This window comes from Rhipicephalus sanguineus, chromosome 11 (genome assembly GCF_013339695.2).
Source record: "Rhipicephalus sanguineus isolate Rsan-2018 chromosome 11, BIME_Rsan_1.4, whole genome shotgun sequence".
Taxonomy (NCBI): Eukaryota; Metazoa; Arthropoda; class Arachnida; order Ixodida; family Ixodidae; genus Rhipicephalus; species Rhipicephalus sanguineus.
This window is the reverse complement of record NC_051186.1, coordinates 89,883,927-90,028,105: the sequence shown is the minus strand read 5'-3', so window position 1 is coordinate 90,028,105 and position 144,179 is coordinate 89,883,927. Positions and strand designations below refer to the sequence as shown.

Below are 144,179 nucleotides of genomic sequence, written 5' to 3'. Positions count from 1 at the left end.
ACGATGCCTTCACAACGTATGCGTGGTTCATGTGTTGTAGCCTTCATTTCACATATGGACGACTGCATTTAGTGCAATTTATTGGCCGAGCTCTCATTTTTTAATACGCTCAGGCTGTGCGACGAATATTCCGATACACAACAAGGTGACGAAACGTTTTCCATGGCATTATGGTGACCTAATGCTTTAGTGTGCATGACGTCCGTGTAGTGCTCAACAGGTCATGATTTGGCAATGACTTTCGCGATACACTTAGCCTGTATCTGACCTAGTTGCTGCTGGCTTTAGGACTTCTATTTGTCAAAAATTAAGACACACACAAAACGAACAAATAGGAGGGCTTCGCCGGTGTCCCTTAGTTTCATTGCATTTATTATCAAGGCGAAAGCCTGAATCATCTTGTTGCGCGGCCCCTGAGCGAAAAGCGGCATATGAATTGAGATGGATAGAAATCCACGTGATCTACGTTGTCGATGACGTCAACGATCGCAAGTATTTCGTACACCGTCACGGCCAACGTCATCGGGGCATCACACTATGAGTCCGTCAATTCTCATCGTTGATCTGCGAAAGGTGGGCCGATCCCTTAGGCAGTGCCACACCACATGTGGTGCAGAAATCGGCATTGGAGAGGGGGAGGAACAATGTGACCAAGTGAGAACGTCTAAGTACTTTAATGCGTGTTTCCACGCACTGCAGCTCGTTCGTGCAAGCTGCAGCACTGCAGCTTGCACGAAGTCTGGTCCCGTATTGTATAACATCATACAAGGCCAAGTGCACAGCGGGAGTTTTCCTTGAGGTGTTACACAGTGTAACATCCTGCAAATTTTTGCTGCATCCGTCGCAGTTTATAAACTCCTACTAAGGTGAACACTTCAGAGCGAGCTTTTCTTCTTTCACGGCGAGGCTGCTGGGCACGCTAGTGCATCACACGACGGCTTACCTCTGAGCAAGCAACGACGTGGTCCACCATCTCCACCCACGACTGAAAGCGTCTACTGTCGCACCTACTGTCGTCTGAGAAGAGAAGGCAGATGCTGCCGTCGTTGCACCTACTGTCGTCTGCGAAGAGAAGGCAGATGCTGCCGTCGCAAGCAACTGCCACGTCGGCGAAAGGCTTGAATATGTGCGTTTTATTTAAGCCAAAGGAGGAGGAGGAGGAAAAGAAAAACGGAAGGACAGGGAAGTTAGCCAGTCCTCAGACCGGCTGGCTGCTGTTTTAGCCAAAACTCACGAAAAGCGAGATCGCCTTCCGCGTCACAGCGTTGCAACAGTAAACCCGGCAGCGCATTGTGCTAGGGTACATATACAGCGGTCTGGATGTGGCCTCATACAGCGGCCTCATATGGAAGCCACAAGAAGTGCCCGACCTTCTTCAGCCCTAGCGTACACCACATGTGATCAGGTTTTCAGTCGACGTTATGGAGTTCTATCATTTCCCCCGCTAGACCGCGTCTGTACTGATGTAAACAAGTGCATTCACCACTATGGATGTGTCCTTTTTGAAGACTCGTGCATAACTAACATTAGGAGCTTTTCAGTGATCTCTAGGTTTTATTTATGATATGCCGTCATAAAACGCGGTGGGAATCTTTTCAATCAAAGATAATGTGTGGGATTAGGGTCGTGCCACGCGCCAAAAAAAGTACGCACAAAAACCTATGTACCCGTGTGTAAATTTTCCTGCCTACTTCATTTTCCGGCACCGTGCGCCTGTTCAGTTGTTAGTTGGGCTTCGTGTTGTCTTGACTTCTCTCATGCGTCCGTGTTCTCAAGCCCAGTCTTTTAACATGAAGAGAAACGCTATGTCTGAGCGCCTGTTACTTTTTTTTATTTGATGCCCTTCATTATTCTTTATGGCTATGCCTTCAGAGCTTATGTTTGAATTGAATGTTTAGGGTTGGAACACTGCTTAACATTGACGATGCTGAAGACGGTCTTCAAACTAATTTTGCGGCATTTTGTTTGCGTCCGGCACGTTTAACTTCATTGAACGCGCCTCTAATGTAAGAGACTCTAAAACATCTTCCACGGTATTCTGAAAGTCAGACATAATCAGTGTAGTTAAAGTGAATGATGTTACAAAAGACGCTACGCATAGCAAACAATGACTCCACTGTCAATTCTATTTCTGCCAAATAAAGCTGACTGCTGTCCAGCAATCAGCGCAAATTCGTGAAGCCTAGAAATATGGGGATACTTTGGCATTAACTTATATACTGGCATCGCTTTCAATGTTTTTGTTATATAGGCTGTAGAAAGATAGTTTCTTTTGACCATGAAGCGCAACAGAAACTGTTAGTATCAAGTGGTAAGCCGGTGAACCTCTTCTTTTTGTATGTTGAGTAACTGTTCAAATATTTTCCTCTTTTCTTTGTAGGTACACAAGTCAGCTATGACCTCCGAGTTCGAAACTCTTCCTTGTTGCTGGGCCCGAGCCGCGCTTGCATCTCAAAATTTTCAAAAGTCGCAGCAACTTCTTCTCGTATATACCAACCATGGTGTCAGGACACACTTCGCAATGATACAGTGCAACAATTTATTATTAACGGAAAGGAAGTACCCAGAAGAGTGCGCCTTCGTTAGATTTTGTTGCTGTCTGCGCTTTCGCACTGCGGAAATTCTGGAGGGTCTTGAAACCTACATTAATGCTAAGTGCATATTTACTGAAGCCATTTGGTGACATAAGTGTCTGGTCATCTCTAATTGTATGAAAGATTTTTCTAATTTATCTATCATCATGTTTGTACGCCACGACCATTTCCAGGTCAGTAAATTTTCACTACCTTTATATTGCGAAAATTTATGTGTCTCATTAAATTTCCAAAATGAAAACAGTGCTTCGCTGATGCATTTAGGAACATTGTTCTACATTATTTTCAGCGCAGGTCCTGTTTGGTCTTTCTTGTCATATTTAAATTGCGTTGTTTTTCTCTATAACAACGTACGAACAAGCTCGATTTCATACGCTTTAACTGATTCTCCCGATTGATACACGACAGCAAATGTGTTCGAAAACTTCAACTCGGCAGATGATGCCAAGTATTAAGCAGCGTGCTAGTAGCTGATATCCGCATTGATGTACGTATAAAACAAGCTACTTTGGGAAAATACACATCTTTCGACATCCATGACACTCGTGACATTGTTGCGTTAATATTGTATAGCTACTTATTTTTGGAACACAATGCACGGCATCAACCTTAGGCCCCTCCCTGCCCACATGCATGCCCAGGGGATGAACACTTGGTCAACATCCAGGCATGCATGCCTGCAAAATGAAAACTCACTGAGGCAAACAATGGTCACTAGTTAACGAGTTATATGTTTCATTCACAAGAACGATATACTCGTATAATATACACTATACAGTACCTCTCCATACTTTGCGCGTTTGAGATGGCTATGGCAGCAAAGTAAATTTATCAAAAGATGAACAACTAATTAACACAATGCAAATACATATCGCCTAACCTGCAGTATAAAAATTAAAAAAAGAAAACAGTTCGTACCACTGCATATGGGCGATGATATGTACCATCGTGTATCACCTGCTGAATAACCACAATATTAAATGAGATCAGCGTTTGTGCAAACATTGCAGAAACGCTTATCCAAACAATTTTCGCTATCAAATAATTTCAAACAAATTATACAAACAATTATACAAACACTTTTCGATATCTAAAGGGCCAGTTTCAATTTATGCACACAAATTGGTTGGTGCCAGACGTAAATTTTGGGATCCCAGCCAGCAGTGTGCACACTTCTTGAGACGCCATCATTATTTTTATAATAAATTTGTTATACAGTAAAACCTCGGTGATACGATCACGGCTCGTACAAATTTCGGGGTGATACGAATTTTTCTGTGGTCCCGACCAAGGCGCATTAGCCTGCAATGTATTGGAGTACGGTTGTTGCGAACCGATTTTCACCCCGCGACGTTTGATACGAACGTACGCTAGAGCACAGGTACGAGCAGGTGCGGCCGGCGCTGTCGCGGAAGACGCGGCAGTCACGCGCGGGCGCGGGCATGCGCGCTGCGCGACCATCAACGGTGCGTCGTTGCCTCCGAGATAGTGCGTGGGAATCTTGGAGGCCTTTATGCGCCTTCGCGTTTACGTTACAGATGACGCTGACGTCGCGCTTTTTTTTCGACGCGTTGCGCGTGCTCCTGTGCTCGAGGCAGCAGCATCTTTGTAGTGTGTTAACACGTGCCTGTTAACACATGCAAGCCATGTCCCCGCAATCAGACGTTATGTGAAACAAGACTGAAACTTGGGCTGCGGGTCCGCCATGCAGTCCCATTAATGGTGGACGAAGACCCCAAGAGACGAAGCGGACGGTCTTGGCGAAGGAGCTTGTCCTCCATCTATCGTGTGCAAAGCGCTTCTTAAGTCACTTTCCTCGCAGTACTTTGGTGTCATGTAGAAAAGCAAGCGTAGTAAGATTAGGAAGGGGCTAGTAGTGGTCACGGGGCACAACACATCTGGTTCGTTAATTACACACGGTCGCATGCACCCTATATACGAGTACAAGTATGATCGCTGTCGTTTAAGAACTTTACTGGCAATAATTCAGAGCTGTTCATGACGTCGCTGCGGCCCCGATAAACACTGAATCAAAACGTATGCCAACTTTCTTTTGTCGCATACTAATTATTCATGTTTTCTGGCGATATGAATTTCGGATGATACGAATATTTTTGGTAACCCCGGGAGATTCGTATCACCGAGGTTTCACTGTACCAAGTTTACTCAGGCCAAGGTGCGCATAATTTGAATATTGAGGAGAACCGAAATAGCACGCTTCTCTGACCAGCTGTACAATGCATACAATTTTGAAATTTCACTTTCAAAAAATGTATTGAGTGCTATACAAGGCGGAAACAAAGTTGCGCGGGTATAATTCTTCATGTGGCAATGCTGGAAAATATGTGGCATGTAGATGCAGTATGGGCCGCACTTTCTGCCGGGAAAGTTTTCGGGTGCTGCTTCTCGCTGATGTGCACAAATATTTGAGAAGGTGTTTTGCAGAACTCGAAATCACGTCGATGGATCTGACTGATGCACCAACAGAGTCACCAAGACTGCAAGACTGCTGCGGTGGCGCCGGTTGCTGCTGACTTTCTTTGCCTCGTATCGCGCGTTTTTCTGTTTGAAAAGTTCCACCGCAGTAAATTACCACTAGATAAAACACACGAGAAGAGGCAGAAGCAACTAAAACTCTACCGCAGCAGCACAAGCACACCACCCCTAAGGTAGCACACCGAACACGACAGATGCAGCACGCCGCCACTGTCTGCAAAAAACAAAATAGGATACAAACTATTGACAAGGCGATAGTGGGAACGCGTACAACCTCAACACCCGAAAAATTGTTCACTTGTGCTTTTGTAATTTTCACCGATTCATAATGCGCACAGTGTCAGAAATAGGTCACACTAATGCGCTGACGCTGCAGTCTGCAAGTGCACTGTAATATTTCTTTTCCATATCAATCTACCATTAGAATTTGTCGAATATTTTGCTTACGTAGACTAGTACGTGCTACACACCGTTATGAATAATTCAGCGCCCATTAGTTGCAGCACCATTCTTGCACCCACATTTACACCCTCCCGTTGATTCACCCTTTGCCCCCGACTCGTAGGGTGATCTGCCCCAAATAGAGCCCTTGAAGGGTGTTCTGTGGGGTGGCGCACTCTTTCTTACACCCTTAAGAGTGAGAAATTTAATGTGTAGTGAAATGCAGAGATATCACATTGACCTGTCCCTTTCAATATTTAGCCTGCAGGTAAAAAAAACTAGTCGACTACCGCTTTCCTTGAAACTCGACGCTCCTCTATAAATGCCTGTGATAGTCAAATAATGGGTACCGAAGCTTTCGTGGCTCCATACAACATTCCTAACTTGTTGGTGCTGCGATCCCCGCTACAAAAAAGATGCCTTGTTCTGATTTTCCTAATTCCTGGCGTACTCATGGCGTTGAGTCAACGTAGCTTCCTGCAATGAGTCGGTTATTCGTTTAGCAGGCAGACGGTGCACAACAAAAACTCGACGCAATTCAGCGAGACTTTGTCCACAGGCACAGTCTTCAACTCTGCACCTTAAAAAAGAGATGATTAATTGGCTAAGTTGCACCCCTCGAGTTTATCACAGCTTTCTTTCTTCATATGCCGGGTATCCCAGCTAACTTGAGCCAAGGGGTTTAAAATGCAATATAAAGGCAGGCGAGTGAAATCAGTTGCTTATTGCTTACAGCCACCTTGCGCAATACTGATTATTTCTTCTTTTGTAATTAATTAGGATAACGAAATCATTTAGTAATATTGACTTTCGGCAAGAAATTGGGTTTGCAAAGTTTGAGAGCGCCTTCAGAGACCCCTATTGGATTATTTGCGATAAAGAGTCACGGGTGCCATTTTTTCCAAGCTGCAAAGAAAGCCCGCGAAATAATAAAAAAACGTGACTAGCGCATTTGCGCGCCGCGATGACGCTACACTCAGCCATTTAGCGCACGAAATCAGCTGCGGCCGCGACTCGCCGTGATCCGTCGAAGCGGTAGGCTAATAAGTTGGCGGTATATATGAAGTATTTCTTTTCTAAAATAATTTAAGCTGCGAGTGCAGCGATTGTAGTGTCCTACTTAGAGCACTTCGCGGGACCGTGAGTTTTGGCCCGGGCCCGGTCCAAGCCCGGAACTCGTTCAAGTTTACCCGCCCGAGCACGGCCCGGCCAATCAATTCGCGACCCGGGCCCGGCACGAACTCGAGAAAAAATTTCGCCTACCCGGGCCGGCCCGACGGCATATCAGGCCCTACAGAGGCCCGATCCATTAACATAGGTGGAGTTGCCAGAACATAGAATCTACAGCAAAGTGTTAAGTAGCGAATATCTACGCTTTGATGGCGAAAGTTTGGCTAACGATTATACTTTTACCTACGATAATTTCGTGTAAAAATGGGCTCACGGTGGAAACAGCTGAGTGGACTTCCTGGGTACAATGAATGTTTGCTCGGCAATGGTATACTATAACTGTTTCTTTTTCTCTCTTTTTTTTCAAATCCAATGGGGATCATCAAGAACGTTTTGCAGCAGATATTGCAGCAAGGAAAGTTATTTGTAACGTGAGTTCAGTTTCGATAGGAAGTGCAATAAAAACAGAGGAGACAGATAACAGAACGCTCTCTTCAATTTGTTTTTATTGCTCTCTTTATTGAAACGTAAAACATGCTCCAACGACACATGCAATCGTGCACCCGGCTTCTGGATATGTAACACCTGTCTTCAGCATTGTAGTACCTTGCCACAGCAAGATAGACTAAGAAAGCCAAGTTCATTACCTTGTTCTAAATACACTAACTTCAATAAAAATTACAACGAACGATGTGCACCACGTGTACTTTTACAAACACGTATAGGCAGCCGAAAGGACGTATTTGTGGTAGAATTATTTTCATATATCACACTACTGCTACTATATACAGTCCATAGGTCTTTTCTGGCATATTTTATAGATTATTTCGTCGCGTGCTATTGTGCAAAAAATCAAATTATCTAGAGATTCCGGCTCTAAGCACGCCATGCAGCGTTGCATCACATATTCTGCTACGCTCAAGTTTCTCACACTGCGTGCGCTTCCCGCAGGGGTGCACATCTGCCTTGCGAATTGTTAAAGTGTCGGCAGTCGTTGTTCTTAACTTCCACAACATGAGCAAATTTAGGGTGTCTTTGTGGACCTCTGCAGAATGAACGTAGCTGTGCAGCTTATCCCTTCATTTCTATCGTTCCCAAACGTCGCAACACTATTCAGTATCACCTATAAAACTCCTCTTTGAGGGCTTCTCCTGGCAGTTTTTAGCAGGGTATGTTATGCACGGCTTGCACAGCGCTCTTTTTTTCTGTCATAATGCTCTATGCCTTCCTAACCATGTTGTACTGGTAGAAGGGGATCACTAGAATACGCGGGTAGGATTGGTAGGAGGTGGACGAAGCCATTTGGGCCTGTTTTGGTTGTTCGTTACAGTTTGGTAATAAAGGCTTGAATAAGCTTCTCGGCGCTTACTGATTGGATCAGGCCCGTAGCCAGGTGGGGGGGGCCCTCCCCCGAAATTTTTACGATACATGGTGTTTTACCGAAAATAAATAATGAAAATAGGCGTTTTGCTCAAGTAGTCAAAGTTATCAGCTAGTGCCCCCCCCCCCCCCCCCGAAATAAATTCCTGGCTACTGGCCTGGATTGGATGCATATGTTTCGAGGTAAAGGGTCATCACCCGGCACGGAATTCGTAATTGGTTTTTTCTTCCGTGATATTTCGTCAAGCAAATATATTTTGCCTGACGCCTAATGCTGTTTGAACCTATACTATTCCTGCACATTCCAACGGTGTTACGGCAGTATCATGTAGCTCTCACACTATACCTGTATAGCGGGGAGCCCAAACACGCGGCCCGTGGGCTTCTCCCTAGAGGCCCATGGCCCGCACATGCCTTTATTCGTCCCACTTTTTCATTTTCTTGACTAGTATGTTTTAAAGAGGTACTGACACGAATAATTTCAGTTGTCGATTTTTTTTTGCGTCAAATGAAATGGTGAAGCCCTCAAGAGCTTAGAAAAGGTAGTGCTGAGCGCAAGTGCGCCCTGAAAAATTAATTACAGTATGTTTTTGAAGCTAGTTTCGGTTTCCACTGTACCCTGATGTCACAACACGGTAAGAGCTTCTCGTCACGTGCTTCGCACAATGTACAGTGACGTTTCCACGGCCGCTCCGCACTGCGGCTCCGTTGGTGACGCACAAGCGGCCATTTTGGAAGTTTTTACGACGCACAAGCGGCCATCTTGGAAGTTTTGGTACCTAACGTCAACACAACTAGCTAGACTGCTGCGTGAAGTCACCAGAATTTGTACTGTAGCCTGACGTCAAGCTATTGTCGATGCCAGTAGGAGCGCCATGTAAAAATTCACTTCACTATCAAAATAAAATATGTTATCAGCATTTGCTGAGGTTCACACTTGCTCAGAGCCGTCTCTGCACACAGGAGATTTGTATGGCAGAGTAAACTCGCCCTCGAAAAATGGTGTCAGTACCCCTTTAAGCGACACAGGCATGACAGGTCTAGAGCTTTGCTGTCGTGAGGCATCACCTGCTGCTACCATGTGTTGATACCTAACCGTGAAACAAAACTCTATATTTCAAAATCGGCGTCCAGATTTTAGTCATGTTCAAGACAGGTATCGCAATGTTGTTAGCATCCTGCCGCCAAATACCCTTGAGAAACGACCGACCCATATGTGATATATCGGAAAGCTCTTCTTTTAAATGGCAACGTTAGCTGACATTTGATACGGCCTAGACCCTTCTCCGCATTAGGCATTTTCGATATAAAATGATAACGAATGCAAATAAAACGCAGAATAATGGCATGCTAACTAAATAGGCACCTGGTATATATACTCTTAGCTCACCCATTAAGTTAAATCAAGTAGCCCCATATGCAAGGAGCAAAACAAGTTCACTTCTTGTCCCTAATAAAATTTCTCCAAATAGCTTGCCCCACTTAAAAAAATGTTTTTTTTTCGACAGAAAATGTGAAACATATATGTATGCGCAACGTATGTGGAAAAAACTTGAAGCACTAGAAAGAAAAACAATTTTTCTATTATCAGTAAATTACTATTTTGCAATTTCTAAATCACCACGCTCGCCGGGACAGGACTCTTGGTAGGTGAGAAAATGCGCAAAAAGATAAATGCGGGTGGCGACGCCCCCTTGAAGTTCGCGCAGCAGACGCCGTGACATCTTTGACTCCGACAGCGCCCAGTGAGGCCTACGTAGTTCCTAATCACTAAAGATGAAGTACGTTGACCTCTCAGGGGTCCATACACTTAACATACCGAGTGTCAGGAAATTTTGTAGAGCCGATATCCCCCAGATACGACAAATACAGTTTTAAATCCGTGAGTGTTGTCATGCTCGGAGTTCTGGCGCGAAATTTTAAAAATGAAAATTTGACCATTTTCTCGTCTGATAATAAAGTTATGATGGCGAAACGAATGACATTCGTGTTCTTAGAGTACACTTTATCAGTCTAAAGCGATTCAGTGCTTCACTATAGTGTCCATTTAAGAACCGAACGAAGTCCAAGCTCCGCCCGACCCGAGCCCAACACCTCAAACCCGGGCCCGGCCCTAAGCCCTGAGCATCAGGCCCGAGCCCGACGCAGGCCGGCCGTGAAAGCTATTTTACCCGGCCCGGCCCGGCCCAGGGGCCGGGCCGGGACCAGGTTTCCTGGCAGGCCCGAGTCCGTGCAGTGCTCTACTCCTTGTCTTCTTTGTCCCCGTCGACAGTGCGCTACTTCAGAGTGCAGTAAAATCATCAATCTCTAACTAGCCCAGCTCTCAACCTTATTGTAGTATAATTACGTGTTCATATTTTCCACATTTGTTTTATTTTGATGTATTCGGGTTTGACTAGCGAGGACGGTTAGCAACGCTCGACGCTGACCGTGCCGCAGTGTTCGAGAAGCTTCGCGATTGTAGTAGATCATTTTGTTAAGGACTGCGCGCAAGACGCGAATAGTCTAGATGTTTCCGTAGCTTGCGCGACCACCAGCCATAAGACTGTAAAGTTCGATGCGTGATGTATAAAAGACGGCGCGTCCCAGCCATGAGCAGATTATTGCTCATGGCTGGCTGGGAGTTTTCGTTTCCCGGCCACAAGTTCGGCCAAATAAACAGTTTCATATCGACACGCCGACTGCTGTCCTTCATCGACGTCACGACCACGCGACATGTGGTGGACGTGCTGCCCTTCTTGATGTTCCGGACACCTACGAAGAGCCGGGAACCAAGCCCACAGCGTGAAGAAGACGTCGAAGACCTCGTGCAGCGAGCCAGCCGAACACTGAAAGGAGTACCCTCCTAATACGGACCCCTACTGGACAAGCCAAAAGCCACGGCGACAAAGACAACATGCACGATGACAACCGCAGCGAACCCTGCCGCAAGAGTGATGCAACCGCCCAGAGAGCCGCCGACATTCCGTGGTTCCCCATGTGAAGACCCCGAAACCTGGCTGGAGACCTTTGAAAGGGTCGCAACATTTAACAACGGGAATGCCGACGACAAGCTTCGCCACGTGTACTTCTACCTGGAAGAAGCAGCAAAGACTTGGCTCGAGAACCGGGCGTCCACACTTCGAACCTGGGATCTCTTTTGGAGTGCATTTTTTGGAGACGTTCACGAGCGTCGTCCGTAAGGAAACGACCGCAACCTTGGTCCCTTTCCCCCCGGAAGAGAAGAAGGGGACACGGAGGATGATTTAAGCACAGGATTTCGCCCTGCTAAGCAGTCTAGTTGCTGACCAACATGGTGTAGAAGCAGATCAACAAGTATTCCTTCTAAAAGTGTTTGTGTGGCTCTGTATCGGCTGTTTACCTAAACTTAGCCGTTCGTCTAGTTGTGACGAGAAATTAACGTCTGCATCGTAGCCATCGGGACTTCCTCTCGGATTAGCTCAACCTGCCCGAGATCACCTTCAAGCACTAGCCTCCCGGAAACACCAACGTTGCAACACCGCCGACATCGTGGTTGTGTCAGGTCACTCTCCGACTTCTCGCATCCGACCGTGGGGGACTCAACGCTGCCGGCCATCACACATATTCGTTCACCTGTTTATATCTTCTAACCTTCTCATCCGTAGGTCTATTGTTTGTTAGTTTTGTGTAGTTTGTAATACTTCTCTCTCGTAAGCTGATTTATTGATTTTGTATGTATTTTGTTGTATAAAGTGTTGTACTAGGTTCCTTGTGCTGCAATTTTACTAGAGTTAAGTTGTATTGTTCCGTTTCACGCACGTCTCTGATCTCTTCACTGTCTCTTCTTACGTACGGAACGAACTAACTTGCTGTCATTCCCGTCGCCGACTTCGCGCTGGCGACGCTGGTGGCAGCTTGTAACAGTTACCAATGTCTGTTCTTGCCGTTCCTGGGAAGATATAACTGTCAATAACCGGTGAAGCATACCGCTTACCGTGGCCTGTGGTATATGTGTATGTGCCACACGTGTCTGCAGGAAAGGGTTTGACGACGTACGCGACATGATATTCAAGTTATTCAGGTCATGACCAGATACTCATATTTGTCAAATTATGTTACCCTGCCATGCGAACTTTGGTCTAAGGCAAGCTAAGAAGATGATCACGAGAGCACCCACGCGTAGGCAGCTAGATAGATATGTAGATAGAAACGCTCAAAGTTCCTTAGGCTCGCTAAGAAATGCTTCGCATTTGAAACGTCGCGGTTTTCGTTTTCCACCAACGCTCACCTTTTCACGTCGCTCTGTTGACTGCCTCTTCGCCGCTTGTAGTTTGATTGAGTTGATTGAAGAGCGCACGGTTGGCCTCAATAAACCTTATTTTTTCGAATAATCCTATATGGTGACGTCTGGTAGAGGTGCGAGATATATGAACCATAAACTCCCGGCAAGTCGCCAGGCAAGTCCAACTCATACTAGCCGTCAAGAGCACAGTCAAATCGTACCAGCCGCCAACAGCCGGAGTTTGGACTGCTTCCCGAGAAGGGAAGACAGATGTCGTGGGCACCACCATGAACAACGTTGCCACGATAATCAACGCTACCAATGAGTCCGTATTTCCGCAGCAACCCAGGGAGCCGCCATCATTTTACAGGTCTTAAGGACACCGAAGGCTGCTTGGAGCCAGTTGAACGGATCATGGCGTTTCACCGCTGAGTGGACGAGAACACACTGAGGCACGTATTCTTTTACCATAAAAATTCACCTCGGACTTGGCTGCTGAATCATGAGCGCTTCCCGGGTCCTGAGAGAGATTTCGGACACAATTTTAACGTCCTTCACAACGTTTATGCGGAATGAGGGGGTCGAGGTTTGCACCAGACGCGCACGCAATATCCTAACCAGGGCTGGGCAAAGATACTTTGAAATTGTATCGCGATATGATACAAGATACTCAGGCAAGAAGTATTGGAGATACAGATACAAGATACTGCCGCAATAATTGTATCCGATACGATACTTGGCAATTGTATCTTAAGATACTTCGATACATTCTCAAATTTGTTATTATAGATCCATATAATGCAGCAGCAAACGCCTATACACGAAAATGTCCGCTTGAAAATTTTTTAACTGTGACCTATTTTGTTTCACTTGAATGAAATATCTGTTAGTATCTTAAAAGTTTCGCCCTTCTTGCTCAAAGTGCATTAGTTTCCATCCAAAACAACTTATTTGGGCTTGTTTTAGCTTCTTCACAGGATAAATCTTTATACACTTCGCTGACAGCGGTCCTTGCTTGTCACTTTGCAATAGATAGGAGTCGCTGCTCAACAGGCCGACCAGCTAGCGGGTTGCCATATATTCACAATAACGTCAATAAGAAGCCTTCGCACGACGGCGCAAATACCGGTGTAGGCTTTTACCTTGTCCGTAAAAGACAGTTTGCACAATATCGTAGATACGGACAGGCGTACCGCAGCAAGAAGGCTGGTAGGGACTTTGGGGGGTGGGGGCAGGGGGTGGAACGCATGGTGTATACGGGGTTCGAGACCGTTCGCTGGCGGCCCGGCCGGCACATATGACCGTCTCCGTCCCATTTGTTTTCATTTTCTAAATAAGTATGTTCGTGAGCTACAGAGACCTGACTGGCCTCAAGCACTTTGGTGAGGAACATGTGGTCACCATGTGCTGAAGCATAACCGTGGAACGAAAACACTATATTTCAATCCGCGTCCAGATTTCACTCTTTGTGTAAATCGGTATCGATGTTTCTCGAATTCTGACTCCAAATCTCTTTCAGAAATGACCTATATATGAGATATGGGAACGGCTTCCTTTAAATGGCAACGTCATTTTGTTCGAACTCTCTCCGACCCCACCATCTTCACTGTCCCGGCCCTTGGAGCTAAATTTCGCGACTGCGGTTCGCCGGCTATAAGCTGAGTTTGAGACCCCTGGTGTATACGTAGATGATGTAAAACTGCAATGAATTTCCATTTTCTACTTAGCTGCTGGTGTGAGGGATTATTTGTTGATATACTCACTAACGTGCAACCTTTAGCAGTTTTTCTTCAACGAAAGAACATGTGCAACACAGAAATGTCTCAGGCGTATTGTATAGTTGCACAAAGTGTCGCAGTACACCGCCGCTGTTCGCGCTATTGCCGCTTATAGCTCCCATTATGTGGCGATTAGTAATACAAAAATATTTAAGAAGGCCTAAAACAGGAAAACAAATATAAGTAAAATAGAGAGGTGATTATGTATCAACCGTTCACATTGAATGAGTGCAGAAACACAATACAGACGGCGCCCTTAATAGCTATGAGCATGAAGTATCGTCAACTTAAATGTTGAGGCAATATAAAATTCAGTGCCTATGGAAAATTGCCTGAAACGGCTCGTTGGGATGCTCGTGAGTAAAACGGAGCATTCATTCAAAACGTTTCTCGAATCCTCTTCCTAACATCTTCAAGATGGCTCCTAATTATTTCTATTATTATAATGCAAACTCAATTTCGCTATTTTCGCAAGCGGTAAGCAGAATATCTTGTACTGTATACTCGAGGCATGCCCACATAATAATATATTTGTTTTCAAGATTGCCTTGGCAACGTGTAAATGTGTAAACAGTAGTAGGAATAAAGCAGACAGAAGAATAAAGCAGAAATGTTATTTTGGGAGCGCGTTACCAAATACATACTGCAGTGACCAGACCAAAAAACAGTGCAGAGACTTAGGTAGTGTAGGGATGGAAAATGACAGCTAAGAAAGTGCTTGTGCTAATAATCAAATTTTGATTTCACAAATTTATTGAATAAATGTAGCAGGAAGTGAAAAATATGATACGCCAAGATATTTTCTGTTAGCAAAACTCTCGCTCTATTAGATCTAATAATAATAATAATAATAATAATAATAACTAATAATAATAATAATAATAATAATAGTAATATTATCTGGGGTTTAACGTCCCAAAACCACGATGTGATTATGAGAGACGCCATAGTGGAAGGCTCCGCAAATTTCGACCCCCTGGGGTTCTCTAACGTGCACACAAATCTAAGTAGACCTCGCATCACTACCAGTGGTGCTAAAGTTGTTAGAATCTTATTTGCATGTAAGTTAATTCATTGTATGCAAGTCAAACTTACATCCACGAAATCCTTCAAATCACTGATATGCAAAATCCACGCGACGCAAGGCAACCCCATTCTTGCACGCATCATATTTCGTTACGGAGCAAGACGCGAGCCAATCTTCAATAACGACACTGTAACACTGTAACTGTAGGACGCGGCGCAGGACAGTGGCAAAGAGCAAATGTAGTGATATTGGCGCAACTAAAAAGAAAAAGAAATCGAGAAAACAAAAGGCTGGGTGTAGACGTCCGCGTGCTTGTCTTCCTGATCTTCTGCCCTCACTGGATGACTCTGGCTTAAAAATAAACTTACGTCACTGCCCTTAGACTTATCCAGATGGCTTAGTGGCACCAGTACCAGCTTGAGAAGCGGAGTTTGGCCAGCGATTATTGTTTCGCACGGTTGTGTTCCGATAGAAGTATCTTGTATCTTAAGATACACGATTCATTATCGAATGTATCGGAAATACAGATACTGATACTTGTCTTTCGAGACGTAGTCGCGAATACAGATACAAGATACTCAGAGTATCTAAGATAGTATCTAAGATACATGTATCTTCGATACTGCCCAGCACTAATACTAACAAAGGAATTGTCGAAAAAATAAAACGGCTTTTCAGGTGAGCTGACCCTGAAACGCCCCACAAAAAGAAGTTATGGCTCTCAATGCGGAGCGCAAAGAAGAACTCTTTATTGGGCTTATCCGTAATTCGCCCAGAACGGTAGCCGAATTCAGGACCGAGGCTAGCACAATTGAGGAGGTCCCCTAATTGCGTGATAAGCTGCATATCTGCCACTTTGTAGATGCAGCCAATGCTGAAAGATTGATGGCGCGGATACCGATGGATACGCTACCCGAGACCATCAGAGCAGTGGTAAGTTAGGGGCTGCGGAAACTTCACTCAACAGCGCCACAACCCCAAGTCACTTCCCTAAGTGACGTGGTTCGGGAGGTGGTCCAACAAACACTGGGGACTTCTACGCTGCCGAAACCAGGTCGTGATCCACAGGCTATCTATGGTCTATGCCGTTGCAATTTGCCTCCCTCGCCCTCCCGTACTTCGCCAGGAGCCTCCGTACCACCGTTCTTTTTCGCCTGCCCGGCCGCCTACGGTGAAATACCAAGGAACGCTGACGAGTAGTGAACTCTAAAACGTCGTCCGCTGTGTTTCCACTAGAGATAAGCCTGCAACATCGACCGCCGCGCTCCTATAGGCAACTAGGCCTCCGAGGTTCCACTATCGAAGCATCACGCCCTTCTCCAAGCCAAAGAACGAGTGAAATCGACGAGTACCTGCTTCACGGAAGCTGTGCACCAGCGCGCTTCAGCCTTTCACCGTAAGCCTGAACCATACGAATCAAGAAGCCCCCACAGCAATGCTGACATAACACGCAGAAGGTCCGCCAGCCCAGGAAGGGGACACAAAGCAGTAGCTTCGACAGCTGAAGTTGCACTACGGCTAAAAAACGAAAACCCCCAAGCGATGCACCCGCGTACGAAATAGCAAGATTCACAGCGTGCCCATAGCCAGACGCTCCGGTCTAACTCAGAAATGATCCCACACCAGAAAGACAGCCGCGCGTCGCGGCGCCACACGAAGCAACGAAGCCCGCAATTACAAGGCGACGACGTGTGGCCACAGGCCATCAACGTGAGCCAGGCGTGATACGAGGCCTCGACAAACCTGAAGCATGAAAAAGACTACTTTTGGCATACTGCTACCTATCGACGGTGTTGACGTAGTCGTCAAGCCGGGAGCTGACTATTCAGAGATGAGCGGGCTCTTCGCGTCGAAACTAAAGGTTACAAAACGAGGGGATGGTTAGCACATACGCACATCATGAAGGCACCTCGTCATGCCTAGTGGAACCTGTACGTCGCGCTTCACCATAACGGCACCACGTACCCTGGTGCGTTCGTCATACTGGCTCACGGCTCTCGCGACGTAATCCTGAGCATCCACGTTTGGAACGACACCTGTGTTAATATTGATTTGCAGGCCAAGTCGATCAGTTTCTTCGCTGATAGTGCCATGACGCCGAAACAAAAAGCCTAACGACGTTTTTCTTTAAGAATTACCAATGACAACGTCACCCTGCCTCCCCGTGGAAGCATGATGGTCGCCGTCTGCTCTCCGGAGGCTGCTCCGGACGACAAAGCTATAGTGCAAAATGACCACGGCGCGCTTCTGGGCCGCAGTGTCTCCGCCGAAATAGGTATTATGCGCTTGAAGAAAGGAAATTCTGACGTTCTGGCCACGAACTTCACCATAGAATATCAGCACCTAGGCATACGCGCGTCTATTGCGTTTCTAGAAGAAATTCAAGAGGAATGTGACGTCATTTCTGTCGCCGACTTCCACCGCGAATCCCACGGGGCCTTCTAATCTGCTTTCTTCGATGTGAACGCGGCGCTGCCACAAGAAAAAGAGCAAAACCTTAGGGCTTTCGTACGGTGCTACAGCGAGTGTTTCTCGTCGACTTTGAAGCTACTTCAGACAGTCCTTGCTAACCACGGCATGATCACCGAAGATGGCGCTCAGCCTAAGCGAGAGTCATCTTAAGCCTGTCGCACCACCAACGCGAAGTGATTCGAACAAGATAATAATAATAATGATATTTGGGGTTTAACGTCCCAAAACCACGATATGATTATGAGAGACGCCGTAGTGGAGGGCTCCGGAAATTTTGACCACCTGGGGTTCTTTAACGTGCACCTAAATCTAAGTACACGGGCCTCAAACATTTTCGCCTCTATCGAAAATGCAGCCGCCGCGGCCGGGATTTGATCCCGCGACCTTCTGGTCAGCAGTCGAGTGCCATAACCACTAGACCACCGTGGCGGGGCGATTCGAACAAGAGTTGAAGAAATGTCCAACGACATCACACAACCGTCGAAAAGTCTCTGGCATGCCCACTAGTGCTCGTAAAAGAAGAATATGGCACATTAAGGTTTACCGTCGAGTACCGAAGACTGAACCAAATCACAAAAAAAGACGTGTACCCACAAGAACGAATCGGCGACGCCTTCAATCATTTTTTTCCATGCCAAGTACTTCTCATTGATGAACCTTAGAAATCGGTACTGCCAAATTGGTGTCGACGCAAGGGACCGTCAGAAGACAGCGTTTATAACGATGTACGGACTGTGTTTTTTCATGATAATCTCTTTTGTACGGTGCTCGGCAGCAGCAACATTTCAAACAGTAATGGACACTGTACTTGCCGGCCTGAAATGGCAAACCTGCCTAATCTCGCTCGACGGCGTCATCGTATTTGCCCGGAATTTCAACGAACACCTCTCGAGGTGAGATTTTGTGGTCAAAGCCTTCCCTACATCAGCGTTAACGCTGAAACCCGCAAAGTGCCGCTTCGTGTCTGAGCTACTGAAATTTCTGGGCCACGCCATCAACGCCGAGAAAGTCCTGCCTGGTCCCGCGAAAACTTCAGCCATACCAACTTCCCGAGGCTGATAGATCAGAAAGGCGTGCGAAAGTTCATAGGACTGTGCTCGTACTTGCACGCATCGTCTAAAACTCCGCCAAGATTGCCGAACCGGTCGCGCGCTTGTGGCTGCCGAGATAGAAACACACAGGTACGCAAGTGACGAAGGCTTGGATGTTGTGCTCGTCCAAGAGCAGAACGGCTGCAAAATGAAAGATGGGCAGGGGAGGGGTTTATGCGACAGAAAATTAATGGCTTGCGCCAAAAAAATTAATCTGCAAGAAAGAAGAAAGAGGCCTCTGAAAAATAGTGATGTGCGAATATGTTGGTCATTTCAAAGTTTTGACAATACGTCAATTTCAGGCCGCTTAAGGTGGTACGGGTGGTACGTTTAAGATGGTACGTGTTGGCTCGCACATTTAAAGGATTCTACTGGCCGCTTGGGGCGATGGAACCTGCGCCTGCAGGAATACGATGTCCATATTGTTTAAAAATGCAGCAGGAAACATTCAGGAATGCACTGTTGCAGCATACAGCAAGAACGCACTCCTGTCGACTGGCCGCCACAGGACTGATGTAGACGCTGTTTTTCGCCATCGTGACTAATGCGACCTTGCCGGCTAGCAGCGTGTGCTGGGCGTCATGATCGAGGGCCTCGAAGGACACAACGTCACCATGCCAAGGGCTTTTAAGCACAACTTCGCTGATTTCTGTGTAAAAAAAAATTTGGTGCTCGTGATGAACGTCGGCCCTACAACAAGTACAAAGTTGCTTCTCGAAATCTCCGCTGGCCTTCGGGATGTAACTTTGGCATCATGCAACGAAGATTCAGCATAACGGCACCTTGGCACGGAAAGCGCTCTCGGAAAGATGAAGACGGCGTATTACTGACCCTGTGTCACGTGCAATGTCGCCTACTACGTCAAGACCTGCCGTGACTGCCTGCTCCGGACAACAACGCTGCCTATAGGCACGTCCACTGAGCAGAGGGAGTGGCGTGGCGCGCAGTGGCCCTTCCAAGTTGCTGACACTGACCGCAAGGGGCACGCAGAATACAGACGCCGCACTTGTCCCCCATTTAGCCCGTCCACAGTCCGCCCGCTCATGCAAGGGGAGGAGACGCGCGCAGCGCGTTCCATTTTGTCTGGGGCCGTCACAATCTTGCTTTTTTATCAGCTAGGACTATGCGTTCTGGCACTGCAGTCACAGTAGAAAACTCCGCTGCACTGTGCCTATAGACTGCCGGGCTCGCAGCCGATCGCCTATCTTTGAGGCTTGCAACAGATCGGGTAGACCTTCTTGGACCGTTCCCGACGTCACGAGCCGGAAGCAAGTGGGTTGTTGCAACCACAGACTACATGACGTGCTACGCAGAGACCGCCGCGCTTCCTAGAGGAAGCTCAAAAGAAGTCGCGAAATTTTTAAGGACCAAGAGGTGCTGCGACATGGAGCGCCTGGAGTACTAATCACAGACCGCAGAACGGCGTTTACTTAAGGGCTTTTCAAGGAGCAACAACAACGCGGATCAGCAGAATAGCACGGCGTACCATCTCTTGACGAATACCTGAACAAGAGAATGGCGGATGCACGTCGACCTCAACCATAAGTAATCCAATATGCCACGTTCGCGCACAACACACCTATTCAAGAAACTACGCAGATAACAACATTCGTGCTTGTCTACAGACGACAGCCTGCGATGATGCTCGACACCATGCTACCACCCGCAAAACACGTCGACCTCAAAGACGACGTCCAAGCGTACCTTGAACATACGGAGAAGACCCGCCAGCTTCCTCTTGCGTACAACAGACCAGCACCTCCTGAATGGCTCATGCTGCAGCATCCGACGCCGAGATGCCAACTATCAAGCAGGTGATCTTATGTGGATTTGGACCCTAATTCAACGTCGAGAACTCTATGATAAGCGTTGGCGAACTCAATGAAGTTGGTGCCGACGGTGAGTCGGTCACACCGCGATGACGCACGCAGCCCGAAGTCGTTCACCCGGTTCGGGTCACACATTAGTACGCGATCTAACGGACTTTTTTTGTTTGGATTTCATTATTAGAGTGCTTTTCCATTGGGGACCCAAGACACTGCGTCCCCAAGGTGCCTTCGGCAGGCTGCTCTTCAATTCGGTGAATCAGCAGTTTTTCAATGTTTCGCCAAAAGCAAGCGGCCTTGGGTGAAAGCAGCGCCTCATTTTATGCAATGCCAGTCAGATGCGCGCTATTCGAAAGTTCACCAACCTCTCCTCTCGTCCTTTCCTGCTCTCTCCTGTCGACTAGCCTTCGCGCCTGCTTTGCGCTCCTTGGGTAGAGTACCCTTTACTCATAAGCACATAATATGAACTGAGATATGCGGGTATGTGTTGCACGTGACTCAGGGAAAGGATTTGATGACGTACGCGACATGCGCTTTGCGTTATTCATGTAATGACAAGTGAATCATGTTCGTCACAGACTGATCCGCTGGTATGCCAAGGTATGGAGACGATCAGGAGCGCCCAGACGTAGGCGGCAAGATAGATAGATAGATAGATAGATAGATAGATAGATAGATAGATAGATAGATAGATAGATAGATAGATAGATAGATAGATAGATAGATAGATAGATAGATAGATAGATAGATAGATAGCCTCACGACGGAAGTACATAATGTTAAGTTTCGCTTTTATCCGTAGAGCAGTGTACATCATCCATTATGATCACTATCACGGCCGCTACATCAAAAAATAACAGGTGCGGCCTGCTGCGTGGTGCCGAAACGGTGTCTGCGGCCTCGTTCTCCTTGGGCCCGCTCTGGCGCCACCGCTACAGTACAGCCGTCAACGAAGAAGCGCTTCGACAGTCGCGTTTCTACGCGCGACACTTCAATCAGGCCGAAGATAACGCGTTTTATAGTTGAACATTTCAGGTTGAATGTTGAAGTCGCTATTAGAAGTGCCGATTAACCGCAAATATATGAACAATTTCCCCTAGGAGTACCAATGTTTTGTAGAGTGCGCCTCACTACCCTCTATGAATGCTGCCCGTTTGACCCACGTAAAATGAAAAGTGTCACTGAATCACTGATCCCGTTAATGGGGAGGCAGTTGCCGGGCAGATTCCAAGGGCTGACTTATCGGCCCACCGAAACGCACCAGGAAAGCACACACAATTTAAATGTAGGTCATTTGAGTGCGCCAACGAACGCCGGTTGTGGTCCAAAGACTGAGATAGAGAAAAGCAACAAACAGAATGCACTCCCAATTAGAGACGTACAAGCATCACGCAAACTTCCACACTCGGCAAGGTATCAATTACAACTCACATATCACTTAGATAGTGTTTAAAAGAACGGGAACAAACTTACCACGCTACAAATGCAATCTCATCCATTCGTAGCTATCCAAGAACACTTAAAGGCATTGAATATTCACTAAACGTGTGCAGCCCAGAATTTTCCGAACGATTCTCGAATATTTCACTTCCAGGAAATACTCAGACAAATTCCAGCTCTGATCACCTTCGTTCGGTGACACTTTTCAAAACAGTGCTCCCACAGCGTCATCACTCGATTCATCAAGATCGACTGACAACACTGCACGACTCACTCGAAGAACACAAGCTCTTCGCCGACTTCACCATACCGTCCTACCCTCCGTCTTCTCTCATTTGGATCCTTCCGGGTTTCGCGAACATTCCAAAACTGTTCGGCGCGTAGCACGTAGCACAGCAACAGCTAGGGGAAAGGGATTCGTCTCTCCGGTTCGTATGCGGAAATGGACGCTTCCACTTTGATTTTTCAAATTCTCCCGATCTGCGCGGGCGTTAGGCTGGTTAGGCCGGTTAGGCTGTCTCGACGGCGTCTTCGGTGGAGAGGGCACGCAATGCGCTTCGAGGGCTAGAGGGAAACGCAACGCGCGTCGCGTCTTCCCTCTAGCCCGGCCGCGATTTTTCTCGGGGCGAGCGTAAGCGCCCAAGGAGGTGTTAGAGCCGGGCGAGGCAGGCGCGTCGCAGAGCTGTTTTACAGCGACAGCTGTTATGAGACCACAACAACGGCCGTTTACAGCCGGGCAAGGGAGGCGTGTCACAGAGCTATTTTACAGCGACAGCTTGTTGTCCGCCGCCGCCTGTGTCCGTAACTGGTATCGTGCGAATTCAGAAAAAAAACCTGGTTGATCCCTCGGTCATAGGAATCGGAATAACACGAAAGTAAAGCGTGCCCTTACAGAAGAAACTGAATGTTTACTGTATAATATTATAAGAGAGTTTGTACAATGTATATTGATGTCTGGCAGCTATGGCACCGCTTAACGTGGATGCACCCACTTTGATGATTGGTGGTACATCTTCATCCCGACGACTAACGTCCATGCTAAATGATTAAACACAAAGCGCGTCGTGCCGCCCCGGCAGCCCGGCCGCGATTTTTCTAGGGGCGAGCGCGTGAGCGGGGAACGCGGTGTTACTGCCAGGTGAGGCAGGCGCGCGCCGCAGAGCTATGACCGAGGCCAACGCTTTTACTAAAAGGTCCGCCACCTCGCGGCGTGTAAGGGCATTGACAAAATTGAACTTCTACTGAAAACACGCCGGGTGGGAGGGACGTGTAACACGTTGCAAGTGCTAATCGCGGAGGCCATATTTGTGACGAATTACTTTGCTTTACCGCTCCCAGATGGCAATAGGGCAGACCGCTGATGAAGTACTTTCCCCATCGTTGCGGCTTCAGTCAGAAACTCGGCTACACTTTTTGGAGGACTCCGCACCAGACCAGCAAAAAGCTGCTCCATCACACCTCGCATAAGATAGCGCAGCTTTTTTTCTTCTGACATTGCAGGATCCGCTCGCTTGAAAAGCCGTGTCATGTCCTCCACGTACATCGTGACGGTCTCGTTCGGCATCTGAATGCGTGCTTGCAGTGCACGTTCAGCAAGAGGCGATGCTGGAACTCGCGCCACGATGTCAACACATCATCTCTGTTCAAGAACCATGTTCGGGCGCCGTCCTTTAATCAGGAATAGACGTTGCGGAGCTTTGCGGCGTCATCACAGTAATTGATCGCTGCGATACGTTCAAACTCACTCAGCCAGTCATCCACATCTTCAGCTCTCCGTGAAAGGGACTAGGCATCAGCGAATTCTGAACGGTGCAGTAGATCGGCGTAGAAGACGTAGGAACTTCCATGGCGGCTTGAGGTGAGGTCATAGTCACTGTGTCAGTAGGCTGTTCCGGTGGTAAGCCTCGTTGGCTGCGGCTTGCTCTGTGAACACGAGTGTTCACGGGCACAGGGCTTGTGTTCCGGCTACCGGGCGGGGTCTTGTCCATGGGGTGAGTCGTGAGTCGTCGTACCCAGCTCCTCCACCAATCCTGTCGCACTTATGACAACACCCTTGCGTTGTTCTGCGCGTTGGGCTGGTTAGGCCAAGAAGCGGCTCAGTCAGAACTTCTTTGTCCTCTTCTACCCGTGGGTGCTCACACAACCATGCAGCAATATTGCGGCGACAAATAAGCGGAGATCAACCGGTGTCCCATACGGGCTTGTAAACGTCAGGTAAGGGGGCCGCCATTGTCGACGCAAGCCAGTGGGTCAAGGTGATTGAACCAGGATTCCAGGAGTCCGAGGAAACCTTTTAGAATCATTAATTCACCAGGTTTTTTGAAACAATTTTGTGCCTGAGAAGTGTCGTATGTGTCCTGCACCTGAGATTTTCTTACGGCGAACCGAGCGATGTCTTTGTTCACAGCCAGCACGGTACACGGTCACATCATTGTTTTATACCCCTGAAAAAAAGGGCAGTATAAAGTCCCTCAAGTGAGAGGGCATCTTTCGGAAAGGCGTTCATGTGCAGCGACACACGACAAAGGAGTATCTTCCTCCCAGCAATGTTCTTTTTCCGCAAAGCAGATCCCGCATAGACTATGCGAACTTAGGATGCTGTCCTACACAGCGTGCCGAACTCAACAATACAGCCTGCCAATGAAGGCTTCGCGGATGCCGCCTAATCCCATCTGTGCTGTTGTAATATCCGTGAGCCCCCAAAATGCAATGCTGAGGCAGTAACGTCACCCTTTCCAAGCTCCCATGAAGTCGCTAGCACCGCCATGTGGAATCTTGCCAGTGACATTTACTTCGCAAAGAGGGCGGTGCATCGTAGTGTGCGCAGTGGGCGCCGCCAACAAGAGCCCCAACAGCGTGATTTTTAAATGCGAAACATTTCTTAGTGAACATCAGGCGCCTTGGCCGTTTCTATCTATCTATCTATCTATCTATCTATCTATCTATCTATCTATCTATCTATCTATCTATCTATCTATCTATCTATCTATCTATCTATCTATCTATCTATCTATCTATCTATCTATCTATCTATCTATCTATCTATCTATCTATCTATCTATCTTGCCGCATACGTCTGGGCGCTCTCCTGATCGTCTCCATACCTTGGCATACGAGGCGATCAGTGTATGACGAACATGATTCACTGGTCATGACATGAATAACGCAAAACGCATGTCGCGTACGTCATGAAATCCTCTGCCTGAGTCACGTGCAACACATACCCGCATATCTCAGTTCATATTATGTGCGTATGAGTCACAGCTGATTCACAGTCTCAGTCAACACAGTAGCCGCGAACATTCACATTCAGACGCAAGGTAAGAGAAGGAGCTGAAGCCAGAACACCCCTGGAAGACGCTCGACTGTCATCCACTCGTCGACCTAGTCCGTCAGAGTGACTTAGCGTTCTCTTCATTTCATACGAGGCTGGGCGATCCCCCATACTGACCGAGGATGACGTCATATTGATTGAGAGCCGCTTTGTGACTCGGGAAAAAGCCGCCGCTAAGTGCCCTGTCGGCATACGGCTACACTACAGATATGCGGGCGTCGGCCGCTATTACGCACGTTGCCTCGACGCTGCAGTCAACGTTTTATGACATCCCGCATGCGATAACATATATGGCTACAAGAACGAGCAGGTACACAGGAATGCCCTGACCAAGGTGGCCAAGATAAACGATAGCGACATTGGTAGCCTGCAGGCCTCTAATTGCCTGAGAGCATCGGCAAGCCGCACATAATCACGTCCAATATCGACCGTAGGTGACGGCCTTACGTCAGGGATAACAGTGATGCTGTGACGATGATGTGTGATTACAATGCTGTGACGATGATGCTGTGATTATGATGATCACTGTTACGGCCTTACGTCAGGGTTACGGAGGGATGATTGGTGAGCTGACAGCTCGTAAAAAGATCACGTGCTACGTGACGCCAACAAGCAGAAAAAGTGTTCCACACTCGCCACCATGGCTGCGATTGGCGCTGACTAACACTGCTAGGTTTAAATCCACATATATACCCCACAAAGTGGACGGGAGGATGACCGCCACCGTAGCTCAGTGGGAGAGTATCGGACGCGTTTTTCGAAGGTCGCAGGTTCGGTCCCTGCCAGCGGCAATTTATCTTTTGGTCCACCTTACTTTCTTCACATTTATATTTTAAATCTTACAGATACCACCTCCTACACATTCCTTGGCGTTGTTGTCTGTTAGTTCTCATTAATATTGTGTCTAACAAAGAAAAACGAGCCCTTAAGAATCATCTCCTGGCCTCGTTAACGGAAACATTGGCACATTGTGGTGCATCAAACGTTGACGACCACGGCAACCTCGTGGGACTATCGCTTAACTTTCCAGCGTCCACAGTAGGCATTGTCGTCCCAGCCAAGATGAAGCACCGCACTACCGCACACTCCTCAATAGAATTGAAATGCGTGGCCGTGCGACTGCGAACTACCACAACCACGATGTAAGCCAGAAAATTATCTCGTGTAAAAGGACAGTTTCTCCTTGCGCAAGCATGTGCCATAACTATATATTAGTAACAAAGCGCCACACATGCCCAGGTAGTTTACGGATGCAATAATCGTCATCCACTGAAGTTGATCTATCACTCTTACCACGGTAACCTATATGTATACCTCTAAAAGTCACTAACCGATAAAATAGAGGTTACATGGTTCGTCTTTTTTCATGTTTTCTTTATTTTGTCTCGTGCTATAGCTTACATTGTCGAAACTGAATGCGAATGGATGCGTTTGTTGGTTACCTCGACTACTGCCGGCATGTAACTTGTACATTGTAACCCATACGTAACCCACGGATTTTCTGGCAACCTCTAACTGAGATACCATGGAGACCTAATGAAGGTAGTGGAAGTTCGCAATTGACTCATGAGCAACGTGCGGGGTATGTTGTGGTCGTGCCCGCATAGTTAATCCGCTTCATAAGCTCGTGCACGGCTGCCCAGTCACAGATTACGCCTCAAGGTGACGTACTCATTGAGCAAGCAGGGCGCTATATCGGAACTAGCCAGCACTAAAATGTTCTCTATGCATAATGACAATTCTTGCAGGGCGAGGAATCACCGCTTTACAAATAGAAATCTATACCTATTTGCGTACGGCATCGTATTTGCTGCCTACACACATTTATGTAGCTTGCAGTAATTGTAATTACCACATTAGCCAACGTATGATACATAGAGATTGCAGGTTGTTTTGCTGGTGTTTGTTCTTATCCTCAAATACACAGCCTGGGAACCGTTTTTCAAATTAGTTTGTTTCGTGACAAAACTAAAGCGCCTTTGCACTTTCGCCTTTTTCCTGTAGCGAAAAAGAAAGCATCATTATTATTTTTGTTTACATTCTATGAACATGGAAAAACCCCTTTCCTGTGTTTATTATGTGCATGTGTACTTATGGAGCGAGGCCAACCACACAGACAAAACGTTTCCAGCAGGTACAAGGCCACTTTACCTAAAAGATCCCAAGAAACTTAGAGTAGGCCCAACGGAAGACATTTTGATTAGCATTTTAACAAACAGCCCTATAGCCAAGTAGGAAACTTGGAGCACTCGAAGTGAAATTATTTTTCCGCTTGGCACGTTTCTCCCATTATTATAATTGTACACTTAGATGCGGCACGTGGAAATGTCATGGGAACTGGAATGAACTAAAATAAATTTAAAAAAAAATATGCAGCACGTCATATTTCGCTCTATTTTGCAATAATTCGGTCGGCCCAACGCGTCAAAAGGACAGACTGACGGGCTGGTTGGTTGCGCATAATCCTCAACAGAAGCGCAAAGAAGCACACGGACGGCGACATTTTGGAGACAACGCTGCGTCTCGTCTTGATCTGTCGCCGCACGCGTGCTTCTTTGAGCTACTTTTCAGAACCAACGCGTCAATTCTCGCGAACGCGGCCCGGATGCGCGTAAAAACCGCACACAGCCGCTTCATTGCTACGGGCCCAGCTATACTGATCAAAGACCGAGCGGTGTGAAGTGGGAGCACGCACTATTTTAGCGACCCGGCTGCAATAAAGAATAAATGTGTTCAGTGTAGTAACATTTGTTCCAAGAGCACACTCTCTCCTCAAGCTTGTGTTGTAGTTTAACTCAAAATGGCCATGGTAGAAGCAGGTCAAGGTAGAAGCAGCAGCAATGTTTGTACATCATCTCCGCGTATGTTTATAGCTGCAGCATATCGTGTCTGGAAAGGGTTGCAAAGATGACGTTATGAGCGGTGCGCTGTGTGGGTTGTTTGTGTTTTCTGAATGATTTCGCGCCCAAATTTGCGCATTTCGTGTTACACGCGCCTCCGATCGTGGCAATGACGAACCGTCACTTCTTCCGAACTGCGCGAGGCCGCTACAAGGATGCATTTTGTGACTGTGAGCGCTACTCTGTTAGCAGTTCAACAAACATGCGGTGTACGGAAGAATAGACGAATTAGGTAAAAGCTTTTCTTCATTTCGCGTTCGCTCTTTGTACAGACAGACTTGCTTTACTGAGAAAGCACTCTCTACCCTACCTATCTAGATTTTGCAGATATCAGCAAAGAATATTACGCCTCAGTTGGACTCACGAGGAATTAGTCGCTGATAGTGTTCGGGTATTCGGCCTGTCGCCGTATTCGGCCTGTCGACGCTTGTACGTACGTACCGTTCTTCGACATTCCAACCGCGTTTGGCGTTGTGCGCGACCTTCGAACGTGCTTTCGCATATTGCTACGGTCTATAAAAAATGATAGCCAAACCGTCTATCATTTTCTGCAATCCTCCCCATCGCTTGAATGTGTCGACGCTTGTCATTACAATATAAGTGCTGCTATTCGTGCGTTAGTGAAGGAACTGCGCTTCAGAGATAAATTGTTTTGTGTACTCAAAGTCGGGCTCCCTCGCGATCCCGGCATTGTGAACGTCGCCATCATTATTTGTCTTTCTAGCAGCAGTGCTTTAGGTGGCCCTGATACACACACGTGATGACGGAACTAGTGATTTCGAGAAAAGGGGTAAACTTGGCTGCAGCTTGCCTTTCACTAGGGGAGAGGGAAGTGGCGAAAAAAGGGCGGCACATCCCGTGCACTGTGGGACACGATGTTGTGCGAAGCAGGCGATGGGAACGTGGGCATCGCTTTTTATTACACCCATCATCATCATCATCTGCCATTCTACACCCAATGCAGAGCAAATGCCTCTTCCATTTTCCGCCCATCAACCCAGTCCTGTGCTTTCTGCTGCCACGTTATACCTGCAAACTTCTTAATGTCATCTACCCACCTAATTTTCTGCCTCCCCCTCACGCGTTTGCGATCTCTTGGAACCCAGTCAGTTACCCTTAATGACCACCGGTTATCCTGCCGATGTGTTACGTGCCTGGCCCATATCCATTTCTTCTTCTTGATTGCAACTATGATATCCTTAACCCCCGTTAGTTCCCTGACCCACTCTGCTCTCTTCCTATCTCTTGAGGTTACACCTATCGTTTTCCTTTCCATCGCTCGCTGCGTCGTCCTCTGTTTAAGTTTAACCTTCTTTGTAAGTCTCCAGATTTCTACTCCTCGGGTAAGTACCGGTAAGATGCAGCTGTTATATACCTTCCTCTTGAGGGATAGTGGTAGACTACCATTCATGATTTCATAATGCCTGCCAAATAAGCCCCATCCCATCCTTATTCTTCTAGTTATTTCACACCCATAGATCGTCTCCGCGGTTACTACCTGTCCTAAGTAGACGTACTCCTTTACAACTTCCAGTGTCTCGCCACCAATCGCAAAGCGTTGTTCTCTGCCAAGATTGCTCCACATTACTTTAGTTTTATGCATAATAATTTTCAGACCTACTCTTGTACTTTCCGTATCCAGTTCAGTAATAATGAGCTGTAATTCGTCGCCCGCGTTACTCATCAATGCAATGTCATCAGCGAATCGCAGGTTAGTGAGATACTCTCCATTAGCTCTTATGCTTAATTCTTCCCAATCAAGGGCCCTGAAAACCTCCTGTAAACACGCGGTGAATAGCATTGGAGAGATCGTCTCTCCCTGTCGTACGCTGTTCTTTAATGGTGAGGATCAGGTAACATCAGACCTGTTGAAAGACGGTGGAAAGTTATGTTAGAAAAACTGGGCACCCTCTGTGCGAAGTGTCTCTCGACGGGGAGGATACCAGAATCTTGGAAGTTTATGCATTTTGCAAGTGTCATTTTATTTACTTTTTGTAAATTTTATTGTGCGATTCGGTTTTACAAATATCTAATGTGCATTATTTTTCCTTCTTTGATCAGTGCTGGCATATTAGTTCATGTACTTGAGCCTCTGCAGGAACGGATCTAGTACTACAAGTGCAATTAGCTAGCACCTTATGTTAGCTTTTACAGCGAAAGCTGTTATGAGATCATTTCACCGGCCGTTTTTGGTGCCGTAGTTGTCCGCCGCCGCCGCCGCCGCCGCCGCTGCCGCCGCCGCCACCGGTGTCCGTAACCAGTATCGCTCGAAATAAAAAAAAAAACTAAATAAGAAAAACATTCCAGGATGGAACGAGGTTCGAACCTGGGCCCTCTGCGTGGGAGCCCAGTATTCAACCTCTGAGCCATGCCGGTGCTTGAAACTGCTTTGCAAAAAGGTCCTATACAGGCTTCATGTCGGGAAGGAACTACATTAGCATATGCAATATAGCGTGGTAAAAGAGTAGAATAAGCACCAAGCGTCGCACAACGCGAATTCTGTAACCAGGCGTCACACAATGCGAATTGCGCAACGAGTAGGTTGTTGAATGCTTCCAACCCATTACAAAGAGCTCTGCCATAATTCTTCATCGTCATCACGCAAAGCATCAACAAAGTGCGCATAATGCCTTACATGCGTTTAGCAGGTACCACGGCTGTCTGTAGAATGACGAAAAATGGCACAGTGACTGCCCTACTCCTCGAAAATTACAATGATTTATAGCGTAGTGGGTTCCTCGCAAGTGCACTTCTGTTGGTTGCCAACGAAGCCCATAAGGCTCCCATGATCCATTTCCTCAGGGTCTCAATAAAGTCAATTCTCTCTCTCTCCCGCTCTGCGTTTCTCCGGTTAAAGTGTGTTGTAAAGCGTGGTGGGACAGTTAAATAACGACCGGGCGTCACACAATATGCATTACGTAACTAGTGGGTCATTTGAAGCTTCCAGCCCATTACAAAGGGCGCAACCATAATTATTCATCGTCATCAACCGCCGCATCAACAAACTGCACATAATCGCTTACATATGGTACCTCGCTTCTCCGCAGAACAACGAATAATGTCGTGCTGGGTGCTTCCCAACTTCCCAAAAATTACGCTTTGTGGCGTAGTGGGTACGTTGCTAATGTACCTGCATTAGTAGCCACAGGAGAGTTTATAACGGGCTCTAGAAATGCCGCTCTTCCAGCTTTCGCTGTGACTGTGGTGCGCTTTCCGCGCAGGCCTGGCGTTTTTTCGTCATTCTGCATAGTTCGACTACTATGACAGCCTCCGACAGTTCTACTACGTGAGAGGTCTTAGGACCCTAATTTTTCACACAGAATATTGTTGAACAAAATTGTTTCAATAAATTTCTTCCCTCAGAGTACTGCGAACTTCAGAATGTTTATACAATTTTAAAACCAACACCTTATTTTAAAGGTTTGGGCGCAGACATAGAAAATCATACAACAAAATTGCCTTCCAGTTACCGCAGGGAAGTTTGTTGGGCCTTTTCCTGTTCCTCTTGTACGTGAATGGCAATGTTGATGTTGTCAAGCCAAATGTTCAAACAAGACTTTTCGCGGACGATTGTGCCTTGTTTGAAGACATCACCCGCGCTAAAGACCAAGATGATCTAAATGAAAGCCTAAGTAACATTTTTCATTGGTGGAATCAATGGCAGGTGACCTTTAATGTAGAAAAAGTGTTTTTCTACCAATTTTCCGAAAGAAAACACTTCTAAAAACAATTATATGGTGGGCGTATCTGCACTTAAAGAAGTCACTAATAAATATCTAGGTGTCACGAATTGCAAGAACCTCTCCTGGAACCTTCATGTGGAAAACATATCTTCCTCTGCCTTCCGAAAACTGTGTTTTCTAACATACAGACTTAAACATGCCCCAGCCTCTGTTAAACTTCTCGTCTGTAACTACTTAATTCGACCGAAGCTCGAGTACGCCTGCAATGCATGGCACCCGTACACACAATATAACATAAAAAAAGATCGAGCAAAATCAAAGACAGGCTATCCGGTTTTGTTCATAACAAGTTTTCAACATTCGACTCACCGACTGAACTAACGCAATCTAATGATATCCCGATGTCATGAGTAAGGAGAGGACGTATGGACGACGAAGACGACGAAGTAGGAGGAGAAGCACGCGGAACAGGCACGAGCGCGTGCAGGGTAGCACACGGCGCGATGCGCGTGACACGAGCCGTAAACGAAGGCAGCAGTTCGATGAGCTGGCATTGTTTGCGTGGCTCCTGAAGAAGAAGGTCGCATTGGCAGCTACGTTCTGTCAACGGGAAGGCAGCGAGCGTTCGATACCGGAGGCCGTGACACTGGCACTCCGTGGCGTGGCCGTTGACCTCGACGACGCTCGGGCGAGGCTCCTCGGAGGTGTTGCAGCACCTTGCGGCAATTCCGGACGCACCAGCAGCAGTCCCCCTTCAAGCTTCAGCCAGCAACAATCCCCGGGACGCCACGTCATCGGGTACAGCAGGGGCCGAGCTCGTACTTAGGCCTAAGCGACAGCGACGCCTGCCACGTCAGCGTCCGGGAAGCGGCTTACGGCAGCGTGGCCAACCGTCGCGTATCGGAGCGACAATTGAGGAGGATCGTCGGATACATCGACTGCGGATCCAACCCCACGGAGGCGGGACTCATGGAGTATGACGGAACCAAGTAAGCGTGTTCCATCCAGACAACGACTCGACGGCGAGGCCTACGTGGCCAGACACTGTAGTAGCGACGCTAGTCGTAGATCTCAAAGTACTGAGAATTGTGTTTGTTGACTTTCGCATATTTCTTTTGTGTTTATAAGATTTTCTCTGTTAGTTATTTTGAGTGTTTTCTTATAGTTTTTCTTGTGTGCAATTAAATTATGTTTGCGGTGCCTACCTGCGCCTTCTCAATCTATCTCCAGCGCACACGCCTCCGAGATCGGTGACAAAACAATTGGCGAGCCTGCCAGGATCATAAGAGTCCAGGATAGAAGATTCCAGGATTCAATCCGGCCCAGTCACCGATTCTCAGTTGGTAATAAGTTGGTGCGGAGATGGATTGGGAGCGCTTGACGGCGGTAGCTAAAGATCTAGGTATGACTAAAGAGGAGACTTTGAAGTTTTTTGAAAATGCCCAAATAGAACAGGATAAGCAGATAGCACTGAAGGAGAGGGAACGCGAGTATGAACGAGAGAAACAGGAGCGCGAATTTGAACGCGAAAAAGAGCTTCTCGAATTAAAGTTGAGACTAGCGCAACTTAATGGTGTTCCGCAAGACGACCAGAGTGTCACATCAGCACCCTCTGGCTCGCAGTCACGCAAAACTACCCGCATATGTCCGAGAAAGTTAATGGCTCCGTTCGATGAAAGACGTGATGACTTGGATGCCTATTTACACAGATTTGAACGGATTGCCAGCGGTCAAGGTTGGGACAGAAGGGAGTGGGCAACAGCACTCAGCCTTTGTCTAGTAGGAGAAGCCTTAAGTGTTTTTGGCCGAATGCCCGCCGATGACTCCATGGATTATGATAAAGTCAAGAAAACATTGTTGCAAAGATTTAGGTTGACGGCAGAAGGCTTCCGTGAGCGGTTTCGTGGGTGCAAGCCAGAGAATGCAGAGACAGCAAAGCAGTTTGTGTGCCGCTTGTCAAATTATTTTGAAAGATGGATGGAGATGGCGAACGTAGAAAAAACATATGAAGGCATACGTGATTGCATGGTCGTGGAGCAATTCTTGAATTGTTGCAGTAACAAGTTAAGTGTTTTCCTGAAAGAACGAAAGGTAGCCTCACTTGATGATGTAGCAGAGCATGCGGATCAGTATTTGGAGGCCCAGGGATTTAGAAACCTAGGGAAGGCAAATGAAGGCTGTGACAAAGCAAGAACAGATGAGACAAAGGGTAGACCTCAGGGGGTACCGAACACGTCACAGCGACCACTCAGGTGTTTCCTGTGTAACCGCATTGGGCACCGAGCTATGAATTGTCGAACTGGAGATGGTCGTTCACAAGTAGTGGTGTGTCAGTTGTGCAACAGAAGGGGACACCGAGCGAACGAGTGTAGGTCAGGGACTACAGACAAAGTAGCCTGTATAGTGGACTCCCAGGATGGTAGCACAAGAGAAGTTGGGACTAAAGACAAAGTAGCTTGTATAGTGGACTCACAGAGGGAGAGCGTGGAAGAAGGGCAACAGGCACAGAAAGAAGAGTCGGGTAAGAACGAAAGTAAGCTGTACTCTCAAGGAGAAGGGTTACCGGTCGTAGACGGAGAGGTGCATGGACAAAGGGTGAAAGTTTTGAGAGATACAGGCACAAATATTGTTTTGGTGAAAAGGAGCTTAGTAGACGAGTCGAATCTAACAGGCGAGTACGCAACAGTCATTTTGGTGGATAGTTCGGTGAGAAGGCTTCCAGAAGCTCGGATAAAAGTTGCAAGTCCATATTACACAGGTTGGGTGACAGCAAAGTGCTTGGAGAAGCCAATGTACGACCTGATTTTGGGTAATGTGCCGGGAGTCAGGAAAGTAGATGAGCCTGATACGAACTGGGAAAACAACAGGGACGTGGTAGATGAACAGAATGCAACCAGTGGTAGAGTAGCGGAGCCAAAGGAGAGTGGTAAGAAGGAATCATGCCACGAAAGAGTAAGAGAAGTGCAGACGCCAATAGCAGAAGTGGCCTTGGGAGCAATTACGAGAGCGGCGGCAAAGAGAGAAGCAGAGGCCACAAGATTGAAGGTGGCGACCATGCAGAATATAGATGTAACCCCTACGGAGTTCAGAGAAGAGCAGAAAAAGGATGAATCGTTGAAGGGTTGTTTTCATAAGGTAGGGGAACCATTCAAGAAACAGCGAAGCAGGAATGTATTTGAGTTCCAAATACACGATGGTCTATTGTATAGGAGATGCCAGTTTAGTTCAGGAAGGGAAGTACAACAGCTGATGGTACCCAAAGCTTACAGGAAAGCGATACTTACCTTGGGACATGACAGTGCCATGGCAGGGCATCAGGGAGTTAAGAACACGCTGACTAGAATTACAGAAGAATTCTTTTGGCCTGGGATTCAGTCAGAAGTTATAAGGTATGTGAAGTCCTGTGATGTGTGTCAGCGCACAGTAGTAAAAGGGAGAGTAGGCAGTAAGAAATTATTCGACCGTGGGAAAGGAGGGCTTGGAGTTAGTATGGGATATTAAAAGGTTTCACAGCGATTTTTTCGGAAAGAAATTCAAAGTGCAGACGGATCATCAACCGGTAGAGTTCATAAACAAGGCGAAGTTGACAAATGAAAGAGGAATGAGAGGGAGTCTTGCACTGCAAGAATACTCATTTAGTGTAGAATATATTAAAGGGAGAAAAAATGTGGGGGCCGATTTTTTTGAGTAGAAGTTGTTGAGCGGCCAAAATAGGTGTGGAGGGTAAAACAGGGAATAGCAAAGCTTGATAGCACTAGGAGGATGAATTGTGCAACATACATGGTGAGGTATTGATGTGTGTGGTGTATATATAGTGCGATAGGGACGATTGACTTATATAGCAGTGTTGTGAAGTGACCAGCGAAGTGTGTGTGTGACAAGTATGTGGTGAAGTGTCAAGCGGAAAGGCCTGTGAGTTGACAAGAAGACAGGCATTACGACAAAAGAAAGAAGAGTAAAGTTTTTTTTTTTGAAAAAAAAAAACTTTCGGAAAAAAGGGGCCTGTGTCATGAGTAAGGAGAGGACGTATGGACGACGAAGACGACGAAGTAGGAGGAGAAGCACGCGGAACAGGCACGAGCGCGTGCAGGGTAGCACACGGCGCGATGCGCGTGACACGAGCCGTAAACGAAGGCAGCAGTTCGATGAGCTGGCATTGTTTGCGTGGCTCCTGAAGAAGAAGGTCGCATTGGCAGCTACGTTCTGTCAACGGGAAGGCAGCGAGCGTTCGATACCGGAGGCCGTGACACTGGCACTCCGTGGCGTGGCCGTTGACCTCGACGACGCTCGGGCGAGGCTCCTCGGATGTGTTGCAGCACCTTGCGGCAATTCCGGACGCACCAGCAGCAGTCCCCCTTCAAGCTTCAGCCAGCAACAATCCCCGGGACGCCACGTCATCGGGTACAGCAGGGGCCGAGCTCGTACTTAGGCCTAAGCGACAGCGACGCCTGCCACGTCAGCGTCCGGGAAGCGGCTTACGGCAGCGTGGCCAACCGTCGCGTATCGGAGCGACAATTGAGGAGGATCGTCGGATACATCGACTGCGGATCCAACCCCACGGAGGCGGGACTCATGGAGTATGACGGAACCAAGTAAGCGTGTTCCATCCAGACAACGACTCGACGGCGAGGCCTACGTGGCCAGACACTGTAGTAGCGACGCTAGTCGTAGATCTCAAAGTACTGAGAATTGTGTTTGTTGACTTTCGCATATTTCTTTTGTGTTTATAAGATTTTCTCTGTTAGTTATTTTGAGTGTTTTCTTATAGTTTTTCTTGTGTGCAATTAAATTATGTTTGCGGTGCCTACCTGCGCCTTCTCAATCTATCTCCAGCGCACACGCCTCCGAGATCGGTGACACCCGACACTTAAATCGCGTCGAAAAAATTGCGGCTTGACTTTCCTTTCACAGTTGAAATGACGAGGCCTACTCGCCAACATCACCCAAATGCTCTAACCTTCTATTTTGCCCGAAATAACCTATTCAAATACTCTTTTTTTTCCGCGCACCATTAACGATTGGAACAACTTACCTCTAAAAAGCTGTATTATTTTACTATTTTACTTTTTACGCTTACATTGTTCAAGGTAGTCTCCTTAGAAACGTGTTTTATTTCTGTTGACCTAATATGTTCTACCCACCCTGCATGGACTTCGTGTCCACAGTATGTAATAAACAGATAAATAAATACATAAATAAACACATAAATAACTAGTTATTAAATATAATAAAGTTCGTTAAAATGTCACTGTTACCACGATATTGGCCGCGGCGCTTTGCCGTATGCTTTCACTTACATGCACTGCATTATTATAGCCAGCCTAAAACATATATAAAATGAGGCTTTTGCAAGTATTTTTCGCCATTGTGTGTGTCCCTCACGCCAAATTTTCTCTTGTGCTTGTAAGGTCACTTACTTTTTCCTGGAAGTGGTTCTTTGTACACAAGTATTATTGTTGGAACTGGAGAGACTTTCGCGTTTCGTGTATTTATAGTCCCGAGAGGAAAGGTCAAACAGGGACATTGAAGCAATATGCTGTTTACTTTCGGCCACAGCAGCCACTGACTTCTTTGTGCTATATATATATATATATATATATATATATATATATATATATATATATATATATATATATATATATATATATATATATATATATATATATATATATATATATAAGCACACGCAGTGGAGAAACGCCTAGGTAACAGGCGGTAGATGACCGAACAATATACTGGTGATTTGTGTGGGTAGTGAAGCAGTGACTCTGCACAGACGGATATGTTAGAATTGGAGGTTACTTCAGCAACCTATAGGGTTGTGTTTGGTTTGGCTGCACCTTTCTTTGGAACACATACACAATGTCTCACTTAAGGATATTTTGCACTCGAATTGAGTCAGTATTATCACGCTAGATATCTGAGCGATTTGTTCTCACAACAGATTCTTGTGCAGAATTATGGCACTGAAAAAGAACACATATATAGATACAACAACAATTCGCCCAAATTATATCCTGTTTTCAATGCGTTATTGAAATGCATTCATGGGGGAACTTTTTAATAAAGTTCAGCTTAAATTGCAGCACGAGCACCTTTTGTGATAAATATTCAGTCAACTGGCAGACATGATATTCGAGATGAAAAAAAAATAAGTTCAGGTGCAAAATTGTCTATATGCTGTAAATATAATTGTAGCGAACGCATAGTTTGGCTATATAAAAGGAGCGCAATCAAAACAAAAATATATCTGTTCGGTTTTAGCAAACTGAGGGCTACACCGTAACCTCTACAATATCAACGTTTACAAGAGTTACAGTGTACCTTATATTTGTATTTGTTATAGCATATGTTATATTTTTATCAGTTACGATGTACCCTTTCAATTTACCGGTTACAAAGTAATGAATAAATGTGCCTTTTTGCCCCTGTAGTAAGGGTTACACAGTTGGGAGTGTACGCAGCACTTTACAGAGCTACCAGCCTCGACTGCATATACCTCACCAACTCAAAATATCATCTCAAGTTGATCTCGCGGTCTATATCAAATGACATTTTGCCCGGCTACACTCTAAACGCGGTAACGTTTACTAAAGCTGCACATTTTCACAAATGTTTGTACTTATAAAATAGGACTAACTTTTGTAATCTAGTAACATTTGTAAAATCAACCTAGCTTTATTAAAAATGCACAAATTTACTTTAAAATATAAGTTACGGAAATAACATCTATTACCCGTTCACAGTATCTAGTGTTCTCAGGTCAAAATAGAGGTTACTTTGTATAGTACAGGGCATACTGTTTGCACAAAACGGCTTGCAAGAGATCTTATACGGCCACCGCTCTGCGCCTCTTCTTTCCTTCGCTCTTCCTTCTTCAACGCATACGAGGAGGTTTGCTCATCGCATGCTTTGTTCAGGCAGGTGTGTGGCAGCAACGAAAGCGCGGCTTTCCACTCTTTCGCACTTCTTGCTTCACGTGCCTCGTGTTTTTTTTTTTTCGCGCTTCCTTGTGCGGTTTCAATACATCGTCCATATACGTACGCTAAGAAATGCGAACTATTGCGGAAGATGTCACGTGGAAGGTGCATCTCGGAACACATGCCCTGGCAATCGTAATATTTCAAGTACGTGACTGCTTACAGAAGGTGACAGTTGCGGTAACCGAGGCCAAACGCGTCGCCTTCGCTCATTACAAGAGGCAGTTAAGAGAACATTCGCATATTCGAGGGGACTTGCAGTTAGCATGCACTACAGTAGTGATCAACCGCGATTGTTACTAAAATGTGGTCGACCCGTCAATGTGAATGAAGATAACTTGAGCGTCATTTCGTAACATTTCGCTCAGTGTAAAAAAAATACCACACAGTCACCTTGCCGCCGCATGCTCCGTATAACATCGATTCCCATGGTACGTGGGACCTGCCGAATTTTGAAATGTGTTTTCTCTGTTACTGATTCAACGAGCACCGACTCTTTTTTCTCACTGTCTATTTTTGGCCTGTTAATGTGAGAAATCGGACCTGATGACAGGCCACGAACCAGCCGAAGAACTTAATGTGATACCTTGTGTCATCGGCGCAACGTATTTCTGCTAAGGGTCCTTCAGAACAACGTAAGGGGCTTACTGCAAAGTACTGCATTTGCGCCCGTGTGTCAGGGGTATTAGGTAAAATGGTGGCAGTCTGTTGAAAACAGCTCCCCGCTGCCTGCACAGAGGCAAGAGCACAAAGCGTCCCTGACCAACCGTGAAAGATGATTACCCGCTGTTTGGGTCTTCTGCTTGCAACCTATAATCATTTGATGTTTAAGACGTCTCCGCCGCAATATTGAATTCACGAATACCGTCCGCACAGCTTAACACTAAGCGTGTGGTCGGCCAACAAAACTTACTCCTTCGCAGTATCAGGACTCAGCTTGGGAGAGCGGAGCCTGGTTATCAGCGTGTCGTTTCGTCGCGAAATGGCTATGCGTGGTACTACGCCTCTCTTTGCAAGATATTTCTGAAGCTAATGCGCTGCACATCTGGATATAGGGCAACAAAGAGGTCAGCAATATTCCCACCAAAGTGTCTTTCCGACTGTGAAAACGAATGTTAGAAAAAACGAAGTCCGGAATCATCTGCGGCGCCGGCGGCTCTTTTGGTCGGCGGCATGTGACAGTACGAAAAACTTTCGGGCGGGGCTGAAGCCCCATAATCCCCCCTTCCTTCTGGCCACGCCCTTGTACACCAGCACCCTACAGCATACATCATGTGCCACCATATCCAGTACCATAATTCAGTAGAAAGATGGATGGTGAAATCCACCATTCGATTTGGTGAACATATTTTCAAATGAGATGGGCAGCTTTACACAGTGCAAACGAATGAACCAGTTCGAAAATGCAATCGATTTAGAGTACATTTTCATGATTTGTTTCCCGAAGGTCTAGTACGCAAGTACACAAACACCGGGATCGACAGATATTTGTTTTTCATGCTTTGACTTATTAGGCATATTTCACGTATGGATCACGTCCAGCACTTCCGGATTGAAACGCCAACATTTAAGGTTTGTAATGCGCTACTACGTAAATTGAAGGCGGTGTAGCGAGCCATCTAAATGAAAATGATAGGCGTAACCTTAAGGGACAAGAGTACAGCAGACACGGTCAAGCAACAAACTGGTGTTAAGACGTCTTAGTCGATATCAGCTAGACGAAGTTGGCATCGACAGGGCATGTAGCGTGCAAGTAAGATAGCATCTGGTCACTAAGAGTAACAGACTGGATTCCAAGAGAAGGCAAACACGCGAGGAGCACACAGAAAGTAAGGTGGGCAATTGTGATTGTGAACTTCGCGGGGATAACGTAGCAAGCACAGGAACTGTTTGATTGGCGGAATATGTGAGATGCCTTTGCCCTGCAGTGGGTGCAGCCAAGCTGATAATGCATGCACTACTTCTCTTTCAGCGTCTTCAGTTCTTGTCATAGAGGCGTATTGATGACTCGACCATATGTATGAGAGCGCCCCGCCACGGTGGTTATGATGCTCGACTGCTGACCCGAAGGTCACAGGATCGAATCCCGGCCGCGGCGGCTGCATTTTCGATGGAGGCGAAATGTTTGAGGCCCGTGTACTTAATTTAGGTGCACGTTAAAGAAACCAAGGTGGTCGAAGTTTCCGGAGCCGTCCACTGCGGCGTCTCTCATAATCATATCGTGGTTTTGGGACGTTAAACCCCAGATATTATGTATGAGAGCGAAGATTGCCTTTAGGGGCCACACCTGTAGCAACGTGCGCGATTATCTTGAGTAAGTTATCATAGAAGTCGTTATAGTAAAGAAAGTGATGCCGTGTTTCCATGCGTGAGTACTGCACATTGGCCGCATTGTCAAAGTTGCATATATCCACGTAGTGCACGCACAACTCATTTTCTGCTGCTGAAAACAGATGCTTTCTTGGCCCTGGGGCTAAGCTCTTGCGTGGCACGCGGAGGTTGCGGGTACGATTCCCGCCTTGGAGTGATGCTTTGTTCTGATTTTCTCATTGAGCGGGTAGACAGATTTCGTTCAGCGAAAGTAGAATTTTTGCTTGTTTCGGAAAGGTTCTGATAGGTTACTGAACATTCGTACCTTTCAAAGTTGATTAGCCAAGAAAAATGAGATTATTGTGACCATTCGTGCAGTCTATGAGGTACACTTGTTTTCTACGAAGAACGCGCATTGATATTTTTCGTAGTCTATTTTCATACCAATCTCCCCTTCATGCTGGCTATGTACCATGCTATCAAGGGGATAGCTGTTATTGCACAGGCTGCCTCCAGGAATTCTATATTTCACATCTATGCGCATGCTAATAAATACATTGCAGCATTCACTAGATTTATTTCGCTTTCCGTTGTAATGCAGTACGAAGTGTTTGACTGAATTCGATGTAATGAATCTTGGAACAGACTGTTCTGACTGAACTTTAAACAAGCAATACAGGCTTATTCCTCGGAAGCACCTTCTTGGAAGCACTGTCCATTGTGGACCTACGAAAGTGTACATAAACATGTCAAGCTTTAAATACGCCCACATGCTTGCGTTGAGCGGCGCACCTGCGAGCAACGCGTGACGATAGCGTGGAGAGTATCAGTTCATTTTCAATATTTGATACTTTTTTTGCCGTGCTTCTGCAGCGCTCCTCCGGCTGCTTCTGGACGGCATTACGCAGTTCTTCAATGGCCAGGAATGCATGTTTTCTCGTCCTCCTTTTTGGGAGTTCATTGGGTGTGTTGCATTTCAACTTCCGCGGCCCTTTATGGAAGTACTTTGGTTTGAAGGTAACAATTTGTCTTTCATTGCCTCGCGTATTGCATTTCAAACAGCGTAAAATGTTCTAACCCTTTCAGACGCCACGTATAAAAAACTTTGCAAATGGGCGAAATTTACATAGCATTACTGCATGGCGCTCAATTATCTATTGCAACGAAAATATTGTCATAATGCCTCGATTTATGTGCTTTGTAGTAATTAATATGAATTAAATTGTAAATAAGTATATATTTACCCTGAAAATATTCATGACCCGTTCAGGCATAAATAGAAAAAAATCCCAGTCTAGAAATACATTGAAAAGTTGTTTTCGTTTCCGGTACGGTTCACTTCAAGCAGTGAAACTTAAGACTTTTGCCATTGCTCACGGAAAGCCGCACGTCGAACGACTCGTCGAACACAGTAGTGCCTCCAGGAAAATGATAATAAGCAACAGTACACTGCAAATGAGGACGCGTTTATTGCTCAGGAGGTCTAATTCATCCAACCCTTAATGTATCTTGTTTCTTAGCCACTAGTCGAAAGAAATCGGAAAAACAAGTGATCTACACAATTGTTTACAAAGCATCCCAAATGGTCAAAAGGGCCCTGTAACACGTTTTCATTGCGGTAAAAAAAACGCTGCTGGTCGGTAGTCAAGGCTTCTATATGTTCCATGTTCCATGGAACATATAGAAAGGGAAGCACTTGGCTCCTTCTCGCCGCGACCCAAGCTCTTTCTTCGCTACGTGGACGATTGCTTTTGTGTCGTGAAGACATCTGAAATTGAAAACTTCAGACTGCACCTAAATTCCGTTCACCCAGCCATACATTTCACGGTCGAGTGTGAACGCGACCGCACCCTCCCCTTTCTCGACGTCCAGGTGGCAAGAAGGGGCAGTGACTTGGAGTTCTCCGTTTACAGGAAGCCGACGCACACCGGCCGATACCTTCAATACGATTCGTCCCATCCCTCCACCCACAAGGCCTCCGTTGTGTCCACATTACTTCAGAGAGCCAAAAAGATAGGTTCCACTGACAGGGAACGCCGAAAGAAGAGGCCCGCGAATTGCGGACCTCAGAAAAAACGGTTATCCCAGAAATTTCATTCGGTCCGTCGCCCGCCGCGCAGAGAAAAAGAGGTTACGCGACTCCCAGCCAGCATTGACGAACAGCTCTCCAAAACGCATGTCGGTCCCATACGTCCAGGGAGCCAGCGAGGCGTTGGCTCGGATTTTTAGAAAGAAGGCGTGCACATCACGCACGTGCCTTCATGCACGCTGGGCCGCTTCCTTCCCCGCCCGAAAGACCGACCAACAAAGGACAGGGCGCCCGGCGTCGTTTACAAAATACCGTGTGCCGACTGCGCCTCGTCATACATCGGCGACACCAAAAACTTCCCCGAACGGATTAGGCAACACGTCAACGACGTCCGTAAACTCAACAAAGAACGCAGCGCCGTCGCCGAGCACGCAGAGACGTTTGACCACAGAATAGACTTCAACGGAACCGCCATCCTCGAAAGTGAAACCAAGTGGAGGAGGAGGTTACTACTGGAGTCGTGGCATATACAGAGGACCACTCAAAATATCAACCGTTCACTCGGAACTCTCCCCCCGGTGTATGCGCATGGGCTACGCTCCTCGGTAATGCGTGGGGTCGTTAACCGCCGCGAGAGTGCCTTAAAGAGGCCGCTGCCAAGCCGCCGCAGTCCCCCCTGAGGAAGGAACCGAGCTGGTTCCGAAACGTCGGGTTTTTACGTGTCTTCGTAACTTTGGTTGGAGAATAAATATCAGTTACCTCAAACACACTGGTAGCTCATGCGTAGTCTCACCTTTCAGCCCGGACATCATGCACTATTTTTGTTTGTTGTTTTGTGCACCCAGCACAAACACTGAGATGTACGCACTCGCAGATCATCGCGTCAAATAAAATGTCCAATCCTGATGTTCCGTCGACAACCGGTCACTGCAAATTGCCCTGTTAGATACAACGCGTGCCAATGTTTTCGCAGAAAAGATGCATCGTTATTCACACAGCACACACCACACACAATATTGTCACTTTCAACGTCCGCGACTGTGAACCGATATCGTCGCTGCCTTTAAACGCACACTACACGCCACAGTAAACGAGGCACATTTTCGAAGACGATATCGCTGTTTCTCGAACAGACCACCACGTGGGTTCACTTCTCCAAGTTAAACAGCCAGCAGCGTGGCACATTTTTCGCCACGCAGTCCACGACACATTTATATGTTCTTTGACTTATACCACAAATAATCTTGGAACCGAAAGATTAAGAAAAAGGTTCAAAAGAAAAAAAGAACGTGCGCCAAACACCGTGCGACTGTACCACGCTGAGCTGGCAGCGGGAGTGTTTTGCCAACCACCCGCCGTTGCACGTGCGCCGAGAGGTCACGTGACATGAGGTCACGGGGAGTGAGTGACGTAGGCCGGTAGAGGTCTATTAAGTGCTTAAGGTCATGACGCGCGCGTGACGTAACTTCTTTCCCCCGTGCCAACCATCCCTGATTCGCTTCCAGTGCGCTCGTCTGGACGAGAGGAGAGAGAAAGAAATTACAGCGCGTGACAAATCTCCGTAGCTCCGCTCGTACTTGATGGGAGCTATAAATGTTTGCGGTGGTCGATTCGTGAGGCAATGAACTCCTGGAATAAAGTCCGTTCAATGCTTACTTGGAAAAGTGTCACACTATAGAGTACAAGGATATCGCACCGGTTAGTACGCTACCCTGTCATCTTAACAAAAGCAGCATTAGCACTAGAAGACGACTGGTAAACGAAATCAAATCTGCCGAAACTACTTCGATGGAATCTGCTCACGTTTGTGGGTTTCTGCATCACTAAGCCTGAATTTAGTTGGGTTTTGAGCATATCACAGGTCTAACACCACAGTTTTGTGGACAATTTCGCCTCATAATTCAGTTGCTGACCCTGAAGACTCAAACACTGAGTTCTATGCTTCAATACAATGAGACAACGCAAAGTATAAACCTATAGTGCAATATCAAATAAAATAGCTTTCTCAAATAATAATTTGTAAGTTTGGACTCATTTAGTTGATCACCAAAGGGCCGAATAACATGGCTTTCCCGAAATAAGCATGAGAAAATGAGGACGAGCAAGGAACGACTAATACAGCGCCCGCGTTTGTTGTTCTTTACTAGTCCTCGTTTTACGCACTGTATATTTCATTCAACATGGAAACACGCGACCTACCTCAGCCAACCGTCGTGATTCATTTTGTAGCATAGTTGTCCACCGCCGCCGCAGCCGGCATCCGTAACTGCTATCCCGAGCAATGAGAAACAGAAATTTAGGATAGAGCGGGATTTGCACCCAGGTCCTTTCGCGGCAGTTGAGTATTTCACCATAGGACCTGGGCAGTGCTTGAAACTCCCCAACAAAAAGACACTATACAGGCGCCAGGTGAGGCAAGCAACCTCGTTAAAAGAGTATTATAGCGTGGTAAAAGTGCAGGCGTCACAGAATGCGAGTTGTGTAAGAAGTGGCTCGTTTAAACCCTCTCCCACGCATCACCGTTCCTACCTACCAAAAAGGGCGCAGCCATAATTCTTCAACGTCATCAGCCACAGCACCAATAAAGTGCACATAATGCAGATGTTCAGCGGGTAATTCGCTTCTCCGCAGAATGATGAATAGTAGAATAGTGGTTACCTTAATGCTTTGCACAATTTCCATGATATATGACGTAGAAGGTACCTTACCGCTGTACTTGCAGCTGCAAGAGAGCTTACAATGCCTCAAAGAGTTTAAACAGTCCTCGAGAAAGGCCAGCTCCTGCAGCCTTTGCTGTGACTAATGCTCGTTCCGCGTAGGCTGGGCCTTTTTTATTAAGGCGAAACCATTAGATGCCTCATAAAGGCGAAAATTGACCGTCGGTGTCCCGCAGCGTCGGGGACACACGAGCGATGCAAAATTTCATCATCATGGTAGTGTGGTGACGTCACGGATACGAAAATCTGTGATATTATCATGACGTCACGTGACGTAATGTAACATGATGACGTTATCACATAACATCCAAGCTTCGTCAAATGTGGTCTGATCACGCAGGTAGTGCAAAACCAGGTGACGTGCCTTTGATCCTGGGGGCAGTACGAAAGCACGTTAGGTACAGAAAGCATTCGGAAGGATCAATACACTCACTGAGAAGTTTCTTCCAGATAAAGCCGTTAATCGATTGTTATCCACTCAAAATTTACTGGGCGGAAGTAAACCTTCCTTAAAATTCGGTTGCCACAGAGCTAATGTTAAAATATTCCATACAACGACATTCCATGTCACTCCCTCCTCTCATTCTCAGAAAGAAATTTGTAAACGACAAGGGTGTTTAAGCAGGGTTGCCCTTACGTTGGTTCTATGCTGCACCGTGCGACGAGCTACAATGGTGCCGCGACATCACTTCAACAAAGGGGTCTACTTGCAGCGCTTCAGCAACAATCAAGAGCCTGTCGGACGTGCCGAAAGAGGCAGGTCGCATCGGTAGGCATAGCAGAAGTATCTTCAACACACATTTTGGGACCTAAGGGAATTCTTTGCAAACATCAGCCTGCACATTGTAAATCCTTGAGCTAACCAGTGCGACATGTTTCCTTCGAAACTTCGACTATTGAACCGTAGCGAAAAGAGGTCTATTGTAAAATAGAACACACTATCTCGCGTCAATTCGACCTGTCTCTGCTGCTTACAGTAAGTTATAACGTCACGTCAACGCACGTCATCTGGACGTACGATCTGCAGCTTGCGCACTTCGTTTGGAGTTAACAGGTGGAGGTGAAACATCACATTCCACCGTGCTTACTGTGCATCAATGGCCGGCAGTGAGAATGTCACTGCATAGTCGCTATCGGTCTTGCAAGAGGCGGGGAGAGGAAACACGCCCGCATTGGCCGGTATTCTCTGGCGGCCAGTGCAAGCTTTTACCACGGGAGAGTGGCGTGTATCTTGCAGCCTCTTGCCTATCGGGCGTGCCTGTTTATTAACGCGATAGCGTTAGAGAGCTCGTTTCGCAGAAATTGCGCCGTCGGCCGTCGCTTGTGAGCGAAAAATCGTCCGTGATCGAATAATGGAGAAGGATGCAAGTAAAATAAACAATAAAAATCGGTGCCATTGAGGATAGAACCCGGATCCTTTGCGTGGCAAGCAGGTATCCTACCACAAAGCCACGATGTTACTTGCAAGTGCTTCGAAAAAAAACACCACACGAATGCATTGTAGTAGAAGGAGTCCCCTTAACGCATTTTGCTGGGCAGGTGTTGCGAAGAAAATGAGCCACTCCGGCAATTTGTAGGCGTATTGGCGAGGCCATCAAACTATGTTTTTTTGCGCGACGCCAAGCTTATTGGTCCCCCAAGTTTTTTTGCCAGCGAGCTTTCTCCGGATGGGTCTAGTGAGTGAGAATGACTTTATTCAGAATATCCTGAGGAGGCCGACCCGGGGCCGTTAGGCCCTAAGTCAGCCTGGAATAAAGGACCTCTCTGTAAATATATGCGGGTAGTTCTTTCACAGTTCAGTGCCAGGGGTGTTTTGTCGATGAAGCTGGGAGTCGTGCATTTCAGGGGGTTCATAAACAGTTTTAAGGCACGTTGGATTCAGTGAAACGTGACGGGCCAGTTGAGCTTACGAGCCTTTGAACGATACACATGTACTAATTTCATTTTTTGCAAATGAATGCGAAATGAATGCAAAATGAATGCAAAATGAAATGCAAATGAATGTAGGCCATACGTCGACGAAAACAGGGAGCTCACTCAGCAACGGACTGTTGCAAGACGGCGCCGAAGGCAGTGTCAGATGCGCCTAATAGACGGATATTCGGGCGTAGCATTTAGGGTGGGCGAGTAGTGTAGCGCCGGCAATGGCTGCTTTCATATCTCTAAATGCATGTTCCGCCGCATCGTTCCTGGGTACTGAGGTAGTCGGTGTTTTCACGCCCGTAAGAAGGTTGTTGAGATGCTGCAGTATATCGGCGCAGCGAGGATTGTAACGACGATAAATGTTGGCGAGGCCGAGAAATTCACGCAGCTGCCTGGTGGTGGACGGCGGAGGAAACTCACGAATGGCAGTTACACGAGTCGGTAGTGGACGAATGCCGTGTGCATTGAGGCGATGGCCGAGGAAATCCCGCTGCGTGACCCCGAACTCCCTCTTAGGGCCGTTAACAACCAGGCCGAACTTGGTCAGTCTCTCAAGCACTTGATGTAAATGGTGCTTGTGAGCTTCAGTAGATGTACTGAAGATGAGTATATCGTCGAGATAGGCGAAGCAGCAGGTCAAGCTACGTAACACCTGGTCGACGAAACGTTGAAATAGTCTTGCCGCTTTGCGAAGACCAAATGGTATGCGTAGATATTTGAACACGCCAAAGGGTGTTGTAATAGCGGTCTTCGGAATGTCTGCGGGATCGACTGGGATTTGGTGATAGGCTTTGACCAGGTCAATATTGCTAAAAATGGTGCAGTCGTGTAGTGCCGAAATGAAATCCTGGATGTGGGCAATCGGTTACCGATCCGGAACAATGACCTTGTTAAGAACACGGTAATCACCGCATGGACGTCAATGAAGAGTCTTTTAGGGACCATGTGGAGGGGTGAGGCCTAAGGACTAATGATACCAGTATCAAGGATGTGCTCAAACTCCTTTTTGGCGACAGTGAGACGATCTGGTGCACGGCGACGAGCCCGGGCAAATAGGGGAGTTTCCTTCGTGACGATGTAATGTGGCGCTGTGGGCGGTCGAGGACTGAAAGGCGGGTGGTCGGAAGACACCTGGAAACTTGACAATGACACTTCACCAAGAGTCGGGAACGGTTGCGTGCGCCTTAAGAAGCCGTAGTGGTGAAGCGCGATAGAAAACGCCCTGGATGGCTCAGCTTGTCTCAGAGTCCAGGATGCGAGTATGCTGCATGTCGACGACGTGCTTTCATTGCCATAGGAAGTGGGCACAGATTATCGTCTAACCACCTGTCGATTCGAAATTCATTCTGAAGTTCTCCCAAAATATCATTTTGCTCTACCCACGCTTCTATTTTTAATTTTACTGCCTGCATCGCCAACCTGTATAGCACCGATGTAATGGTTAGCGGCCTATACGAGCGAATGTTATCCTTTTCTCCCCTGCTTTTATAGATTAGGTTCATTCTGCTTTTTCGCCAACTGTCTGGTATTTCCCTCTCCTGTAAGCACTTTTCTACGGCTTTCAGCAGTGCTTTTTTAGTGTTATGTCCGAGTTCGTTAATGAGGCTGACGGGAACCCCATCTAAGCCCGGAGTAGTGCGCTTAGGAATTTTTCCTTCGGCCTTCTTCCAATTGAAATTCTCTAGTACTACATCTTCGTCGCTTGCACTCGTTTGCGTACTTTTACTCACCGGGGGAATCCCCTGGGCGACCTTTTTAAACGAATCGGCTGTTATCTTTTGGATGTAACCTAGCGCTTCATACCCTTCCAATTGATTTCCTCCTTCATCTACCATATGTTGTTGCATTGTGACAGACTTCCTACCCAGCGCTTTTAGGTGGCTCCAAAATATCCTAGGTACGGTCTTCTTCTTTTCGCGAATCTCTGTCATCTAGCGTTCACTTTCACCTTTAATTTTTGTCTCGACTAATTTCTGCACAATGAATTTTTGCTCTAAATATATTTCCAATACTTGGTTGACTTCGTCCTGTGGCCTCTTCTCTTTTTTTGCCTGTCTGCGCTCCCGTGATGCCTCACGTCGCTTCTCGATCGCCTCCCGTATTTCTTTGTTCCACCAACTTTTTGGCTTTCTCTTTCCTTTCCAACAAATAGATTTCTTGTTTTTTTCCATTTCTTTCGTGATTACATGTAGCAGCTCACTATACTTCCAGTCTTTGCCTGGTAGTTCGTCTACTTTTCCTCGACTCTTGCGGCTATATTTGTTATTTGTTTGTCATTTAGATACAAGCTGCCAAACTTTGATTCTATGTTCTTATTTTCAGTTTTATATCCCATTAGTAATATTATGCGTTTATGATCACTACACAAGCTGTTAATGTTTTCCTCGTCTATTCTCATCTCTCTAAGTTGTTCCTTCTGTCATGAGACAAGAATCAATGCTCGATTGCCTGCTTCCGATTTCCCACGTGATCTGCCCCTCACATTTAGGCCCCACGTTAACTATCCCAAGACTATGTTGCTCGCAGAGATCTAGCAATAACTTGCCATTGGTGTCTGAATGTCCGTCAAGGTCATGAATGTGAGCGTTCATGTCCCCTAGAAGGATTATTTCGGCATCATGACCAAATTCTTCAATATCGGTGCTTATGCATTTCACTGTCTCCAGATTCTTTTCTCTGCAGTTATTCCCCGTCCACAAGTAAGCTACACCAAGCCACGTTTTCTTTCCACCTACTGTGCCCGAAACGCATATGTGCTCTGAACACGTTTGTTTCACTCTATCCATTTTGTTCTGCTATGAATTGGCATTTCAACACCCCCACCTCTCCTTTCTGATGTGATTCAGTTATATCCTTCCCAAATATAATTGTCAATATGTGGTGACTCTTCCAAGTCTCTAAGGTGTGTTTCTGTAACCGCATAAACACATATCTATTCCTTGTTTAAGTGCTCCTCAATCACTAACCACTTTGCCTTCTCCCTTCTTTTATCTTTTCTCTGGTTTTTCGCTATACTGCCTGTCAAAGAGCCCCCTGGTTGTTTTCCTCATTACAAGCTACCCTGGGCACCGAAGGGCCCTCGTGCCCCCCAAAAAAGCTACTGCGCCTCCTGCCAGTCGCCAGCCCACCTCACGGCCAAGCCTCTTATCGAAGTGAATTCTGTCTCTTTGAAAACCGCCCCACCTGTGCACCTCCCTGTTTATATCCACTACCTCGAAACCCTTCTCTCGACTAATTCGCCATATCTCTTTGTTTACGTCGACAACCGCTCTTTGCAAGTTGATATTTCTCACTGGTACTTCCGGTATTGTGCATACCACTATTTGCACCTGAGGGGAAATGGCGCGCATGTCATCGACCCATTTCGCCAATGTGGTCGCTAGTTCGGCTGATTCTTCATTCAAGACGTCGTTTAGACCTCCCGCGATTATCACGAGGTTACGTCCATTAGCCTTAGTTGCGAGTTTTGCGCTAGCTTGTCTCATCACTGATCCCAGCCTAAGTTCCGGAAACTTCCATATTAAAACTCGTTTGTCGCCTCTCACCCTTTCCTTGACTGCTTCTGCGCATCTAACTAAACTCGAGTCCCCGGCGATTATCACGTGCTCCGACTTTTCTCCTGGACTGGCCACCGCCTCGGTGGCCAGTCCAGGACTAAGGTGCCGCTGCAGTCCAGACTAAGGTGCCACTGCTGCTGTTTTGTCCCCTCCCCTTCCCAAAACTACTTCGTGGATGCTGGGTCCTGTGAACCTTGCACCTGTCTTTTTCAAACCTGTTTCCCCCTTCGCGTCTACCACTGTGGGGGTCGATGCCCCGCTGTTCCCGCTGTCGCTTGCTTCCTTGTTCACCATGACTACCTTTGCTAACCCCTCCTCGGCTGACTTGAGCCTTTCCCCCATAGCTATATTTTTTCCCGCTCTGTCGCCAACGCATTCTCCAGCTCGGCCATTCTTACCATGAGCTCATTCTGGGCAGCCATCATTATTTCCATTTCGCCTCTAACTCGCATTGCTTACATTTGGCGTCAGCTCCCTCTGTCTTCTCATCCGTACAAACCTCTATTCTCCACCCCATTCCGCACCCTGAAGACTTTACGGTCTTTTTGACCATGGCTAGATTTTTGACCATGGCTAAATTTCTCGGAGCGTCCCTCAGTGGCGAAATTCTTTCACGGACTTAAACGCCGCAAACCAGGCAAAACCAATTCTCACAAGTTTCCAAGAATGTATACAATAAACTGGTGTTATTACATTGAAAAAATGGCTGCAGATCCACGAAGTGAATGCTGATCATGAAGCGAAGCTAGGTACTAGGGTCCATAATGTCTAGGTTGAAGTCGCCGACTAGTATAAATGACGGACAGATGGACGCACGGACGGACGGATGGATCGGCGGACAGACGCACGGACGGATGGACGGACGGACAGTTGCGGGAATGGTGGGACGTACAGAATATGGTCTGTTTTTAATTCATATGCGCGCTATGAACGCTCTATGTGCGGTATAAGTAACACCTGTGTTTCGGCCCGATGTGGGCCTACGCCGACGACGGCAACAACGGACATCGTGAGAGACTAAGGTGTTTCGCTCCAAAAAAGAGGGACCGCTCAATTCTCAAATACCGTAACTACACAACACTTTACGCTGAGCTAAGCGCGCTTTCCTGCAACGCTTCGTGGTTTCTCAGGCGCTGCCAGTTTGCTTCACGGCAAAACAGGCACGGAGCGCTCCCGCGCTTTTCAATCGAAACGAAGCCCCGCATCGAAGCTCTTGTGCGCCTGTGCCGATGAGCTTCGATGCGCGGCCGCACCGCTAGTGCTGGCGCCCTGCGGAGCGCAGCCACGCGACGCCGTGTTCGTAGCAATAGTGGACGACCCTGTACATCCCGACCTTCTTAAATAGCCGGTAAGGTGGTTCGATTGGCTTTGGAAATCCCGCCGGGTTGTTTCACATGGATGATGTTATACATTGTGCGCCTACCTGATCTAAAGTAGTCGCTCATTTTCCTCTACGTTATTTGTCCAGCTTACTGGAAATTATCCAGCCTTGTGATGTATAGTTATGCTGTACTTACCTTGCAGACTTGTTTAATGCTAGAATTGATGCTCAATACCACCGTGTTGCTTCATCACACAGCAATACAGGAAACAAAATAGCCGACACACGCACACACACACACGATCACCGCGTAGCGGAAATCGATCGCACACGATTTCCGCAATCAATGATTATACACATTTTCTTGTTTCAATCGCATGCATACGTTTCATTTATATAGAGAATTTGGTTCCCATTTGGGATTATTTGCCCGTATTTATCATAAGAGAGAGCTGAGCTAGTTGGTAGGTATTCATTCTAAAAGATAGGAGGTGCAAACACGGACACGTCATGAAATATGAATTTGAGGTGCCTTCGTGTGTCCGTGTTTGCACGCCCTCTGTTTCAGAATTGCTCATATTGTACAACTGAAGCGTCCGCGGTGAAGGCCGAGCTCTTGTTACGGACATGCAACGGTCCGCACCAGATATGAAGGCGCTACCTCATAACAGTGGGTCTTCATCGAGCAATATCACCAAACTACGATTCGTGAATCTATGGGCCCATCCGTAGAGTACCGTTGACGTATATCGCAGAAACCTGCCGTCATTTATGTATTTACCTGTGTATGCCATTGGGCAAACTTTCGAATTAAACTTTCGTTGGGCAAACTTTCGAAGAAAAAGAAAACAATGCGGCGTGGTATCATGCCCATTGTACACTGCCTCTACAAAATTCATGTTACCTGTCTATAAGAGAATGAGTGGACGCTGTGAAATACACTGCAAAATTCACTGCCTATAATTTACTTCTGCCGTGTAATACAGCAAGAAAGATTTCACTTAGGGTTATTTGACTTAATGTCATTGTGTTGTAAAAGCGGTCATTGAAATTAAATAGAAAATAGAAAGAAGCAAAGACATTAAGGTAGAACTTCGCACCAGCGAGGTGTCTGTTCGAAGCGCCGCTTATTGTGGACATAACATGTTATTTTGATAATGCACAATGCCTGAATCTTGGAATTAACTGCACCGAGATGCTTGTGTTGAAAGGCGCACCTGTGCGCCCAGCGAGACAAAGCCAGCAGCGCAGCGGTGGGTTTTGAATAGTTTAATACTTTTTATTTTTGTTTGGGAGTGCTTGCGCAGCGCTTCCTCAGTTATTTGACTAAACGATTCGCCAGCTAAGGGATGACCAGACATGCATGTATTTTCGCCGTTATGTTGGCCAGTTCATTGTGCGCGTTGCGATTAGGCTTTCGCCGCATTCCATGGCAGAAGCTTGGTATGAAGGTAACAATTACATTTTATTATCTCGTATTTTTTAATTTAAACTGCGTACAATTGCCTAAAAGATTTCTTAAGAAAGAAACGATGTTTCCGCTGTTAGTATCTTACCATTTCACAGGTGCGAAAGCAGCAGTTTAGCACTAGAAGACACTGCGTAAGCAAGAGAAGGGAAAATATGAAAAACAGATGTGGTAAAGCTGGACATCACACACTGTGGTGTGCGATGACCAGCTTCCACTGCCAAGAAATTTTATCCGCTAGTATAGTGGTGCGATGCTGGAGTCAACACTTAAGCTTGTGATCACCTAGACTTCCTCGTAAGCCGCTTCCCATTGCAGCTCTACCTATTCACGAAGAAGGCAAGAGGCATGTAGTGTGGGGGACAGGGGACTTGCTGTTGCTAGGCCAAGGCAGCTGTAGCAGGTGGTTGCTCGGCAACGCGAGGCGTAGTGCAGCTGGTCTGATTTTTAGCGAGCGCCGCCCCGCCTATCAAAGAGTTTAAACAGCTCGGCTCTTTTGGAACCGACCGTGGCCATCCAGAGTGAGCTAGAACTGCCGCTGGCGATCTGGACGAAATGGTTGACGTGACAGCAACCGTTACAATGAAACGCCAGGTCTGCGCGCAACCCGCAGCGCAGTCACAGTGAAAGCTCGAAGAGCTGTCTTTCTAGAGCCCGTTTCAAACTACCTTGAGGCATATAATACAAGAACACATGCATCATATACACTGCGCCATAAACAATAATTTTTGTGACGTAGAGAAGTACCCACTATGGCACTCTTCGTCTTTCTGCTGATAAGTGAGATACCCGCTGTATCGACCGCCTTGTACAATGCGTCTGCACACGGTGGTGGACACAAGAAGACTGGTTTATTGATAACGAAAGGAACACTTGCGTACAGCGTTGCCAGGCGTTGCTCTATTGCTTGTGCACAGTGTTGCCTTGTTGATTTCCCGTTGCATCATCCTTTCTTTGAAGGTGAATCACACAAAAAACACTGAAAACATTTAACGCCGGTCGGTAACTGTCCTCTCTCCTAGGCTGTTTCACTCTGCAGGCGAGATGGTGGTCTTTGGGGTCTGGTGGATCGTCGGCAGAAATCGTCGGTGTTCGGTGAGCCTGATTTGCCGACTGGCGGTTGGTCCTGCGTAGCCTGCGGAGGTTCTGGCCCCTGCGGTATGGCTCCACTTATAGATGAATCAAAGGTGTCGTCACTGTAGTCGGCGTTGTAATGGGAGAATCGACAGAAAGCTTCTGGCGTTTTGCGGAGGTGCTGTCTATTTCGACGAAAAACTCGGCCATCTTCTGTCAAAACCGTGTACGACCTTGGCGCCACGCAGGGGCGTAGCGAGAAATTTTTTTCGGGGGGGGGGGGGGGTTCAACCATACTTTATGTATGTTCGTGCGTGCGTTTGTATGTGTGCGTGCCTATATACGCAAGCAAAACGGAAAAATTTCGGGGGGGGGGGGGTTGAACCCCCCAACCCCTCCCCCTTGGCTACGCCCCTGGCGCCACGAGATATTGGACTTGCGCTTTTCTTTCCCATCTACCATCATTGAGAACGTGGACGACGTCTCCCTTCTGTAATAGAGCAAGTGATCTTCTTGGGGTCTTTGCTTGCACATGTTTTCGCACGGGCCTTGGCGGTGACACTGAGAAATCTGGAAGCAGCTTTCTGAGACTTCGTCCCATCAGCAGCTGTGCTGGCGACCGGCCATCCTCAAGAGGGCACACCCTGTAGTTCAGAAGGCCCAAATAGAAATCCTCTTTACTCCTCTCCGTCTTGCCCAGAATCCGCTTGGCCACTTGGACGCCCTTCTCGGCGAGTCCATTGCATCTGGAAAAATGCGGACTTGAAATTGTATGCTTGAAATCATATCGAGCCGCAAAATCTTTAAACTCTTTTGACACGAACTGAGGGCCGCCATCACTACGAACTTCTAATGGTAACCCGTGCCTTGCAAAGATCTGACGTAGTTTCTGAATGACAGCTGTTGCTGAGGTCTCCTTTAGCTGTTCGACTTCAGGAAAATTAGAGTAGGCATCATAGACAACCAAGAAATTATTTCCAGCATGCTGGAAAAGATCTGCACCAACTCTAGCCCATGCAAGTCAGGGACGGCGCGCTGAAGAAGGGGCTCGTCAGGTTGTCGATAAGCAAACTTCTTGCAGACGTCACAGCTGTCAATAAAATGGGCAATATCTGCTGCCATTCCTTGGCAATACATCAACTTACGGGCCCTCGATTTGCATTCCCCTAACCCGAGATGCCACTGGTGCACTCGTCTCAGCATCTCCGTTCGCATGCTAGCAGGTACCACTACTTTGGTTCCTTTGGCAGTATTCCGTTGACCACAGTAAGCTCTGCTGTGGAGGACTTTAGCTCACCCTCTACTGTCATTGACGACTGTAATCTCGAAATGACATCTTCCAGCGTTTCATCACTGGCCGTTGCTGCCTGCAGACGGGAGAGGGTGGCTGGAACCACACTTGAAGTAAGGACGCCCACAGCATGAACTTCAACATCTGTTTTGCCCTTCCCTGGGTGTTCCTGTGCAGGGATTCTTGACAAGGTGTCAGCACCAACTAATTTGCTGCCTGGAACATACTGCAAATCAAATTCATATTTCAACAGCCGAAGAAACAGGCGCTGCAGACGCGGTGGCATGTCACCTATTTCTTTCTTTGAAATCACCAACAATGGGCTGTTGTCACTTTCGATAGCAATATGTCTTCCAGTGACATAATCGTTAAATTTTCACAGCCGAATGTTATGCCTAATGCTCTTTTCCTATTTGAGCATACCTTCGCTCGGTTTCTGTGATGCTCGCGACGCGTATCCGACGGGACCCCAATCGCGGCCGCGTTGTTGGAAAAGGACCGCTCCGAGTGCAAGCGCAGACGCGTCCGTCGATAGTTTCGTGGGAAGCTCGGAATTAAAAACAGCCAGGACTGGCGCTTTCGTCAGCATCATTTTGAGTTGCTCCCACTCACGCTCGTGAACCTGCGTCTACTCGAAAACTGTATCGCTCCTTATTAGGCTGCGCAAGGCCTCAGTGTGGGCTGACAACAGTGGCAAGTACTTTCCGAAATAGGTGACTGCTCCAAGGAAGCGCTGGACGTCTTTCTTGGTCTTTGGCGCAGGTTGGTTTACGATGCACTTTATCAGGTCGGGATTAGGCTCAATACCTTTGGAGCTAATTTTATCGCCCAAGAAGGTGATTTGAGTTTGTCAAAAAATGCACTTTTCCGCATTCAAAGTAAGGCCCTCGGCCTGTGCCCTCGCTAGCGCTTTGTGCAGGCGTTCATCGTGTTCCTTTTTGCTAGAACCCCACACAAGCACGTCGTCGATGTACACACGCGTTCCTGGGAGGTCATCGAATATCTGGCTCATGGTACGCTGGAAAACTTCGGTTGCAGATGCAATACCGAACGGTAATCGGAGATACCGATAACGACCGAACGGGGTACTGAATATGCAGATTCCTGAAGTTTTTCTAAAATCTAGAGGAATTTGATGAAAACCGCTGTTTGCATCAAGTCTGCTGAAAAACTTGGCTTGCGCTAGCTCACCCTCGATTTCTTCCCGGCATGACACCTGAAAGTGTTCTCTTTTCACTGCCCTGTTAATTGCCCGCGGGTCCATGCAAGCTCTTAAGTCTCCATTTTTCTTCCTCACGATAACCAAGGGACTTACCCAGTCTGACGGCTGTTCCACTTTCTCAATGATGTTCGCGGCACACATCCGGTCGAGTTCTTTCTTGAGTGGCTTTCTGAGCGTTTAAGGTACACGCCGGGTTGGCTGTACTACGGGGACAGCGTCCTCTCGAAGCACCATTTTGTACTCGCTCCGCGTCCTTCCAATGCCGGTGAATAGTCATGTCTGCTTTAGGCTTGCGTATCTGTCGCTGTTGTCCACCGCGTTGACTCTGTTGACCAGACCAAGTTGCTCACTAGCCTCGAGGCCCAAAATTGCTTGCTGCTTCTTTACTATGAAGAACTCAAGCAGAACATGTCGCTTGGCAAACTGCACGGCGAGGTGAACCTTTCCACAGTGTGGTATTTCACCACCCCCATAATGACGCAAGACGCTCCTCGTGGGGTACGGCTGCTGTTTAGTACCGAGCCTGTTGAACAGCGAACGCGGCAGCAAGTTGGCCTGCGCTCCGGTGTCAACCTTCAGCTGCACCTGATTTCTTTCAATGTTCGTTGTTACAACCCAATCGCGACTTTCATTACCACGCTTGTTTTCCGTTGTCCTGATCTCCAGAACGTCGAAGTCACCGTCGCTCTCCACTCCGTCCACCACGTCGTCAACAGCTGCTCGGTTGCTCGTACAGCAGGCGGCGAAGTGATTAGGCTTCATGCAGTTGTTACGTATTTTGCCGTACGCCGGACACTTTCTTGGCGCGTGTGACAAGTTGCAGTACCGGCATTTCTTTAGTCCCTTTATAAGTGGCGTTCTTGAAACAGGTTCAGTCTTGTTTTCCTCAGCCCACGCTTTATTTTACGATTCAGCAAGTTCATCAGCCTTGCAGTATTCTAGTGCTGTGGCGAGGGTCAGGTCCTTCTTGCGAAGAAGTTTTTCACGCAGGGAAGCGCTAGAAATGACGTACACGATTTGGTCCCTCAGCGTGGAGTCTCGTAAATCACCAAAGTTGCACGCTCTTGCTTTCAACTGCAAAGCCCGAAAGAACTGTTCGAATGGCTCTTCGTGTGCCTGACGACGCGAGCGAAACACATATCGTTCGTAAGTGTCATAACACTTGGGCAAGCAGTAGGCTTCAAACGCTTTAACCAAAGCGTCGTATCTTTAGCGTCCTCCGGTGTCAGGTTCAGGGTATTGAACACATCTATTGCTTCTTAACCGGCGACGTGCAAAAAAATTGCAGCTTTCTACTCCTTACTGCGTGGTTTGATGGGCTCCGTAGCTATCAGGTGCAGCTCGATGCGTTGCTTGAATTTCTGCCAGGACGCCGCTGCGTTGTCGCCCAATTGCAGTGGCTCGGGCGGGCGTAGTTCAGTCATCGTGGCGTTCCACTTCTGACACCATGTATCGAGCGTCTTGTACAATGCGTCTACACACGGTGGTGGACACAAGAAGACTGGTTTATTGATAACAAAAGGAATGCTTGCGTACAGAGTTGCCAGGCGTTGCTCTATTGGTTGCGCACAGTGTTGCCTTGTTGATTGCCCGTTGCACCCGCTACACATCGACGAGTCATTATGTGCACTTTGTTTATTCTGCATGTGGCTGAAGACTGATGAAAATGAAGCATTATCGCTGGACATTTTGTAGTTGGTGGGAAACTTTAAACCACGCCCCCGTTGCGCAATTAGCATTGTGTGATGCCTGGTTGTTATTTTACTATTCTGCCACGGTCTATTAAAAATGTTAACGCAATTCCTTGCCCGACACGACGCCTGTTAGGGTCTTTTTGCAAAGGATTTCAAGCGCCAGCGTGGCTCTGAGGTAGAGTACGTACTCGACTGCCACGAAGAGGACCGGGGCTCAAATTCCGTCCGATCCTGTATAATTTTTTAAAGCGAAAGCTGTTATCAGATCACAACGACAGTGGGGTAGTTGTCCGCCGCCAACGCCGCCGGTGTCCAAAACCGCTAGCGCGTGAAATAAGAAAGATGAAATAAATAAAAAACAATCAGGATCGGAAGAGATTTCAAACCGCGCCCTGTGCCTGGCATTCCGAGTATTCCACCACAGAGCCACGCAGGAGCTCGAAACTCCTTTTATAAAAAGGCCCATAGACACTTCATGTCGGGCAAGGAATCGCGTTAACATGTGCATTATAGCGTGGCAGAGAGTAAAATAACAACCAGGCGTCACACAATGCTAATTGCGCAACGACCGTGCGGTTTAAAGTTTCCCACCCACTACAAAGTGCTCAACCATACTTCGTCGTCGTCAGCCACGTGCAGCATCAACAAAATGTACATAATGTCTTACAGATGTGTAGCGGGTATCTCGCTTATGGCGGAAAGACGAATAATAGCATAGTGGGTACTTCTGTACTTCAGGAAAAATATGATTTTTGGCGTAGTCTATAAAATTGCATGTGTACTTGTATTCGTTTACCGAAGAGAGTTTAGAAAGGACTCTAGAAACGCCGCTCTTCCAGCTTTCGCTGTGACAGTGCTGCGCACTGCCCTGAAGTTCTTTTTCTTTATTTATTTCGTATGTTTATTTCGCGCGATAGCGGTTACGGACACCGGCGGCGGACAGCTACGGCACTGCTGTTGTGATCTCATAACAGGTTTCGCTGCAAAAAGAAATATCAACATATCATAACTCCACGAAGAGTTACCTTTACATACACAACAGAAAGCTCTACGCGGGTATGTTCTACTAAAAGGGGGCATAACCCACGACTTATCCCTTGTCGGCTAAATATAAAGTGAATAAATAAATAAATAAGACAATTTGCCTGCGCTTTCCGCTGACGTAAATCGAGGCACAATTGTTATAAAGGACCATGCGCCAAATTCAGAATTATAGGTAGATATACAAACTGATAAATGAATAAATGCAATAAATAAGTCCGTGTGCTACACTGCTTTGCTGGTAATCTACCTTCACAGAGGGGAATAGCTCATGACGTTTTTAACATAAACACACGGGCTCGATAATGTATTGCGTTAAACCGACTCGAAGGCAAAAATAATATTTTTCTCCTCAGCCGATGTACTGACTCTCCTCCGCACCCCTCTGAAAGGTTTCTGCACCTGACCTGGTTTTACACTGTCTCCGTTATCGGCCCACCTTTGGCCAAGTGATGATATCATGCGATGATATCATCATATGACGTAATCATGACATCACAAATTTTGGCTATCTGCGACGTCATCGCGTGATGGCAAATTTTTAAATCGCTCATGTTGACGCCGCCGACGGTCGATTGTTGTATTTGATGAGACATCTAAGGCGGTTAGCCTCCATAAAAAGACCCCTGCAATGTCTTCAAGGGACGTACCTTGAATGTGCCAAGAGCCACAAAGTGTTGTTTCGGGAGTACATGGTGGAAAGATGACATTTTTTCACGTGCCGATGTAGGATTTATTTTTCGCCTTAAGCAATTAGTTTTATAAGTAAGAATTCACATATTTGGTAGGCAATTCGCACTTTTGATTAAAAAAAACACAGCATATCCACGGATTGAATGATGACGAGTGGGCGAAGCTGCGGAGGTTCATCGGTAAACCGTGAATCTTCCGTGAATTCTGCCCAGTACATCATCACCGACGTGAGATCGGGCGCGTTTATACTAAAGGTTCGATGAGAGTTATGACGACTTGCAGCTCACTTTAATTTTACATGTACGCTGTGAATTTTCATTGTTTAGAAAACCATTGCTTTAGAAAACATCTGGCGTCTTTCGTTAAGCAGCTAGCGTCTTTTCGTTTTGCTTTAGAAACATCTGGCGTCTTTTCGTTTTGCTTTTAGAAAACATCTGGTATGTTTCGTTGGTTTATTTCATCAATCAACGGCATTTTGAAGAAAATTTTTATTGTTTAATCACGCACAGAAGAAATCTCACCAGGCACTACCTTGGGGGTAAACAATGGCTGCTAATGGGAATGAGAGACAGAAGAAGTCGGCTTTTAGCTAACACTTACACTTCTACTTCTACTAACGTTTCCTACTGGAACATGCCAATGGCTACTAATGGGGAGTGAGAGACAGAAGAATTCGGCTTTTAGTTAACGCGCACGCTGCGAATTTTTTATTGTTCAACAACGCACAGGAGAAATCTCCCACCGGCACCACCTTGGAGGTCAAGATCTGGTACTAGCGTTAAGACTGGTTACGCACTACGACGGGGACGAACGGGTGCCGCTTTAAGGAGCTTCGCCCCTAAAATACATTATCTATCACTCTCTCTATTAGACGACGTGTGTTTCTCTGGCCCCTGGTACATGAAAGTCTCCGGTAGCAGGGTTCGGAGTTTATTCCCAACCAAATTATGTACAAGCAGAATGTAAGTGCGTGAATCTGACGCAAAATGAAAGAGAAAGTAGCGGAACGTGAGGTTTCCTTCCCTTTCATTGAAAGGTATTCGCTAAAACATTTGTGAGCCTGTTTTCCAAGGCAGCAACAACATACACAACAATAGCTGTACATTAATCATTCTTTTGCTCCAGAGTAAAGGTTTCGAAGTTATCAAGTAAGACATCACGTGAATCAAAGTGCAGCAGGCATCGATATGGAAATTATAGTGAAATTTAAAAGAAACGCTTGCCTGCTAATGCGCCAAGGCTAACAAATAATTTTCTTCAAATTCTTTTCAGAAACGCACCCCCACCCCGGGATCTCATCGCTACAACATAAGTGAGTATAAGGAATACAGCATGGCAAGGGTAAGCAGCGCATTGTCCATTCTTCAAACTGAGCATCACATTTCAGCGTGCTATACTTACAAGACATACGCTTGCATAACAGACATTGTACATGAAAAATAACTAGACGCAGCTCGGATTCTATGTTCTCGCCTCTGTACCGAAGAACACACCTACGCTAGCCCATTGACGGCGTCTAATAAAATCACACCTGAAGAGAGCGCCATAACGCCATCTTAAAGTGCGATACAAGAGGCATACTGTTTACATACAGAGGCGCACGACATGGGCAAGTTCCAGTAACTGGAGGCACGTTATTCGTACCTTGGCCTTCTAAAGATGGCTCGTGAGGCTGTAAACTTTTCTGGTTTCATATACGACTGGTGTATACGCATCATGAACCTACAATCCGGCCAAAGCACATGCAGTGTAATGCGAGCAACTGCAGCCTCTAAAACGCCCGAGGTTATGAAGTGTAAGGCTTTTATTCCTGTTTTAGAAAAAAAAATGTAATGTCTCTACACTCATGCCGCGGCACACCGTGGCGTACGTGGTAACCATGAAGTAAAGGAATGCTCACGACATACTTTACCAGAGCAAAGACACGAAAGGCCTAGGGATCGAGAGACACACAAATAGCGCTGACGTCGCAACTGTTTCATTACTTTGAAGGCCGGGGCGTTTATTGGCGAGTATCAAAGCAGCGGAATAGACTACTAGATGAAATAAAGCGATGAAAAAGCGTCGCGACAACAGGTTGCCGAAAAGGACATTCAAGCAATAGTAACAACGCAGACAAAAATCTCAAAACATCAAGCACGACCCCGATATACAAAACTAAAGTAAAAAAATCACAGCATATCCACGGAGTGAATGATGATGAGTGGGCGAAGCTGCGGAGGTTCATCGGTAAACCGTGAATCTTCCGTGAATTCTGCCCAGTACATCATCACCGACGTGAGATCGGGCGCGTTTATACTAAAGGTTCGATGAGTTATGGCGACTTGCAGCTCACTTTAATTTTACATGTACGGTGTGAATTTTCATTGTTTAGAAAACCATTGCTTTAGAAAACATCTGGCGCCTTTCGTTAAGCAGCTGGCGTCTTTTCGTTTTGCTTTAGAAACATCTGGCGTTCTTTCGTTTTGCTTTTACAAAACATCTGGCGTCTTTCGTTGGTTTATTTCATCAATCAACGGCGTTTTGAACAAAATTTTTATTGTTTAATCACCCACAGGAGAAATCTCACCAGGCACTACCTTGGAGGTAAAGAATGGCTGCTAATGGGAATGAGAGACACAAGAAGTCGGCTTTTAGCTAACGCTGCGAATTTTTTATTGTTCAACAACGCACAGGAAAAATCTCCCACCGGCACCACCTTGGAGGTGAAAGCGTAAGACTGGTTACGCACTACGACTACGACTACGAGGGACGAACGGGTGCCGCCTTAAGGAGCTTCGCCCCTAAAATTGGCCGCGTATCTGCGTGCTCCGCTGCAAATGCCGTGTAAAGACGATAGAGGAGGCGCTGCGTGAGATATTGCTACATGTAGGCTGCCGGAATTCATATTGTCGACGCGCGTGTGCGCCCGACGAAGAGGACGAAGGTCGCTAGCTGCTCGAGCTCGGAGCCGGACTGGTCAGCGCTCCAGCCGCTCTTGCGAATACATCTTGTGAATAGCGACTTGTAAAAGCGATTCGTCACTCACGTAACTCACGTAACATATTTGGTGGAGGTGGAACGTTCCCCGTCCTCACCACGCAGCTCCGCAGTGGCCGCGTCATCCAGCCTCTCGCCATGGCTTCCAATGACAACCCGTCCCCTTCTCCATCTGCGGCTCCTATGACAACCTTTGTCGCGGTCCCCACCCCCCGCGATCCCGGGACATTCTCCGCGCAACCTGGCCTGGACGTCGACTACTGGCTTCGCCTGTATGAACGGGTCAGTCAAACTCACCGGTGGGACCCTACCATGGTGCTCGCTAATGTTCTCTTTTACTTGGACGGAACCCCGCGCATCTGGTACGAAACACATGAGACCGAGCTCACCAGCTGGGACACGTTCAAGGAGAAGCTACGTGACATCTTTGGGAACCCGACCGGTCGCCACGCAACTGCACGACAAGAGCTCGCTACCCGTGTCCAGTCGCCTACTGAGTCGTATGTCTCCTACATACAAGAAGTGCTTGCTCTTTGCCGGAAAGTGGACGAGGCAATGCCCGAAGCTGACAAAATGGGTCACGTTTTGAAAGGCATCGCGGACGACGCTTTCCATTTGCTGGTCTACACCAACGTCTCGACTATCGACCACATCATTCAAGAATGCCGCCGTTTCGAAACGGCCAAAAGCCGTCGTGTGCACCCTCAATTTTCTCGGTTGCCAAACACGGCTGCCACGTCCACCTGCTCCGATTCCGCCGCTACACCGCCCTTTGAGCAGAGTGTAACGCGTATCGTTCGACGGGAACTTGAAGCGGCAAGTCCAGCGCCGTTCCAGCCCTCTCCATTCGACCATGCCACTATACAACCAACCCCCGCGGTCTCCGTTATTCAGGCGACAAGAATTAGCCAACCTCGGGTTCCCTGTCGCCTGCCCCGTCTCTCGCCCCTCGTCCCGACCAATGCCCATGAATGCATCTCGAAGTGACCCATTCGTTCCTCCACGATCTCGCAACCCAGCGGAATGGCGAACTCCCGACGACAGACCCATCTGCTTCCGGTGCCACCGCGTTGGTCATGTCTCCCGCTACTGCCGCGCCACTTGGACGCCGCCATATAGGACCCAATTTTTCTCGCCTTCTCGCCCATATGAAGATCTTCGCCGGTATTCGCCCAGCCGTACAGTCCTACTTGTGACACACCTAACAGCCGCCCTCCTGCTCGTTCACCGTCCCCTCAACGCCGTCGTTCCCCGTCGCCCGAACCACGCCGCCACCCCTCGCCGCCCAACTTTGCATCGTACCCGACGGAAAACTAGATCGTGCAGCTCCTGGAGGTAGCGCTGCATCATCTCCTTCTGAACCAAATCATCCGTTGACGCTTCCTACGAACAAGAACCTAATCGATGTGCATGTGGACGGTATTTCTTTGACGGCTGTAGTCGATACTGGAGCTCACGTGTCCATAATCAGTGCTCGTCCTTGTCGCCGACTGAAAAAGGTCCTCACGCCTGCTACTACAAAAGCTGTACGCGTCGCCGATGGCGGAACTGTTCCTGTCATTGGAATGTGTACAGCTCGTATAAGCATCGCCGACCGTTACGTTCCTGTCCTATTCACGGTGCTCCATAATTGTCCTCATGACCTCATCCTAGCGATGGACTTTCTATCGACCCATTCTGCCCTGATAGACTGTTCCGCTGGTACTCTTTGCTTGGACCTTCCTCTTCAGCCAGATATTCACCCCGACCTTCCACACAGCCTCTGCACCACAGATTTCATCCGCCTACCGCCTAAAGCCCTAACATTCGCCGAATTCACAACGACTTCATCCGTGTTGGCTGGGCACTACGTCGTCACGCCGATTACTGATGTACTTCTGGCACGTGACATCACTGTGCCTCACTGCGTCATAACTATAGCCGCTAACCGGGTACATCTCCCCGTCATAAATTTCGGCTTCACGAAGCAAGTCCTCCCTCAAGGCATCTTAATCGCCACGTTGCGGTCCTTAGCCGATGACCACGTCACCTCTTTTGCACCAGACGTATGCTCCAATCTTCCTTGTCGCCCACCCGATGCCACAAGCCTCGACACGGCATTACGCCCCATGATTGCCCCAGACCTCCCCCCAGCGCAATCAGCCGCCCTCATCCGCCTTTTGGCTTCTTACCGCGAGATCTTCGACCTTGACAATCGACCACTCGGCCAAACTTCTATTGTGCAGCAACGTAACAACACAGGTGATGCTGTTCCCATTCACCGTCGACCGTATCGGGTGTCCGTATCGGAGCGCCAGATTATTCAAGAAGAAGTAAACAAGATGTTAGCTAAAGGCATTATTGAGCCCTCATCGAGCCCTTGGGCGTCACCCGTCGTCCTGGTTAAAAAAAAGACAACACGTGGCGTTTCTGCATCGATTACCGGCATCTAAATCGAATTACGAAAAAGGACGTATATCCTTTGCCCCGCATTGATGACGCTCTCGATTGTCTCCATCGCGCACGCTACTTTTCATCCATAGACCTTCGCTCCGGTTATTGGCAGATTGCCGTAGACGAGAAAGACCAAGAAAAGACCGCCTTCGTCACTCCCGATGGCCTGTACCAATTCAAGGTTATGCCCTTCGGTCTATGCAACGCCCCAGCCACGTTCGAGCGCATGATGGACTCTCTGCTACAAGAGTTCAAATGGTCAACATGCCTTTGTTACCTAGACGACGTCCTCGTATTTTCACCTACATTTGAGACCCACCTTGAGCGTCTGTCGGCTATTCTCGACGTCTTCCGCAATGCTGGCCTCCAGTTGAACTCGTCGAAGTGTCACTTCGGCCGCCAACAGATTACAGCGTTGGGCCACCTCGTTGATGCTTCTGGTGTGCGGCCGGACCCTGAGAAAATTCGTGCCGTCACCAGTTTTCCAGTACCCCAATCCGCCAAAGATGTTCGGAGTTTTGTGGGACTCTGTTTCTATTTCCGGCGGTTCGTGAAAGACTTTGCAGCAATCGCTCGACCACTTACTGATCTTCTAAAGAAAGACGTCCCATTTTCGTGGGGATCCACTCAAGCTGCCGCCTTCTCTCACCTCATTACAATTTTGACGACGCCACCTATATTGGCCCACTTTGACCCATCCGCTCCGACTGAGGTCCGAACTGATGCCAGTGGTCACGGGATCGGAGCCGTCCTCGCCCAACGTCAGCAGGGGCACGACCGCGTTATCGCCTACGCTAGTCGCCTCCTTACACCTGCGGAGCGCAACTATTCGATCACCGAACGAGAATGCCTTGCTCTTGTCTGGGCGGTCTCCAAGTTCCGTCCATATTTATATGGCACTCACTTCTCCGTAGTCACCGACCACCACGCGCTCTGCTGGCTTTCATCATTAAGGGATCCCACAGGTCGACTTGTTCGCTGGGCTCTGCGACTGCAAGAGTACACTTTTGCAGTGACGTACAAGTCTGGACGCCTGCATCAAGACGCCGACTGCCTATCTCGCTATCCGGTTGGCGAGTCGCGCACCGTCCCTGACACCGACGCTTGCGTGTGCACCGTTTCCCAACTGACCCACATAGCCGACGAGCAACGCAGTGATGCATCCTTACGGGCTATCATCTAGTGCCTTGAATCCTCACCTTCGGACCGATCTCATCGCTCGTTCGTACTCCAGAATGGTACACTATACCGCCACAACTTTCATCCAGACGGACCATCCCTGCTGCTTGTTGTACCCAAACACCTCCGCTCGGCTGTACTCCACGAACTTCACGGCGTTCCAACTGCCGGTCACCTTGGTGTGTCTCGCACATACGACTGAATCCGTCGTCGCTTCTATTGGCCAGGTCTCGCACGCTCCGTCCGACGATACGTCGCGGCGTGTGAGAAATGTCAACGCCGCAAAACACCGTCGACGCTTCCGGCTGGGTGCCTTCAACCCCTCGACATTTCGTCCGAACCCTTCTTTCGCGTCGGCTTGGACCTACTCGGCCCTTTTCCCCTGTCTTCTGCTGGCAACAGGTGGATAGCTGTGGCCACAGACTACGCCACACGCTACGCCATCACACGAGCTCTTCCTACAAGCTTCGCCACAGATGTCGCCGATTTCCTTCTGCGCGACGTGATCTTGCAACACGGTGCTCCACGCCAGCTGCTCACGGACCGTGGCCGCACATTTCTATCGAGAGTCATAGCGGACATCCTGCGTTCATGTGAAACGCGGCATAAGCTCACTACGTCGTACCATCCGCAAACGAATGGCCTCACGGAGCGTCTGAACCGAACCCTAACCGACATGCTTTCAAAGTATGTTTCCTCAGACCACTCCGTCTGGGACCTTGCTCTACCGTACGTGACATTTGCCTACAATTCCTCGCGCCATGACACGGCTGGTTACTCCCCATTTTTCCTGCTGTTCGGCCGCGAACCCACATTGCCCCTCGATACAGTCATTCCGTTGACAGCAGCTCCGACCATTGAATACGCCCTGGACGCTATCAGCCGGGCCGCTCATGCACGCGAAGCCGCTCGTACTCGCCTTCTGACCTCCCAAGAGAACCAACGCCGTCGGTATGATCAACGACACCGCGACGTACACTTTTCGCCCGGTTCCTTGGTTCTGCTGTGGTCTCCGACCCGGCACGTTGGCCTGTCCGTCAAACTGCTCTCTCGGTACACAGGGCCATACTGAGTGCTTCGTGCGGTGACTCCCGTCACCTATGAAATCGCTCCTGCTGCCCCGTCGTCTTCATCCACCCCGCATGCCAGCGACATCGTACACGTCGCACGCCTGAAGCAGTACCACTCGCCCAATGACGTTGACGTCTAGATGCGCCGAGACGGCGCCTTTGCCGCCGGGGGTTATGCTACATGTAGGCTGCCGGAATTCATATTGTCGACGCGCGTGTGCGCCCGACGAAGAGGACGAAGGTCGCTAGCTGCTCGAGCTCGGAGCCGGACTGGTCAGCGCTGCAGCCGCTCTTGCGAATACATCTTGTGAATAGCGACTTGTAAAAGCGACTCGTCACTCACGTAACTCACGTAACAATATGGACGCCATCTGGCAATACGTCGGGAAACCTGAGCTTGTGCAGAGGGTTTCCTTCCTCCGTGGCAGAAGGCCTTCATCGGCGCGCATAGCATTTTCAGCGCAGCCTAAGAAACTGTCTTTAGAATTACGTATCTATGTATTTTCTATTAAAGGAACACATCACCTACTACTTATCTAGTGATGTTGCGCCTCAGATATGCGTAATATTTACTTTTTGATCGACAATATTCACAAGTATGAACAGCCGAACCAGTTGAAGATAGGTGGGCGGTAAGGAAGTGGTTCAACTTTGGCCAGGTCGCTGAATCGGGTGACAGACAGACAAACAGAAAGACAGACAGACCAAAATTTCTGCGTTAAAGTTCTCCAAGAAAGACTATCGTCTTTTAAAAAGTTACACCATCTCCCGCTAAAGGGGACCATGAGGCGATGCGAAGCCGGAGCACTTGCACGATCGCTTTCCGTTGGCGTTCGTTGGGAATGTTACCGACCTGGGGCATGCTACCGACCTCACGTCGTGGAACGCGAAGAGGAATACTACGCGCTTCGTGTCTTCCCTCTAGCCTGGCCGGTAATTCTGACAGGGCAAGGGGGGAACGCGGTCTACAGGCGCGCGAGGAGGGAGCAGCGTAGGAGAAGAGAGAGAGGGGGAGGAGACGCGCATGCGCTGGCGCTCATCGCGGCTCTGCGCAGGAGAGAATTTTGGCATGTCGAGCCCGCATTTCAGATGAGTCAAGCGAAGCAAGCGCTGGACTGAAGTGCGCAGAGCTCTACCACTTAAAGGAGAGGAGACTAGAGGAGGAGAGTAGCGCATGCGCCGCGAAAGCAGAAGCGAGAACACAGGAGAAGCACAAGCAGGTGCTGGTAGAGAAGTGGAGAGAGTTAGTGATTCTTTATTCTTTTAGTATAAGGGTCGGAAACAGTAAAAGGGGGGAAAATGGGGGAAGAGTGCTCGATAACTGTCTCTGTATAGGACACCTCAACCAAAACACTCGTGAGCGGGGGGGTGAAGACGGTAGAAAGAGAGAAAAAATCACAGCATATCCACGGAGTGAATGATGATGAGTGGACTTGATGAGACATCTAAGGCGGTTCGCCTCCATAAGAAGACCCCTGCAATGTCTTCAAGGGACGTACCTTGAATATGCCAAGAGCCACAAAGTGTTGTTTCGGGAGTACATGGTGGAAAGATGACATAGTTATTTTTTCACGTGCCCATGTAGGATTTATTTTTCGCCTTAAGCAATTAGTTTTATAAGTAAGAATTCACATATTTGGTAGGCAATTCGCACTTTTGATAAAAAAAAAACACAGCATATCCACGGATTGAATGATGATGAGTGGGCGAAGCTGCGGAGGTTCATAGGTAAACCGTGAATCTTCCGTGAATTCTGCCCAGTACATCATCACCGACGTGAGATCGGGCGCGTTTATACTAAAGGTTCGATGAGTTATGACGACTTGCAGCTCACTTTAATTTTACATGTACGCTGTGAATTTTCATTGTTTAGAAAACCATTGCTTTAAAACATCTGGCGTCTTTCGTTAAGCAGCTGGCGTCTTTCGTTTGCTTTAGAAAACATCTGGCGTTCTTTCGTTTTGCTTTTACAAAACATACTGGCGTCTTTCGTTGGTTTATTTCATCAATCAACGGCGTTTTGAGCAAATTTTTATTGTTTAATCACGCACAGGAGAAATCTCACCAGGCACTACCTTGGAGGTAAACAATGGCTGCTAATGGGAATGAGAGACAGAAGAAGTCGGCTTTTAGCTAACACTTACACTTCTACTTCTACTAACGTTTCCTACTGGAACATGCCAATGGCTGCCAATGGGGCATGAGAGACAGAAGAATTCGGCTTTTAGTTAACGCGCACGCTGCGAATTTTTTATTGTTCAACAACGCACAGGAAAAATCTCCCACCGGCACCACATTGGAGGTCAAAGCGTAAGACTGGTTACGCACTACGACGACAACGACTACGAGGGACGAACGGGTGCCGCATTAAGGAGCTTCGCCCCTAAAAGGATGAGGTAGTGATTCAAGCGGAGGCGGTAGAGAGGAGTCTGGTTAACCGTGCCGATCGAGCCGATCGAGCGGCTTATAAAAGCCGCTCGATCAGGTTCGCGTGTTGAAGGAAGGAGATCAGGGCCGCAAGAGCGCCACGGAGGCGATCCTCACAGCCGGTGGGGAACAGGAAGTCCTGTAGGGTTACACAGGGCAGGCCGTGGTGGCGGTACTCAGTTTCTAGCCGCTTCCGAGCGTCGACAAGGGCGCGACACTCACAGAGGAGATGTGCAACTGTTTCTACAGCGCCGCAATTGACGCAGTTCGGTGCAGGCGTGCCACGGAGACAATATTTACGTTCCGCGGGCCACGCCGAACCGGTCCTCAGGGTGAGGAGGAGCGCGCGATCGCAGCGGGAGAAGCCAATTGCAGGAAGGGGAGGTGGGGTGTGTCCAGCGGCGATCCGCGCGTCGGGACGCTCTCGCATCAACTCACGGCGAAAGTTGATGCGCGCCGAGTCGAAAGATGTTGCGTAGTCCATGAGCGGGGTCGCGCTGGAGTGTGCTCGCTTCGCGAGTTCGTCCGCAGCCTCGTTGCCCGCGATGACGACGTGGGATGGTAGCCACTGCAGGACCACGTCGCAAACACTCCGACGAAGTTCCAGGAGGCTCTGGGCGACGCAACGGGCGAGCGGTGGGCCGCGGTCCTCCCCCGCGGGTTGGCGCAGGGCTGCCCTGGCGTCGCAGAAGATGTCCGCGCTAGTGACAGCCGGCGACTCTCGAAGGAGATCGGCAGCTAGCTGCAGACCCACCAGCTCGGCAATGGTAGAGGAGGCGAAGTAGCTCAGGCGTCTCTGGAGGTCAGTGGCGAGCTCGGGAGCAACACAGGCGGCTGCAGCAGAGTGGTCCCTTATACAGAGCCGTCAGTGAAGACGTGAGTCCTGCCGGCGAGGTCCTCGTGCGTCCGCGCTGCGGCTTCTCGAGCGATGGCACACCGAGGGATGACGTGCTTGGAGCGGCCACCGGGGGGCTCGAGGGAGACTCGCAGGGGCTCGCGGCAGTGTGGGGCGGGCCAGTGAGCAGGGGGCGTCGGTTCCTCAACCACCACACTGTCGTAGAAATCGAGGATTCGGCCGACGCGCGAGTTGGGCACTTAAATGTAAACATTTCGACAGAAGTCTGTCTGGCTGGGTGGAAGAATTAAGAAGTTGAAATACCTCCAGCCACAAATTCTTGGAGGAAACCCGACGTCTTGGAGGAAACCCGACGAGTTGGGCACTGCACGCAGTCTGGTGAGTGGGGGGGCGGCGTCCGGAGCTCGGTGAAGGCGCTCCATGTGGCAGAGGGCGCGCATGTCAGATGCTAATGACACAGGCCACGCGCGAGCTTTAGCAAGTGTTTCTGCCACACGAGAGCTGCGGGGAAGACCGTGGCACATGCGGATCACACGCAGGTAATGCCGCTCCAACGCGCGCCGCTGCACCTCCCGCACACTGCACAGCGGAATGGCGTAATGCACTGCCGAATGTGCGATTGCGTCGTAGACGTTGCAAGCAAAGGCGGGGGGGGGGCAGCCGTCACCATGGGCGAGGAGTCGGCGAACACAGGTCTCGACACGACATGTGGCCTGGCGAATGCGCTGGACAGCGGGCAGCCACCGTAGCCGGTTGTCGATCGTGAGCGCGAGGCAGCGCACGCAGCTTTGCCAGCCGATCGGCGCACCGTGAAGCTGTAGGCACGGGAGATGGCGGCGCGGAGTAGCCCTGGGGTAAACAACGAGCGTCTCAGTCTTCGTTGGACAGACGCCAGGCCGATGCCCTCCAAAAAGGCAGCAACACGCTCGAGAGCTGTCTGGATGCGTGCGCGCACAGCGCTGCACTTGCGAGTGGGGCCGCACACGTACAGCGCGACGTTGTCCGCATAGATGACCGCGCGCACAGGGAGGTCAGCCGTTTCTGGGAGGCACTTCACGAACGGCGCAAGCACCAAGTTGAACAGAAACGGGCTTAGGACACTGCCCTGTGGTACACCAGAGTGGACGGAGCGCGGTGAGCTTGTCGCTCTCCCCACGCGCACACAAAACGTCCGATCAGTGAGGAAGGCATGCACATAGTTCAAGAGTTTGCCCTCAACACCGAGTGCGCGCACAGCATTGATGATGGACGCGTGGGGGAGCGAGTCGAAAGCCGACTGAACGTCAAGGAACAGCAGGATTGTCATCTCCCCATCGTGATGGGCCTGCTCAAGGGTGCTAACGACGGCAGCGAGACAGTCAGCTGTTGCGCGACCAGGTCGGAAGCCGCACTGTTCGGGCGCAAAGACGCCGGGAGCCGCTGCGAGCCATTGAAGCCGGAGAAGGGCCATTCCCTCCATCGTTTTCCCAGCCACGGATGTAAGGGAGATGGGACGGTACGATCTGAGTTCGCGGGACGGCTTGCCTCGCTTTAGAACTGGCACAACCACAGCAGAGCGCCACTGATCCGGAAGGCCTCCACCAGCGAAAAATCGGTTGTATGCCTCTAACAAGAGAGTGCGCTGGGATGAGTCCAAGTTCCTCAGGAGCTGGTGTGTTATGCCGTCCGCACCAGGAGCGCTGCGTGTTCGCTTCCTTTCAATTACCCGCTGCAGCTCGGTCAGGGTGAAGTCGCTCTCGCAAAGGGAGCGGATGGCAGCCGCAAGAGCAGGTTCGGGTGGCGGGAGGGATGGGGCCGTGTGGTTCAGGGCATGCGCAGGTGTCTGGGCAGCAGCAGGAGGGAGCTCGAAGGATGAGGCAATGAGCTCTGCGAGCTCCAACTCGGTGATTCCACGCGCCACCGCGATGGCGAGGACGGGGGAGCGAGACACTTTCGGGTTGAGCATAACGCTCAGGATGTGATAACCGCGGCGGCGCCTGCGCGGGCCACGTAGGGAGGAGCACACGCTCGTCTAGCTGTGGTCGCGCAATTGTTGCGCGTGGCGTCGGCGCACGGTGTCGAGTCAGTTGTACTCTGTCCAGGCACCGGGGCCTGAAGAGCGCAGTGCCCGCCTCTGTGCACGCTGGCGCACTGCACGGAGGTTTAAGAGTTTAATGTCAGGGCATGGCGTTCCAGCGGTCGCCACACAGCGAGTGGTTGCACGCTTGGCACAGTCCGCGATACACGCAAAGGACTGAACACTCGCGCACAACTCGCGGAAGAGCGGCCACCGCACGACCTTGTACTCGCGCACGGCACCACGGCTGGGTTGGCACGGTAGGAGCGCGATCGGAAAGTGATCGTACCCGGCCGTGCCAATGTCGCTTCCACTCGTAGGAGCAGCGTTCCGACACCAGGGCCAGGTCGATCACAGTGGCTGCGCTGTTTCGACGTATGAAAGTTGGCTCCCCAGTGTTTAGAACGAGGAGACCAGCCCTGTGTATCGCTTCGGTGAGGTCCCGACCGCGCACATCAGTGCTAGGGTCACCCCAGCTCACATGGTGCGCGTTGAAGACCCCGCACAGGATGTGGTCGCGCGAGAGTGCAGCTACAAGTGGTGGGATAAACGCGTAGGTGGCCGCAGCGACTGGGTGCACATAAACACTCACGACGGAGGGGTCAACACCGTCTACACGAACTGTAGCTGCCACACATTCACATGTTTCACTAGTGTAGTGTTCCGTGGGGATGAGAGCGTGAGGATGCGTTGTTCGGATGTAGAGGGCTGCGCGCGGCTTCCCTGGTGGGTGGTAGGCGTCACTGCACGGGACACTGGTGCAATCAGGTCGCGCACACTGCGTGGGGCTGCTGCAGGCGATGTAGCCGGGAACGATACCGCCTCCGCGCGAACATTCGTTTCCTGGAAGGCCAGGACGTGGTGTCGCGCAGGGGAAGGATCGCCGCAAGCACGGCTTGTCGGCGGCGCAGTGAGTTGCAGTTCCACTGCAGTATGCGCGGCCCCGTTTCACGGAGACGGTTACTCGCCATCCTGGGTTAGTGCCGTTTGGTTGGCCAGCGCTGCAGTGCAGAGCGGGCGAATGGGGCAATCGGAGGGCAGAAACTCCAGTGCCGCTGCGAGAGCTACCACGAAGACTGAGAGAGCAGAACTCTTCTTGTCCCTGGTCGCGGCTGCGGGAGCAGTGACACCGGTGGCGACTGCGTAAGGTAGTTCCTTAGTGACTGGGTGGTAGTTTCGTTGCTTTGCGGGGTTACCGGAAGCGTTGGTGTCCGATGCCCGCGTGAGAGCGAGGGCCTCGCTACGCGAAAAGGGCGTCGTAGACTCCTTGCACAGCTCAAGGAGGCGACGCTCCTCTTGCCAACGTGGGCAACGCGGCTCCGTGGCAAGGTGTTTTGCGCCACAGAACACACACTTTGGCTGCTCATCCGCGCACTCAGCCGGGGGTGGGGCCCTCCACATAGCACACAGCGTGTGGTGGACGTGCACGTGACGTATATGTGGCCGTAGCGGGCACAGCGGGCGCACTGAGGGGGGCGGCGCCGTAAGGGGCGAACAGTGCGGCGCTGTTTGTAGAGTTCGATGTCAGCGGGGTGTTTGGACCCGCTAAACGTCACAAGAATGTTCCGGCCAGTACGGGAGCACTCTATGATTGGGTACTGCGATGTAACATTCGCAATGAAGTCTTCATTCCCTATGGAGGAGTCCACGTTGTATACAACACCGCTGCAGGTATTCGTGGTCGCGTTCTTTGCTCGCACTGGGATGCCGCAGATGTCGGCACTGGCGAGGAGGGTGGCGAGAGGTGAGCCCGGATCAACGTCAGCCGCGACCACATTGCGCCGAAAGTTAACTCGCACACGCACAACTCCATCAATGGGGGCAAGAGAGGCAGAGATGACTCCCTGCGTGACAGTCCGGAAGGATGTCTTCCTCTCAGTAGGGCGAAAGAGGACTGCGTCTACATGTGTGACAGTGGGTGTCTGGTTTGAGCAGGGTTTGGGGCCGGTTTCTCAACAGGCATGGGTTTGGGCCGCGGTATTAAGACGAGCAGTGCGCATAGCGCTGTTCTGCTTGGGGCTCCCGTAGATGGGAGGGAGCGGAAGGGGTCCTCGGCTGGTAGCTGGCCCAATACACAACTTGGCCGAGAGGGAAACTAGGGAGGCGCGCCTGCGGAGGCAACCTTTTTGACAGGCGTCAGGAGAGATGCCTGCTGGGTGGGGAGGGCAACAGAGGGATGATTGCTGCGCTGCTCCTTTGTCCCTCCATCGACTGCAGTCGTGGTCGGAGGGGGAGGAGGAGGGGTCACGCTCTTGGCTGTGCCTGGAGTGGTGGCTGCGGCTGTTCCTGGTAACCCAGTGACGTCACAGGCCACAGAGGAAGGGACAGGCGGGGAACCTGTTGCGCTGCACGCCGCTGTGGAGACCAACGTTACTAGAACAAACTCAGTTTCAAAGCTCCGTATCTCCGCCAGCGGTGGAGGGTGGTCCGAACGGCGGTCGCGAGAACTAGCGGCGCTGCAGTTCCGTCTTGCGCCACTATCGGCGCGTCGTCTGCTGCCACGGCATAACGCTGCGGTCCGACGCGCAGTTGCTCGCGGCAACTGCGCGTCGTTGGCCCGCGTGCGTTGTTCATTGACTGGCTAAGAATCGATGTTCGGTCTATATTGCCACGCCCACTTTTTTTTTATTTTGATGTTTTCGGGTTTGACCAGCAAGGACGGTTATCAATGCTCGACGCTGTCGGCGAAGCAGTGTTCGAGAAGCTTCGCAATTGTAGTAGATCGTTTTGGTAAGATTGCGCGCTGCACGTGAATGTTCCAGCTTTGTCGAGCGATAACGCCGCCACCAGATATATCGCTAGAAAGTTCGATAGCGCCTGTATAAAAGCCGACGCGCTTGACCGCTTGTCAGTTGATCGACGGTCGACGCTTTGTTCGCCGCTATCAGTGTATTGCTGTAGTTTGACTTTAAGTTTCCCGGCCACAAGTTCGGCCAAATAAAAAGTTTCATCTCGGACCTGCTGACTGCTGCCTTCGTCGACGCCACGACCCTGTGACAATATTTGAGCTGTCAACATTGCGCTTAACTTCCAAGCATACGAGTTTCTAAGCGAATGAGGGTTTTCAGCGTAATTTTTATAACTACCACCACAATTTTATCCGCTGCCGTCTTATCTAGACGAAGAACAACCCAACACGTTTGTAAAAGCCTTTATAGTGTACAAAGAAGCGTACTTACTCGAGATACAAAAACGTTCTAAAAAAACAGTACTCGTGTTTCTACAATTTATTGAAAAAAACTTTCTCGAAAAACATCACCAATGCTTTGCAATGTTTGCAAGACACGTTTTCGCGACGGTTAAAGGGATACTGACCCAAAATCTGAAAATTTTACCAGAACTCGGTAAATGAAATCTCAGTGTGCGATTACATCGAATAGATGTCGTCTCTGAGCAATTTTGCAGTGGATAGTTGTATTTTCGGTGTCTCATCTTTCTACGTCGCATCTTTCTACGGTGCCTTAAACAATTCGAACAGGTCGGCCGTGATGTGAGCACCGAGCAATTCGCGCGTACTCTGTCGCTAGAAGAGTCGTCAGTATTCAACTTCACCGAGCAGATGTTCCATGCCCGCAGCACTTCTTACACTGTACGACAGCCGTTTGCGTTTCGTGCTGTAGCCGTTCGCTACGCAGTTAAACTGCTCGTCAACTACAATTATCTTTTGCACGAGTAAGTCTCCGTTCCCGAAGCAAAATGTGGGATTGGGCTAGTTGGTATTCCATTATTAAACTGCTGAGCGCAAAAAATTTGACACGGTACACATAGAAAAGACGAGGACCAGCGCTGGTCCTCGTCATTCCTATGTGGACCGTGTCAAATTTTTGCGCTGAGCAGCCCGTTCCCGAGCCGGCGAGTGTAAAATATTCCGCACATCTTGTTCGATACCTCGTCGTAAAATCTCTCGAAAATCCACTGCTTTGAAGGCATAGCGACAGCTGACAACTGATCGAATGTCAGTGTGATGCAACTCTCAGTCTCGGTAGCGTATATAGTTAATCGCCTGCCTTTCGTTTTGCTGTTCTATTTCTGGCGGCTCCTCCAAATTGGTACTGGGCTTTCGCGGGACGCCGTGCGTTTTGGGGGGGATTTGTGCCTAAACCCCGAACATTTTGGCTTTGAAATGTGGGGTGGAAGTGCTGGGATCAAGCGCGGCAGGGCACCTGGCGCGAGTTCCCACTTTCCACGTGGGATCAAAACTTCTTGTTCCGCAATGACACGACGATAGTGCTTTACAATGTCGTCACTCTCAAAATAAACGTCACAGACCTTGCATTTCGCAGTAAGCTTTCTATCTTTGCGATGGAAAGCTTGAATGGCGTAGGGTCTTTTGGAGGTCCGAAGAAGTGTCGTGAAGCGGAGTCGTCGTTGCGGTAGACGCTCTTGCAGCCCGGCGCAAAGCAAGTCGGTATACCGCACTGTGAATCTGTTCGCTCTCGTTACGCTTCGTACATCATGCACGTGTCTTCGTACAAGAGGCTAAGCCTGGTCAAGAACAGTCGCGAAAATGACGAGCTAACAAAGCGCAGACGACGCTGTAACCCACGTGCGCTCGCACATCGGCGGCGCCGATCACAACAAGCGCCAGCCGCGGGAGCTAGACGTGACTGCAGCGCCACTAGTTCTCACGACCGCCACGCGGACCGCCTCTCCGGCGGAGCTTTTAAACTGAGTTTGTTCTAGTAACAAACTCAGTTAGGGGAGTACGTCTACTTAGGACAGGTAGTAACCGCGGAGACGATCTATGGGTGTGAAATAACTAGAAGAATAAGGATGGGATGGGGCTTATTTGGCAGGCATTATGAAATCATGAATGGTAGTCTACCACTATCCCTCAAGAGGAAGGTATATAACAGCTGCATCTTACCGGTACTTACCTACGGAGCAGAAACCTGGAGACTTACAAAGAGGGTTCAACTTAAATTGAGGACGACGCAGCGAGCGATGGAAAGGAAAATGATAGGTGTACCTTAAGAGACAGGAGAGAGCAGAGTGGGTCAGGAACAAACGGGGGTTAAGGATATCATAGTTGAAATTAAGAAGAAGAAATGGATATGGGCCGGCCACGTAGCACGTCGGCAGGATAACCGGTGGTCATTAAGGGTAACTGACTAGATTCCAAGAGAGGGCAAACGCGTGAGGGGAAGACAGAAAATTAGGTGGGTAGATGAGATTAAGAAGTTTGTAGGTATAACGTGGCAACAGAAAGCACACGACCGGGTTGATTGGCGGAACATGGGAGAGGCCTTTGCCCTGCTGTGCGCGTAGACAGGCTGATGATGATGATGATGATGTTCTAGTAACGTTGGTGGAGACGGTGGGAGGGGAGGAAGGTGGTGTGTCAAAGCCCGAGGTGAAGGAGGTGTTTCCGTCCGAAGTTTTGGTGGGCGAGGGCGATGACCCTTCGATGCTTGTCTCAGGAATGCTGCCAGTACTGAGAAGGGGTGCTGGCAAAGCTGCCTCCGCTAAGTGGGGGCTATTCCCTTCTGGGTCTGCAGGTGCAGGATCGCTTTTTGAGAAGTTCTCGGGAAAAATATGGCGGCCTTGTGAGTCAGGCAGATGCAAAATGGCCTTGGCTGGATTCTCTACAGGTTCCGCTGCTGCTCCAAGCGATCAGAAGAGACTGGGGCTAGTTGGAAAAGCCGGACAAGGGTTGACAGGGCCCGGTGTTGTCGCCGCACCACGGGTGCGCTTGCGTGGTTGCGCGAGGCTTTTCCTTGCTCGACGCGCGCATGTCCTAGGTGAACGCTGTTTTTTCGCCTCTTCATCTCTGATGAGGTTCATCACTTCTCTCAGGAGGAGCTCAAACACGCGAGACCGCTTGCAGCTGGAAGCTCAAACTTGGCCCCAAGGTTAGTTCAGCTGAGGTGCTGTCGTCCATCAAGCGATGCGGTGAGGGAAACGAGGAAGGAAGGTGATTGGACAGTGAGGAAACAGTGTTGTTAGGAGAGATGAATAACGAAAATAAATAGGTGAGGGGAAGATCCGATTAAATTAGTTCACCCCTTGCCGAGCCCTGATGGGGGCTGCACTCGAAAGTGCATGCAGAAGGGATGAAAATAACTTAAAGGCAGAGGATGCCATACTGGATAGTGGTCTGGAGAAAAAAAAAGCCTCGTGGGAGAGCTCAAGAAGGAGCGTCCGTCCCGGCGGCCGACTCGCGAGCGGAAAGTGGAGAGAGTAATGCGCAGCCTGTCGGACAAAGGGAAGGAGGAGAGCTGCGCAACGTATTGGAGTGCGGATTAGCACACCGCGGGACATACCTCCGAGCAAGAGATGCCTTCGCATCTAAAATCTCCAATTTAACCTAAAACCGACTGGCAAACACAATAAAACCAAACAATCTATGGCAGTCACACGAGACGAAGATAAAAAACGGTTTAAAAGTTTTATGGAAAAGGCATCCGCTGTAGGTAGTGTACTTCCTTCTTGGAGAAAAAAAGCGAGGGCCTGCTGACACATCTTTTACCAAGACTCTGAATTTCGGCTTCCTCTAAAATTTCTCCAACATCCCTCAAAATGCGGGGCGCAGCCACAATCACGCCAGTGGGACGCTGGACGACTGTGCACGACCGCTGAAACCTTCTGCTGGTGCTTTCTAAGACGGGCATTAAGGCAACCACCCGTTTGTCCGACAGTATGCATGCCGCATGAGAATGGCGCAGAGTACACGCCTCCTTGCTTATACGGCACAAAATGATAGCGGTGCTTTGTTTCGGACATGTGCATCTTCCCCGGGGGAGCATTTACCGCTCCGTACAACCTGGAAAGCTTCTCAGGGGCTGAAAATGCCACACTCATATCGCAACGCTGTGCGATATTTCTTATGTTGTGTGACAACATACGAATGTATGGCACCACCGCGATTCTTTTTCTTTGAGCAGGAACCTGATCCTGAAATCTGTCGGCACTGGTTATGCCTCGGAGCATGCGTTCCACAACGACCTATAGCAGGGATATATACAGGTGTACGTATTAATATATATATATATATATATATATATATATATATATATATATATTATATATATATATATATATATATATATATATATATATATAGTGGGTATAACACAACAGAGGCGTTGTCAACAGTGATATAAATATTTATTTCCCAACAGTTACGGGCTGGGACCTGCCTTCCTCCGGGGATGAGTTAAAACTGACGTCGAAGTTCGAATTTGCTTCTTGCCGCGTCACTCTCGCCTTCAAGGACATTTCAGAGAGTGGGGGAGACAGATTACGCAAAAAAGAAAAAAGAAGAAACACGCAAAGGAAAAAAAAAGAAAGGAGAGAGAGGAACACCGACGAAGTCACGAGGCGAGGGAAAAAAAGGAAAGCAAACTGCGTGTGGCCTGAAGTGTTATGCCGGTTCGCGTCTTGCGCCGGGCCACCCAAAATTGTCGTCGTGAAAGGCAGAATGAGGCATGTGAGGGAAGTATTCCCTTAATGGGTCGGCTTTCCGCCCTTCATCTCCGCCCGCTCCGTGTGAATAGCCTCCAAGTGATAGGGTAGCGTAAGTACATTATATTGCACAAGTAGTGAAAAGAAAATAATCAACAAGAAAAAAAAATAAGAAGGGAAGAAGAAGAAGAGCAAGAAAGTAAACGACACTGCATACGTACGAGCCAGTCAAAAAACAGGCATGGTCCCAATTAGGATACCGTGTTGCCAAATTCATTTTGCCTTATCTCTCGGAGGCAGGAGAGTCTTCCAGGGTCCTCATTGATGCCGGCTATTAATGTAGTCAATTTAAAAATAAAATATGCATCACGTTGTTCGAGCGCCCGCGTTTTGGAAACCGGACTGTAAAAGAGTTACGCTGATATTTTGAAAGCTTCGGTTTGGCAAGCGTAGATGTCTGGATAAGGGTAGCTTCGGCAGTGAAGTGGCATGGTACCGGTGATTATTAAACCGTAGCCGAAATGGCGTGTCCGTTTGTCCGATGTATTCTTGCCCACAGACGTTGCAATGTAACATGTATATCACATTGCTGGAGTCACAATTTAGGTTTTGGGTGATGTTGAATTTGAAATCTGAGAAGTTTGCCTTTGATTCACGAGTTGTGACCATGTGTGGGCATATCTTGCAACGAGCTTTTCCGCAGTGGCGGCACCCTGGTTCAATTCTGGCGGGGTTTGTTTTTGCTCTGACAAGAATGTCCTTCAAGATTTTATCCCTGCGGTACACCACGCGAGGTGGCTCCGCGAAGATGGAAGTCAGTCGTTTGCTTTGCCTGATTATGTTGAAATGGCGGGAAAGTATGTTGTTAACTCGCGGCTCTTATGAGGAGTAAGTTAGTACAAGATTTGTTTGGGAAGTTGTTTGGATACTGTTTTTGGCTCCTTAACTGTCATTCCGGTTCATGTTGCGAGCACGTAGTATGGTATTGTCAATAATGTCTGCGGGATAATTTTGTGATAGGGAATTCTTTAGGCGTTCTGCGTGTTTGTCAAATTCCTGTATATCGTTGCATATTCTTCGATGCCGGTAGGCCGGACAATGTGGAATACCCGTCATGCAATGTCTTGGATGGCTACTGTTTAAATGTAGGTGCATTTGCCGGTCTGTAGGCTTTCTGTAAAAGTTTGTTGAAAGGCGTTCATTTTTGACCGAAAGAGTGACGTCCAAGAAGTTAATGCTAGTTTTCCAAATGCTATGCATGAACATCATCGATGGGTGGAGCCCGTTGAAATCCCATATGAACCGGTGAAGGCTCTCCTTATTGTGGTTCCATATAATAAATATGTCGTCCAAGAATCTTCTCTAATACAAAGGTTTCAAGGCACGCCCCTCAATAAATGAGATTTCGAGATGCCATAAAGGTGCTCGGAAAGTTCGGGGCCACTTTTGTGCCCATTGCAGTGCCACTGACCTGAAGGAAGTGCTTGCCATTAAACTCAAAATGTTGCGGTTTAGTACAAGATCGAGAAGTTTGGACAGTACCTCGCCACTTACACCGGCCGATGAGTCAAATTTCACATACTCAGAAACCGTAGCCACAATTCCGTCGCTGTGGGGTATGTTAGTGTAAAGTGAGCAGACGTCCGTGGTCACCAGGAAGCTATCAAGTGGGATGTTGAGATTAGAAGTTTCGCGGATGAAATGGCTTGTGTCCTTTAGGTAAGAGGGGAAAGTCGGTGGGATGTCTTTTATCAAGGAATTAATGAATTCTGATATATTTCCTCTTGATGTACTGTTACTGGATACTATCGGACGTCCCGGATTGCCTACTTTGTGTATTTTAGGGTAGTAGATAGAAGCGACCGGGAACAGAATGGGCCGGCAACATCGCTTTCAGCATTTTGCCGGTAATTTCCCTTCCCGGTGAGGATTATTCGGCGTTGCTTTTATGTCACTCTCAAATTCGGAAGTCGGGTCTTTCGGAAGTTCCTTTGTAGAGGCTTGTGTCTTATAGCTGTCGTTCCCCTTCTTTTACGTAATCCAACGTGCTTAGAATTACTATGGAACCCCCTTTATCAGCAGGCCTGATGGTAATGTCGGCGTTTCTTCGGAGTTCATCGAGTGCTTTTGGTTCTGACTTTGATAGGTTGTTGCGAGATGGCCGATTTTCTGCGTACGCTCTGATTATATCTTTTCGGACAGCAGATATATACATATCAATGTGTTTATCCCTCTGCTCACTTGGACACCACAATTTGTCACCACCAATCAATCTATTCTCGCCTGGACTGTCTTTCCGATCATGGAAGTATTCACGGAGGCAGAGATTGCGCGCAAAGTTGTCAAGGTACTGGTAGAGTTCAAACTCATTGAATCTACAGGACGATGGACAAAAGGTTAAGCCCCTCGATAAAGGTTGGAGCTGCGAGGTTAAGGACATTGTTACCACGAGTTTTTGAGTGCTCTCGGCTATCTTGTGGCGCGTGAGTGTCACCTCCATGTTTGAGAGTCGGGCGGCTTTGACCAAGCCTACGCTCTTGTTTTGAGTGCTCATTTTGCTCTTCACTGTTAGGCACATCTCTGGCCTTCATGTGGAGTCCCACACCTATTTTCTGCATGTAGTTGATCAGTGGAATTTCTACTGTCCCGGTGAAATTTGCGCTCTTATACTCTTGAAATTTCCTCTCTCTTTTTTGACTCGTACTCTTCCATTTGTCTTGCCTCATGTTTTCCGAGATTAGACAACGACTTCTGCGTGGCCTCCGCGACACTGTACTCGGCAGCCTTACGCTCACTATGGTCCTCAATGACCTGCGTCAATTTCAGGGACGCTTCAAGTAAGATTACTTCCCACTTCCTCTTTTTGGTTTCACTTAGCGTTGACATTGAGGGGGTGCAAGCTATGCGGAGGCCCTTAGGTGTAATTTTATGAGATAAATATTTGCTTAATTGTTCCGCTTGTTTTTCGCATTGCACCCGTTTCTCAATAGTTTTCCTAATTGAGGGAAATGACTGGGACCATGCGTGTTTGAGACCGGCCGTACCATTTGTGCCCTTGTGTCAACTGGAAGTCGCCGCCTTGGTCGTCGCCACGTACGTCCGCCTGGTGTTGTAGCGCCGCGCTGGTGGGAGCTGTGATGTTGTGGCTGCTAGGGCTCTAGGTGGCTCTGTGTGTTCCTCGACAGCCGGGTGGGCTGGTGAGCGGAGTTGGGCGTGCAAGGGGTTGGCGCTGCTCTCCATGCAGCTGAACTCCTTCGGAGCTGAACTCTGGTGTGTTGAGCCAGCAGCGCGACTCCCTCGAAGCTCACGTGTAGGCCATCTGCAGCCAGGAAACATCTCAGCGGGAGGGCTGAGAATCCATGTTCCACGTAGAAAACGCCGGCTCCCAACACCCCGCAGTGGCACAGACGACGGGCATCTTTGTTGAGACGCTGCACTTCCCGATTGAACCAGGACGCGAAGCGCCAGTTAGAGTCGCGACGTCGGCGATTCGGTGCACGGGGTAGTGGCAGGCTTATGTGCACCGTTTTAATATCCGAGCGCACCTGTCTCACTCGTCGCAACGCCTTCCCCAAAGAGTCAAGTGATTTCGAACATCGGGTTTTCAAGATGTTAGTGGTGCCCACATGAAGCAACACCGTCTCCACATTCTCCGGCAGGTACTCCAATAGTGCAGGCACATCAGAGTACATAGCACCACCATATGAATTGAAGCACGGAGTGGCTGGATCGTACGGAATGAAGTGCGTATGAACATATCGCATGATGGAGTCTCCGATGACGGCACACTTGGTAGGGTGATTTGGGTATCTTCGCTACAAACGCTCCATTGATGATGTGCTGGCAGCCATGGTTCAGCGTAAGTGTAGATTAATAGTTCAATGGGCCAGTGCGTATAACACAATGGAGGCGTTGTCAACAGTGATATAAATATTTATTTCCCAAGAGTGTCAGGAGGGGACCTCCCTTACTCAGGGGATGAGTTAAAACTGACGTCGAAATTCGAATTTGCTTCTTGCCGCGTCACTCTCGCCTTCAAGGACATTTCAGAGTGGGGGACACAGATTACGAAAAAAAGGAAATAGAAAAAAAACGGAAAAGAAAAAAAAGGAGAGACAGGAACACCGACGAATTCACGAGGCGAGGAAAAAAAAGAAAAAAGGGAAAACAAACTGCGTATGGTGTAAAGTGTTTGCCGGTTCGCGTCTTGCGCCGGGCCACCCAAAGTTGTCGTCGCGGAAGGCAGAATGAGGCATGTGACGGAAGTGTTTCCTTAATGGGTCGGCTTTCCGTATTTCATCTCTTTCCGCCTTTCATCGTTTTCTTGTTGATTATCTCTTCAAATCCCTTTTATTGAGGGGCGCGCCTCGAAACCTTTGTATTACAGAAGATTCTTGGACGACATATTTATTATATGGAACCACGATGAGGAGAGCCTTCGCCGGTTCATATGGGATTTCAACGAGCTCCACCCATCGATTAAGTTCACGCATAGCATTTGCAAAACTAGCATTAACTTCTTGGACTTCACTGTTTTGGTCGAAAATGAACGCCTTTCAAGAAATCTTTACAGAAAGCCTACAGACCGGCAAATGCACCTACATTTCAACAGTAGCCATCCAAGACATCACAGGGCGGGTATTCCATATTGCCAGGCCTACCGGTATCGAAGAATATGCACCGATATACAGGAATTTGACAAACACGCAGAACACCTAAAGAATTCCCTATCACAACAAAATTATCCCAAGGACATTATTGACGATGCCATACTACGTGCTCCCAACGTGAACCGGAATGACATTGTAAAACTTCTTTTGGGCCTAGTTCGTTCATAATCCTAGAGGTACATTTACAGCGCAAACGTAAAGACGCACCACAAAGAAAGAAACGACACACACAAGCGCTGACTATCAACTGACTTTATTAAGGCGATTGTCAATGCATTTATGCCTCCAAGGCAGCCTTACCGCACATGCGCCACGCAATCAACATAAAAACAAAACTGAAACAAGGTGGAAACAAAGAATCGGTGTATTACATACGCCAAGGTCAATCTAAATAGGTCGCGAAAGTTGGAACGAAAAGTGGTCAGAAACCTATTGCGACAAACATCAACACCCGCGTGGCGATTAAAGCGCTACTAGGTGAGGGGGGGACAAATAATGAAAACAAAAAATGAATTAAGCGTTTATTTTCATTGGTTTTAAATTTATTAGTCACGAATTAAATTAGTAGATTACTTAATCAAACTTTAGTCTTGGGTATGTGGTTGAGTGGCCAATTTTTTTTCGTTTATTTTCAGAAACAGCGGGCACATGCAGGCAGTCTGGTAACATGGGCCAACGGTTTTGCGCATTTTGAGATGCAAATGGCGTCGCTCGTTTTTGGGCAGTAGGTTTGTGCCTGTCGTCCGTAGATATTTCCTCGCATAACCGTTGTTTTCTAGTCGTGGTACTTGGCAGAAGGTAATATAGCCCATCGCAGCCATCGGGAACCGTTTCAGTGACTGTGTTTTGCCAGCGCACGGCCGGCGTGCTGTCGCCCTTCGGGACGGAGTCCGCCACGCTACGCGAAGAAACGCTGCGCTGTCTACGGATGCAAGAGCAACACGTGTGCAAGGTTTGTGTGTGTGATGATGTGGATTGTGTGGCCCGTGACGGGGCGAAGAGGGAACGACAGTTCTGCTCTGCTGTACGCCTTGGAGGGGAAGACGACGAAAAGGAAGCGCGAGCGGGGCGTGCGGCTTGAGGAGTTGGAGCGCGACACGGTTGGAACGGCAGCCGCTGGTCGGCGGTTCGGGTCGCGACATCGCTTAACCAGGTGTCCGGCAGCCATGTGGACCTGGTGAGCCTGATTCCCGCTCTGTGCCCATTGCTGACACGGAGACCGGCAGCCTAGTCTGTTCCTGGCCTGAAGTCCTGGGGCCCGAGTGGTGTCACGAGGTGGCCGCGGCTCATGTTGGCGACGGGCAGCTAACCTGCGCTGCAGTGGCCTGGTGATCTACCTGCCTGCAGTGCCATCATCACCACCACTACCACCTCGCCACGGTCAAGGCAGCGTGACTGTTGACTGCCCAAGGAGTACCGGTGACGACCGACCACGCCGCAGCGGCAACAGTTCAACAGTTTGTGTGCGAGGCGCGTAGGACGTTTAGGATGTAAATAAGGAATGCTGTAGTGTGTTGTGTGTGAATCGTCAGAGTTATCGGTTGTGTTAAAGTCTGTGTTGTGTGTACAGAATCACCTGACTGCCGGTTGAATTATTTCGGATCCTGGGCCCACATTACACCATCACAGTGTGCACGTTGAATTGTTATGCTACTTCTGATTTCTGTGTTATATATTTTGGGGTAATATCCTGTTCAACTGCAATATTTCGCCAATAAAATGCACCTTATTTATCAAATCTGTCTTCTTCGTCTTCCCGTTATCTTGCAGGCTTCCATTATGGAGCCGTCATAGTGATAAGAAAAAGAACATACAGCTATAAAAAAAGTAAGAAGCGGCGCCCTGTCAAAAAATTTCATAATTTCGCGCCCATCGCGTTAAAACGTGACGTCATTTCCGCTTCCGGTCGTGACGTCATCTTTTTCTTTTTTTTAATTCTGTTTGTCCCCTCCTCACATAGATGGCGACTGTTGCAACAACTAGCCACCGGCTTGACACGTGGGCTTCTACGGAAGTTACGCTACCAGTTTACATATACCTTGCATACGCGATGAAATGAAATCAAACTCAGATGAGTGCAGAGACAGAGACGTGTCGCTTATGCAAAGATGAGCCCCTTTTCTGATATGATAGGCTTCTAATGCCAGCCGCGCATGCTCATTGTGGCTCCTGCCAAGGATCGACGTCCCTTCAGATCGTGCCTCACAATTGCAGCAAGCTATAATGTGAGCCACAACATGGGCTCCTTTATCTGCATTCTTGTTATTCTTTTGCGCGTGTTCCCTGAGCCGCTCGTTGACGCATCTTCCAGTTTGACCGACATAGGTCCTACCACACGAGAGCGGGATGGCATAAACCACGCCGACGATGCACGGGACGTAGGTCACACCGTGTCGTATTTGGCATCCTTCTCTGCTCAAACCACTTGTGTGTGTCGTTTCTTTCTTTGTGGTGCGTCTTTACGTTTGCGCTGTAAATGTACCTCTAGGATGACATAGTTAAGGAGCCAAAAACAGTATCCATGACAACTTCCCAAAGAAATCTTGTACTAACTTACTCCTCATCAGCGCCACGAGTTAACAACATACTTTCCCGCCATTTCAACATAATCAGGCAAAGCAAACGACTGACTTCCATCTTCGCGGAGCCACCTCGCGTGGTGTACCGCAGGGATAAAAACCTGAAGGACATTCTTGTCAGAGCAAAAACAAACCCCGCCAGAATTGAACCAGGGTGCCGCCCCTACGGAAAAGCTCGTTGCAAGGTATGCCCACACATGGTCACAACGCGTGAATAAAAGGCAAACGTCTCAGATTTCAAAGTCAACATGACCAAAAACCTAAATTGTGACTCCAGCAACGTGCTGTACATCTTACATTGCAACGTCTGTGGGCAAGAATACATCGGACAAACGGACACGCCATTTCGGCTACGGTTTAATAATCAGCGGTACCACGCCACTTCACTGCCGAAGCTACCCTTATCCAGACATCTACGCTTGCCAAACCACAGCTTTGAAATATCAGCGTAACTCGATGGTATTTCCCCGATTTCCAAAACGCGCGCGCTCGAACAACGTGAGGCATATTTTATTTTTAAATTCAGAACATTAACAGCCGTCATCAATGTGGATCCTGGAGGACTGTCCTGCCTACGAGAGATAAGCCAAAATGAATTTGGCAACACGGAATCATAATTGGCACAATGCCTGTTTCTTGACTGGCTGGTACATATGCAGTGTCGTTTACTCTCTTGCTCTTCTTCTTTCCTTCTTCTTTTTTTTTCTTGTTGATTATTTTCTTTTCACTACTTGTACAATGTAAAGTACTTACGCTCCCCTACCACTTGGAGGCTATTCACACGGAGCGGGCGGAGATGAAAGGCGGAAAGCCGACCCATTAAGGGAATACTTCCCTCACATGCCTCATTCTGCCTTCCGCGACGACAATTTTGGGTGGCCCGGCGCAAGACGCGAACCGGCAAGCACTTTAGGTCATACGCAGTTTGCTTCCCTTTTTTTTCTTTTTTTCTCTCGCCTCGTGACTTCGTCCGTGTTCCTCTTTCTCCTTTTTTTCTTTTCCGTTTTTCTTCTTTTTTCTTTTTCCTTTTTTTTCGTAATCTGTCTCCCCAGTTTCTGAAATGTTCTTGAAGGCGAGAGTGACGCGGCAAGAGGCAAATTCGAACATCGGTGTCAGTTTTAACTCATAGCCTGAGGAAGGGAGGTCCCCTCCCGAAACTGTTGGCAAGTAAATATTTATATCGCTGTTGACAACGCCTCCGTTGTATTATACCCACTACTCGAAAAGAACTGGCCCATTGAACTATTAATCTACACTTATTATTTATATATAATATATCTATATATATATATGCGAAAAGGCACCGCGACGGCCCAATCATGCCGAGAATCTCGTTATGATTGTTACTGAAACAAAACCAAAAGATATTGGCAACGCTCTGCTGATTTTTCTTGGGAAAAGATTTCACTGCCTGAATGCAAGTGTGCAGGCAAGTACAGTACTCAGTAGAGGAACTTTGGGGAGAAGTGAAGCAATTGTATTTATGTTCATTACCATAAAACCGAGTCTCGCAAGCATGACGTCCGTGCAATACTGCAGTTTCCAAGCAACAGCTGCTCTACGATATGCAGCATGCGAACGCTGGGCACCGACACGGCCTCTGATCCATTAGTTTCATTGTATGCCGCACGAGCATTTATTAAGGCAAAAGCCGTATATAGTTGAGGATTGGGAATCGGATGTTCGATGGCGTGAGTCAGACGTCTATAGAAAAGTAAGATGGGCCGCACCAGAGCGTTTTGAAACAGCGAGTGTGGTGCAGAACTCATTGAGGGGAGAGGAAGAGGACTCAGTGTAGTAAAGCTAGATCCGCTCATAATTAATGCCGCTTATTGATAATTATGGCGAAATGTTAATCCAATGTGAATGAAGTTAAGCACACTAAAGCAGTGTTGATTAGAGAAATCATAGCAGTGGTCCAAATGTTAAAATGAACTACTGCGAAATAAATGTGAAATAACAGGCAATCATATAGTGAAATAAATCATTTAAGCAAACGGGGCTAAGGTTTGAAGTCACATGTTGCAGATGCGAGTTTGGGAATGCGGAATAAGTGGTGATGTTAGGCATACCGAAATACAATGAGTAGTAGGAAGCAACAATGGGATTGCATAACATAGGCAATGTTATTTGCGTCTCTTGCGAGGGCATAGAGTTTTGCCTATGCTTCCCTAAGCATTAGCTAAAAGAGATAGATATTCTGTTGGCGAGATTTTTTCATGTACCTAACTGAATCCCATTTTTGCCACTTCGCTAAATACGTTTATTTAGGTTGTTCACTAATGATAACTATATTTTGCTAGCGTACCTCTAAACGTAATAATTGAATTTCTATGGCGCCGCCAGCGGCATGCATGTCACATGGTTATTATGACATTTTCCGTAGCGCGTTATATACATCCGCTGCAGCACCATTTGGTATCTCAAGAGCCACCGACAATTTCATGCTATCCACGCGTTATTTTTGTGCATGACAACGCTTCTATTCTAAATTAGGACACAACCAGTTCGTCCTGTGGCGATAAGAATTCTACGAATACTTCAGGTGCATTTTAATGGTCGGTGTCGGCGTCGCTGTCATGATCCGAGCAAATTTCGAATCGATAGCATCGCCCCGCGAGTCGTATGTTCTGTGTCCGAGTGAACGCTTGCGAGCGCTGTTGATTATCGGACCGGTGTCAGATTAATCGGCGCCTGTCGTTTTCCTCGCTCAACAGGCGCATGGAGGGGTGCCAGAGGAGGAGGGGGCGTGCTGCGTACCTCTGGGAGAAAATGCGTCAGTGGAGCAGCCGGATGCGGTACGCCGCGATCGCGCACGACGTATCTTTGCAGGGAAACAGCCGATGAATTATGCATTTGTACGTGCTGTTATCGTGCAGGCTTGCACTGAAGCTTTACACAGCGCGAAGGTCTCTCCGCTCGTGGCAGTGGGCGCGTTTGCTTACGCTAGTGTGTTGTCTTAGGTAAGCGAGGTCTAATGCTAAATGAGTGAGCTTCTAGCTTTACATCATATAGCATTCGAATTGGTTGCTAGCGAAAATCGAGAGATCAAAAGTATTCTGCTCCTTGGAGGCTGTCAATCGCGTCGTCATTTCAACGGCAGTGCATAAACATCCTTGCGAGTGATCTTGTTGAGCCGTCGGTACTCCACACAGAACCGCACAGAACCGTCCTTCTTGGCAACGAGAACAACAGTAGACGCACTTGGCTGTCCGAGGGTCGAATAACGTCGCGTCGAAGCATATTGTCAACTTGCTCATTAATTACCCGATGTTCTGCGGGAGACACGCGATATGGACGTTGCAGCATTGGTGGTTGGGCGCCAGTGTCGCTGTGATGCGTAACAGCGGACGTGCGGCCGAGAGAAATTTGCCCGACGGTCGAAGGAAGAACGACATTCTTCTAAAAGGCACAGAAGCTCGGAACGCTGGGACCGAGGTAAGGTTGTCAGCAATCGAGGGACCAAATACATTAGGGGGTGATGAATCAGACGTAGAAACAGCACTGATGGTACGGGAACTGGTACAGTGTAAGTCATCGGGCGCGTCCTGCACTTGTGCGTCTTCGAGGGGCTTCCACTCTGTCTAGACATTCCCCTCGCACCAACGCAAAATATGGGGGATGGGTGGCTAACAAAAATAACGGTGCAACCTTGAGTGACTTGCACGGTCTAGAAAGGTACCAGCAACCCTTACCCTATTGAAACGCGGTCAGATGGCGAAAGGAGTGCAGCGGTGTTGCAGACACCGGGGCAGTAAACTGGCACGGCCGTTGGCGAGTGTGGAGGCATTTGGTATCGTCTTTGACTAGAATATTGGTCAATGCTGATGGACTGTCTGCCGGCGTCAAGTCTGAGAACGGCGAGAGTTCAATTTCGGATGGTGCACAATAAATTACGGCGTCGTGGCAGGAGAGAAAATCCCATCCCAGGATGACGCCGTGGGAGCATGCAGCAATTATGATGAACTCACGTCGTACAGAACGTCCTGAATGACGACCCGAGAAATATATACTGCTGTAGGCCTAATACTCCTGAGAGCTGGCGGTACGGTGGGACATCCCGAAAGTGGCGTCGTCACTTTTCGGAGTAAGCGGCTAAATTTTGCGTCCATAACGGATACGGCGGCTCTAGTGTCGATAAGGGCAGATGCGCAAACACCGTCCACAAACACGTCTATGACATTCGATGGACTTCGATGTAGGGCTATTACAGTTCGATAGCGTCGCAGCTCTTGCCTCGTGGAGTGCGAAGACTAGTTTTTCTGCTCTCGTGCGACAGAGCGTGGCCGCATTGGTGAGAGTGAGCGACGTCGTGGAGACGAAGAGCGGAGAGTGGATGCAGCTGGGCGTGACGTCGGTACATGGACGGAGGTGAGTCCGTAGAATGCAGGGCTGGCCTGACTGGTGACGGATGACGCGACTCGAGGCGGCTTCAGCGCGATGGCAGTAACGTGCCACGTGACCGACATAACCTCATGCAAAGCAGATGGGCCGGTTGTCGGGTGTGCGCCATCGGTTTGCCGGGGCATGTCCCACCCATGTCGCAGGATGCGATTGACAGGGCTGCTGCTGAGATGACTGCATAGTGGGCTGCAGTCAGGGCCTAGGGATGAGGGCAGCATACAAAGCCGGCACGCCCGCTTTGAAAGACGGAGGTTTAGCGGCGGCTTCGGCGTAACTGATTGAGGCAGCTGCAGGGATTGCTTGGGGCCTCGTGGCGACAACTTGAGCGTAACTCTGTGGTGCAAAGCCGGAGGTTGCTGGTGGTATTCAGGCGTCACCTCCGCAATATCCTGCTCATTTGCTCGGTGGAGGGGAGGAAGAAGGGTAGCCGACGACTGTTGAACGTGCGGCGGGTGGGCAAATGCCAGGGGAGAGAACTGGCGTGCAATTTCCTCGCGCACGAATCCCTTCACTTCTGCTAGCAACACAGCCTGGTTAGGTATGGCCGCCAAGTCAGCAAGCTCTTCACCGCGTGATGGAGAGCGAAGGGTCATCGAACGCTGCAGGGGGAGCTCCGCATAGCTCTCGCACAGCATTATGGCCTCGGCAGCTGTCGAAGGGTTTTTGGCCAGAAACATGGTGAAGGCATTGTAGTCAATGCCCTTCATAATGTTCCGGATCGTGTCAGTCTCAGACATTGTGCCGTTTGCTTTCCTAAACAAGTCGATGACGTCTTCGATATAACTTGTAAAAGATTCACGAGCCTGCTGAGCTCTTTCGCATAAGCGCTGTTCTGCTTGCAGCTTATGAACTGCAGGGCGGCCAAAAAGGTTGATGACGGCGGTCTTGAAATCGGACCAAGTCGCAAAATCGCACGCGTGGTTGTTGTACCACAAGCTTGCTACTCCCGCGAGGTAGAAGACCAAGTTGCTCAACTTTCCTACTTCGCCCGATTTGTTGGGTACACACACGCGCTCATAAATTGCGAGCCAGTCCTCCACGTCAGTGCCATCGGTGCCAGTGAAGATAAGTGGATCGCGGATGCGAGGGACACCGGGACATGTGGTCGGTGTGGGAGGAGGCGTTTGTTGAGCGGCGTTTTGAGGCATGGTAGTTGGTAGGGTACGGGATTGAAGCTCCAGGGGCATCGAATGGGCGCGCAGCACTCTCAACCAATTTTTTAAGGTGTTTATTTGACGGCACTCGGCGACGGTGCGCAATGGCGACAGTCATGGCAAAACGCGGACTCACAGCGAGAGCGGGAGGAGCCAAAGACAACAACACACTATATGGCCCTAGAGAGCGCAACCCATTGCTCATCTCCAAGACTTCCCTACACATGCCAAGGCGTTGGTGCTCTTGCGGCCGTTTCTTTAATTAGATATATACCAAAATTGGTGTGGCGTGACAAGAGTGTGTGGCAAACATACGTTACAGGTTCTATCGTGCAAATCACGACACGCATGTCATGTACTGCATGATTTACATGACATGGACTCGCGGCAATGGCGGCCGTTTAATTAGATGTATATATACCAAAACTGGCAGGCCGAGACATTTCTCTATGACGAACATAAATGACTGGTGGTAACATGAAAATCATTATATGCATGTCACGTACGCCGTGGCACACATGCCCCGCTCACGGTGCGCTTGCGGCCGTTTCGAAATCTTGACAGGTACCAAATTTGGTATTGCATGACTTGATTGTATGGAGAACATAAATCACAAGTGCCAACCTTCAAAATCATGACATGCATGTCATGTACAGCATGATTGACACGCCATGCTTATGTGGCGCTCGTGGCCGTTTTGCTAGCTTTATATACAACAAAACTGCTATTGCGCGACGTGACTGCACGACGAACATAAATGACAGGTGGTAAAATGGCAATCATGACATGCATGACGCGTAGGCCATTATTTACATACCACACTCACGGTGCGGGCGGTCGTTTCGCTAGCTTGGTATACCCCAAAATAAGTATTTCGTACGCGACTGTGTGATGAACACTAATACCAAGTGGCGACATTACAGACAAGACATGCATTTCATGTACAGCATTTACATGGAACGCTCATGGTGTGCTCACGGCCATTTCCTTAGTATGACGAACATAAGTGAAAGGTCTGAACATGCAAATCATAACAGGTATGTCATGTACAGCATGATTTACATGCACTGTCTTGGCGCGTTTCCGGCCGTTTAGTTAACTGGATATACCCCAAAATTGGTATGGCATGACTTGAGTGCGTGATGAACATAAATGACAGGCGATGATCCTGCATTATATATAACAGAATATATGTTTAATTTTATAAATGATTGTACATGCATGAATGCATTGTTTTATTCAGTCTTTTACGTCCGTGGCAATTCACAACGCAACACTCGCGACGATTACAGAGTTTCTTCGTAGCGTGCGGAGCGGTCTCGTCTGCTGCAGTTTTTGTCGTCGTTCGGGCGAGTGTTCTGGCGTTTCGGTGGGGCGTCCTACTATAGGAGAGAAATTAACAGCTCCATTTCTGAGTGTTAAATGTGCACACACGACATATTAAGCTCAATCGTTGTTTCTCACTCGCTAGACGGACATGGTCCCACAGCAGACTGTGGGAAGGAGTCAGCCTTTGTACTACTGAATACTGCTCCGACGGGTGGCGCCATGCGTCTTGCGAAACCCCATAGTCTGACGTCTATACCTTTCTAAGAATGTGAAGGCGAACGCCTAGCTCGTCCTTCTGTTTATCTTTTGTTGAACTTTATCTTGAATATTCTGCTGATCTGGCGTTGCGGTAGTGGCCTATCTCCTCATGAATTATGCTTGCAGGCGGCATGTTGCCTCCGGTGGGGCCGCTACCGAACCTTAATTTGGAGCCGCTTCCTCTCGACGGCGGTTATCTCGAACGCCATTTCGAGTTGCTCTAGGGTCTCCCGCCGTGGCCTACCTGCTCGGTGTTCCCGCCCGCTACTAGGGCCCATGGACGGAAAAATAGTTTGAAGGGAGCACGCCTAGCGTCAACAAGCCAGCCTCCTTTGATACTGCTACCACCTTGTTCCCATGTTGTAATTCATATCACCATCCTGTTTTATTTTATTCTATTTTTGCTGGGCTCAATTGAACACCAATAATTGAGAGCGTGCTCACGTAGCGGCGACAAGCGAACCTCCACCAACGCCTCTCACTGTTAGTGCTCCATGTTCTTAGTGGAATTCCTGGCATGCTCCTGTTTCACGTTTTATGGCTGCAGTTCCCAATGTCGCGTCAAGCACCCCCCCCCCCCGCTTTTTGTTGCGATTATGCTAGGGTGTGATCGTGTGGTGTTCACGCTTTTTATTTTCATCTTACTAATGCGAGTGACGCCAAGACGGAGTGTACGCGCACTTGGCGCGCTCACGTGATATTTTCTTTGCTTCACACCACCTTCAAACGTAGAGATCGAAGGCTTCGCATTAAAATTGTGTCGATGTATTCGTTCTTCTCAAGGGTGTTATACATTGATATAAACCACAGTGAGCAGCTGTTTGCCAATAGAATACCCTTTTGTGAGCCCTCGCTGAATGTCACTTCAAATAGAATGACTGCCTTTACCGGTACTTATGTTTTTTCATAAAGTATACTCTCTACGCTTGCTGCGTGATGACACTAAAGAAAATGGGGCGACAATTTCGTACGCGTAGAAGGTCGCTCTTGTTATGAAGTGGCACTATTCGGACGTGTCCTGCAATCTCTAGGCAGTGGCGACAGCAGCAATGCAGAGTGTTTCAAGAAATGTGTCCGAAAATACTCAAAAATCAGGAAGATGCGATATTTGTTCGACGACTTCACAATTACTTCTTTTGTAGCCGCAGGCATCTTAAGATAGCTAAAGGCATTATTTGGGACACTAATTATGAAAGTTAGATTAATTAACTTTTCAATTAATGCAGTTAGGTGGTTAAGTGAAAAGGGAGAATTCAAGTCCTTTATCCGAAGAAACCATTGCAGCTTTGAGGTTTCGAAAAAGCGGCCTCTACTAATACTTGCGAAGTAATGAAATTGAAATGCAGAGGCGAAACCGAAACCGAAACGCGGGAACAATCAACTGCCATATTCTTCTGAGACGTCCAGAATGAGTGACCGTCGTTATATCGAGCATCAACCGACTTCGTTGCGCTGGTGTGTGGGCTGCGCTTGCTATTGTAGCACGCATGGTGCACATACGTTAGCGTACGCTGAAGAACTACTCCTCTGTACTCGTTGTCTTGAACAGTGACGTCATTCTGGTCGTCGGCTTGTTGCGCTCATCGGTGCTTCGGTTTCGGCATCGCCGTTGAAATTTGTTGAATTTCATTACGCTGCAATAATTATTATAGGTCCTTTTTCTTTATCTCAAAGCTGCGATTGGTTCTTCGCATAAAGAACTTCAATTCTCCCATTTGACATTTGCGCATAACTCCAATAATTAAAAAGTCAATTAATCTAACTTTCATAATTAGTGTCCCAAATGATGTCTTTAGCTATCTTAAGATGCCTGCGGCTACAAAAGAGGTAATTGTGAAGGCGTCGAACAAATATCGCATCTTCCTGTTTTTTGAGTATTTTCGGACTCATTTCTTGAAACACCCTGTACAACATGAATCTTTGATCGGGTTACAGTATATCTACAGAAAAAAAACTTTAGGATAGTGTCAGGTGCACAAGAGTATTTGAGTTCTAGATATTACTTCATACAGGGCACATCAGAGCATTCAGAGTATAATAATAAATTTAGATTAAACGAGTAGGCAATATGTAGTTACGTGGGTAATCTGTAGAGTTTGATAAAATATTATGTCAACACATTTGAAATGATTACTAGGTACTACCTTCTCGGTAGCAATATATCCATGTATTTTTATTTGTCATGTTAGATTATTATTCTGGACATTTGACTTCCAAAACTTGCTTTCGTCATTCTTAATAAAGTAAGGCAGGAACGCGTCAACCATCCTTTAAACTACGCGCACCGAGCTTTATCTTGTATTGCACTTCAGGAGTCGTGTTTGGCTGCGACAAGGTATCTACATTTGCTTGCAATCATGCCACATAGGCTCAGTTATCAAGTTGTCTCGCGGGACATTTTACGGTTCAACATTATTTTTGCCTGGGGCTGCATTGTATTTGTGGTGATTAGGATTCTCGGTTGAGTCACTTTTGCAGCACGCATTTATGTAGGAATTTTAAAGGTTTCAAACTGCGTTAACTTGTTACATCAGAGCGCATATTATCATAACGATAATATCTTCGGTTATATGAGACTCCGTGAACGAAAATGCCGTGTGGAGTGTTTTCAGAGAAACAAAATTAGCATTCTTGTCTTGAAACACGCCACGGCCGGAAAGTATCGGACAGACATTTAGCTCATTCGATGCTAATCATGACATGCGAACTGTTTGCAACTAAAGTGGCATTTAAACTTCCACGTTAACCTTCAAAAGGACGGAAGCGTATGATAGGAGATCTCACAAGTCGTTGATGATGCCTCAATGCGGGCCATTTGTGATCTCTCACTAGTTCTGTGTTGGTCGTCCTGTGCCTTAACCTGCATGAGTTTATATAGCGATTTTGTTTTTTTAAATATGCTCACGTGTTCTTGTTTCTGCTTCTTTCAGCTTCTGTGCACTAAAGAGCCAATATGGTTATACAACACAACCGGAAGCATTGATCGGGAATGCGAAGTTGATGGAATGGAGATGATAAGCCGACTTGAAGTTTTCTTGCTGCGATCATACTACGAAAACGGAGCAAAGTATTCGAAACTCTGTATCCTATTTTAGGGGTTGTTTCTCGATATGGTTCCTTCTATTTACAGGGTATCCGCCCACATTGAAGGAAGGTTTGATCCAAGTGATAAAAAGCGCATGTTTCTTAAGATTCCAACTGCGGCAAGAGGTAAAACTACTTCAATGCTTTGAAATTACCTTTCAGATCTAAATGTGCATTTATTATTGTACTACAGTGATGCGCCTGACGTACGACGAAAACAATATATGCCTAGTTGTATAATGATAGTTTTGTCCTGGAGAATTACAAACAAAATATTCCCGGAAGAATTCTCTCCGCGCCGTTTGCACGTTAGAAGTTTAGTCGGCGACCTTATTGTGTGGTCCTAACTGTTCCTTATTTGCTGAATGCTGCATGTATTGTCTAAGGTATGTACGTATCACGGCACGGTAGTCTAAATAGCTAATATCTGCTCCTGAGGACAATATGAATGGTCACTTGGCAGACAGCATGATATGACATTAGCCCGGGTGAAATTACACACACACACGCACACACACACACACACATGTATATATATATATATATATATATATATATATATATATATATATATATATATATATATATATATATATATATATATATATATATATATATATATTGTTGAGGTGTTTATTAGACGGCAGTCGGCGACGATGCTCAATGGCGACAGTCAAGCAAGAACACGAGCTCAGAGCGCGAGCGGGAAGAGCCCAAGAGGACGACCCACTAGAAGGCTATAGAGAGCGCAACCCCTTACTCAACTCAAAGGCTTCGCTACAATTTCCCCAGGTACGAAAAGGGAGCCGTCCGGCGACCTAACAGCTCGTCACTATGAGTGGGTCATAGTAGGCCTTGAGGCGCTCCACGTTGACTATGTCGCGCCCTCGACGGGGCATGTCCGAAGATGGTTCGATGGGTTCGATCACGTAGTTGACCGGGGATGTGCGCTCGACGACCCGATAGGGGCCTTCGTATTTCGGCAGTAGTTTTGAAGAGAGGCCAGTTGCAGTGGTAGGGACCGAGAGCCATACGGGTGCTCCAGGGAGGAACGTGGACTCAGAAGTGGTGGTGCCACCGCGAATGCTCTTCTGCCGCTCTTGTTCCTGCGCTGTAAAAGTCTTGGTAAGCTCGCGACACTCTTCCGCAAGCCTGGTTGTGTCAAAAATCGGCGCACACTCAGTTGAATCCGGCTTGTATGGGAGTATCGTGTCGATGGTGTGCGACAGGTGCCTTCCGTACAATAAGAAGAAGGGTGAAAACCCAGTTGTGCTTTGAGGGGCGGTATTATAGGCGTAGGTGACGAAGGGCAGAATGACATCCCAATTTGTGTGATCGGCGGCGACGTACATTGAGAGCATGTCGCCGAGCGTGCGGTTAAAGCGTTCGGTTAGGCCATTCGTCTGCGGGTGGTAAGCAGTAGTTTTGCGGTGAACAGCATGGCACTCTTTGAGAATGGCTTCGACGACTTCCGACAAGAAGACACGGCCTCGATCGCTGAGAAGCTCCTGGGGTGGACCGTGACGCAGCATGAATCGGTGTAGCAGGAAGGAGGCAACGTCGCGCGCTGTAGCCGCTGGGAGGGCGGCGGTTTCGGCGTATCGCGTTAGATGGTCAACAGCGACGATTGCCCAGCGGTTACCAGCCGATGTCAGAGGAAGTGGTCCGTACAAGTCGATGCCCACGCGCCCGAACGGACGGTTAGGGCAAGGTAATGGTTGTAGACCAGCGGGTGACACGTGCGTTGAAGGTTTTCGGCGTTGGCAATCGAGGCAGGAGCGAACGAACTTCTGCACGTAGCGGTACATCCCTCGCCAGAAGTATCGCTGTCGAATGCGGTGGTAAGTTTTGGATACCCCAGAGTGCGCGCATTGTGGATCAGAGTGGAAGGACTCGCATATTTCAGAACGCAGACTGCGGGGTATCACAAGTAGCCACTGGCGGCCATCGGCGTTGTAATTGCGTCGGTGCAGTAGATCGTCACGAACGGCGAAATGGTGGGCTTGACGACGCAACGCGCGAGTGGTTGGTGTTGCCGACGGATCAGTGGGCAAGTCTATCAGCGAGGCGATCCATTTATCCTTGCGCTGTTCGGTAGCGATGGTGTGAACGTCGATGGAAGAAACAATAATGTTACGTGACGAGCATGGGGTATTGTCGTCAGGCAAGGGCGAGCGCGAGAGGGCGTCGGCGTCACCATGCTGGCGTCCGTTGCGGTACAGCACGCGGATATCGTAGTCCTGTAGGCGAAGTGCCCAGCGGGCGAGGCGGCCTGAGGGATCCTTCAGTGACGACAGCCAGCATAGTGCATGATGGTCGGTGATGACATCAAATGGGCGACCATACAAATAGGGTCGGAACTTCGTAAGGGCCCAGATGATCGCCAGGCATTCCTTTTCGGTGACGGTGTAATTGGTCTCGGCTTTAGTAAGCGTACGACTTGCATATGCCACGACATATTCAGGGAACCCCGGTTTGCGCTGCGCAAGGACAGCGCCAAGGCCAACACCGCTGTCGTCTGTGTGTACCTCTGTAGGGGCCGTAGGGTCGTAGTGGCGTAGTATGGGAGGCGACGTCAACAAACGACGGAGCGTTGCGAAAGCGTCGTCGTACTTTGACGACCACGAATGGAGGGGCCCGTTACTTCCGAGGAGCTTCGTCAGCGGCGATATGATAGTCGCGAAGTTTCGAATGAAGCGCCGCAAGTAGGAACACAGTCCTACGAAACTGCGCAGTTCTTTGACGGATGTCGGTTTCGGGAACTCGGTCACGGCCCGAAGCTTGGCTGGATCGGGGAGAATTCCGTCCTTGGACACGACGTAGCCGACTATTGTGAGCTGCCGTGCTGCAAATCGGCACTTCTTTAGATTCAGTTGCAGACCAGCGTTGCTCAAACGCGTCAACACATGCCGGAGGCGTTGAAGATGCGTGGAGAAGTCTGGAGCAAACACAACGACGTCGTCGAGGTAGCACAAGCACGTGTGCCATTTCAGGTTGCGCAGAATAGTATCCATCATGCGCTCGAAGGTGGCGGGCGCATTACACAGCCCAAACGGCATGACGTTGAATTCGTACAAGCCGTCGGGCGTGACAAAGGCGGTCTTCGGTCGAGCGTCATCAGCCATAGGTACTTGCCAGTACCCTGAGCGCAAATCGATGGATGAAAAGAATTCTGCTCCTTGTAGGCTGTCAATCGCGTCGTCTATTCGCGGTAGTGGATACACGTCCTTACGAGTGATCTTATTGAGTCGTCGGTAGTCCACACAGAACCGCACAGAACCGTCCTTCTTCACAACAAGTACGACAGAAGACGCCCAGGGGCTGTTAGATGGTCGAATAACATCTCGTCGAAGCATGTCGTCGAGTTGCTCGTTGATTACACGGCGTTCTGTGGGAGATACGCGATATGGACGTTGCCGCAGTGGCGGTTGGGCGCCAGCGTCGATGCGATGCGTAACGGTGGACGTGCGGCCGAGAGAAGTTTGAGCGACATCGAAAGAAGCGCGAAATTCTTCCAAGAGACCCAGAAGCTGGGAACGCTGTACCGGCGTAAGGTTGTCAGCAATGGAAGAAGCGAATACATCATCGGGCGATGAACCAGACGCGGTAACAGCGCTGAGCGTACTGGAGTTGGGGCAGTGCGTGTCATCTGGTTCGTCCATAACTTGTGCGTCTTCGAGGGGTTCCACGCTGCCGAGACATTCTCCTCGCACCAACGTAACACTGTACGGAGATGGGTTGATAACAAAAATTGACGCGCTGCCCTGAGTGACTTGCACTGTCGCGAAAGGCACCAGCAAGCCTTTCCTCGTGCAAACACGGTCAGATGGCGAGAGGAGTGCACCGGTGTCGGAGAGACTGGCGCAGTAGACGGATACCGCCGTTGACGAGTTTGCAGGCACTGTGGTGTCGTCTTTGACGAGTACCCCGCACCTCCACCAATTTGTTGAGGTGTTTATTAGACGGCAGTCGGCGACGATGCTCAATGGCGACAGTCAAGCAAGAACACGAGCTCAGAGCGCGAGCGGGAAGAGCCGAAGAGGACGACCCACTAGAAGGCTATAGAGAGCGCAACCCCTTACTCAACTCAAAGGCTTCGCTACAATATATATATATATATATATATATATATATATATATATATATATATATATATATATATATATATATATATATACTAAGAAATAAGCTATAGCTCTCTAAGCACGACAAGTGGCATCCAAGGGGAAAAAAGAAATCCTGCACCAATATTGATCTTGGGTTGGTCTTGGTGTAGTCGTAGATCCAGCGCTGAAATCAGCTCCACTACCTCGCAACCTAAGGAAGTCCGTTTCACGGGCAACCCAGCGATTCCCTTGGCGCTGGCCAATGGCGCACTTGCCGAGGCGGCGGCGCCCTCTCTTGCGTGGCAGGGGTATCAGCCGCATATTTCAAACGCATTTTCCCCGATTCGAGGTGAATTATTGCAATCTATTGTAGGTTAATTCTGATGTTTATATTGTTTTAGACCTTGTTAGTTTATTTTTCACTGCTTTTTAGTCCTGTTAGCGTTGTGGTTGGCCTGTACTGACTACTGCGTGACCATGCGACGTGAGTGTGTTTCGCACTGATACCTTCAGGTGTCTTTGGCTGCGGTTAAAGGATCTGACGGCACAACTGCTAGCCAGGTTAACACCTTGTGATGTCAGCTTTGTTAGGGAATATACACTTTCTGTAAAGCATGGGTACACTTTAAGTAAACTGATGGACAGTGTCACACATTTCGATAGGATCTGGTTGGCTGACGTCCACCTCCATGGTACGCGAACGGAGCGAGCAGAAGGCAGGGCGATGGTGCACACGTCTAAATACGCGTTTAAAGTGTGGAATAGGTTGAACAAAAATGAGAAAGTGCCTCAGACGGGCTGGCCGAAGTTTCCATAGAAGTACCTATCTTTGTCAAAGGTCCTCCTATCGAAACGTCGGCCAGCCTGCCTGAGGTAATTTCTCCTGTTTTTTCAACCTATCCCACTCCATGTTTCCATGTGTCGGCTCCCATCTTGACTTTGGCGTTTAGCGCGTGACATTCTCGGCGAGCGGAGAATGCGGTAGCCTGGCCACCAATTTATGACATCTCCACAGATAAAAAAATCGCCTTATGAGTTACTGCTATGTCCCAAGTGTCGACAAGTGCGAAGCACACTTCAGCGCATGACACGTCAGTTTATTTTTATGGTGTCGTTGTACTCGTTGAGGCGTGGGGTGTCGCCGCAGTATTGAGGTAGTTAATTTGTATGTTCCATCGTATCTTACAGCAAGATAGAGCGTAACGCTTTCACTTCTGCGTTCTACCAGAAACATCGTCTATTTACTAATGAATTTCACTGCTAAGGCATACATAGCAGCCTCAAGGCATGTTAAACAAAGTCAGAAAGAAAGAAGCATGCTCTGCAATCTACTCAAGTAAGATATATATATATATATTTATATATATAGTCACGGATTATGATGCACTGTCTGCAAAGGCGTCAAGTACACATGGCATAATTCGAAAGCTCTCAGTATCACATTCCAAGCAAGAAAATGAAGGAATGTGTTTTGTGCGAGTTTCAGATAATAATGTTAATTAGCATGTAACTCATTATCTCATTATACTGACAGCAGTAAGCTTCAATACTTGCATAAAAAGAATCAACTATTAGGCCCTAAATGCACGCACAGTTAGTTTTTTTGTTGTATTTGTTTGGAGCCAAGAAAAAAATACTATTGACGTTGGTCCTGGACCGCGGCACGTCGAACGATCGTCTAGCATGGAAGTGTGTCCAGCAAAGTGATCATCTGCAGCAATACGCAGCACAACGAAGTTAAATGACCGCTAGTTGTCCACCCAGGAAGCTTGCACTAATGTACACACTGAGTTTCAGGCAGTTTGAAGAAACACCACGCGTGTGACGCGCCTGCAAATTTCGCGTGCACAGTTGTGTACAGCGTGACTGAAGAGGATAATAACGTAGTTTTGAGCATATTATTATTGAACGAGTGTGTCGTACACAGCAGGAGTGTTTTAACGCGATAGCTTTAGGGAGCTCGTGTCGCAGAAATTTCAGTGTCGGTGTCACGTCGGCGGCGGGCGGCGGTGACGACGTCATTAGTTGTGAGCGAAAAATCGAGAAACAAGCAAATAAATAAACAATAAAAATCTTCGGTCATATCGAGGACCGAACGCGGACCGTTCGCGTGGTAAGCACCTCTCCTACCACAAAGCCAAGATGTTACTTGCAACTGCTTCAGAAAAAAACTCTACATAAATTCCATGTAGTGGAAGGAGTCTCCTTAACGCATTTAATGTTGCATGGCAGAAGCGCACAATCGCGCAAGGCGAAGCTTAACTGCATCAACTGTTTCACTGCGATTTTCGTGTGTTAAAAACTTTGAAGTACACAGGCATGTGAAGATCAACTTCACATCTTTCGCACTCACATCGGCTGTCGGACTTCTTGCCGTGTGCCTTGCAGACTAAGCACAGCCTCGAGGGATTCTTTATTTTGTTCGGCAGGTGTCACGTCGAAAATAGCCCATTCGGCGATTTGTAGGCGCATTGGCGAGGCCATCAAACTACGTTTTTTGCGCGACGCCATGCTTCCAAAAAAGCCGGTATAGTTCACCCATCTCCGCTAAAAACCATGCTAAAAACACATAGACACACAAAAATTACAAAGAGCTCCAAGATAGACAACTATGTCCATCTAGCAGAAAACATATAAAAAAAAACAGCAAATATTATGGCCTCCGAGATGGCAAACGCGCCGCGCGCCCGCCATCTCGGAGGCCACGCGACTACAGCACAGCCCTTGCTATTCGATAAGTGCCGGCGTGGCATTCTCCTCAAGTAGTCGCTCTCATGTCAGGGTTGTCCTGGCGACGCTGACGCTTGGCCTCCGCTTCTCGAGCTCGAAGTTCTGCGTCATTTGGCGTCGTTGCCGATTGTGATCGGCTTCGCGCGCTCGTAGTTGCGGATCCACATCACGGCAACGACGCTTGATTTCACCTTCCCTGGCTCTCAGCAAGGCATCTTCATGGCGTTGTTGGCGTTTGACCTCCGCTTTCCTGACCTGACCACGTCGAGCGCGCGCGGGTGCGTGTGTCTGTGTGCGCGTGCGTGTGTGTGTAACAACACACATTAATAAGTGTGCACTTAGTGGTTCAAGTGCGCACTAGGGGCCGGATTTTGCTGTCGCGCTCAACTCATAAAGGCGAAGCTTCAGGGCCCCCCAATTTTTGTAGCGTTAGATCATATGGGAGCCATGCTTTTCTCCCAAAACGGATTGCGAAAAAAATCGGACGTGTCACGCCTTTTAGGAGATCTGAAACATGCTTCAAAAATTACATCACTGTTGTACTGCGGATCGTAGTCCTGAGGTTCTATGTCACGGGCCTTGTCATGGGGCTTTTTCGGACGCTTCTTTTTAGGTTAGGCTTTTAGAACACTCGTATTTCGCTGTTGTTTGCAAGGAAGCGATTGATGCTCTTTCGATCGTGCGCTTGTCGGCGATCAGCCGATCCAATTATGGCGCTATTAGTTTTATCAAGGTGACCTGCCATTTCACGTGGCCTGTAGCAATTGAAGTGCCTTCCGGATGTGACCAAGGCTCCTCAGCTTTAAACTCCAACGTTTGCGCGGTAGAGGCACTTCAGGACCGGAAGTTCCCCGAAGTGTCATTTCTTGTAAATCGGTGCCTGCTGCTTCTTTGGTGGCAAGAAATTACCTAATGCAATTATCGCGCATGGCACACTCCTACCCAATGCTTCATGTGTCAAAAGTCAGGCTTTCTCACTCTACGCGAGGATTCACCACACTGATTACTCTTGTTCATTAGTCACTACCTATGGACATTGGTGTGGTGTTTTTGGTTGTTGTAAGTACTGTTTCGTAATATGTAAACGACAGTAGAATGTCTCTACGCACAGATGAATCGTCAGTCACAATCCTTCAGCAGACTCGACATGCTGAGAAGTTAATGTGGTTGTCAGGTGACACGTAGTTTTTTTTTAATTATGTTAATTCACAACATAAGTATGGTGATGGCGCAATGAGCGTTGTTACACATCATTTGTGATGACAGCGAAGTAATGACTGGAACCAATAGCGTCACCTCCATAATCCCAATTGTTTGCCCAACTGTAAAATGTTCCTTCACATGAGGGCCCTAAAGAGCTTTTGAAGGAAGCTGCGGCACTAAGGAAGCGGAGAAGAATATCCTGTTAGTTGCGGGTGATCTACCCTTTTAAAATTCCCGTGTTGAACGGCAAATGTTCGAATGGGCACAAATCACGGGGACGAAAGCCTGAAAAGAATAGAGACAGCGCTATCATTGTATAACATATGAGCAATGCGGTGACGCAGAGCCACGTATTAAATACTAGAGAGGAATCCCGAAATTCTTGAACTGCATCATTGTTACCAGTAGCTGCCTCCATAGCTTGTCTCCGGCCCTTTTGCTTCCGCACCAAAGCGCCCCGGGTAGAAGTGAAGTGGCTTATTGGAATCATCAGCGGGAAATGTTAGTCATGAAAATTGCACATTACGAAATTCTCACGTAGGAGTAATACCAAGAAAACAACCTTTAGAGGTATCTCTTATCTTCTCAACCGCAGAACGGTTGCGCTATTTGTGACTTGTCTACCTTACACCGCCATCATTTAAGCAAGTCACCCCACATCCCTCATGCTATACCTAATCGCATAAGCTTCGCGAACTCTAATGTCTTATTTTTATGCGCCTGCTCATGGTAAAATGTTCACGTTCTCCACAGCAGCTGTATCTAATGAATGTAACGAGGATTAAGATTCAGGTTGGGTATTGTTTAATTATACATTTTTCATAGCGCCATGGAGCGCGTATGCCCTCGGGCAGGTTCCCTGCTTCTTTAGAAGCACTTGCTTTAGCCCTTTTCTCAATAACTAATGCTCTCTGCACAGCTGCAGGTTATACATTTGGGCCAGCTCTTTAGCTTTTTTTTACCATTCTCAGTCATTTTCCGCATGCTCATCTTGTGTCCATTCTATCTTCTATTCAAATATAGTTGGCGGAAGTACATCCTGCTCACCACTCTGCTGTGTGGTGGGAATGTCCTCGTACGTTGCATCGTATTTCCTGTGCCTATGAGATATGATGTTGTCATAAGATGAAATATTACAAGGTTTGGACCCTAGAAATCAAATATATTTTAATACTAAAAATGAATTTCATTTCATTACACTTCTACGTTGAATAACTTGCATTACGGAAGCCTTTACTTCTCTTTCAGCGATTGTGCAAAGTCTTACTGAAGAGTTGGTGTACCTCAGCAAGAAGTTAAGATGCGCAGTTATTAAGATCACAGTCGCTCCAGGTTAGTTTTGCTATCAAGTGTGCTTGCTCCGTAGAGTAAACGTTACGGCATGTAGATAAACTTTTTTGTGTACTATTTCACTTTAAGTGTTTCGCTATACTTATGTAAATGCTAGGCCGCCGCGGTGGTGCAGTAGTTACGGTCCTCAGCTGTTGACCAAGAAAGGCGCAGTTTTTATTGAACTAAAATAGAAAAGAGGTCATACCATATTGCTACTGTTAATATTAATAATATTTTGGGTTGTACGTGCCGGAACTATGACATAATTATTAGTAGGGGTAAGCCGTACTAATTTTGACCACCTGACGTTCTTTAACGTGCACATAGAAATATAAGTTGGCGGGTGTTTCTACGTTTTGCCCCACTTCATATGCGACCACGTCTTGGAGTTTCACAGTCGAACACCTTAGAAGCCAAGCTTCAACGGCGGCTGGCAATTATTTACTACGCCACGCCACAAATCTAAAGCAAAAACATTCAGAGTCCTTGCACTAGTGCGGCGATGGAAGCCAGCGGCCGTGGCTGCACGTTCTACGGCAGCAGCTTCGCGTCGTTTTAGCATCCATTCGCGCTTCAGTGCGCTTTGGCGCAATTTCAATTGCCACTCTTCTTCCTGCGTGCGAACAGCACGCGTCTGTCACACAGCGACTCCAAAAGTCATCTGCGGATAACAGCCCTAGCGCGATCTCTGCGTCACGAGACAAAGCGTCACTGCGATTTGTGGGAAGTGCCGCCACCGAGTATCGCGACACTTGTGAAACAGGCGTCGGCGGTGGCTAGGGGGCGAGAGGCATCTGTGCTAGGCACTTTACACGTAAACCGACAAATATTCACTGCCGCAAAATTCTTGCTCGGTGATCCTATCCACTAAGGAATGATACGCACTCTGTAATTTTTTTGCGAAGCATTAAAGGAAGGCCTAGCTTTGATACACTGTGAACAGTTCTCGCTGATACTGTGCACTCTAGTGATACGCGCTATCAATTTTTTGCGAAGCATTCATAGAAGAACTGGCTTTGATCCAAATGCTGGACATTGAGCCAAGAGCGAAGTGCAACGAGGCCGATCGACGTATTTGCCTAAGTCGAGTTCGTGTGCGCGTGATTAGAGGACGCGAAGCCCGTTGAGCGCATTATCGCGCCGAGAGGATATAGTATAGCCAGATTTAAAAGCAGCACTTGTGTAAGAAGACTCATCTCAGTTGCATTAGAATATATTACCGCTCCAGCGCGTTGAAGTGCTTGTCGCAGACCACGTTCTTGGTACATTGTACATACCTTCGCGGTCGAGCGAAGCAAGAATATGTGGCAGTATAAGGGTAGGATATGTGTAATAATTTACCACATTATTATGAGAGTGCATAGCTAACACCACCCGGTTGTATTCACGACTTCCGCTGATCTTCCAAAGAGCCGGAACTCAAGCTAATATTAGCCAAAGTACCCTTGATCAATACTGAAAGTGCCAGTTTGCAGCCATATAAAAAAGCAACAACATCGGTATTATCTTTAAGATCACAATTTTGCTTCTCTTTCTAGGTCTCCAAGGCACGGGTAAGTTTACAAAAATAAATATATATATCGATAGATAGATAAATACAACGTGATATGTTGAGTGCGCATCAACGTAATTTATCAAGCATAGATTGATTTCTTGCGAGGGTAATCTTCCAGTTCATGACTTCATGTTGCGCTTCGGATTACGAGACGAGGACGAGACAGGCACCACAGGACAGGTGGTGCGCAAACCTGCCTTGTACTTGCGCAGCACCTGTCCTGTAGTCGCTGTCTCGTCCTCGTCTCGTAATGGGAAGCGTAACAAGAAATCATTACCCACTACAAACGAGGCCAATTCATCCCTCTGCTCATTTTGCAGCATACCGTAGCCAACAACTGAATAGAAATGTTCAACGATCAAGTATTTTTTTGTTGAAGCCGCAGATGGAAAGGGTTAAGTAAATTTCCTATAATACGAGTTCAGCTTCAGGCAGTGAATTTTCTGTTCAGGTGAACTGTCCAGCTTTATTTCTTGTCGGTCTCTGTTTTTACGAGCTTCCCAAAGCAGAATAACGGCAGCGCATCAACACTAGAAATTGGCACGCAGTATTAGAAGCTGGAGGGGCTTCGTCAGCACAGACCTAGCCACACGCTTTCCTACATGCTGTTAACTAATACACCGTGCCATAGCAGTCGTGCCGCACAGAGGGGTGCCTTGGCGCCCTGTGCTTGGACCCTCACAACACTAAGAAACATAGCAGCAGTGCGCTGACAGGAGGAGGATGTGAGCGCGCGTGGAGCAACACGAGAAAAGCTCGAAAATAATGGGTCGCCCTATGTTTGCTCCTTAATGTATAGCCATGGTACCGTCCTCAAATTTTCATCGCCCGACAGCGTGATAAAGCGCCTAATCTTGCACAAAGTAGCCACTCGGGCTGTAGCCAACATTAGCCAGCACTGTCAGAAATTAGGGAACATTATACTATAACATAACATAGGCCACTATTAGCAGACATTAGGGAGCGCTAGTGAACACTAGCCAACAGTTTAGCAGCATTCAGAAGCAGTTACCCTCAACTGGCCAACACAACCAACCACTAGAACATTTTGCCTTACGCTAGTCAGTATATATCCAGCAGTAGTCAGCGCCTGACGACACTAATGCAAAGTTGGCAAAGTATAGACTGCTAGCTAAGAACTAGCCAACGTCAGCAAGCCCCAGCCAGTATTTAGTCAATATCATCGCGCCAAAAGTTAACAGTTAGCCAAAAGTAAGCTCCATTAGCCAACACTTGCCAACAGTTGGCCGCGCAGTGTAAGATTCATGCGTGTATATAAGTGCATATCTTGACATGTGCGATATGTCAATTATGGGAGGTCACATAATTTTAAAATATCCCCGCCAGGGACGCAGTCAAAAACATTTAAGGTGCGGGGGAGCGGTTCAACCATCCTTGATGTATGTTAGTGCACGTGTTTGTGTTTGTGTGTATATATGCAAAAGTTAAGAATTTCAGGGTGTTTCGACGGCCCCTCCCCCGCCTCTATCTACATCAATGATCCGCGTCAAATAAAATACTTCAATCTAACTCGTTTTGCTATTGATGTCATTGATGCCATGGCGTGTCATTCATTACCGCATATTTGCAATGCACATGCATAAACGTTCATGTATATAACACGCCACTGAGATGACCACGGTCGCTTCCCGACGTATAGATAATGCATTTGATGTACGCTTCACGTCATGAGAAGGATGACTACATGTCGTCCTGTATGTGTCGTAAGCTGTAATTTTTGTCATACACGCCCGTTATGCCAGGCACGTTCTAATAGCAGTAAGGTAATGGAACCATATTCGTGGCTTCACGTTGGCCTGTAATTCTTTGTACTATGGAAGACATGCATGCCCCAGCCTCTGGGTCGTGACCAGTCACTGATCTTGCTTGTTTACTGCGCCGGAACTCTAAGTGTGAAGAATTTTTAGCCAACCCAACGCTATTTGAGCATTTCTATCTATCTATCTATCTATCTATCTATCTATCTATCTATCTATCTATCTATCTATCTATCTATCTATCTATCTATCTATCTATCTATCTATCTATCTATCTATCTATCTATCTATCTATCTAGCCGCCTACGTCTCGGTGCTCTAGGGATCCCCTCCTTAGTTTGGTGTAGACCAAAATTAGCATGGGAGGGCAAGAGGGCTTGACCAAAATGACTGTTTGGCCATGACACCAATAACGTGAAAACCCTGTCACGTATGTCGTCAAACCTTTTCCTGAAGATGCGTGTGGTACTTAACCGTATACCAGTGCCCACGGTAAGCATTTATGCGCCACAGGTGACTGACAGTTTATATCTTCCCAGGAACGTCTAGAACAGAGGAGGAGGAGGAATAAACATTTATTGAAAGAAACGGTATCGCGGTGCTAGTCCCGCGTCCACCGTAGGTGGGTGGTCTTCTTAATCTAGGAACTGTGTGGCTTTCGCTGCGTCCTTGGCCCTGGAGAACAGATATTTGTAATTTAAACGCGAGAGCGTGAAGAAAAAAAAATGTCCCCACCTCCCCGAAGGGAATCGTGAGGAAATGCGAATGCATTTCTTGCGCCGAGAGTACACGGTGTAGTAATTTTAAGGGCGTAAAGCTGGACACATCGACGTGCTCAAGTGTCTCCCTTTTGGGCGCCTCTTTCAACGAACGCTTCCTACGTGCGTTCGTAATCACCTCAGGGATGTTGCCACCGCCTTCAATGCAGCACAAACGTGTTTAGAACGCGCTGTTTTCAGGCTGTGCCAAGGAAGCACAAACGCTACAAACGCGTTTCAAACGCACTGCATTGAGGCGGTGGCGCAGGGAGGAGAGAGAGCGAACGGCGAGAGAAGGAGCGGCGAAACACTGCATCTACCATCTCCAACATTCTCTCCACACATGCGGGAGCTCCGCCGAGCTCCGAGCTCCCGCGATGAGAGCGCCCTCACACGCCAGAGCGCGCTCCTCCTCTTCACTCACTCTCCGCTACTCCGCCCGCACCACCTGCTCCGGTTGCTAGGGGCGAGGATAAGCGCGCGCGCCCGCAGCTGTTGCTATGGGAGAAGGAATGAGAGCGGAGAGGCGCGCGGACACCGACGTCTGACATAGCCCGACTAAGAAATGCATTCGCATTTAAAACCGACTTCGGCAGCGTTGACCCGAAGAATGCAAATAGTAAAAATCAGCATCCCAGCAGGAATCGAACCCAAGCATTCTGCGTGGCAGTCAGATATTCCTATACAGGGCCACGCCACTTCTTGAAATTGCGTTGGAAAAAAAAACCCTAAGGAGGCGTAATGTCGGTGTTACGTCAATGGTGGTTGCATTGCTGGCTATCCTACTTTATAACAAACCAGTAAACATTACATATGTTCTGCTATGATAAAGGCGCCAGCCGGGTTAACGACAATTGTGGTTCCAGTGCTCTCTCCGCTGTTATACAAGTCTAATGAGCATTACATTTGTGTTCCTATGATTCGGCAAGCCATATTCAAGCGTTGCTTGGCCTCGGCGGAATACGCTAATGAAAGTTACGTATTATATTCATATCATCGCAACGTACAGTGCTCTTCGTTTCGATAATACTGACGTATGTGGTCTAACGCGAGTGCTGGGGTTATGCCAGACTATAAGTTGCCCTTTAAACGCCAGTGTAGTCGACGTGCCTGGTAAAGCCACGATGGTGGAATATAACAAAACCGCCGACCAAGGTAAAATACACAAAAATTTAAAAAAGACGACGTTTCGCCTCCCCACACTGGAGCCTTGTCCACAATGACAGAGAACGGCGTAGTGCGCTCTTCTTATGCACGTGTCATCGCGTGTTGCGGACATCGCGCATACACGGGGGGGAGTGTCCCAATATTCCTGTTGAGTGTATTCTTGAGAGTGTATGACGAACATAACTGACAGGTCCTAACGTGCAAGTCATGACACGCATGTCATGTACAGCATGATATACATGCCACGCTCATGGTGCGCTGCTGGCCGTTCGCTAGCTTGATATACACCACCATTGGTACTGCGCGACGTTACTGTGTAACGAACATAAATAGAATGTATTAACATGAAAATCATGACAGCATGTCATGTACAGCATGACTTACGTGCCACGGGCATGGTGGGCTGGCGGCCGTTTCGCTAGCTTCATATATATACCGAAATTGGTATCTTGTGACATGACTGCATGACGAACATAAATAGCTCGAGTTAACATAAAAACCATGACACGCATGTCATGTACAGCATGCCTTATGTATCCCGCTCATGGTGCGCTGGCGGCCGTTTTACTGGATTGATCTACCCGGAAATTGGTATTGCGCGACGTGACTGTGTGACGAACATAAATACCACGAGTTAACATGATAATCATGAGAAGCATGACATGTACAGCATGACGTACGTGCCGCGCTCATGGTGCGCTGGCGCCAGTTTCGCTACCTTGATATACACCAAAATCGGTGTTGCGCGACGTGACTGTGTGACGAACATAAATACCACGAGTTAACATGATAATCATGAGAAGCATGACATGTACAGCATGACGTACGTGCCGCGCTCATGGTGCGCTGGCGCCAGTTTCGCTACCTTGATATACACCAAAATCGGTGTTGCGCGACGTGACTGTGTGACGAACATAAATACCACGAGTTAACATGATAATCATGAGAAGCATGACATGTACAGCATGACGTACGTGCCGCGCTCATGGTGCGCTGGCGCCAGTTTCGCTACCTTGATATACACCAAAATCGGTGTTGCGCGACGTGACTGTGTGACGAACATAAATACCACGAGTTAACATGATAATCATGAGAAGCATGACATGTACAGCATGACGTACGTGCCGCGCTCATGGTGCGCTGGCGCCAGTTTCGCTACCTTGATATACACCAAAATCGGTGTTGCGCGACGTGACTGTGTGACGAACATAAATACCACGAGTTAACATGATAATCATGAGAAGCATGACATGTACAGCATGACGTACGTGCCGCGCTCATGGTGCGCTGGCGCCAGTTTCGCTACCTTGATATACACCAAAATCGGTGTTGCGCGACGTGACTGTGTGACGAACATAAATACCACGAGTTAACATGATAATCATGAGAAGCATGACATGTACAGCATGACGTACGTGCCGCGCTCATGGTGCGCTGGCGCCAGTTTCGCTACCTTGATATACACCAAAATCGGTGTTGCGCGACGTGACTGTGTGACGAACATAAATACCACGAGTTAACATGATAATCATGAGAAGCATGACATGTACAGCATGACGTACGTGCCGCGCTCATGGTGCGCTGGCGCCAGTTTCGCTACCTTGATATACACCAAAATCGGTGTTGCGCGACGTGACTGTGTGACGAACATAAATAATACTTAACATGAAAATCATGACAAGCATGTCATGTACAGCATGACATACGTGCCGCGCTCATGGTGCGCTGGCGGCTGTTTCGCTAGCTTGATCTATCCCGAAATCGGTATTGCGCGATGTGACTGTGTGACGAACACAATTAACACGACTTAACATGACAATCATGAAAGCATGTCATGTACAGCATGACTTACGTGCCGCGTTCATGGTGCGCTGGCGGCCGTTTCGCTAGCTTGATCTGCTCCGAAATCGGTTTTGCGCGACGTGACTGTGTGTCAAACATAAATAACACGACTTAACATGAAAATCATGAGAAGCATGTCATGTATAGCATGACTTACGTGCCGCGCTCATGGTGCGCTGGCGGCCGTTTTGCTAGCTTGATATACACTAAAATTGGTATCTTGTGACGCGACTGTGTGACGAATATAAATAACACTAGCTAATATCAAAATCATGACAGGCATGTTATGTACAGCCTGACTTACGTGCCACGATCCTGGTGCGCTGGCGGCCATTTCGCTAGCTTGATCTATCCCGAAATTGGCATTGCGCAACGTGACTGTGTGACGAACATAAATAGAATGTGTTAACATGAAAATCATGACACGCATGTCATGTAAGCATGACTTACGTGCCACGGGCATGGTGGGCTGGCGGCCGTTTCGCTAGCTTCATATATATACCGAAATTGGTATCTTGTGACATGAGTGTATGACGAACATAAATAGCACGAGTTAACATGAAAACCATGACACGCATGTCATGTACAGCATGCGTTATGTACCCCGCTCATGGTGCGCTGGCGGCCGTTTTACTGGCTTGATCCACCCGGAAATTGATATTGCGCGACGTGACTGTGTGACGAACATAAATAACACGACTTAACATGAAAATTATGACAAGCATGTCATGTATAGCATGACTTACGTGCCGCGCTCATGGTGCGCTGGCGGCCGTTTTGCTAGCCTGATATACACTAAAATTGGTATGTTGTGACGCGACTGTGTGACGAATATAAATAACACACGCTAATATCAAAATCATGACACGCATGTTATGTACAGCCTGACTTACGTGCCACGATCCTGGTGCGCTGGCGGCCATTTCGCTAGCTTGATCTATCCCGAAATTGGCATTGCGCGACGTGACTGTGTGACGAACATAAATAAGACTAGTTAACATGAAAATCATGACACGCATGTCATTTACAGCATGACTCACGTGCCACGCTCATGGTGCGCTGCCGGCCGTTTCGCTAGCTTGGGCTACCCCGAAATTGGTATTGCACGACTTCTAACGAACATAAATAACATCAGTGGCACGCATTTTCCTCAATGACAGGCAATACGATGTATGCAGCTCTTTGCTGGCTGCTTCGCATTACATCGATTCCCACAATGCGTGGGATCTGGCGGCTTTCTTGTTCATGACGTCAATGAAATGTTCCCGAAGCCTTATTTTGTAGTTTCTTGTTTCGCCAATATATATGTGTTCACAGTCTTCGCAAGGAACTTTATACGCTACACCGGGAAAGTCGTCTCTGTTCAACATATCCTTGACATTTGTGAGACGGCCTCTGAGCTTGCGTGCCGTAATGTGAGCCCCTTGGACGTCGTAGGCGCGTAAATCCCGCGCGAGAGTTTCACTGTTTTTTTGTTATATTGCACCATGTTTGTCCCCGACCAGACGGGATTCCGTCGGACTTTTGATTACAGAAAGCCACGATGTGCACATAACTACTACGCTTACAAGAACACGTCGTTCCCGCCTCGCAAGGCTTGGATCAAAGAAAAAAAAATTGCAGCATAGACATCTACCCACTCGTTGCTTCGCATGAAACTGATTCTCACAAGGCGTAGGATCTGTCGAATTTTTGTTGGCGTGTTCGTGTGTGCTTTAGGACATCTTCCTACCGCAACTCGCAAGAGACAATAAAGGAGGTAATACGAGGACGTGTGCGTCTCCCTCTTGTTGCATTGCATTTATTATGGCGGTGTGGGTTTCGCAGAATGGCTGCCCCAAGAACATAACTAGTTCCCGAGGCGGACTCTAAGGAGCTCGCTTTTTTTCTGTCATGGCGAGGCTGCTCGGCACGCTCCTTCATCACACCACTGCTTACTACCCAGCGAGCTACGCCATGATGAGCTCCTCCACCTACTACTGAAGGCATTATTCACCACCCCCATTGATAGGGAGCAGCGGGTGCTAAGCTGCCTCTAATACTATGGAGCCTACACACAAATGTCACTCACTACATCTGAGATGGCGCAGCCGAAGTACTCGATGGGTCGTCAACCCGCGTCCGCGGCCATTTTTTCGGCAATGAGCGAAACACGCCGTCGGTGCATTGGTTGCACATTGGCTACATTGCCTCCTCCATCACGTACGAGCTACATACTAGGTGTCGCTAGAGACAACCCCGCGTTTAGTTTTCCACGCAAGAAAACGAGTAACAGCGCAAAGAACTGGACTAGAAAGAGAGTGAAACAGACAAAACAGGTACTTCCAAGCAACATTTTATTGCGCGCATAGTAGTATATATACACACAGGACCTTGAAAACGTACCAAGGACAGGATAAAAAGCCAAAATGAGAACAAACTGACAAGATAGCTGCGATGAAAAACACGAAACACGTAAATATTATGCTAAAAAACATAACTAAACACAGATTGCGTCTAAGGCTGTCACCATCCGCATCAGAGATATGCAAGTTTCTCGGTGAGGAGCGATTTCGAATGCAGAGGCACGCCCATTCAGCAGTGAACAAATTTCTTTGCGTGTTTTTTGTCATACGCGTGAGGAACTCTGTCTTCTCTTTTCCATTTTCTTTACATACTTGATAAGTCTTTTGCATAAAAAAATCACGCCATATCTACGAAGTGAATGATGATTGAGGAGCTGGCTCGGAGATAATCGGGTTTTGCCTGCGTTCGAAGAACAAGAGGAAGGCGCTAGAAGAACAGGAGGAAGAAGACTTCACTTTCGCGCGAGCGCGCGCATGCTACAGTTGGCAATGCTGCATGTGGTTTTAGCTGCGTTAATATCATCATCAAGGCGCTCGAAGAACAAGAAGAAGAAGACTTTCTATTTCACGCAAGCTGCGCCTGTAGCGGTCGCCTCTGGAACTAAGGTTACGCTTACGACGCGGGACTTTGCCCCAGCTTAAGAACCTGGCAAGCCAGCTCCTAAAACACCACTGATGCCTGGCTTTTAGATGCGTAGTATCTTATGGCGGAGTTCAATCCGGTGGTGGTGGTGGTGGTGTGCGGCGTGACCACCCTTACTGCGCATGCGCATACCCTCTCCACACACCTCTCCACCCCCTCACCATTCACCCTGTCCTCCTCCCCTCTCCCATATCCCCTCTCCACTCACCCTCTCCCCTCTCTTCTCCCCTTTCCCCCTGTCCACATCACCTCACCCCTCCCCCTTTTTACTCTTCCTCTGAAACGCGGGCTAGACATGCCGAAATTCTCTCCTGCGCAACGCCGCGATGAGCACAAGAGCATGCGCGTCCCCTCCTCCTCTCTCTCCTCTCCTACGCTGCCCCCCTCTCGCACGCCTGTCGACCGCGTTCCCCGCTCGCCCTGTGAGAATTAACGGCCAGACTAGAGGGAACACAAGACGCGCGTAGCCTCCCTCTTCGCGTTCCACGACGCGAGGTCGGTAGCATGCCCAACGAACGCCAACGGAATGCGATCGTGCAAGTGCTCCGGCTTCGCATCGCCTCATTGTCCCCTTTAGCGGGAAATGGTGTAATTTTTGTGCTACCTTTTTTAAACAATGTGACACTCGGGGAAAGCAAAATATAATTGCGGTTCTTTAGTGTATGCTCTTCTCTTTGTGGCAGTAACGTTTGAAGCATTAAATGCACTTCGCTCCTGTTGTCAGTGACATTCAAGTTGTTAAGCAAAAAGCTAGCGCCGCAGTCCTGGCAAACAAACGGGAATATGCGTGAAATGATGCCCGAACAAAATGAGAATATCCAGGCAACGAGTGAAAAGATAGAAAATTCACTCTCGGGCATACAACCCTTTGTACAGGATGACATTACATACGCTTGCTACTGGCCAAGCTATTTACAAACACTATTGCTTCCGAGTTCTTCTCAATGTAGGTCTTCACTATTATAAGAGCTGTGACCTTTGTTACTCTGAATTGTATTGGCATTTCGACTGGCGACATTCGAAAGGAGAATAAAAGGGACCATGCGCTCAGTTTTCACTTTTTAGAGCTGAGACAGGGTTGCCTATGCTCTTATGAACGCCAAAAGTCCGCGACTCTCGCGGCGCGGGTTTTGCGCCGCCTCCTACAGATAGCGCCACGCTACATAGTCACGCCGCACCGATTGTGTTTACTTAGACGAGACTTGCACCTATGTTTAGTTCAATAAGCTCCATTCCGGCTCATTAGGGTTTCAGATCTGCGTAGCATGTTTGTCGCATACGCTAGGTAAATTACCATATTTAGGCGACACATTGGCAGAAGCAATAGTGTTCGTATACACCAGTGCACATTATGGTGTGGTGTGGTACGTGGCAGGGGGTGTGGGTATGCCCCTGCGAGCATGCACTACAGAAATATTGAGATTGCGGCTAGTATCATCTGCAACCAACCTAGTCATAACATGCTTAAATTGCAGTTTCATACTTACATGTATTACTTATTTCGGATAAGCCACCCATATTGTTCGGGTTTTTCAACGCTTCTAAAAAGCTTCCCGCAATGGAAGACAGTAAATTTTCTGGGTAGTCTGCCATTCGTAGTCTGCGAACTTGCGATACTAAACAGTTAGTTGACTTACACGGTGTGGTTATTACGTTATGGTAAACACGACGCACATAAGGTGTGAAGGAAACCTATATTTTACACTGTGTCTGCTTACAGAGGCGATGCGTTCCGACTTATTTGGCTGAGCCTCTAAAAGATAAGCATCTGCGACGCATATATGATAGAGAAACTCTAGCTCCTAGCATAGCATGAGCAACGCAGAAGTTACAGATGTTGATGATATCCGTGTTGTCCACAGTCATGTTTGTTCTATCATATAGAAACTCGTTATTTTCAGTGGGAGATAGCGGATAAGGCGCAGACGAAGGCGATACCGCGTCGATAACTGCAAGATACCAACCACTGACATAAGTGTTGCTCTAAAATATTCACCCGGTATTAAAGTAGCTTTAAAAGTGAAATATCCGGCATATCTGTCAGGGACGCAACACGGTAATCATGTGTCTAAACAGGATTCCAAATGCTAAGCTCAAAAAGTTTGATTGCGAGAAACTGTCTTGCAACCGAACCAATAACAAAAGCCTACAAGCGGCTTTTCTTTTCTTTATTGTGCCCTATATTAATCATATTTTCTGAACTTTGATGCCTTCAGTGCTTATATTTTAAAGAAATAAATTTACTGGCAAGAGCTGCTTAATTTTTCTGTAGTTGAAAGCGAAGCATCAAAATTTTTCCTACATTCTTTAAGGTACGCACGCTTCACTTGAATGTCAAGATCAGCTCCGCCGTAAAAGGCTGTAAAACAATTTGCACAGCAGTCATCAAGGCAGGCATATTCAATGTCATGAAAGTGATTGCCGTTCACGAAGACAACGCATCGCCAGCAATGCCTACTGCTGTGGGACGAGGCTGGTCGATTATATCTAGATTGACCAAACGCGAATTCTATTCACCATTCAGTGCAAATGCGCGAAGCAGAAAATGATGGTCCCGTTGTGGCGCTTATATTTATACCGCACATAAACTTTTGTTGATATAAACATTATGGGAACACCATGCAATACTTTCACGTAAAAGGGTTGCAAGCTTTCTTATTACCGAGTGAGAAGTCCAATACCTTCTTCATTTTCAATTTCGAATATGTGCTGAAATACTGCTCTCTTTTCTTTCTAGGTCTCGAATATGTCTATGACCTCAGAGTTCGAACTCGTCCATTAGCCAGGGGTCCTAGCCGGGGATGTATCGGGAAATTTGCAAAGCTGGCAACAAGTTCTTCCCGCATATATCAGCCACGTTGTCAGGACATACTGCGCAAACAGAATGAACAAAAACTTATTATTGAAGGAAAGGGAAAACCAAAAAACGACCATCTTTAGTTTTCGGTTGCTGCATGACCTTCTGTAGCGAAGAGCCTTTGGATGCCAGTGAACATTATATAAGCTTACCAAACATATTTACCTAAGCAATTTACCTATGGTGACATGAGTGTCTCACCATATCAATTTGAATTGCCGCTTTGCTCAATTTATATAAGGAAAACGTTTGACTACGTAACGTGGAGAGAAACAGTTATAATTCAACATTTCCATACTACTATTTTCAAATTTTCATCATTTCGTCTACATTATTCTCTGCAAAACCGACAGTAGGGTATCTGCTAAAAAGCTCGGGAATCCTTAAGTTTCTTTACAGGCAAAACCTCACTGAGGCTTCACTTGAAACTTTTTTGGTCATGAATTTTCTGTTCTTGCAGAAGTTTTCTCGCAAGCCACGTTTCGGTCTGTCTATTTCTCCCGTAAACATAATGCATCGGAAGTAGAAATAATAAGGAGTGTGAAAATATTTGAAAAAAAAATTGAATAAGAAATCGAATCGCGTTTTATTCGCTACTGTACTCGAATCGAACAGCGCATACTAGAAATACCCAATATTTTTCGAATATATTTCAAATAATAAGCATCGATAAAAATCCCGAGAGTAACGAAACGTTGGAACAAAGTGGGGTAACGGTTTGATCACAGGATGCAGGCGTTCATCATTCCACTATCTTCATCATGACTTTCATGGAGATGTTGGCTCAGGAATATTGTTTAATATTTATAAGTTCTATTCAAAAGCTCTTCACAAAGTGCCATCGGAAATACTCTTGTCACAGCTGTATTTCGACGTGCACTTACAAAATATTTCTAAGGCTCTAGTTGCTGCTGTATACGATTTTGTTGCAGTTTACATAATTGTAGTACTTTTTTCCTGGTTAAAATTATTCATACTGTTTCTGTGTTAAAGCTGGTGAATATTTCTTTCGAATAAACTGCTTTGGAATTCATCGGCTCTTTCAAAAATGGTTCCATCTGCCCATTCTAGGGCTGCTTTAAAAATGGTTTCCTTTCGATTTGAAAACTATTTCAATAGTATTCAGTTCGTATCCGTGTTTGATTCGGTGCCATCGCTATTCAATTCGTATTCGATTCAGGCTCTAAACTTCGCTGTTCGGGCATCCCTAGAAATAGTTCCCAAGATGGCGAAGTGTGTCGAAACAGGACATGAGGCTGAAGGGCTGTAAACTGAGAGCTTCCGGCACTTTATATGCAAATTCAGGACAAGACATAGGAAGTAGTAAGAGTAATCATTTTGGGTGTGCGAACTCTTGCAGCATTTTCTTGATTTTTCACAGACACGAGAAGCCGTTCTTTTTCTTAGAGATCACGCGGGAAAGTACAGTGCGAAGCCCAGTCTATCATAGTTTTCTCGAATCTGAGTTTTCAGCTAGTTTATAGCGCAGTCCAGCCTATGCGTTTTGTGCGCGCTACTCTACGCGGCTGGCGTCTTTAAGTAGACCTGCGAGTCGCCGCGCCGCGCCGCCAGCACCACCGCCGCCGCCGAAGACGCAAGAATGATCACGACATCCCCGACGCCACCGCGCAATAATTGCGGCCCGCCGCCGCTGGTCGTTTCGCTTATACCGAACGCGGAATATGAAGATAAGATACATAACTTGAACCGAAGTTGTGTCGTCCTCTCCTCCAGAAGTCTCACGAGTATTGGCGCCCACCACTGGAAAATCTGAGGTGCTAGGACAGGTGCTGCGGTGCGTCGGCTGGTTCGGGAACGCAGGCGCGCGCTGATAACCAAATTTTAGAATGTCGCGTGCTCTGTAATTTTGATTAAATGTGTACGTTTTTCACCTTTGGCTGTGCCTGGGGAATAATGGAAAGCAATGCGATATGCAGTGTTTTTGAATGCATTTGATATGGAAAGCCAGCACTCGATGCCTTAGTGTAGGACGTACGCAATAGAGCCCGGTGTCAGCCTTCACACGTGTCGTCAGGGTGAGAAGTAGCGTGAAGCTTCGATTCCCATCGGCTGTATACCTCAAAGAGGGTTGCATTGTTATTAGATGTCAAGAATCTTACAGCGGAGTTCAATCCGGTGGTGGTGGTGTGCGGCGTGACCACCCCTACTACGCATGCGCAATCCCTCTCCTCTGTCCCTCTCCGCTCCCCTCTCCACTTCCCCCTTCACCACTCCCCTCTGAAACGCGGGCTCTACATGCCGAAACACTGCTTCTCATCGCCTCATGGTACCCTTTAGCGGGAGATGGTGTGATTTTTTTTCACCTGAGGGATTGTTCAGGAGAAGGCAATGCCTGCCGTTAAAAGGAGTTGGCCCGTGTGAACAAAAATGCTAGCAAAAATAGGAATGAGGCTGTCGCGTGACTGTTGATCCACAATCTTGAAAATTCGCGTCAACAGTAAAACGCTCTAACAACTTGCACATTGAGGTATTTTTTTGCAGCAAAACCACATAACACAGGTGCTCCGTTTAGGCCTATTCTGTCATAAAGAGATTGATGGACATTAACGTTTCTAAATTTCTTCAAAATCAGCTTGTAACCTTGAAGGATTTGGATCATTTTTGTATGCCCAAATAGTTTTTTTTACCTTCTTAACAAGTTCAACCCCTGGAAATTGCAATTTGTTAGCACTGCTGGGCAAGATTTGTATTATAGCATTCCACGTGGCCCTTAATGACAATTGTAAGAGCGTATTAAAGATGATAATGATGAATTGGAATTTGCCAGCAAATGTGGCGTATCAGTACGAAGGTTCCTTGAAATACTATCATTTTACTTACAGTCCACTTTTGTCGTATGCAATGAAGAATTGTACATACAAAGGTATGGCATATGCATAGGATCACAGGTGGCTCCGATCCTTAGCCCAATTGTCTTGGGGTGGATGAACAAAAAAATTGCATCTAACCTAAATAACCTTGCCAAGAACATCTTCCGATATGTGGATGTTTACTTTGTCTTTGTTCAACACAGTGCGCTTGACAGAGCTGTAGTAGATATCTTAAAATTGTTCAAGGAATGTAGCAGAGGGCTACAATGTACTTGTGAACTGCCAAGAGATGCTGAACTGCAGTTTTTAGATTTGACATTACGACGTAAGCCAGACCATGTTTGCTGGTCATAAAGTCCGCGTTCAAAAAAGCCCCTGCTTAACTACTCCTCCGGCCACTCAAAGACCATAAAAACGGCATAGCCTACTCTTGCCTGCGCGCGGGACTGGCCAAGTCGTGTCCCGAAAACATGAGTGAAAGTTTCAACAAACATGTTGTTAGACTGATAAGTGCAGGTTACGAGGAGCATGTTCTGCGCATATCAGCGCAGAAGTTTGTTTGAGATATGCGCAAGGGCTTTAAAATATAAAGACTTCGAAGAAATAAATGCGTCGCAATACCTTATTCGCGCAGAATGGCGCCTAATCTAAAGAATGTTGGCAGAAGGTACGGCTTGAATGTTGTGTTTTCCGTACCAAACAAACTCGGGTAAGTATGTGCATGGCTGGATTGTAAACTGTCGGCCAAAAATGATCGGTTCGAGTGCATCACTAAGCATGCCTCTCCGTTTGTACAGTTTAAAACCGCAGTTGTGTGTTGTTTGCCTCTGTCATGTGGAAATATATACATCGGCCAAACTGGCCGGTGCGTTAACACACGACTTTAAGAGCGCAAGTGATCACTACAAAACAATGTTCATTCACACATTAAACGACATTGCTTGGAATGCACTGCACGTCGCTTTTCCCTGAAACTGAGATACTTTCCAATCACAAGGATCAGCTGACCAGGGACGTGATCGAGGCTTTCCACATCACTAAAAGAAAATATGTTTGTACGAGGCAAGCATCGATTCTTCTGAGCGAATGTGAATTGTCTTTTTTAGAAGATCGCTGGAAACTGTTATAACTTGAATGTCATTGTTACACGTGGTGCTCTATTATGTATGTATATTAGACATGCATTTTCACAATAAACTAGTTGCAAGTAGAGCGGTTGTCCTCTCGTTTCGTCGCTTGTCTCTTTGCGGTGCTCCACAAGTAAACACGAGCCATCGGCTAAAACACGCGCGTGCAACCACCACTTCCGCGAGGGTAATTTTTGCTTCAGCATGGGCCTGCGATGATCGGTGAGTACCAGAAAGCGCTCACAGAGGCGCACGCTGGTCGGTTGGATGGCTCCTTTCTTCCGCAAGCTGGCCCATATGCTGCCCACCTTCACATCGACCCCGAAATTAAGTCGATGCAATGCCAAATTCAAGTCGGCCCATGCCTACCTTATTTTTTTTCTAGGCAGCCGTATCAATTCTTGTCGAAAAGTGCTTATGCCTTTCGCGTTACAGACGACATTTTGTGTGTTTCCAATGCCCTCTCTTAGGCAAGGCATAGGCTGAACGAACAGGAGAAAGTACCTCAGACTGGCCGACGTTTCGACAGGATGACCTATTTTTGTCAAAGGCGCCTTGTCATCCTTGGCGTGTTTGTTTTAAGGGGTTAGTGTTGACTCATGTCCAGCGGTGTTGCGGGTCGCTGTTGGTAATTGCTGCCCGGCAAAAAATTATAAAGCAGAAGAGTGTACCCCTTGTCACATATCAAGAAAGGTTGCAATCGCGCCCAGGCATCTCACCTCAGAGATAAGGGGAGCTGGGGACTAAAAGGGAGGGGAGGGGCGGAAGGGGAGCAGCCTGTCTGAGGCACTTTCTCCTGTTCGTTCAACCTATCATACTCCGTGTTTGCATTTGTCGGCTCCCATTTTGACTCTCTTAGGCATAGTAAGTGGTCGTGTCCAAAATCCACCAAACTTGCCACGGAATTAACCAAAAAGTTCGCATTTCAAAACTTTTTACCCCGCTTTGCTGCTACTTGCTGCAATAACTTCTCTGTTCTTCACGACGACTCCCAACTCGTTTCAGATCCTTATCTACTTTCGTTGTTTGAGAACTACGCCAGCGAACTTTATGTGATATTCGTTCGATTTCGCGTTGCACGATGCCACGTGTTTCGCCACGTAGACATCTTCTCCTTCTAACAGCTGTCGCGAAGCCTACTGTCATAACCTTTGGTGTATGCACGTTTTCATACTCTAGATATAGTATCAAGTTCACGGGAATGCAAAGGGAGTGGTGGCAATTATGTTAAAAAAGAAGGCATGGCATATGCGCATGATCGCCTTAGCCCCAAACAATAAATAGACAAAATTAAAGAAAGACGCAGCCGGAAATCGCTTGCTGAGGAGACCGGTAAGCATCGAGTGTGACGCTACTTGAGTAATAGTGACAGTGATAATGAATACTCATGACAATGAAACGTCGAAGAAGGCACAAGAAAAAAATAATTTGGATGACGGCACGCACAAGTCGCCGTACGCGCTGATTTTCTTAAGTTTCTTCAGAAATTATTTTTGGAAAGCTTTGATAACGTCCACGCAACACCTGCCACTTGTGTATACAGTTATAAATCTATGTATGCCGTGGCAGTACGACCACTTAATTGAGGCTTCATTCTGGTATGCCCCATTCATTTATACAGGTATGCCGATGCAACAGTATATGACACATAGTTAGCCTTCAGAGACAGCCTGCCTTTGATGCAAGAAGCTTGTTGCAAAAAAAATGTTTCACTGCGTTGAAGACCGTCACGTCAATTCACTGCCCTTTTTTTTCATTTCGCTCTGATTGTGGAAAAATATATCTTGTTGAAGTAAAGCAGTCTGTGCTAACAACTCCTGTTTCTAGAACTTTCTTTGTCCAATGCATCAAATATGCATAACTGCTCAAAAATGTATCAAACATACACAACCAATTCCAACTTCCCCGAATGTCAATTCTTTTTGCCTCGATGTGTTCATTCATGCGTAGTCAATAAGGACTTAATTTTTGTTGAGGGTACAGTGAAGGCTCACGTTTTGTATATGTCCCAGCACATAAACATTGTTGCTATTCGTGATATGACATCATCATGGTTCTGTGGTAGTGATCTTGAAGAAAACAGCGATACTTGAAATACGAACACGCAAAGAACACACCGAAGGGCAATACATTTATTTGTGTGCACAAATATAAATACCGGAAAAGAAGGAACGAAAATTCAAAAGGGGTGGTTGTCGGTAAAGTGCATAGGCCTGAACCTAAATACCATTGCGTACCTCATGATTCTTGTTCGAGACAGCTGTACTCCTAGTCAGATAGGACAATCGAATGGGCTTAACGTACCTTCAGTATTTCTTCATCATTCTGAACATGTAAATAATTTCTCGAGCTCGTTTTTCTCTAAAGCTGATCACAACCTGTCATTGTTGAAGTAGAAGAGAGCAGTCCCATTTGGCACACTGGATGGATTACTGTCCATTCTTGTTGTTCACGTTGTTCGCATGCTCCCGTTGAGGCAGACTGGGCGGTACAACTGTGGCATCGGCTAGTCGAATTAAACCGTTTCTTTTTACATATTCTATTAGCACTAGGAGCGATGGGCATCAATGTTCTGAACTTTTAGCAAACGCATCCGCGCACTCACTTGAACATGCCGACTGTCCCCGCCGGCGCTTCTCCAAATGAGTTGTGGGAATAAAGACTTGTCGAATGGCACGCATTATTGAACTAGCATGATGACTTATTTTTCGAGTGCATATCATTTGCTTTTTTGCTAAGCAGTCAAGCAGTTTTCTATATATCTACATCCCCGTACACCGGGACGTTCTAGAATGTAGTCCCTTGCGCTAGAAAATTAAGCAGAAAATTAGGATTCAAGCACACGTGTAAACTTCGAACGAGAGTATTGCCAACATTAACTGTTAAGTTACCCGACACAGTAAGATAGACGCCAGTTGTACCGTGCGAATACTGTTTTCTCCCTTTTCTCTCATGCATGGTAAAAATGCATGAACGACAGTAAACATTGGCCCACATAGGAACTGTGAGATCAGTCAGATCTCTTGACGAGTATGTGGCATCACATCAAGTTCGCCCCGCCGACGCAATCTACACCGCATTATAGCGAACATTAGCGCAAAAGCTGCGACTCACGCATATGTAATCACCGAAATCATCCAAGGGACACAAGCGAAACCAAGTGAAACCGTGACAGTTCACTTCGTTACGATGTAAATATGTTGTTCTTGCCTCCACTGCATTTGAAGAATTATCTGGCTTGCAACGGAGGTAGGTGCCGCTTATCACTGCATATATTAAATCAAGCCCTGAAAACAGATACTTTTAATGACGAAGCGAGCGTCAAGCTTCTCTGGACATGTACATTTGCGGGAATTGCGGCGCTCTTGTTTCGTTGAGACAGACTGAAGTAGTCTGTAACCTTCGCCACCAGAACCGTGAAAAACCATCAAAAATAGTAAGCTAAGAAGAGTTAAATGTGCCTTTAAAACTTAGAAACAACAGAAAAGTCTGTGATTGCACGTACAGGCATGTCTCTCTAGCTCTTTGCATCAGTGTGTTGCGATACGAAAACGTGCATTGCTTTTTTATAGTACTTTTGACTAGTCTGGTACTTGAATACGAATCTAAATAGCTCATCGAAGATCAACTTCACTTTCAGTGTAGATAAGCGCAAGGAAATAAAATTAGACATTGAATGTCATGATACATCACTTTAAAGGGGCTGTATGCCGTCCTTCATCGCTTGTCTATTTTGTAACGCAAGAGAAAGCGTACCGTCTGAAGTGTCCAACCTTGTCGCGGTTTCTCTGGAAAGTCAGTTGAAATTTTTAAAACAATGTTTCGATCTGCGTTCGGTCTTCTTCCATTGGCCCACAACACTGGTTAGTGGACGCGATGACGAGTGTAGTGCCGGTAAAAATTAAAACCGAAAGCCCACGTGATTTCTGTAGGATTACTTCATTTTCGCTTAACACTAATGTAATGAATGTAACAGTCGTTTTCAGCGCGGTAGCGGTTATATGAAGCCTTATTATACGATTACAGAACACTTGATTTTCTGTAATCGTATTTTATGCGTTCATTTTAGCACTGGTGACGCAATCCAAGCTGTGTTGATTCGTCAAAAAGAAACGATAAATGCACGCCTTCACAGCGCAGCACATGTGAGACATGCTAACAACAATACAGCAGCACATTACGACCAGCGCGGAGAGCCACATGGCATAGCGCATGAGTTGAAGCAGACGAAATTGAAAAGGCCACCCGGTGCCTTTTTGAATGCGTGAGAAAAAGAAAGCAAAAAATTACTATCTGACGCAACCGAAAGCTGCCTCAAGTGCGCAAAATACAATTTCAAGTTAAACATGTTTGTTTTTAAGCAAATGAGTCTGCCTGCGAGGATTTCTTGTCCCACCAGTAGATTGACCACATCGGTGTTGGGTGACGCTAGCGGTTATTCTTTCACGATTTTCAACATCAAATCAAAAATGTAATTTCTTTTTTATGGGGTCAAAATATGCTTGTTGCTGCCGATGTGACGAACGATCTTCTCATTTTTGTCACACTCAGAGAACATTTTCCGAGCGGTAGACACCATGCTATGAAAGCAAATTTATGCTTTATTCTTTTTTTTTTCAGCCATGCCATTGTCGTAAGAAATCTTACGTTATCAAGCACATTTTCATTTTTCTTATGCTATGTCACAATATACAACAGCGAAGTGTCCTTGCGCACCGCACCTGTTGAGAATATGTGACTCTCCTTCAGCACTCGCGCTGAATTCTCATGCGTAACAATGTGTTTTCTTCGCGTTGGTGTTGGGGCAGCGTTGCGGCTATCATTACCTCCTTAAACTGCCTCTGAGCATGGCAAAGGGAACGATTCTTGGCGTTTCTCTATTGGTCGCATGCGTAAGCATACTGGAATGTAGACTCCGATTCGTCAGAAGAACGCCTGTTATTTTCATCATGGTACGTACTTGTTCTTAAAATTTACTTGAAGTTATCGTGAACCGCTTAAAACATCTCGATTACCATGTCTTTCAATTCTTGCAACGTAGTGTTCGTATTTGATCAAAATTTGTTTCATGCCGTTCACGTTAACATATTCCGATAGTGAATAGTAAATAATCTAGACCCCTTAGTATATGCATAGTAACTAGCTCGTTTGGTTACCTTTATGTTGGCGGTTTGAACAGAACGTTCTTTACGGGAGGTTGTGCAACGTCTGACTCCAACCGTCACGTGATGGAGTCTAGCAATTTTCGCCTACGTTTCGTAAACACTAAGCGAGCGAGAGTTGGGCATTCGCAATGGACATGGTTGATCACCCGGTTTCCATGGCTGAGCGGTATCAAGAGAAACGCTACGCGTTCTTATTATAACGATGGGTCCTATGACAAATACCGTGATTAAGCAATAACCTTCACGGAAAGTAAGCGCCCATTTCTCCAAAATTTGGCATTATTAAATCCCGCCACTGAACGTGAGAATAGGCAACATTGGTAAAATACAAACGACGTACACTCGCTCTCTCGAGACTGTTCTGTATTTTCGCCAACCCGCTTATTTCAACCGAACTTTTCACAGCGAAGCTGTTTAAACCGACCGTAAAAACCTTGTTGTCTATAGTGTGTACAAAAGACTATCATCATCATGAGCAGGCACGCGCTATGTTCATTCTCTTTGCTGTCATAGTGTTTAAGCCATCGGTAACTTGCGCTCCATTGAGAAGATTTCCTCACGTGGGTATGCGACACAGGAATTGGGCAAGCTACACTAAGGAGTACAGCAAGTGGGAGCGTTAGACGAACACGCTGTTCGGTGAAGAAGAACACATTAAACGCGTGAAAGAGAGAGAGTGAAAGATATAGAAAGAAAACGTAACACTAGAGAGAGAGAGAAAGAACAGTGATAGAAAAAAAAAAGAAATGGCAAAGCTTGCAACTAAGTCGCGCAACCCTTCAAACAGCGACGCCGGACGATTCTGAAGTCTAACAAAACAGTCAATAACCTAGAAACAACCTAACAATAACTAGCTGCCGCCCAGCAACGACCTAGAGGCAACCTAGAAAACAACATAGGTAAGAGCCTGGCAGCTACCTAGAAGAAACCTTGCATCACCTAGCTAAAAGTCTAGCAACTACCTGGAAACAACCTACCATCACCTAGCTAAAACTTCGAAACAAACTCGAAGGAACATAGAATCATGCTAGCATCACCTAGCTAAAGCCTAGCCACAAGCTAAGAAGCAACCTAGCATCACCTATAGCTAAAGCCAAGCAACAACCTACAAGGAACCAGATTAGACTTCATAATTGTCCAGCTTTGCTGTTTTAAGCCTTGCGCGACTTCGTGCAAGCTTCGCCATTTTTTTGGTTAATGAGTACAATCACTGTGACCTTTAAATAAACCTATATCGGCATTACTTATGTGAGAATGATTGCAGCTAAACAGTAATAGCAGTGGGCGGCATGAACTATTTTTGTGCGCTTTATTACTCAAATAAAACTTCAAAGTTCGAATAAAGCATGTACACATGGTAAGAATTATCTTATTTTGTTAATTCAAACTTTTCTACAGCCCTACCGAACTATTCACCATTATCATCATCGCCATTATCGTTATGGACGTAGATATGGCGGATTTGCAAAGGTAATTACCCTACGAAATGCTTTCTTGTGCCTATATTGCTCCTTTGAAGCGCTTCCTCGTGGCACTAAGAGCCTTACATGCGTTTGTGTTTTATAACATTTTAACTTCGTATGCGTGTTTGTAGTGGCAGAAATCAAAAAGTTGTTAAATGACACGTTATTTTAAGAGCTCTCAGTACGAGGAGCCCTTTTTATAACTACTCATTTGCCTCTCTTTCAGTTCTTTTCGACCGACCAACCAATATGGACATATAAGACAACTGAGCGGCCTGTCCATGAGTGCGAAGTGGAACAAATGATCAAGATAAACAAGACATCAGTTCTTTTGATGCGATCGTATAACAAAAACAATACAAAGTAGTACAAGTGTTGCAGAAAACTGCGATGTATTGATGTTAATTCTTTTATTCACAGAATATCCGGTTACCTACAGGGAACTCTTCAACCAAGGAATGTGTACCAAATGCTTATTCAACATTCAGGTATTAAATGCGCAGCATTTCTTAGCGAACCAAAGGCACTTTGACCGTTTATATCTATCTGTCTATCTAGCCGGCTACGTGTGTACCTCTTGTGGTCTCCTCCTGGACTTTATGTAAACCAATATTGGCCTAGCAGGGCATGAGTGCATTGCGAACATGATTGACAGGTCGCGACATAAATAACGTGTCATGCCTGTAGCGTACGCTATTGAACCCTTCTCGTCACTTCTCGCGCATACCCGTGTACCACAGCCATTGGTATGCAGATGCGCTGCACAGGTGGTACCACAAAACAATGAAAAGAAACACTCAAAATTTTGTCAGAAAAGAATAATAATTGCTAGAGTCTTATGTGCCAAAATCACGATATATTTACGATGCACATCGTCGTGGTGGGATTCCGGATCTAGGCACACCGGTTTTCCTTGCATTTCGCTCCATCTAAATTAGACCGCACTGGCCGGGTGCCAGCACGCGTCCTCGCGGACGCGGGTTCCATACCCGGTCATTCATTGGCTAAACAAAAGGAATGCACTCACTTTGTTATAGTTGGCATGTTTCAGTGGAGCAGACAAGGGCTGACAAAAGGGAGCAACGACCCCCAGCCAGCCACCACCCGCTATCGTAAATAGAAGGGGTAGACGAGTAGTTGCAGTGACCGCTGCTTAACAAAAAAATGGCCGCATATCTGCGTGCTTCGCTGCAAATGTCGTCTAAAGACGATAGAAGAGGCGCTGCGTGAGATACGGACGCCATCTGGCAATACGTCGGGAAACATGAGTGCTGTGTTGCGGGCTGGAAGTCCCGGCGCAGCGGCAGGTGAAGACCGGCGGTGACCAACGTGAACGGCGGGGACGCCGGCCAGCCCGAACACGCGGTTTGGCGCGATGCCCCGAAGGAGAAGAAACGTCCGCACTCAACGAGTACTCTCCACAAACTTTCTCATTTACACGTCACCTGGGTAAAACAGGAATGCCAGAGCGGCGCCCCCTGTCATTCGTACAATGCAATACTGAACCGAAACCGAAACACAACATGAGCTTGTGCAGAGGGCACGGAGGAAAACAAGTTTCAGCACAGTCGCATTTTCAGCGCAGCTTCAAAAACTAGGGTCTTTAAAATTGCGTATCTATGTATTTTCTATTAAAGAAACACACCACCTAATACTTAGCTAATGATGTTGCGCCTCAAATATGCGTAATATTTCCTTTTTGATCGACAACGTTCAGAAGTAGGAACAGCCGTAGAGTTCAACATGGGTGGGCGGTAAGCAAGTGGTTCAACATTGGCCGGGTGGCTGAATCGAGAGACGTGCCGACAAACAGAAAGACAGACCAAAACTTCTGCGTTTAAGTTGCCCAAGAAAGACTATCGTCTTTAAAACTGTAGTACTGGTTCTTGTCGAAGGTTAACTAGCGGTTGGATTGCTGGCAAGCGTTCTTACAACAATGTAATAAACATTACTTATGTACTCATAAGACTCAGCAAACCTTGACAAATCGCTGCTCGTCCCCGCAAGAATGAACGCTGTGTATGATACGCGTATTAGAGCACCAAACGTGCATCTCATTTCAATGAAAAAATTATGACAGCTTTGCACAATTGGTGCCAAGCCTGAAGGAAGGGCGCGGCTGGGTGGCTTTCCCTGTTTCTGTTTATTTTTTCTTTCTTCTTTTTCTTTGTCTTTCGGTCTAGTTCTTCTATCTTATTTTTCTATCAGTTTCTTCTATTGATTTGTTTCTCTCTCTATCTATTTCTTTCTCTTTCTTTCTGTTTCCCGCTTTTTCTGTCTTTATTTCTCTCTTTCTTTCACTTTTTGTCCTGCTCTCTATTTTTCTCTTCCTCTTTCTATCTATTGATTTCTTTCTATATTGCTCTTTTTCTTTCTATCTGTGTTTTTTGCTGTCTCTTTATCCTTTTATGTCTTTCTTTGCTTTATTTCTCTCTAAACTGTCTTCCGCGTTCTTTCTATATATTCTTTTCTCTGCCTATGTCTCTTTGTTTCCATTTCTTTCATTCACCTTTGGGCCACCTTTAGGTCGACGTTCAGGCGTATATAAGTTAACGTAAGGTATTTTTCTACCTACTGTATATATTTCTTTCTACACGATTATCTCTCCAGTAAAATTAGGATTATGCTTATTGACTCCAGTTACATAACCAATGACTAATACGCACATTTTTACCGGCACTCACTTTTGTGCCTTGAGGCGCAAAAAGAGTTAGCTTGCCGATGTTTTTTTCTGAATTCGGGAAAGAATGCATGGATATTTGTTATGGTAACGAGGTGCTGGTGGACACTAGTGTTCAGATCCGCACGGTTAATTGAATTCCTTTTCTAATGGTACAGAATATAATTAGACTGAAGACATCTTGTATATGAGTAAGAAGTTGAGATGTGCAGTGGTTAAAGTTACAAGCACCTTGAAAGGTACGTATCAACTAGCCCCTATTGCCGCATTTTGAACCTTAAAAGGTTCGTTTTTATCGCCTGTTCATAAACTGCTTTGAAGGACCACGTCATTCTGATTAACGAAGCAATAGGAAAAGTTGTAGGTACACAGATTTTTTAATTGAATATTCGATACAAAGAATAAGGAAATGTCCTGCTTCAAATTTGTTTTTTTATATCAAGTTGCGACGTGTAAGTCCTCGGTGATGGCCTTGTCAGGAGACATGAGTCTCCTTTTACCTTGCCTCGTGGACATATTTCATGTTATGTAACTATGTCCGGAATAAATAAACTAAAAAACTAAAAAAAGAAGCTAAGTTGTTGCTTGCTTATATATACTTTCTAAACCAAAATTAAATACCGCTTTGCTAATAAGTGAAATTTACAAGTTATGTAAAAGGATTCCTCCTGATAAAGATGCAATATTGAAAAGCGACATGACTATACTAGCCTTGAGGCTATGTTTTTCTTTCTGATAGTTTTGCAATGCTGCTCTGTGAGTATTGCCTATATGTCGTCGAACCAAATTTCTTTCAACTCGAGAACGCTGAAACTATTCTCATTAGGCAGGAGGCAGCCTAAACTGTGCTATATCCATGCTATATTATTCAGAATGGTATGAAGATATCAAATACAAACCTTGCTGGCTTTGCGCTGTGTAGGAATATTTAAAATATGTTTTTTTGTTTCATTACATAGGTCAGGACACCACATTTGACCTTCGAGTTCGCAACTCTTCGGTTACCAAGGGCCCTACCCGAGGCTGCAAAAGAAAATTTTGGAGAGTTGCTAGCGGATCACAAAACGTTTATACAGTCAAGTGCCAGGATATACTTCGGAACAAAACGAAACCAGCGTTAACGGTCGTAGGAAATGCGAAGAAGAAAATGCAGCCCCTTCGATGACGTTTTTTTAACATCGTCTGACATCTAGACAAACTGGTGGAGGATCATCGAAATATGTGCAGAGATTCAACTTATTCATTTTATCACTTGTCTAGATCAAAACTGGACGAAAGAGAACATTGCGCCATACATTTGTTAAGCATGGCCGTTATTGCTCTTAGTTGACGCGCCAGTGTATTCCGGCATTCTCACCCAAAGGCATCAATAAAAGTAGACTTTCGTTATTGCATGGTCTAGTTAAAGCCAGAATTCTTGATATCTACAGAACTTACAGATACTGTATGGTAGTTTTAAGCCACAAGCCATCTCGCATTTCACAAATTATGGATAGATATTTGAGATTATGGAAAAGATTACGTGTGACTCAATATTGAAGAACGGATTGCCTTAGGCACCAACCAAGATGATGTACATGAAGGCGAAGCGAAATGAAGATATCCTACAAGTACGCTCTGAGGAAATTTAGTACTTAAAATTGCATATGCTCCCTAGCTGCACTAGGTATATCCAAAAGTTTGTGAGAGCAAAGTAAGTGCGCATACATACCATGCACCAAGTCAGTTTAATAAGTGTGTATACTTGCCGGATAGCATGATTTGCATTACCTGCGAGGCATTTTAAACGGTGCTGCTACAAGGCAGTCACAGCGAGACTCCAGTAATATTAGACACTAGTGTATTGACAGCTCTCAGTTCATCTGTTTCCCGAAGATAATTTGCTGATTGGGGGTCTGTTTTTCAAATTTTCTTCAACACCACCTAATGAAGCTTTAGCGCATTGCTTTCGACCGCTCTCCTATTAACATGGCCCAAGCTGGTGTGCGCCCTAAGTATTCGCTTTCCTTTTCCTTTCTCTCTTTTAAGTCGCAGCTTTCTCTGCTTCTAACAACTGCTTTCCGTGGCCTGCTGTAGTCTGGGGGGCAAGAAATATTTCATCTCAATCCAACAAAATTTCAGCGCGCTCCCTATTGGTTTCCGAGAATAAGCGTTGCTCTGTCCTCAAACGACAACTACGCGGCATGGGCGGTTCAGGTAAACGAAACAGAAAGTCGGCAGCGAAAAGAAAAAAAATGCACAATATGCTCGCCAAGATATTTGATCTGTGGTCTCCACAACCCTCTACGTTAGGAGTAGCTGTCGATGCCAGAAAACTGCGAGGCACGGCTGAACCTCGCTCACTGTGGTGCAAAGCGTGCGTTGCGCGAGACAAGAGAGGAGGGGGGGGGGCGTAGACATGATGGGCAATCATTACACTTTCCGGCTCAAAGTAAAATTACTAGAAAGACCTCCTGGACCTGCGGCCCTGCACTTCATTCACTAATGCACTAGGGGCTGCAATTCTTGGCTACGACATTTGGGAAGAAGGAAAAAAAAAACATGGTTTGTTTCACCAGAGATATCCACGTCAACATTCGAAAAGGGGAAAACCGGTGATTACCGACTTCCATGGGAAATGTCTACGGCAAGCGTCTACTCAGCTGTCACCCTTCGCGATCATCGCCCATGTCAAGGAATACGAGTGCGAGTGACCACGTGTTGGTTAGGGTGAATAATACGTTTAAGGTATCTCGTTACGCTTGGTATTTCTTGAGGCGCTTGCCTGTGCACAGTTCTGCAAAATGAACAACTACGTCAAGCACAGCAAAACACATTAGAAAACGCGACATTCACGTTCTCTGCGAAGCAGTTGTTCCACAACGCCCGTGGAACAATTTGAAATGCTGCTAGTTCAGAAATATTCTGCAATTAAAAGCAGTGACAATAATGGCGATATGTAACGTAAATAACTACCTCGTGAGTAGTTGGAATGACATGCCGCGCAAAGGACAGATAAGTGCGCTGTTGTTTCAAGTATGTCGATGTTTGCTTAGTGTTACGCGGGCGCCGTAATGCATCAGCTATGCGTTCCATGCTGTTGAGTTTTCTTCATTACAGTACACTTACTTGAAGATGTATGTAAACTGTTCAGCTTGAATAGTTTTGTTACGTTTCGCACTCCACTAAAAGCTTCGTTTTCGCGGATTTCCGCCTATGTGTGCGATTGTCTATTTTTTTGCGTAAGTTGATCACTATACTATACCAAAAGCCCATTTGGCACGCCAACTGCTCTATCTCAATAGAACCCTCATCCCGCGTTTTTCCTTTAGGTTCTTTGTGAACATGCTCCCCTTCTATTCCTGTGATGTCGATGCTGGACGAGAGTCAGGAAAGCGTGCTTAAAGACGCTCCTAAGGAAGCAACTTGCTGCCATGACGGAAAGAAGTCCACTCGTCAACAGATTGGATCCGGCGACGTTTCCTGTTCAGCAAATGTCCACAACTTCAACCGTCCATGTTGCCGTGATCGTCTGCATTGTTTACATTTCCAAATAAATAGCGTCTGAGTAGGCAGAATATTGACACGATAGCATTAAAGAGTGCGTTCCGCAGAAATCCGCTTGTCGGCGGCAGCGTCGTTGATTCTGAGCGAAAAATTGGCTTTGTTGAGCGCGAAAATTTGGGGCACATGCAAATAAATAAATAATAAAAATATCCGCGGTTCGAGTGAGAACCGAAGCCAGGCCTTCCGTGTCACAAGCATGTGTTCTACTACGGAGCTACGCCAGAGCATAAGACTGTTTCGTAAAGAAACGCTATTAGAATTTCATCTAGTGGGACCAGTCCTTTTAACAGTCTTAGTATAGAGTGACAGAATCGTGGAGTCGCACCAGGCGTCAAAACACGTAAATTGCGCAACAAGTGGCAGGCTTAAAGCTACCCACCCATTAAAAAGCGTGGAGCGGCGCAGGTGCGCGTGGCACCAGACGGACGCGTAGCGGGTACTTCGCCACTTTTCAAAGGGAAGAATTATGGCGCAATGCACACTTCGCAACTGTACCTGCGCAAGGCACTCTAGCAAATTTTGAAACGGCCAATGTTACGCGCACAAATTCTGCTTTCCTTGCCATACGGTTGAAGGTGGTGCGCAAGGGGCCCGATTACGCTATGGCGCTCTACTCTTGAAAGTGAAGCTCAGGCGTCATCCAAGTTTTTTGTGCACGCTTTTCTGATCTCTATTTGTCATAGATATGGACGAGGCACTGGCGTTATAGCGAGTATGTCCATGCTCTACTTGCTGACCTTTGACGGGCGCGTAAACATATGCGCTTCTGTCAATGCCCGCTTTGTTCCAATTCACCACATGACTTCAGGCTGCGTTTTGAAGCGAAACGTCTGAGGTAAATATTTCTATGGTAGGGGCGGTGGCGTAGTTTGTGAAAAACTCAGCGCCGGCGAGTGCACAGGAATGCACGTGTACACAAATGGGCTCACCAACGTGCGTCGGTCAAATGCGTATTTGTATAGGTCCCTGTCTAATAACTGATGATCTCTCGATCGTCAACATGTCGGCGATCAGCCATTTCAGATGCGGAAACCAGATTTTTTATCGAGGTCACTTGTCAGTCCACGTTGTCACAGTTTATTGTTGCCTTCATTGCAGTATTTCATTGATTTACGCGTCACCGTCGGTGTTGCCTGTAGCAACAAAGTGTTTCGCTGCTAAGCGCGTGTGTGAAGGTCGAATTCCTAGCATGGACGACGGAAAACGTTAGGCACACAGCGCAACACGATAGAAGGAATGAACGACAATAACATGTCAGGGGCGCACACGCCAAGCGTCGTTTTTCCCCATTTTCCCAACGGGGGAGGCCTCCCAATGTTTCTTTCCGCCATCTTGGCGCCGTACTTTACAACTATCGTTTAACGTCATTTCATTACCTGGAAAATTATAACTTCTGCAATGAACCTGGTTTTCGTTCGTCTCATAGTTGGTCATACACGATGCGCCTGGGTCACTACACTACCAAATAAGGCATTATGCAAGATGGTGACAAAGCAGCAATGTTGACTGGGAAAGGCAAGGGGCAGCTCTCTACAATAACCTACGCCATTACGAGACTCTATGCAGCGTAACAGGCGTAGCTTTAATTGGCTATATTTTAGACCTCAGGTTTTTACTCTGTGTCTTCATCTAATTGCAGGAGCACGAACCAGGGTTCACTGCGCATCCTTTGTACAACTACTTTTGGGTATCCATCTATTCACTTTTGTTTTGTTTAACCTTGCAAAATTCAACAACAGTAATGTAGATATACGGAAAAGTCGCAGTAGAGGGGGGTGGCGCTGGCGTCTGCGCTGCCACTCAGGAGAGTTCAAGATACCTTATGGAATCACTGATGAAAGGGTCACACAGCTGATTAGTCGAGCAGTAATATAATTGCACAATGTGGTTTAGCCACTTTTTTTCTGAGAACCAAAGACGCAATATGTTCTGGCGTGGTTCACATTCAATTCAGTTCACTTTATTACCTTGAAGACCCCTTGGGGGGCATTAAGTAAGACGTATATGCATTAAAAACAAATGAAATTTCTTGTTTGAACAAGTCATCTTGTCGAAACGCTGGCTCGAACGACATCGGCTGTTCAACATACTGGCTTAACTCTATAAAGGTGCAGCATGACACGAAAATTACTATTGAACGGCTTTTCAACAATGGCGTCTGTCACAAAAGTCGCATATGATTAACATTGCCTGCGCATGATGTCCTAACGTACGCCATGAAAAGGGTTTCTTTTTTTTGTCACTTACGCCCAAGGCGAATGGGCTCTAATTCTTCGCTAAGAATGGTGTGCCGTAAGCGTACGCGCACCGCTTAGTGTGTGTTAGCGTCGGCCGTAAGACGAGCATCCGAGCTGCTCCTGATCATGTGTCTTTGTTTTGTCTATTTTTTGTCTATTTTTGTTTTGACTGCTTGCCGTGAAGGCCACTGCCAGCAGAGCATGAGCCTTAAGACGAACATCTGAGCTACGTGACGTGATTTTGTTTTGTCTAGTATGGAACTGCTTGCCGTGAAGGTCACCGCCAGCAGAGCCAGAGCCTTAAGACGTGCATACGAATTACGTGTCAGATCATGTGCTTTTGTTTGTGTTATGTCTGAACCACCGGACGTTGTGTCCGAGCCACGTTGCAGATCATGTGCTTTTGTTTTGTCTATTGTTAAACGGCTTGCCGTAAACGTCACCGGCGGCGGAATCTGAATCACGGGACGTTGTATCCGTGCTACGTCTTAGACCGTGTGCCTACGCGACCGCGTGACTGGTGTTTTGTCTGTGAGCTACTGGTTCGCCCGTGAAGGACAGCGAAAGTGAAGTGTGAACCATGCCCGGTAGCAACCAGTGCCTACGTGACCGTTTCAAGGATGCATCGACACTACACTAGAAGCTGGGACCGGCGGCCGGAGAAACGTATAAAATACGGCCCCATCCTATGCTTCATCAGTCTGCTCTGCGCCGGAGAAGAGATCGACGCTGGGCAACTGCCGGGACACCACGCAGGCACCCAGCACCCCCGGTCCTCGTCGAGCCGCCGCTGACCCATCTCGCCAGCTTCAACGGTCGCTCATGAAAGGCGCCGGTGTTGAAGGACTCTGCGGCGCCCGGTTACGTATGTCAATCGCTTGACTTAGTGGACTGCGAACTCTAATTGTTGGTACAGCCCTTGCTGTTTGGTCATCCATCCGATATTGCTCATTGTCGCTACATATTTCAACTTTCATGCATGCTACACTTATTGGGAATAATTGTAGACTGTATAACTAATTCACCTTTGTTTCCAAGATAAATGTTCGGTTATTGTGGAAGTATCTTTATCTTTGTTTAAACGCATTATTAAAGCTTCTTGTTCTTTGATTGGAGAAGGCCCTTGACTCTTTCATACCGGCGATTGGCGCAAGCCATACACCAGAGGCCCAACCCCCGTGCCACATCTTGGGAGAAGCGTGTGCTTCGGCCCCGAGTTGTGACAGCGTCTGAACAACCACTTAGGCACCAGCGCTGGAAGCCGCGTGTTAAGTGGTTTTATTGTTGAGATTTCTGTGCCCTTCTGACGAGATGAAATATCCTTGGTACACTGGGTGTCGCTGGAGCCAACGTTTGGACAAGCGGAGTTGTTTTCAAAGGTACAACTGCCTATCTCAGCGCGTGCATGTCGCTAAGGTAGGCAGATACAGCCTTGAAGAAGACATGTACGCTTTTCGAAGCGTTGGCCAAGGATATTTCATCTCATCAAGATTCCATATTCCCCTGAACTTCTGATGGCATGTGTGATTCTTTGTAGATATTTTCTGACCAGTTGTGGCGACTTTGTGACGTCACGGTCTGGCCTGTAATATTTTGCATAACTTTAGTAGTTAGGCGTAGAACACGGCGAGACCCATGTTCGGGTAAACAAATATTTTCGATTCAGCTGGTGTGCTACTAGCACATCAAGGTATGAGTCATACAAAGAGCACATTGTGCGTTGTTCTTATTCAGGTGTGTATGTCTCCAAACAACGTCATCACTCTTTCCAGGTCTTGCAAGTACAAGGTTCGCTTTTTTCACACTCTGAGTGTTGTAAACGGCTGCAGCGAAACTGTTTTTCTGTCTCCCTAGGAGTTAACAGACGGCCGGTGATACGTATAATGCCGTAGCAACACAATGGTGACCAAGCCATGACGCACATCCAAATAACATGCACTTACCTGTACTTTATGATCTCCCCATTAACTATGGCTGCATGTAAAAAAGAGGCAATCAGCAGAACGGTTGAATGTCCAATGTCTATTTATATTGTTTTGAATGACCTTGTTATGTTGCCGCTTCTTCAGTTTACTCGAGTGCGCTGCTATGCATCATGCGTATGATATGCGCATAAACGAGACGAGGTAGCTTCCTTTAGAGCCAACTGTGTCCACCAACATAGACACGTCGTACAAGTTGGTTTTAAGTATAAATATTTATATATAAAGAAACTTTAGATATCAGGTTGAACTGCTAAACTTTGCTACTGTCGCCAGCTGAAGGACATTTTGGATGAGATGTGGATGCCATAAGGGCACAATATGGTATTCGTACATATACTGTCATGGAATTCTGGAGGTTCAAAGTGTCAGTTTGATTCCAAGTTTTCCTAGCAGCAATAACATAACCTAAAACAACTATTTGGCATCTGATACCTCTAAAACGCTAAATATTTTATGAAGTACTTCTTCAACAGTGATTTGAAAACATCTTATTTGCGTGGCGCAGTTAAACAGCCCAGGACACGTTCATACTGCCAAATGAATCAATATGAGTTCATTTATCTTAGGGCAGCAATTAACAGGCCTAACGCCCTAAGTGTACTGAATTTTATAGCTGCGTAAACAGACAGGCGGAGCATTTTTATAGGTTACAGTGGGCTGCACGACGTTAATACAAAGTGTATAATGTTCACGCATCCTAGAAATAGCCCACAAACACAGAGGTAATCATCGAAACTGTATTATTATAAATGAGATTGCCATATTTCATTTTCCTTAGCACTTAGCTCAATGTCTGAAATAAATCTTACTTACCAGAAAAGAAGCTGGGTGACCCGCTTGGCTAAACGCTGCAAAAGCTGCCTGAGAAGACCTAGATGGCCATTAGGTGGCAGTGACAGTACAAACCTCGTATTTTGTGTACATAATGTGCCGTGAACAAGCGCACCCGAGAAACAAATGAAAAGAAATGAATTACAAAGACACTCCATGAAATCACACGAAAACACTAAATGTTACAGCACGTCTGGTAAGTGTGTAATGTTAATAAAACGCCTAATATACGTGGCAAAATTGCATTGCTAACCTCAGAGAAGGCCGTTCCAAAATAGTAGCGTTGACATGAATAATTTCTTAGGATGTTCTTGGTAGATTGGAGAGTAGATTGGAAGAAAAGCTCTGAAGGACACCGCAATTACGGCTGCTTAGCCAGGCTAGAATCCACAAACTGTTCCGTGCGCCCATTACACTTGGTGTTGCTAAGCCGCTTCCACTTATATTATGACGAGTAATATATGGATATGATTTGGGCACAATCATAAGAAAAGGCGCTTTTCTAAATTCAGACCTAGGATTCTAGTTTCTGTAATGAACCCATTTCGTGCATTTCCAGCATTGTAAAATAACAATGGGGGGAAGAGAGAAAATTAGCACGCACACATGCATTCACACACAGAGAGTGAGAGAGTGAAGAACAGGTACTAGACCGGCCTTCGCCTGAATTGACAGCGGCGGCGGAATATAGGTACGGAAGCACGCGTTAGCCATTCGTAACAGGCATGTGGCAGACATGCTTTCAATACTCTTTTTTTTTGACGATGTCAAAGATGATTCGTCAGCATACTTAACGTTTCTCTTTAATAACACAATAGTCTTGATGACTCCGACGGCGTTTCTCATATTTACACCCCCCCAAAGCACGCGAGCGTTACATGAAGGTGTGCACTTGCATATGATAACAATAATCCGGTGACT

At 47.4% G+C, this 144,179-nt stretch overlaps 1 protein-coding gene and 1 long non-coding RNA gene across 4 annotated transcripts; both read left to right on the top strand.

Moving 5' to 3' along the window:
* The first annotated feature begins 42,037 nt into the window (after window positions 1-42,037).
* On the top strand, window positions 42,038-125,371 carry LOC119374675 (uncharacterized). 3 transcript variants are annotated; one of them, XM_037644847.2, is made up of 7 exons: window positions 42,038-42,182; window positions 62,468-62,536; window positions 98,924-99,060; window positions 99,124-99,203; window positions 108,365-108,448; window positions 109,987-110,001; window positions 121,274-125,371. In XM_037644847.2, exons 1-7 carry the CDS (start codon window positions 42,081-42,083, stop codon window positions 121,474-121,476), a joined length of 690 nt encoding a protein of 229 aa, XP_037500775.1. In that variant the 5' UTR covers window positions 42,038-42,080; the 3' UTR covers window positions 121,477-125,371. The 3 variants fall into 3 exon arrangements, with proteins under 3 accessions (XP_037500775.1, XP_049276454.1, XP_037500774.1); XM_049420497.1 differs by lacking the exon at window positions 42,038-42,182 and adding an exon at window positions 52,676-52,739; XM_037644846.2 differs by lacking the exon at window positions 42,038-42,182 and adding an exon at window positions 54,007-54,163.
* A 4,759-nt stretch (window positions 125,372-130,130) lies between these two features.
* On the top strand, window positions 130,131-136,045 carry LOC119373455 (uncharacterized). Its single transcript, XR_005179868.2, has 6 exons — window positions 130,131-130,303; window positions 131,915-131,986; window positions 132,206-132,342; window positions 132,400-132,467; window positions 134,818-134,898; window positions 135,619-136,045. It is a non-coding gene; the product is annotated as an uncharacterized LOC119373455 (long non-coding RNA).
* Window positions 136,046-144,179: the final 8,134 nt, after the last annotated feature.

Excerpts from the sequence above, each read along its gene's own strand:
- LOC119374675 (XM_037644847.2), top strand. The coding sequence starts at position 42,081 with ATGGCCAGGAATGCATGTTTTCTCGTCCTCCTTTTTGGGAGTTCATTG. Across the intron at positions 42,183-62,467 it reads GGAAGTACTTTGGTTTGAAG|AAACGCACCCCCACCCCGGG; the intron begins GTAACAATTTGT and ends AATTCTTTTCAG. Across the intron at positions 99,061-99,123 it reads TACTACGAAAACGGAGCAAA|GGTATCCGCCCACATTGAAG; the intron begins GTATTCGAAACT and ends TTCTATTTACAG.